At 43.4% G+C, this 143,192-nt stretch overlaps 2 protein-coding genes across 2 annotated transcripts; both read left to right on the top strand.

Moving 5' to 3' along the window:
• Positions 1-7,050: 7,050 nt before the first annotated feature.
• Positions 7,051-55,519, top strand: EPC2 (enhancer of polycomb homolog 2). The gene is made up of 14 exons (XM_062004872.1): positions 7,051-7,470; positions 24,270-24,429; positions 31,977-32,122; positions 35,185-35,391; positions 36,207-36,355; positions 36,599-36,731; positions 39,047-39,238; positions 39,496-39,585; positions 41,979-42,124; positions 42,226-42,569; positions 48,551-48,687; positions 50,505-50,664; positions 52,456-52,789; positions 54,229-55,519. Exons 1-14 carry the CDS (start codon positions 7,318-7,320, stop codon positions 54,299-54,301), a joined length of 2,424 nt encoding a protein of 807 aa, XP_061860856.1. The 5' UTR covers positions 7,051-7,317; the 3' UTR covers positions 54,302-55,519.
• A 7,131-nt stretch (positions 55,520-62,650) lies between these two features.
• On the top strand, positions 62,651-139,015 carry KIF5C (kinesin family member 5C). The gene is made up of 26 exons (XM_062004681.1): positions 62,651-62,776; positions 87,627-87,717; positions 93,616-93,689; positions 97,913-98,017; positions 100,660-100,708; positions 101,553-101,608; positions 102,378-102,465; positions 104,458-104,582; positions 106,190-106,294; positions 106,628-106,776; positions 111,022-111,170; positions 114,150-114,325; positions 116,384-116,452; positions 119,741-119,947; positions 120,910-121,056; positions 123,751-123,939; positions 125,336-125,453; positions 126,112-126,188; positions 127,479-127,588; positions 128,388-128,489; positions 129,112-129,172; positions 131,635-131,706; positions 132,459-132,563; positions 134,652-134,868; positions 135,633-135,746; positions 138,104-139,015. Exons 1-25 carry the CDS (start codon positions 62,651-62,653, stop codon positions 135,737-135,739), a joined length of 2,874 nt encoding a protein of 957 aa, XP_061860665.1. The 3' UTR covers positions 135,740-135,746; positions 138,104-139,015.
• The last annotated feature ends 4,177 nt before the right edge of the window (positions 139,016-143,192 follow it).

The following is a 143,192-nucleotide window of genomic DNA, read 5'->3' as shown; positions in this document are numbered from 1 at the left end:
ATGAGTAGGAGGAGTAGCAACCACAGGCATCTTGCTGCTCTAGAGGTGTGGTGGCTCTGTGGTTCTGTCCCAGGTGTACAGAAGCACTGAGAGGATTTTCTTCTTTTCAAGGGGTATGGGAAGAGTTTGCAAAGACAAAAAAAGACTGAGACCTGATGGTGAGCACATTAAAGGTCTGATACATACCATGCTAGGAAAGGCAGGGTGCTATAGAATTGTTCTGGCTGGAAAAGACCTTTAAGCTCATCAAGCCCAACCCCTCCCCTCACACTGCCAAGCCCACCACTAACCCCTGGCCCTCATTGCTGATATAAGAGCAATTACAGAGGAGACTTTCTGCCCAGACACCTTGAGAAGCTTTGGATTGTGCCCGAGCCTGCACCCACAGTATCCAGAGAGTCACCTCAGTTTTCAAGAGGATGACTTTGTTAGGTAAGCACGTGGCTTTTGGTGTGTTTATGAAGCTACACCTTGTGTGTTTCCTGTTTTCTTACTTGTACAGTTGTCTGCAAATTTGGTTTTAGAAAGCAGGCCCACTTCTCCTCTCACATGAAAATTCAGCTCTGAATTGTGAAGCTCTGAAGAGGAATGGGAGCATCTCTTACTGCTGGGGCAGAGCTTTTCACTCTAGGGAAATGCCTTGCCCCTAGCAAGGTAAGGGTTTTAACTCTATGTGATCCTCACTCCATTGGCACTCCCAGAGTCAGTGATGTGCCTGGCAAGAGGCAGGATGGGCTTTGATTTCTGTTTCTCTAACACAGGCTGAGGAGCTCCCAGCTCCTCAAAACACAGAGGTTTAAAATAACCAAACAAAACACAAACCACCCAAAAAATGGCCTCCTGAGCTGTGAGACACAGGGATAAATTCAAATGTGTTTGTAAACTTGGAGTCTGTGGCTTTTCTTCTGCTAGATTTTCCTACGTGGCAGGTGAGTAAATCTCTCTCTCTTTTGGTTTTTTTAAGTCTTTTTACACCTACAGTTATTTTCTGAAATGTAATGGTATAAACAGTTGCCAGAGGTGGAAACTGGAGCACCCTTCAGAATGCCCAGGAAGGGAGCAGCCTGTGCCACGCCGAGACCCAGTTGCTTTTGTTTGGTGCAAAGGGCGTTTTTCTTTTGGCTGAGGGGAAAGAGGGGAGAATGGGAAAGAGTATTTGTTTGTCTTAAGAGAAATCACACAAATCTGAGATGTCCTGATGTGCAGGAGGGTGTTGGTATTGATGCTATTTAGCATTATCTCCTTCTGTTCACTTGCATATATTGTAGTTAATGAGACAGAGGCAGCTCTGAGGCCCGTGTGAGGCCAGTTTGCCAGCTCTGAGCAGCTGAACCCTCACGTGAGCTCACGTCACACCTTCACCACAACCTCTGCCACACCACACCGTGTCACATCCATCATGCTGCGCTGCATCTCCCATCCAGTCTTGTCCATTACCAAAAGAAATACTGACTCTCTCCAGGATGATCATTTTCAATGCTAAGTGATAGGTTCAAAATGCTTGTGGTAGATCCTTGTATTGGTGATTTGCAGTGGATTTTTTCTCTTGAGAGACAGTGATCGATGTAATGTGGATTCATGTATCAGATTTGAGCCATGATTATCCTTCTGTCCTGGGGCAGAGTTAGTTTTGACCTTTGTAGCTGGTACAGGGCTGTGGTTTGGATGTAGTGTGAGAATGATGACAACACACTGATGGTTTAGTTGTTGCTAAGTTTGTACTAAGTCAAGGATCTTTCAGCTTCTCATGCCCTGCCAGCAAGAAGGCTGGAAGCTGGGAGGGGACACAGCTGGGACAACTGATCCCAGCTGACCAAAAGGCTATTCCATACCATGCCCAGTATAGAAAGTAAGGGGAGCTGGCAGGGAAGGCAGATCACTGCTTGGGGACTGGCTGGGCATCACTCAGCAGCTGGTGCTTGCACACTTGCCTGCCTTGGGGTTTATTTCACTCTCTTGTTATCTCTCCTTTCATTACCATTATTATAATATTTTAATTGATTTTGGTTTGCTGTATTTTTTATTTCAATGATTAAACTGTTCTTATCTCAACCCACAAGTTTTACTTGTTTACAGTTCCTCCCCCACATCCCACTGGGGCTGAGGGGGAGGAGTGAGCGAGTGGCTGCGTGGTCCTGGCTGCTGACTGGGGACAAAAACATGACACCTTACTTCTACATACCCTTTTGCACAAAAAGCATTGCTGGATTTGATCACTAATTTGTTTCCAAGTGCATAATTTCTGTTTTGTGCTCTGTCCTTGCCCACTTTCAAAATGAAACCCAGACTCCTATGTTTCTGAGCTGCACTTGTACAAGTGGCTAATGGTTTTACTGGATGTTCTTGTTTTAAAGGCTACAGCTGAGGTGCTGAGGGACATGGGGTAGTGATGGGCTTGGCAGTGTGAGGTCAGTAGTTGGACTCAATGAGCTTAAAGGTTTTTTCCGACCAAAATGATTCTATGACTCTAAATGTGCCCAGTGTGAACACCATGTGAGAGTAAAGAACATGTACATGTAGGCACGAATGGAGATCAGATCTCTGCCTAGAAGGTAGAACTGAATGTCTTCATCAGCACCTCCCAATGACCTCTCTTAAAAGGGGTCATACAAGGAGCTAAGGAAGAGGTCTGTCACCCAAACCTGCAGGTTAGGGGGTACAATTCTAACACATTTATCTGGCCTCACAAGTGCATCATCATTGGCTTCCTGGTTGAATTGTGTCATAGAAGAGTGTGGACACAATCAAGAGCAGATTTATCTTTTGGCTAAGACTCCAAGGGCTGCACCAGGTTCCTTTGCAGAGCTGACGCCCCCCCAGTGCCTCAGCCACCATGTAAGGCACACTTTCCCTTCAAATGCATTTCTTGACATGGATGTTTTTGGTATAAAACTCTGAAATCTGGAGCTCCCTGCTGCTTCCCAGCTCAAGCATTTTGTCATGGTTTTACTTTCCTGCTATAACTTGGGGAATCAGCTACTTTCATAGCTGCCTTTTTTATTGAGTTGTATGTGGTGTTGCTGGGGTTGAGATTTTTAGCTCTGTTTTCAAATTTTAAGCATCCAGAGATTTAAACCTCTCAGGAAGCTATACCATACCAGATTTCAGGTTTTGGCTGATAGGTTTTGGTGACCTTAAAGAGGAAAATGTGCAGGCTGACAGACCCCTAAACTATTTGAATAATTTGAAACAGAAATGGTTTGGAACAGCTGATACATTTAAGGCTGAACAGTAGCCAGTAAGCATGCTTAGTAGCTACTTTGATCAGGCTCTTTTTCCTGACAAAACCCCCTTTGAAATGAATAGGACAGAGGTTCCTTTCACTTCAATAGGAGTTCTCAGACATAGGGAGAAAGAAGGACTTCATAACCTTTAAAAAGACTCCCCTCGTCCATTCATATATCTCCTGGAAGGCTCAGCCTTTTCCCTTGTGTTGAAGTTACTAAGCCAGCCTCCTGGCTGCTTTTGGGCTCCCTTCTGGGGAAGCTTTGCTTCAACAGGAGATCAAAACTCAAAGCTCTAATGAGGCTGCTGCTGCTCCTAGCGAGGCAGGAACCCGGAGCGTTCAATGGCTGTATCGGCGGCATGGGAAATGTTTGTTAGCACAGATTTGTCTGCGTGGCTTTCCTCACTGCACCTCCAAACCTGCAGAAGGCAAAGGCAATTCTTCTACACACTTCTTACCCTGATGAATGTTTTTGTGTATTTACAGTCATTACCACCCTGAAACTCCAGTTATCCTTTAACAATTAATTAAGGTTTCAAACACCCCACAAAGATGAAAGTCACCTTGCCTTTCCAGAGGCTATTATAACCATCCTGGAATCTCAGTTTCCATACTCACAATGCTTTTGTTTTCTAAACAAGAAACCCCAAACTTCTTGTACCTGTGAGGAAACATCACATAAAGAACTATGACATGCTCCTGCCATATCATACTGCAATAATTGACGTTGAGCTTTCTTGACGTCGTCATCCATGAGTGAGGACCAATGCAGGGAGATGTACAAATAACAAACAAATAACCCCCCAAACAAACCAGAAACAGGAAAAACTTGCAAAAAAGACCATCAGAACTGACCCAGGCTTTAGGCAGTTACAGTGAGAACAGTGCATTCCTCGTGTTTCACATTGCTATGAATGAGCAGAACCTGACAAAGCCCCCGAGACTATGTAACTAACATTTCCATCCATATAAAATATATGGATAGATGTTCAAATATGGATACACGTTCAAATGAAATTTGGGTGGTTTTGGTCCAGCCAGAGTGCACGTTCAATTCCATTATCTTGCACAGAAAAGAGGAAGACAAGTCAGAATTCACCTACTGAACAAACAGTTGGGTTGGAGACGCTGTTTCCTCGATTTGTGCATCAAAAGCAAGTTCTTTTCTCTCTAGGTGCAGGTACAGCTCATGAGACTTTTTACAGGTGAAATTCCTCAGAAAACCTGTCATATTTTACAAGGTGAAGAGATCAGAGCATGTGCTGAAGTGACATGTGGTCCTGGCTTAAAGCTAAGCTAATTTAAGTCGAAACTTTAGTTCTACTCATGTTCAGCTCTGTGTTTTTTTGACTACATAAAAAAAAAAAGCTCAGTACCCTACAGGGCATCGTTTAAAAAAACTCCACATTGCTTGTAGAAATAAAATAAGGGGATGAGTTTAGGACTAAGAGCCACCTTGAGGGTAAACATGTTGCATTTTTTGTTCTTTTTTTGTTGTTGTTGAAGCAGTGAAAAAGAAGAGAGCAGGCACACAAAGGGAAAAAGGTTATTGGTGTCTATTGTTCAGCTGCACTGACTGAAAAAGCAAAAAGAAACCAGACAGCAGTGCGTGAAATGCCTCTTTCTTGCTAGAAGGGAAGCAGAAAGAGGAATGTCCTTCTTGTCTAACTACTTGAGGAAGTACTTCGGGAGGAACTGCCTGTTCCATGCTGCTAGCCTAACCTTTCCAAACCCTCTGTATGGTGGGTCTGTAACACAGCCTGTGGTACAGTGTTTGTATGGAAAGTGCAGGAAACACCAGCTGAAAATGTAGTTTATTTACCCAGACTGGAATTCATGCCCCTCGCTCCCTGTGTGTCAACAGCTGCAGGGGGAGCTGACACTTGAGTACAGCTTTAAATGTCCATGCTGAGCTGTGAAGGTGGGTCCTGGCAGGTGTGGTTGGGTTTGGCTCAGCATTTACCTGAGGCACACATTTAAGCAGCTGATAAAGGAGACAACTTGGGGCAGAAGCATGTCACAATTGCTCTTTGGGAACTGTTTGCTGCTGCCACTTGTGAATCACTTTGGGGATATCAAACTGCTTTGGGCTGTTGGAAGTTTGGCCCTTTGTAAAATGGTCCCAAACTATAAACTCCAAGCTGGAAACTCTACAGCTTTTGAATATTTGCCTGTTAACTCTGATCCAAGAATTGTCTGTCTTCCTGAATAAAAGTATTTGAAGGGAATTCTAAACAAGTGCAGTCCATCACAGTTTTGCTCTCTGATCCTTTTCTCGTGATTTTTAAAGCTTCATTTTTGTTTCATTTGACTATCACTGCACACTGACCTGGTGATTTCACAGCAGTAGCTGCTATGATTTCCAGATCTCTTTCCCAAGCTAATTTGGGTCCATTGCTCATGAATACAATATTATTGCTGCTTCCCCCCCCACCCTCCTTGTGAATTACTGCACTTGTTTCATCTTCCTTATCTTTCTCTCCAGCTGACACTATTCTTTGTTCTCCGTTCTGTAAATCATGTGTTTGCTGGGAACAGGAGTCATATTTGCTATATAAAAACCATACAAACAACGAATGTAGTACGTAACTAAAAGTGAAACAGCAATTGAGTCTCCTTCTCTGGAGACATTCCAAACCCACCTGGATGAGTTCCTGTGTGACCTACTCTAGGTGGTCCTGCTCTGGCAGGGGGGTTGGACTGAATGAGCTTTCCAGGTCCCTTCCAGCCCTTGAGATTCTATGGTCAAGGTTTACTTTTTTTTTTTCATTAAAGTGGCACCATGGTCCAAATGGCAACATGGTCAACTGTTTTCTGCCTAACAGTTCCAGTTTATTTCAGAGACAGATGATTGCACTGACAGCTAAGTAAGAGCTGTAAGGTGGAGGTGAAGAAAAGCAGCTGGGCTGACCTCAGGGTGCCACAAGAAGATGGAAGCGATGAAGTCTTTGAGAAAGTGCTTTGTGAACTGAATTCAGTACGTTGAAGCAATGTGGGAAGCTCTGGGTCAGCAGAGGACTGTGGCTGTGTCCACACGGAGAACTCTGTTCTTTCCAAGGCAGATGCCTTGTTGCCATTTAACGCTTCATGCTTTGACAGTGGGCCCGAACAGGGGAGCGAGGCACTTGTACAGCAGAAGAGCACCAACGAGCGCACAGGACACAGCTGTCCCTAACTCCTGACCTACTGACAGGTCTTTGCAACAAACGCCTGTACACCACAAGCCCTTTACTTTGCAGCGTGCAGAACACCAACCCCTCTTGGAGGCTCAGTCCGTGCAGCGACACAGGACATCACTCGCCATGCAAGAAACATGAATATAAGAAATATTGGGCCGGTATGAGTCTGTTCCTGGAGTGCTGGTCTGTCACAGCAGCTGAAGCCGATTCTCCTGACGGCCGTTTTTATTGCCGAAACGTTTCAATCGCAACACAGGGAAGGCTGTGAGCCGCCAATCCGCGCCGGGCGCTGAGGAGCCGGGGCTCCAGCCGCGGACAGGAGCCGGCCCTTCCCCTCACAGTCACCACACGGGCCTCCCGCCACCGTCACGGGGCGGACCCCGGTACCCCCGGCGGCGGCGGCAGCCACCGCCCGGCCCGGCGCCGCTTTCTCCAGTCACAACGTCCTGCCCGTGCTCCGCCCGTTGTGTGACGGACACACAACGACTCCCCGGCACGGCACGGCCCGTCCCGCCTCAGCGGGAACCGTCCGGTCCCGCCTCGCGCGGCGCGCTCCCGCCGCCCCCCTCAGCCGCCCGCCCTCGGCTGCGCGCGCACCGCAGCCGCCGCTCTCACCCCCCCCCGCCGGCGCCGAACTCTCGCGTTGGCTGTCGGGATCGCTGGCCGCTTTGGTTAATGTCCGCCATGTTTGCCATGGCGCAGGGAGCGGATCGAGCGAGCCCGGCGCGGATCTAGGGCTGCGGGGCGTGCGCTGTGAGCTACGGGCGGCCCCGCGGAGAGCTGTTCCGGGGCGGCGAGACCCTCCATGGTGGTGCGGGCCGGGTGCGGGAGCGGCTGGGAGGCGGCGGCGAGGCCGCACTGAAGGCCCCCCCCGCCCGCCCGGCCCCGGGGTGTTATTGTGAGGGGGAGACAATGAGCAAACTCTCCTTCCGAGCCCGGGCGCTAGACGCCGCCAAACCGCTGCCCATCTACCGCGGCAAGGACATGCCCGACCTCAACGACTGCGTCTCCATCAACCGGGCTGTGCCGCAGATGCCCACGGGGATGGAGAAAGAGGAGGAATCGGTAAGGGAGCCGCGCAGGGGGGGCACCATTGTTTATCAGACACCCCCCTCCCCTCACGGGAAATAGGCCATTGGCATTCACCAAGCGCACTACGCACGCTCCCCACCGCAGCGCTGCACGGCTGTTACGGGGCCCTGCGCAAAGAGCGCAGCGTAAGCTGCTGTCCGACACCGTAAGCGGGCCCTGCTCCGCCATCTTCTTTGCGTCCCGACTCGCGAGTGTTTTGATTAGTGTGCGGTGGTGGTGGGGGGGGTTGGAGGGGGGAGGCCTTTACGCTAGCGTAAGAAGGAGGAAGGCGCAAGATGCATCTCTGAATGAGCGAGCGGCCGCAGTTGCCGTAGCGCGCCTTTGCCTCGGCCGCCGCTTCCCTTGCGCGCGGGGCGCGGGCGGGCGCGGGGCGGCGGCGGATCCCGGTGGAGCGGCCCTGCGGACGGGGAGCGGAGGAAGCGCGGGGACGGGACGGGCTGCCTCCCGCCGAGGCTGAGTGCCCCGAGACGGAGCAGCGTGGCTTGGCGCGCCGGGAGGGCAAGCCGGGCGCTTTTGCTTGATGGCTCTGGAGACGGCGTAGTGACAAGCGGCGTTCGGCCTCACCTATCCCCGCTGAAAGCGGAGGAGCGTTTTTGGGCTGCGCTTTGAGCTTACTACGAACTGTTCACATGTGCGCTGGCAGGGCTGGAGCGGGGAACAGGCAGCAGCTCCCTCTCCGCTGCAGATGCTGTGGGAGAAACCCGCGGCAATTGTAACGAGTGCCCGTCCTGCGTGTGCTTTTCCCAAAAGAGGTGTTCTGTGCTGCACATCAAATGTCAGATGCATCAGCTGGACGCGTGACATTGTGTTGGGCTTTTAAGCGTTTAAATGATTTCTAAATAAACCAGCAAGTGTTAAAAATAGATGTATGATGTTTGTTGTTTTTGTAGTGTTGATGGAGGGGGACGCTCTTGTGTGATTAAGTTTTTGGGTTTTCTAACGAGCATCCCGCTTTACAAATGCTTGCCTCTAGTTCTGGTGTCGTGTAAACATACCGATTCGACTTACCGATCTTTAAACATCGATTCTTGTGCTCGTTAGAGTTGTGTAAGGCTTAGACGCAGGCTGTTGCCTCATGTGCCTGTGCTTGTATGTAGAGCCGATAGTAAATGCACCCTCAAGAATTTCTTCAATGAATCCGTGTCTCCGCCTCAGCCAAACCTCAGTGCGTGTGGATTGGTTTTTCGGAGGTTACAGCTGTCAAAGCAGGCTCCATGCCTTTCGGATTGGGATTTCTCACTTGACTGTTGATATTAAAAGAAATCCTCTGTCTTATCGTTGTGGTTTGGGTGTTTTTTTTGCCATTTCCCCCACTTCTTTATAATGTAGAATACTTTGTGATCAAAACTTCCAGTGTTTCCCAAAGAGTAAATTTCTGCTAGGATCTGGAAGTGTATTTAAAAAGAACAACAGTGTGACACCAACAAAGCAATTTTGGAGACTAATTTGATTTTCTCTCTTTTTTCTAAAGTCTACCTTGCAGTGCTTTTTGCACTTAATAATTATAAAATATGGTTTGTTTTTCAAAATGATTGTGTTATTTTTGGTAAACAATGTTTTAAATAAAGTCACTGATGGAAAATTGCTGCAAGAGTTCAAGCAAGCAGTTTGTGGACTGCATAAATGAATGTTACACTTCAGTAAAACTACTAAAATGTTGCTTTTCTGCAAGAATGAAGTTTATTTTCTCTGCACTGAAATGTGGCTGTATTTGATCTATTTCCTAATAGTTTCAAAAGGAGATGGTCATTGAAACAATGTGGAAGCATAGTGTTAGGTAGATCAGCCAGACAAGAGTATAAACTGCACTATGAATAGATTGTTTAGGTTACTGCCCTGTAATGACAGTTTCATTCATGGCACAGCCCTTTTCCCAGTGTTGCACAGATAATTCTTCAATGTAAATTCTTATGGTAGTGGTGTGTAAAGCCAGTTCTGAGGGAAGGCTGTTGTGGATGGCCATACTTGAACATTTGAAGACTATTTAAACAGCCTTTATTCATAGCAAATAGTGCTATGGGTGTTTTGATGTATTTTGCAAGGATCTCTTGGGGGTAGATGGAGATCCAGAGTAATATCTGATACTTCAATTACTTGAAGTGTCTCAAGGATTTTTTTTTTTAGCCCAGACTTTTGCCAAGGGTGCATCATCTGGAAGGTGTTTGAACTGTCAGGGTAGCTGAGGCATCCTGTTCCTCTGGCCCCAGTCTGCTGCTGTCCTTGCTGTGCCACACTGCGCAACACCTTGGTCTTGCAGTACACTGTATCGTGGGGCTGGATGTCATCTTCCAGGGCTGACTTGCAAGGAAATTAACTAAAGATTTACAGACATGCAGGGTTTAAAATTAAGGTTGATGTGTCTGAGTAACCTATTCTTTATAACCTGGCCTTGTTACTGGAGGCATATGATTTGCTTTGCTCATGGTTGGTATTTTTGGAGATACAAACATGCAGATGTTGGTGCATTTACTTCTATTGCAGTGTGGGTTTTTTTATGGCTTGATTGCTTATTTTTGTACTGTTGTTTGAAACATAGGCTTAAATTTTGGAGGAGCTGCTTAATGGTTATCACTGATTTCTACTAGTCTTCTTACTAAAGTTATTTGGACAGAGTGTTAAAATGTCATCCAGTCACTGTAGTCCCAGACTAGGCAGCAGCCTGTGCTGCTGGTCATCCTGCTCCAGGAAGGTACACTGCCCAGTTTGTCACTGTTAGCATCTTTATTTGACTGTTCTTTCAACTTCATCTTGACTAATATTATGGAACTATTTCTGTTAAAGTATCGTAGGGATTTGTATCCACTTGCAGCATTTTACAAATCAGCAGCTCATTTCTCTCCCTTGGAGATTCCAGCTGTGAAAAAATTAGGCTTCAGGTCTGTAGCATGTTTATGTTAGCAAGTGTTTATAATTTACCCTAAATTAAACCTGAGGAAGAAAATTGTGTAGGTTTGTTTTTAAACTCGTGTGAGGGAAAGACTACTGCTGAGCAAAAGCAGGAAGATATCCTTTTGTAATCTTCAAAACCATATAGGAACATTTTGCATTGTTTTCTTTTCTGATGAGTAAGAGTTGTATGTCATAATGCTTATGAGTTGTTTTGGCCACAAGTGGGAAAAGTTGCAGAATAGATAAGCCCTAGTTTTGTTTCATACTGAATAACTATGTGGGTTTTTTATTTTAATACATATTACTGGAGATTAATGAGTTGCACATTGCTGAGGAAAAAAAATCATTAGTAATGAGGCAAATGTGGGCTAAAGGCTTTTGGAAGTGAAGTTACTTGAACTGTTGGTAGACTAAAAGCATGCTGCTAATTGATGGTATCTAGAATGCCTGGTCAAAACTATCTGAAGGTTCATCTCAAAAATCTTGTTTGAACGTATGTTCTTTTACAGCTAAGTTTGGTATCCATGACAAGGCTGAAGTTATAGAGGAAAAAGTGCATGAAGAGCAAGCTAAGGACATGGTTTAACGTTGCTAAAATGCTGACAGAGTATGAACAAGAAGTGACTTTCATTCACAGTCCTTGAGTGATCACTTCAGGATGTTCTTTCACTGATGGTTAAATATAACGCTCAGTTTTGAGTATTTTGACAGGCTGGAAGTAGTTAACGGGAAGAAATTTTTGTACTCTCTCCATCCCTTAGTTCATTCAGTTTCTAGTGCAACACTGGGAACTGGGAGTGTTCAGCATCTGGCTTCCAAGGCATCCTGGGGCGAGTGAAACAGCATGTTCATTCTCTTTTTGAAGCAGGAAGCATTAGCTCTGCACAAGTCATAGTTTTCTGTTTGGATATTTTTGCTGATATGGTGTAACGTACAGAATCTTTCTGCTGATACAATGAACTGGAAGAATTCCATCAGGACTTTGAAACGTGTGCTTACACACAAAGATATTAATTTTATGACAAGCTTGTTGTGACCTAGTCCTACATTCACATTTTCATGCAAATATTCTGATACCTAAACACTTTTTTTTGGTGTGATTTCTGTTCATCAAAAAGCAGTGACTACTTAATCATTTCTTGGAGGGCCTGCATCCTGCATGTGTGAACGTAAGCATGGTGGTATTGATTGAGGACTTCAGGTGCTCCGCTTTTTGCCTCTCATTGAAATGATACATGTTTTACAGATGGTGCATTTTTTGGGTACATTAACTGATAATGATTTTTTAAAAAATAAGGCAATTAATGGAGTTGTTCACATACTGCAACTCATTGTCAACCTGAAGGCCTGCAGCCTTGTTTTGGTACATGCTCTAGGCACTGGAATTGTTCAGTGCCTCCATGCTGCTGCTTGCTTTCTGCAGCGAGACCAGAGTTGGAGTTCAGTGTTCAAATCTCCCTCCTCCACTCCAGACACATTCTTGCATCTTTATTGGGAAGCAAAATGTTACAGATAGTTGCTTCTGTAGCATTAATAGTGGGTTTTTTTCCCTTTTAATCCTATTGTTAACCAATAAGTGCCTTAAAACAATTAGCTTGAATTTTATGATGAGAGTGGTATTTTCTTTCAGAGTTCTATTGTTAGTTGTGCTGTCAATATCCATGACTTAGAGGAAGGTGCTTAAATAAATACGGTCAAGTATTAGGTTGACAGAGAAAGGATGAGGTGGGAAGGGACCCTGTAGATCATCTTGGCCAACCCCCTGCTCAAGCCTGTTGCTTAGAACCACATCTGGACCTCTCTCCAAGGTGAGAGGCATCAAATGTGCGAGGACTCATTCGAGCTGTACCTCTGCCTGGTACCATCCAATGTGCTCAGGTTTAGGTTTAAAAATAAAAACTGTGCACAAACATAGACAGAACCTGTTCCAAGTGGAAGGTTTGTATGTCAGATGCGCATTCTTAACTTGCTATTTAAGCAGCACAGTCACATGCAAATGAGGGGCTTTGTAGAACAAAGGGGAGACCAGGACACCCGGGTGTAAAATAGAAGGTCAGCAGAGGATAACTTAAGTTCAAACCATGCAAATGTTCTGTAAAACAGGAAATCCCTCAAAAAACTTTATGAAAGCTTAAGTAGAAAACTCAAAAGATTGTACTTCCATGCAAAACTAAGTGAAACCGAGACAGCAGACTTCTCTTAGGAAAGACATGGAGTTTGCTTGATTAGAACCAACTGGTTTAAGTGTGGGGGAAATATAATGCCCAGTAGAAGTTTATTTCTCAGTTTGAGTTCAGCACTTGTATTTATTGACATACTTTGGATATGTCTGGAGACTGCTGGGATTACTGAAGCATGTTTGGTAGTAGGTAGCGTAATGCTGTGTTGGAATCTTAAACTCCAGTTCTGTTACAAGACCTTTCCCTGCCTTCAAGTCCTGTATTTTTCTCACTCCCTCTAAGACCTGTTGTGTCATGGCAGTGACATTCCTCACAAGTGCACTTTTCAGCCCCATTTCCCAGCCATTCTTTCAGTTTTCAGCTGTGATCCTCTATCCTTCCTGTGCTTCCACCTGCAAAATGTTTTTTGTGGCTAGCAGAAACTTCCTTTCAGTCCACTGCTGGTACTTTTAAACGTCCTGTTCAATAAAGGTGTATCAGAGTTAACACTGAATAGGTTGGATTGTGTTAGCTTGATACTACAGTGGGGACAAAATGAGCTGTTGGTGAATATGGACCCCATCTGAATGCTAGAGCAGCTAGGTATAGCTAATGGGTGAGCTGTTAAACTGCATAGCTCTTTTTAGTTTCTTCTGACTCTGTTTATGTGGTTGAAGTTAAACAGCGGAAGCTTCACTCTTAAGTCTCAAACGCAGGATCAGTGTATTAGCGCTTATTGCAATAACACCCATCAGCTAACCTGGTACTGCATGGGAGTATAAGCTTAGCCTTAGCCAGTGACAAATGTCAGGTTGTTTATCTTGAAGTGGGCTTTTAAGATACAGCTAACCCAGAGTAACTATGAACTGCTGCTGGTAGAGGTGGTCTGTGCTTCAGAGTACTGAGGCCCCTTTGACTTGTTAACAGCAGGTAAAAGCCCATCACAGAAAAGCTGAGTATCCTGTACTTTCGCAAGTAGTGAAAGGATAGAGGGCTTGGGAATGAAGGCTTTTGTTGTCAGGCTGAGGTTAGATAGGTTCAGCCATATCTTAAAGCCACTCTTCATTTAGATAAAATAGGGGTTTTGCTGCAGGCTGTTAAGTCATATGCATGGGGTCAGTTAACACTGGCTCATGAGGTCTTTCCTAACTTGGTTGGGTGCCTTAGTTCCTAGTAGAGAACAATGGTATCTGCAGGAGTGTTAATTGAGCGTCACACCTCAATTCATTATGCAGGAACTTTCCCTTATAGGTAGGTTTCCTCAGATGAGCTGCAATTCCCTGATGAAATCTGCCTGTCCTGTGCACTGTTGCTCAGCTGTGGAATGTCTCAAATGTAGAAAGCAATTTCTTCTTTTCCTTCAATTTAAGAAAAGCTTGACAAGAAATACCTTGTGCAGCTTCGGTTGTGCTTTGGGTTAGGTAGTGCCAGATTTCATATGGCTCCCGCTTGGCAAAATTGGGCGTCAGTCATCTTTGTACAATTCGCGTGTTGATTGAGATCAGTTGAGATGTCCCGTTTGAATAATTTAGATCCTATCTGCTTATTAATCTTGACTTTAATTATTTTTCATAAGAAATATAATTTTGATTAGTCATAGACATTCAAAAGGTAATTGGTAATTTATTTTGCCAACAATCCATTCCTTCTATAGACTTACCTGAACAGTTACATGCCTTAGCATATTTAGCATTTTCACTGTTCAGCTTTTGTAGAAGATCAATACCACATTTAATATTTGGATAAACAAAGTTACAGGTAAACATTAGGTGTCCTGAAAGCCATTGGTGGTGAAGTTCAATTGTGGATCTGAAATATCTGTAACAGAGAAGAACTGAAGCAGAACTGAATTACTGTGTATGAAAAAGTAAGAAGTAGAGAAAACTTTATGACTCTAAAAGTAATATCTGTATGGACTGTTATAATTTTGCATTTAATGTTGACTAGTTCTGAGTCAGATAAATGAAGTATTTTGGAATATATTATTTCAAAGTTTTTACTTTTATCTGTTATTCACTGCACGGTGTTACTGAAGCTGTTGGGTTAAAATACTGTCTGTGTTTGTACAGCAGTGGCCTAAATAAAAGGAGGTAGAAGTTGCAGAAAAAAAACACTGAGTTCTTACTTTTTTCTAATTTACTTTGGTGCAATTCTAGTTGTGATTAATACATTTACACCAATGGAATGCCTAATCCTTTGAGGTAAAAGGAGAGATTGCCACACACATCTTCTTTCTTCAGAAATAAGTCACGGAGGAACTGCCCGGAGTAAGAATCTCAGACCTTACTAGATCCAAATATGTGTTGTTATTTGAAAAGTGTGCTTCAGAGCGGAGCATCTAGGTGAGCTGATGCCAGAGTTGTGTCCTCTCAAGCAGGTTGCTTAGCAAAATAAAATACAGTGTGAGGACAGACCTGGATTGTTTTTGTCTAACGAACTTAGTTCTCTGGTCTCCAAAGTGTGATGTGCTCAACACCTTGTCAATACATCCACTTAGGCAGGGTTTTTCTCTGTTAGGTGTTTTCTCATGTTGATGTCATCTTCAATTGCATGGAGTCAGGGCTTGCCCAGCTTGCCTCGTGAGACTCTTCTGCAGTTTGTTAGCGGCCTTTTTTCTGTCACTTCTCTGACCTGGTGACAGTAGTTCATGTGTATATCAATTCTTAGTGCATTTATAAATACTTTCTCCCCCTTTTCCCTGTTTGGTTTCTGATGTTTAAATTTTAATTTATAATTCGTCTTTCTCTGCTTTCTGCCATGTTTCTAGCTACAACACACACTTTTTGTCTGAGTTGCAGAGCAAGAACTTTTTCTTCTTTGCAGCATCCTATAATGTCTGATTCCCCTGTGCTAAACTTAGACACAAACTAACTACTGAATGTTTTGCAGTGGTATCCAATGTCTAGATAAATAGGATAGTGTTACCACAGGAAGTTAAAAACCAGTGATACATACGGCTCTTGAGTTAAAGATGTTCAAGTTAAAATGGAATTTGGTATTTAATTTGTAATAATTTTAGTGCCTTATTTATTTAAACTAAGTTGTCTTAACTTCAGAATAATCTGTGATGTCTTTTTAAAATTAGAATACGGTGGGTTTCTGTTTGGTTGGTCAGGTCAGCACTCCAGGTTTTATCCCTGTAGTGAGGACATTTGTCATAAAAGCACACAAAAGTGGGAAGATAAATGCATAGTGGAGTAAGGGAGGAGTGGTACTGTAAGCAACTTGTTCTTGAGTTTAAAAAGTTACACCTGAAATTTCCCAGTTGATTGTATTGCTGATGAAGATGAAATTAACAGGATCAGTGCAACAAGACCCCACTTCTGTGGCATGTGTGAGAATTTGAAAGACCAGACTTTTGATACTAAGGTACCACAGGGGTTTTGTGCTAACAAATACATGAACAAGTGCCCTTAGACCTCTTAGACACATGAGACTCTTGAATAGCTTTAAGTGAGGTTTCTGCACTGGGTCCAGAAGCAGCATGTGTTGTTATGAAGTAGCTGGATTGTACAGATCTCACCTGGTGGGGTGGTGTGAGGCAGCAACTGCTACTGTGCTGCCTTTCCCAGGTCCATGTGGCCTCCCAGCAGAGGCAGATGCAGCAGGGAGCTGTTAGCAGCTTCTGTTGGAGAACGTCCACAGTCTGCCCTCCTGATGGCTTTTCCTCCTCTCTCCTGCCAGGAGCACAGTTTTGTGACTCATAGTCACATGAAGATTTTGATACATGGAGCCAGGAATCGAACAGAGTTTGGAGTATGTGTCTAATATTGTATTTAACAAACAGGAGAGCTACCTGTGGAATCTCAGCCTTTCAAAAAACACCATGTGGGGTTAATTACATGCAAGTTATTTAGTTTCTGTTGTGTAAGGTTACATTTGTTAAGTGGCGAGTGATACAAATATCAAAAGGCCCTGGACAAGATTACTTTCTGTGTGTTTTGACTAGATGTTACCGAGTTTGTAACAGTTTTAAGGTCCCGCAGAGGCATCTGGGGGAAAAGATGTCCTAGGAAACAAATATTTCTCATCAGGTACCATGTTCAGCCCATCCAAAAGGATTTCTTAGATAATTCAGTTTAATTCATTGTTATAGCAATACTTCTTTTATGTTCATGTTTTAGGAGACTGGAAACTTGTATAATGTAGCTTTAAAATATAGTGCTCTAGGGTTTTTTCCCTTTGACATTTTATAAACAGTGACAGTTTTGTGCCAATGATATGTTTTTAAATAAACCATTATTTATAGGAGTGATTGCTTGTGCCTAACTACTGTCTCACTCAAAAAGGTAATATTTGGGATTTATCACAGTTTTTTCATGACCATTATGACATAAGCTGGCTGACATTGCATTGCTTGCTTTCTCTGCCTTACAGTTATTTAGAGATTTTTATTTTGGGTTTGGTTTTTTTGTGCTGCAAGGTTAACTGAAGAAACACAAAAATAATTGTGATGTTCCCTGGTCATCTCACTTCCCTATACCCCTCCATCAGTATCTCCTGGGCTAATTTCTGCTCTTATTTCCTAGCCTGACTGTAGTCATTTTATAGTTCTTAAGTTGCCTTCAGTCAGACTGACAGAGAGGAAATAAAGGAATTTTTTTGACCTTTTTTTGGTCTAAACCAGATTTTTCTTCATTCAGATGCACAGCTCCTATGTAGATGCTCTAGCCAGGAGTGTCTTCCTAGGATGCTGGGCTCAATGAGTTGTTGCTGGTGGCCATTCTCTTGCATTGTTTCAGCATTCTTGAGATAACATTTAAGTGATGTGTCTATAATCAGATAATTTGTACATAAAATGTGCAAAGAATGGCTTGTTTTTATTTTTTTAGGTAGTACTGGCATGGCTTTGGGAAATCACAATTGTTTAAGAAATAGAAAAGTGTCTTCTTTCTGTTGATGTATCAGTTCACTGGTTTCTGAAAGAATGAAAAGGCTTTAGAGTAGCTACATAATAAAATCTTACCTGTTCCAGAGGCTTTGGTTGATTTTTAGGATGGAGTAATACAATTTGATTCACTTGGCTGCTGCCTCCTTCGTTGAGTCATCTGTAACAGCACCATTGGTGTGCTTTCTTTGGCCTGGAGTCATAATTTGGCAGTACAGAAGGTGGGTGTGTGGTGAGTGGTTCTTGTGCTTATTTAGAAAAAAGGGGAGGGGGATCATACTGGAAAAAAATGATATGGCCAAAGGTGAAACTGAGAAGTGTTCCTGTGAGCCAGTTCCACTTGTAAGGAGGGCTCTACACATACCTTCTCATGCTGCTTGGGGGGGTTTTCCTGAGCTTCCTTCTACTGAATGTCAGGAACCCTGTGGGGAAACTGAGAAGAGTTCCAGTCCTATAAAGCAGCTTTGTCTTGGGTTCATTGGTTTGAACTCAATATGAGAATTTTTGTTGCTTTGCCCAGCTCCCTGCATTTGCTTCAAACTAATGTAGCCTTTTAAGGGGACACAGTGAAGCAAGAGAAAATGGGTCCAGTTACAGAATAGATTAATTCTCCATTGGGTCAGCAGGGAAAAAAAAAGTATGCTCAACTTTACTAAGTCACTGAAATACTTGGTTTCCAGCAAATTGGAAACAAAGCAATGAGTTTCTCCTAATATACTCATTGCTGTCTCAAGGGTGAAAATAGCTGTGGTGCACAGACAGGTTTCTTCCTCTGCATATGACTCCTTACCTCAGGTAACTTGTTTCCCATCCCAGGAGAAAGGAAAATAAGTAAGTCTGGAGGTATTTTCTTTGGGTCTTTTTCCTTTTTGCCCTCTGAAGCCTTTCAGCTTGGTAGATCTACTTTCAGTTATGGTAATGTTAAGGCAAGGAGCCATTGATACTTCAGGTGATTGGTCATCATTTTTTTTAATACTAAGTTGACATGCCCGGGAATCCTTTTTTCCTTTAAGAAAAGTGAAAAGTGGCTTTGCCATTGAGCTGATAGTGGTTCAAGAAGAGGTTGGTGGTGTGCAGATGATTCCTCATTGATAAAAATACCGAGCTCTTTCTGCAGTGAGGAGGATAGATAGTTATTGGTCATGTTTGGGTTTTTTGTTATGTTAAGGACTGAAAAGGTTAACCTTGGGAGAAAACAGAAGATGGTGCTTGAGTTTACACCTTTGTCTTGTAAATCTTTCTAAAAAACCCAATGTCTGAGCAAAGAGGGAGTAGATAGGGCTGTGGCTTTCGAGGGGAGAGAGGCTTTTGATCAAAGTGGCTTTTGAGCTTCCTGATGTTTTTTTTCTCAGTGCTGTCAGCTGGTGTAACTGGCTGTGATTGAGATGTTGCAAGATGAGTCTGCACATTTCAGATAAAAAAAATATGCTTTTTGTTTCTGAATCTCCTTATTAAATATGAAAATGTCTATTAATTTCTATTTCCTCATTTGCATATAATGCTAAGCAGATAGGATCTCTAGGCTTTAGTAGGTTTTCCTTGTTTGCTTTGCTTTAGTCCTGGTCTCAATTGCAGGTAGATTGGAAAACTGGTTGGCTTAGAAATAGCTTATTTTAGGGAGGTAACGCTGTTTGTTTACTAACTTTTCTCTTCCATGGTACTTGGAGTGCTGTGGAGTTAAAACCATCTTATCTGGTTAGGAGAGTCGATTTTAACAGCTGAGCGCTCCAATGTTGTATTTTGTTTCCCTGAAGTCTTAGTAACATCTGTCAAGATACTTCTTTCGTTAAAGCCTACAGTGTTGCAGCTCTCTAATGTGAGTTGTGTGACCTTGAAGTTCTGTCCTGAAAGAACAGGCAGAGAGGAAATTGTGTTCTTACATTACAGTTTACTGTGACACTATTTATTTCATTACTTTCTGCCTCACAGGGTAAATGTAAATGTTAGTAAGTGAGGAAAAGTGCTGAAATAACCTTTTTTAGAGTTGTGGCATTGCTTGTGTGCTGTAGTTTTAAGGAACAAAGAAGGGAACAGAAACATTCAGTCCTAAAGCTTCCTCTGCTGGATATCCACTATGGAACTGCTCTTTGCATTTTCATAATTAAGACAGATCAGCTTTTCAGTGTGAAGATGGTATTCACCCATCTCCAGCCATGCTCACTGAAAAAGCCAGCACGTGTATTTGAAGTATGGTAAACTCTGTTTTGCAGCATGTGCCGTGGGGGATGACAGCAGGGATATTAATGCATAAACAAACCCCCCAAGCTGGTCTGTAGGATCCAAGTGCTGTTTTGCAGCAGTGGAATAAAAGGGAGTGTGTTGGGAAACGTTGTTCTGACGGGTAAAAGTAGTGTTAAGTATTGATCAGCATTTCCCTTAAAGCTTGGCAAAACAATCTTCAGGAGAATATTACCTGATGATTTATTACTATTATTGAACTTCTTTTTGTAGTGAAACTGCTGGACAGAGAGCTTAGAAAGAACACTGAACCTGCAGTGTTTCAGGGATGAGAGAACATAGCAGTGGAGGTATCTTGCGCTGTTTAGAATTTTAAGCCTGCCTCTGAACGTGTGCAGTCAAAGCTGAGTACTTCTAAGTACTGGTGTTGTAGGATTCTTGGTTTTCCCCTCTGAGGAAAAATTAAAGCAAGGATTGCAATGTCTCAGTACAAGTTGAGAGGTGTGATATCAAGTCTCATTCTGGACTAGAGCTGATACTTTTTGTCAGCCTTGTTGTGGGTGACTGTCACATCGCTGGATTGGAGCTTTGAAGGTGGTGGTGTGAGGCTGCTGGGTGCAGGGTAAGCCCCTGTACTGCTCTTATGCCAGCAGAACAGGCTGTCTGCACCAGGCAAAACATACTGCGTTATGTAAAGCCAGTGACAGCCAGTTAGCTGTAAACTCTTGTCAGTGTGAGTATTGTACAGTGAAGGTATCTGGACAGTTCAGTGCACCTAGAGAGATGAATCTTTCACTTGTAGAATATTGTTTTAATGCAAAATATGCTAAAGCAGCAATATTAAATATACTAAACATTTAGATGTTTCTAATTCTGTTATGCTGCTAGTTGAAGAAGTAGCCCAATCTTAAGCTGTATTTGTTTGAATTTTTCTTAGTCCTAATAGAGAGAAAGGTTTGGATGTGCTTCTTGAGGAATCAGTGAGTGGTAAGTCTTTGTCAGATATTCCTCTATTCCCATGACAGCATGTTCTGTTTGCTGTCCCTGTTTCTTCTAATGTTATTTTGCAGGAGATCTTTTTATATTCCCTCCTTCTGAACGAAGCACAAGTTAAATTACAGTGTATGTCTTTCAAAACCATAAGAAAAGGTGAAAAATAGACAAAAAAGGACATTGGTGTGTCTGTAACTAAATACGTCTTTAAAAATGCTTTTCCAAGTTTAATAAAGCCACTTAATTCAACTGTCTAGAAAGTCTTGTTTAAACAGAACTGTTTCAGGAGCTAAACTTTGTATTTTCCTTAAGTTCCTGTTCAGCAGAAAATTTATTCCACATGCACCCATCCCCCCTAGTTGTAAAAATTACATGGCTTATCCATCTCTTTTGATGCGCTCCTGTTTGATGAGTGACAGTAATATCGCTAAGACTTTTCTGTTTGAAAGCTGCGTTATGCTTGAAGGCTTTTTATAGCATAGTGAGTACCAACACCTATTGTCAGATATTTCTGGGGAGCTCTTTGTATGCTTACTAGCAGTGCTACAAAACCTGAGAATCTCTGTTACTCCTCTGCAGTGTTTAATGGGCTGGGGAGCCAAAAGATGTTCTGATATTTGGTTGGTATGTGTCCTTCACTACCTTTTCTGTGAGTTAAACCTCATTTACCCATTCATTACTTAGGCTGCTGTGCACTAGAGTGACTTCTCTGCAAGTTATTTAATTCTGTTTCAGAAAAGTGTCTGTGTTTGGTTGATTTTGGAGGTATGGTGGGGAACTAAGTTGTTCAGCTTCAGTGGGCTGGCTGCAAATTGGTGAGTGGTCCTCCATGAGGAGTGGTTGGCTTGCCAACAGGGAAGCAGCCATCATTGTGACCGCTCTTGTGACATTGCTTGTGTACTGAGAACTGGCCCAGCTGAAATATTGTGAAATTGCGTAATTCTTATATCTGGGGGAGAATAGTGATGTTGTGCATTGATAGGGCAGGAAACTGCATCCACAGATGGAAAGAAAGGGCCAACACACTGACTAAAGGATACTATAGACTGGGCTATGGTAGGAGGAATGTGGGTACCAAATGAGGAGGTGATGATGCTCCTCCACTTGCCAGTGATGAGGCAGTTCTTGGAATGCCCTTTTCTCTTACTCTGCTTTTGTAGAGTCACAGAATGGTAGGGGTTGGAAGGGACCTTTAGAGATCATCTAGTCCAACTGCCTTGAATTTCTCAGCGTCTTTCAGAAACTCGAGATCAGTGGGCTGCCAGGGTGGCTAAAAGCTTAGACTGTAGCTAAGCTGAGGAGAGAGTAAGGGAATAAAATAAACCCTCCTGTTAATTCTGGCAAAAGAGGGTTAGTACATCACTGAAACACGTTACTTAAAGGAGCTGTGGGAACTGGAGGCTTCACTTGGAAAAGTTGTGGCTGACTTGTCTAGTGTTGGATGTAATCATCTTGCCATGGGAGTTGGACAGATAACCTGCAGAAGTCCTTCCTAACAGCGTTTCTGTCATACTCCTGTGTGCTGTGGTGTTAACTGTTAGGAGACATCAGTTAAAAGCAACACAGTAATGAAACAAATTTTATTTTAGCTGAATTTCTTACTCGGAGCTGTGAAGCTCTCCAAGACACATTTTAATGGTAGAGTGACAGATTTACTCTTTATGTAGTAATTCAAGCAGATCGCACCAGATATTTGATTGCATGCTTGTCTTCATTCTGATAGCATTCACTTGGGAGCCTGATAGTTTGACTTAATGTTGCTTGGAGATTCCCAAAGCTGCTCTTCCAGTCACTGGTTTGTTATATTCTAATTTTGCAGAAATTGTATTATTTGTGGTTCTCAAGATCTTAATGTTTAGGAGGATATAATTTATTTAATATCATTTACATGTTTCTAAAGATTTGCTTTCATTCCCTACCCTTTCCTTTAAATATTGTTCTGTAGAATTAAAGAGGAAGAAATCTTGTTCTGGAGAGCACTTACCAAGTGTGTAGCACAGACTCCCTGTGTGTGTGACCACCATGTCTGCCAGACTGCACGGCACTTGAGTTACCGAAACACTCACCGATTCTCCTGTTTTGGTGTTGGTGCCTCACCTCTTGTGAGGTGGGATAGTCACTGGTGTTAATCATGGAGATTTGTCCGGTTCAGAACAGACACCATTTCCAGCAGTCAGATGTGAGGGAACAGTTAGAGGATAGCTGAAGCCCCTGGGATAGGCCAAGTAAGGTTGTCTAGATCTCTGACCGAGCTGAGCTTCAATTCCAACTTGATACTCTGCTGTGTTGTTATTCCCTCTCAATTTTGGAAGCTGGATTTGAGAATAGTGTGGTGGAGGAGGATGGGAAAAGAGCAAAACTTTGAGGCTTCTTGTTCTGCTAGAGACTAGTAGTTAGTTGATCTTCTAGGAGACTGCAGTTTGCTTGGTTTACATTGCACTTAGGCAGATGGAGAACTCATAATTTAGCTTTCCCAAGTGAATGACTGTGGTCATTTCAGTTCTCATCCTGGTGAAGGTTACTAGTCTTCCTCTTGGCTGGACACACAGAAGGCAGCATGTGCCAATGTAGCCATGTGGAGTCTTAGTACAGGATGGTTTTGTGATGGTTTAAGCGAGTGCACTGGAGAGTCTGAAGTGTACTCATACACTGGGCAGCTGCCAGCCTCTGGCTGGGGGGGAGGCAGGGAGAGTGGGTTAGCATTTGAAACCATCCTGTCATCTGACAGTCTGCCACACTGGCTTCTCTTGCTGCTGGTCAGTTGGTACCAGGAGCTGTGTGACCTGCACTACAGCGATACACAGGCAATGGTATGAATCAGAATACTGCATTTGTGCTGGTTTTCTTGCTCAAAGCTTAACATGAGCATGAGAAGTTTTGGTGACAAAAGCCACAGGTTAGTGCTAACTTGCAGCAGTAGACGAGTTTCACCGAGTTAGCTAATTATGTGTGAAAATTCTTTGATAAATTAATACACGTGTTGTGATCTGTGTTTTACTTGAAATGACTCTGTAGCAATTGACTCCTGTCCTGCAAGAATGAAATGAAGAGATACCTGTTCAGGGAGTTTGTGCTTTTCCAGTGCTATTCTGTGAGAACTGCTCTTTCTGTTGCTCTTTACGAGTTCCGCTAGTTAAGGAAGCAAAGCAGAAAGAATTGCTGGGTAGACAGGAATGAGGAAATAAGCTATTCTTTTGTCTTGAACCTGTTGCTTGTAATACTGTAAAGGATTTACTATGCATCTGCTAACTGATCTTGCATAGATATGCTCTATGACAGGTTTTGATGGATTTGGCTTATACCAGCCCTAATTTTCTACTAAGGTTATTTTGTGTAGTTTGAATGTTTGGCTTTTTCCCAGTCTAGTGGTAGGTGTGGGCTGTTGTCTGAACAGAGGGGTCTTTCCTTGTGTTTGTAGCTCCGCCTCACATTTGCTGGCGCTCTGAGATTCCTGTTGGTTAGGAACCTCAGATGGAGAACACATCTTCTCTCACCAACCTAGAAGGAAGCATCTTACTGTCTTCCAAAACACAGTAATGCCTCGGCTCTTCCCTGGGCCTCCTGTAGAGCACCAGGAAAATGGCAGGAGAAAGGGTAACTGTCTTTGTATGCACTTCTGTATAATGATACCTAAATAAACAAACTCTTACGTTTTCCTCCTGCAGGAACATCATTTGCAACGGGCTATCTCAGCACAACAAGTTTTCAGAGAAAAGAAAGAGAGCATGGTTATCCCAGTCCCCGAAGCGGAGAGCAATGTCAACTATTACAATCGTTTGTATAAAGGAGAGTTTAAGCAACCAAAGCAGTTCATTCACATCCAACGTAAGTTAACAAATGCTGGTCTTGTTGCTCCCCCCCTCCACCCCCCTATTTAAATTGAGTAATCTTGAGGACAATGTTGCTGCAATATTCTGAAAGTGGGAGGACTCAGAAATCCAAGGGGGATTTATACATGTAAATTCCAGTATATCTTCCCAGGATCTGGAAGAATTTAAGATTGAAGGTAAATGTGAGGTTTTTCCTGCTATATTTATAGGCTCAGTGCTGCTGTTGTAAGTCCATGTACAGTAGCTGGCAAATCTTACCCTGTCTGGTCATCCTGTATTGTGGAATCCTGATTCTGAGAAGGAATAACTGAAAGAGCCTAGCTGCCTTCTAGTTGCTTATACTAACAGAGGGAGTGGAGGAGGGGTTGTTTTGCTCACTGAATGAGTCTGAAATGTCTGTTAAGAGTCCTATAGAAATGGAGATCAATAAAGTAACAGTGCTTTTGTAATTAAATCATCCTTCATTTTGCTGGTCATAGTAAGGTTCTCAGAGGTTCAGTTTCAACTGCTAACAGTGGAGTTGAAGCTGTTCACTACAGCAAGGATGTATTCTGGGCTGCTGCTAATGGGTATTTTCCTCTGCATTTTGCTAAAACAGTGGAGTTCCCTTTCTGTAGGGAACTCTGAGCTTATTTTATTGGTACAAGGACATATTCTTTTATATTACTTAAGCTTCCTGTGTCTTAAACCACCTAATTAATTAAAGTTGTAGTTAATTATAGTGGTCTCTGGATTAATTTTAAGGCTTTTTTTGGTTGATGTTCTGTTGACAAGTGGCCCACATTTATAGCTCAGTTCTTCCTTGGCACACAAATTGTACTTGTCCTTTGGAGCAAATATGGAGGGTATTTTGAGACTTGGACTTCCCCCAGCAAAACCTTAGATTTAATTGTCATAGTGGCTTGTCAGTCCTTACTGTAAAACACAAGTTCAATCTGGGTCTTGCCAGGGAAAATTTTTCTCATCATTGGTTCATGGTTTTGATTTCTTAGTCATACTGGAAAGACTATTGACAGGAGTATGGTGAAGCACTTTGAACAGGAAAGCGGTTCTCTGTTGTTAGTTTTGGGGTTTGTGAAGAGTATATTGTCTTGCTGAACTTCATCTTGCCAGGCAGAGTGTGGTGACAGTCTGTTCCTCACGCACCTTTTTTTTTCCAGCTGCCTCAACAAGAGGCTGTTGATCTGCATGTAAATGGGAGCAGGGAAAGGATTTTATGTTTGTGGGTCTTCTGCTTACACACATAACTGAACTGAAGTTAAGCAAAGATTCTTAAGCTCAAACCCAGCAGTATATTGAAGATCTGTGAACCAATTCTCACCAAGGTTGTGAAGTCTCATTTCTTTTTTACGTGTGTTTACCAAACAAGGCTTTTGGAAATAACACACTCAGGGCCCACAGGAGGGATCAGGCTGGTAACCTGAGAAATCAGCTAAAGGAAACTGATGAAGTATTTTTCTTAACAGAAGATACAACCTTGGGAGCAAGGCAGGTTGAATTAACCGAAATGAGGCTGCTGAATAAGCAATGCATTTTATTCTTTTCTTTGGCCATTGCCAGAAACACTGTAAATGTTGCTAATAAGCATGGCTAGAAGCGTTAAATCTGTTATGCCAAAATGTTCTTTGTCTTGTTGAGACTCACAGGCTTTCTGGACAGAACTACAGAAGGTATTTGAGCAGAAGATAAACATCAGATACTGCTCCAAGATAATTTTTCCCACATATTCTGGTTGGAGTAGGTGTGATACAAGGCAGCTTTATGCTACTAGAACTGCTTAGACATTCTGTTTTAATGCGAAAAGCACTGAGAGCAACAATACTTACTTTGGCTGGGGAAGTTATGTAAACTAGTAGATGCCAAGAGGCCCTGTGCTGTCATCCCTACTTACTGATGGTTATTTCTAGTGTTTTGCTCTTTGGTAGATGAAGATTTTGATATTTAACTTTACCAGTATAATTCTTTTTATTGAGACCAGTGGTTCCAAGCAGAGAAAAGTTAATGGCTTTGAGGTGTGGTATTCATGACTAAGCATTGGTTCCAGGTATTAGTTGACCTAAGCAGCACCAACTTGGATGACTTTGAAATGAATATAAAACAGAAGCCTTGAACTATTCTAATTTTTCCAGGATGCTTAGTAATTTTCCAAGACTGTTTGTAGTTTCTGCAACAGAGATGCATGTGAAGTTGTTAATATTAATAGTACAGTATTAGTACTCAGCAAAGAGAATAAGTTAATACACTTGTACCTATACTAGAATTTTAGCTAAGTGGATGTAAGGAAATTAGTGTCCCTAACAGAAACACTAAGAATGAAGCAAAACAGATGTTAGTGTTTGTATGTATGTATAGATAGATACATAGTATTTTACCTACATGGATATGAAGGGTAATGGTGCCAAAATAATGCATTATTGTAAGTAACCCAGTCAGATTGTTCCAATATAGGTCAAATAATTTTCATCTGTGGGATGAACTCTAGTCATTCTTGAAGTTAAAATCTCCCAAACAAGTTAAGTGTGTGCATTTCACATGATTGAGGGTTAGCTGGTTTTTATTCATATGAAATGTCTTCCACATATTTGAGGATGCTGTGGCAGGATCTCTTCAGGCTGTGAGTTTGTAGCCTGGATATGTTAAGCAAGTATGGTACTTCCCCAACTGAGGTATTCTGGCACAGGTAGGTGTGCTGGAAGTTTTGTTCCAGTCAGGAGCTACAGACTTGCCATTGGGGTGGTGTCTTTCTGCTTTGTAGTTACTTTGAATATAGTCACCATGATGTGATTCTTCATCTGTTCCCGTTAGCACAGATGTATCTGATGCCATCAGGCTGGACACTGCCCTCCCTGCTCTTGCTGCCGGTGCCTTTCAGGTGGCAGTTGTGCTTATGAGTGAGCTAACTCTGGGAAGAGACTTGGCAGAAAGCTTATCTTTCTTTTTTTTTTGGTTAGGTGAACCTCTGTATTTGGTGGTTTTCTGTCTTGGCTCACAGTAGGATTGCTGGTGTTGGCCCAAGTAAGGTGGTAGGGAAGTGGCTTTACTGGGGAAGGAAGCCAGAGTAACTGCTTGTTTCAGTGGTAACTCACACCTGTGTTGGCTAAAAGGGCTGTGGAACCACAGCCTCTATTTAGTTAGCTCAATTAAGTTAGTTAATTTAGTGAAGTTAAACCCAATTTAATGTAACTTAAAAACAAATTGTGTTTCTGTAAGTTAGTATAAACTTGGCTCCTAGGGGAGCTCAAGTAAACAGAAGTAATTCCCTCTGACAGGTACTGCCATCGGGAGTGGTTAAAGTGGCAGAGGATGTAAACTAGGATGTTGGTTTTGCAACAGCAATTAGCAAACCAAGTTCTGAGTGTTCCTGTGAGGTAAACTCGCCTGGTAGGATCACTGGGGCCCCGTCCAACAGCGCCCTGTGGAAACATGCACGAGTTTGGGAGTAGGAAAATGAGATGTCAGTCACTCACAGGAATCTCCCAGCAATTACTAGGAAGAAGGGATATGCATGATCCATTTTTTACTACCTGAGCTAGCAGATTGGTTGTTCTTAAAACACTGCCTAGTAGCAGGCCACCTGAAATACAGAGCTTTCTGGGGCTGAGTCTGGTTCTTCCCCAACTCCTGCAGGCGTGAATGAACAGTTCCATCTGTTACTATGGCAGGGGCAGAAACAGAGTGTGGTGATGGATAGTTAACATCAGACAGCACATAAACCACCTGTGTCTTGTGGTGGCTTCTGATGCCATCAAGCTGCCATGCTCGAGGCCAGCTCCAGGATGAAAAATGACTTATTCTGGAATGGGTACAGTTCACTTGGTGCTTGGGAAAGGGAAAAACCTGATGATTAAGGATGTCGCCAAAAGTACATTGCAAAGAGCAGTGGCAGACAAAGCTTCAGGGAAGGAGAACACTTCCGTAAGTGTCCCAGAACTGCGGTGAGCCAGCCTGGGGCTGATTAGCTCCTTACAATTACATGCAGTGGTTAAAGGAAGAGTGATTGCTTTGCATTTCCTGAGACTCACAGGCCTCCACAGGCTGTCGAGACTTTGTGGCCTTCCTGTCTGCATGGGAACAGGACGGGGAACAAAAGTATTGCTTCTGTTGCTTCAGTATCGTTAACCTGTGGCCTCCCTGTAAACCCCCTGTCTTTGGGAGTGAACAGAGCTGATAACTGCAGGTCATGACAAATAGCATGAGAGATGTTGTTAGCAGAAGAAAAGCATTGCTGGAAGGTTTTGAAAAGCAGGGTATGTGACAAGGGCTGCTGCTGTTCTCACACTACCTGTATCTTCTTGTGTAAGAAAATGAGACCAGATTTATTCCATGTAACTTGTTCCTGGCAAGTACATCTTGGGTACCTTTTATCTTGTCATTTTGATTATTTGTCAAAATATTGTTGCAGAGTTGAAGTGTACTTTCAGGCTTGGTTTTTTTAAATGATTACCGTTTTTTCTAGTTTTCCAGCACTTCATTTGTTACTCATGAAGCCTCAAATGGACTCCCAAGAGAGCTGATGTTTCATCAGCAAATAATTTAGTACCGTGGATGAAGTTAGGTGAGGTGACGTGTTCCTTACCCTGTGGTTCACAGGGGCAAATGCTCCAATGTGACAGCTAGAGAAGTAGTTTTGCTTTCTTCTGGCTGTGTATACACCTGTGTGTCCTGAACTGGCCCTGGCCACTGGTTCAGCCTGCCAGCAGTGAGAGGGAGAGCCTCCACTGTCTTTGGCTCAGGTGTATCATAGAGTCACTTTAGATGCTGGCAGAGCAGTAATCTGCCTTCTCTATTTGAGATGGAGGTCTCACCACCTTGTTACTCATACTTGTAATTCATTCCTGAGGATGCTTGGTCTTTTTAGTTGCTTGTTGATGGAAAAATTTGGCATCTTCTTTTCTTCTTCTTAGTGTCTCCTGCTAGTTGCATCTCACTTGAGCCTGTCAGGTTTTGTTCTGAAAGGTGGTTCTGGAGGTTGCATGAAAGAAAGGTTCAAGTTCAAGAACTTTCAGTGACTTCTTTCCTCACTGTGGAAATGAAGGCAGATTTATTGACACTGCTTACAGTTTTAGAGGTGAACAGCTTCATACCTTCTCTGTCACAGGGATCCTCCTCCTCACTGATACTCTGGTTTAGAAAACATGATTTGAAACACTTGCAGAGGATACCATGTTACCTACTGACAGGTAATAGGTTGTCATATTTTTGGATTGTAAGATCGACATCTGTCTGAGGGTAAAGAGGTGGTGCCTCCTCTGGACTTCAGTGGATGCTTGTGCATTTTTGCATCATATGTGAAAATGTGGTTGAAGAGCTGTGTTTTGGAGCAGAGGTACTTGCTGTGTTGACAGTAGAGCTCTTGCAAGGTGATGGGCATATCTGGTCTAGAAGATTTTGGCATTGCTTGTGATTTGCCAGTGTTCTTTGGGACTGTAGAACTTTTACAGGCTCTGGGGATGGTGTTGGGGCAGGGGAAGGTTTTTTGCAATTTCTTCTCTGGTGAAAGTGGCAGCTTATGATGAAGAGGTCATCCAATTACAGATTGTAATGGAGGGGAGCTGCAATATTTGGCCATCATTTGCAGGAGCAGAAGTATGAGCTGCCAAGGTTGGGCTTGCCTGTGGGAGGGCTCGAGAGAGGGTTTTGAAACTTCACTGAAGAATAGGTGGAGTCAGACATATTCAGTCCACATGTGATCAGTGCTTCTGAAGCCTTTTCCAATCTTGGGCAGTTAGAATGGAGTTGAGGAGTTTAAGGGTTACAGCTGAGACGAGACAATTCACCCCATTTCAGTGTGTGGCTGATGTGATGCACTGTTGGTGCCAACACTGTGCTCCCTGCTGGGACCACACAGGAGAAGTTGGAGCAAGGCTCACGGGAGCAGAAGGTGGCAGATAACAGACTGTTTCCATCAAGATCCAGCACTGATAGTTGGTGGGTAGTTGATTGGTATGTGACTAATCACTGGAATGGGATTGTGTGGCAGTCATCCCAGGTACTGTAACATAGTTCAGCCTGGTGATGTGTTTGGTGCAGTCTTACAGAACTCTGACTTTAAAAAATCTGGGTCAGTTTCTGTCTCAAAACTTCTGATTCTTACAGACTAGTGCTGGAGAAGCAGGGTCCAATGCTGTAAGCTCTGGATTAAGTCTAACATACATTTGTTAGAGGGAGGGCAGTGGGTCATGTGTGCAATGACAGTGTTTTAAAGTTGCCATGCAACTTACATTATTGAGTTAATATACTTAATAATTCCACTTAATACATAGTTACAGCTTGTTATTATTAATTTGTGCTTTAAATAAATTTTCCTAGTGTGTTTACAGTGTGTGTTTGTGTGTTAGGCCAGGAGAAGCCTTCTGAGGAAGTGGTGGTGTCAGAGCTAGTAGAGTTGAGCACTGTCTCTTCTGAGAGGTAGCAGTTTGCAGCACAAAATGGTAAGGGATTGCTTATTAGCACTTATCAGCTGTAGCTGACTGAGCTGCCAAGGACAGACTAAATGCTGGTTTATTGCATTGCAATACAAAAGAGTGGATTTGGGCTAGTCTGAGATACGGGAGGAGTCTGCTACTCACCACACTGGCCAGACCAAGGGAGAGAGAATACTGTAATTTTGCATTAAAGACACTTTTTTAGCATTTTTTTCTTTTATTCCTGATCTTTCCTCATCTTCCAAGTTTTTGTTTTAAGGTCCTCTCAAAGCACACGGGAAAGCTCAGTAGCAGAGGTATTCTTTCAGTTAGTGCTCAGATGCAGCAGTGAGTTAAGAGCATAGAGATAAGATAGTGCTGTTTGCCTAATGAGAATGGAATGTATTCAAGAGCCTTCACTGCTGTGAATATAGGAACTTGTTGATTTAATTGTATGGAGTTTGTAATTAGTGTTTCACCTCTTTGTAGTTTTATTAGGTCCAATTAGCATTTCATATTGAGAACTGTTGTATGCAATTTGCTCAGACTTGTTGTAAAGTTTAGTTTCTGCTGTAGTATCTGAATGATAAATTCCTTCTGCTTGTAGTAGGACCATAAACGTCCTCTAACTATGGAAAATGAATAACACAATCTGTCACAAAGAGGAATCTTTGCTGTAAAGTTGGGAACTGACTGTTTGGAGACCATGGAGAAATATTTGGGTTCTGCATCTGGACCTGAGTTGGTTTTGGAGAAAACCATAACAATTCCCACAGGATTAGTCTGATGTTTATAGTTTGTCACATTAGTCTGATGTTTATAGTTATAGAATGGGGGGGGGGGAAGGGATAAAGTTTAGTCTGTTAAGGATTTAAGACTCTGGGCTTGAACTATTCAAAAATAGACAACTGAAATGATATTGGAACTTCAGTGGTTTTTAAGTGCTTTTTCCCCAAGTCTGGGGTTTGATTGTGGAGAATTTTATCATGATATTCTGGAGGAGCTGTGTTATAACAGCACCAAGAAGCATTTTAACTCTTGGCTTGCATGGGTATAATAGCATTTTGCTGCCTCTGTTAATTTCCACAGTATGTTATTTATCAAGGATTTCAAGCTTGTGTGTGTATTTTTGTTTCAGCCTTCAATCTGGACAATGAGCAGCCAGATTATGACATGGACTCTGAGGATGAAACCTTACTGAACAGACTAAATCGGAAGATGGAGATCAAGCCACTGCAGTTTGAAATAATGGTTGACAGACTTGAAAAAGCCAGTTCCAGTCAGGTATTGTACTGTGCTAAGCAGTCCCCTAAGGGTTTTGATTCCTGAGTTCTGTGATGGAGTACTTCTGGGTGGGGATTTTTTTCTCCACAGTTTATTTCCTACTAACAGGATAAGTGTGTTTGTGTGAGTCTGCAGTTACACAGAAATCATATTGCTGTCTCATTGTCAATATTGATAACTTAGAAGAAGCAGCTTTTGGGGGAAGCTTTGAGAGAGTTGTTTTTGAGTTTTAATTCCTGAGCACAGTGTGTTTGAGAGGACAGCTTGGAACATCTGATTTTACCTGTAGTGATACAGATGAAGCTTGTGGTTATCAGTAAGTGTATAGATTTGGCTATAAACATATATGAGAATCTAAATCCTTTGTTTCACTAGTGGACATGGACTTCAGTTGATGCTTGAAGGTTAGAAGCTTGGAAGCATAGACAGTGAAGCAAAGCATTTGTTAAGCTTGGGCCCTTGTAGTAGAAACTGCACAGATACAAGAAAGTAAGTTATACTCTGATTCAGAGTTGAAGGCTGGTTTCCTTCCTAAGAAGCAAGCATGTCCTGTGTATTATTTAGTCATTTTATCAGAAGGGAACCAGTATCTTAATAGTGAGTTCCTGAGGTGTTCCAGAAGGCCAGTGTCTGGAGGGAAGGGTCTTACAGCCCAAAACATTACTGAGGAATGACATCTAAAGGATCAGTTTCTGAAGGGCAAGTTTGAAGTAGGTAGTGTCATTTCTCATTAGGTGGATGTTTTGCAGGAATGAAAAGCCATTGCAGGATCCTTGCTGTGCCTCAATTACTTAATGATGTAGTTCAGTGCTATATGTTAAGATGCCAAAATGCTGTGTTCTCTACATCTTAGAGCAACTTTATCAATGATTAGGTAAAGATTTCTTACTCTTCAAATAAGATGCGATGTGAAATAAAAAATGGCAGAGTATATTGGATGATACTTGTTGAACATGTGGAACTCAAATCTCTTGGCACTTCGATGCAGATACCTCTGTTTTGGCATTCAGTTAAAGCTGTTCTGGTTATCACTTCTCAAGATTAATTTGCATCCTTCTTACACTGGTTTCATCTTTCATTGCTTCAGTAATGGAAGTTAAATTTAAGAATTGGAAGATCTTTTCCTAAAATAAAATAAGTATGGCTTTTCCTTCTGGAGACAGCTGACCCTTTCCTTTGCCTTTAAATGTCAATAACACTGAAGCATTACAGAAGTGAGCATTTTGAACCAAAACGCTCTTACTTGAAATCCATGACAGAGAAGGTCTTAATGTGCTTGAAGCATTGTAATTGCTTCTTGTAAAATAGGCTCCCCCTTGAAGGTAAGGTGTGTCATGAGAAATCCTCTTTATAGATGAAATGTTGATGAGGCTTCCTGTGTTGAATTTTCTGCCTAACTTCAGAGATTGCCATTTATGTGTTCAAGCTTCTTGTCCTGCTTTTGGGCTACAGAACATTTTCAGCTGATGTAGAGTAGCTCTGTCCTGAGCTTCTGTGTTAGGAGCAGTGGGATAAAAAAACCTCTTGCTGGTTATTGGAGCCTGGGAAAGAAAAGAAGCTTGTCTGCCTGGCAAACTCCTTCCCCACGTGGGGTTATAATGTGCTCAGATCTCACTTGGGGCTGCTACACAGTTCACTTACAGTTTACGTGGCTTACCTCTGAAACATAAAAGGATGTTGCTGCTGGGAATGCCTTTCCTCACCAAGGAGAGGGTTCAGACATTCCTCTTGGGCATTTTGAGAACCTGAGTTAAACAAGTAATGTAGGAGCTCTGCATCCATGGTACTGGCAGTACATGTAAAAGCAAGCAGGCGAGGTCAGTTTAGCTTTTCTAACTGTGTACTCAAGGCAGAGTTGTTGGGGTTATTTCATTTTAAAGAAATATATCAATGGAAAATGGGGAGTAAAGGACAAACAGGACCAAAAGTATTATTTAAGCAATATTCATGTTGGTTAGTATTAGCTACACACACAGTCATACCAACTTTTACATGGGTATGCTAGTAAGTGTGTGTGTGTTAATCATGTCCATTCTAGGTAGAGCAGATGCAAAATGATTGTTTTGATACTGCATGAACTCGTAAGCACAAATTAGTGACCTCCCTTTTTTTTCTTCCTTTCTTTTAAAAGCAGTTCAGTGTTTCTCAAATTCTGCTGTAGACTAAAGGGTTTTATTCTGTTCTGGCTGGAATTAACACTTGTATAGTAATAGCAGTTACACTTAGGATATCCTTATTTCTCTGAAATGTCTCATTTTCAGCTTATCCTAACGTAGGGACAAGATTGAACATAATTTGACCTGTAAACCTGCAAACTTAAGTTGTTCAAATTATGAGGAAGATGAAGTGCTGTCACTTGAGTTTAAGACTATATGAGCATGTTAGACAATAGACTAGTTAGTGGTGATTTTTGCATTTATTTAGTCTGATTTCAATATAAAAAGGGAAAAAGAGATTTGTTTTTAATGACTTCTTACTGCAATAACTTACCTGAGAAGTGAAAGTCTTTGTGTCTTTGGGCTGTAATAAACAGGGACAGTCATTAGCCTTTTCTGTCATGTAAACATTTCTGGGTAAAAATCCAGCAAGTAATTTTGCTTCAGAATATATTCTGTCTACAGTAAAATACCTTCTAGGGAGATCAATATTAAACTGCAAAGAACCATGCATTAATAATGGCTAACCAATGAAAACCTTCACTTTTAGAAAAAAATAGGCAAATTAAAAGTGATTCCCAGATCATGAACTGCAGGCTGTAGTAAGTTATTTATATCCTGTGCATGTAATTCTTTCATACAATAGTCTAGAACTTCATCAATTTTTCATGATATCTGAAAACAGTATGAAAGTTTCTGTGATATGACAATGCTGGTTCAGAAAAGTTGGGAACTATAGCTTGGAAAGACCAACTGATGGCTTAAGTGCTTCAACTTAGATCAGTGTTTTACCCTCTTGCACTAGAAAGGACCAAGTGTGCAAGAGATGTGAGTGTGCCATGACTTTCTCCCTGCACCACCACCCCACCTCCATCTCAGTTGCACCTTCTGAATTGTCTCTTTTAGCTTGTAACACTTCAGGAAGCTAAGTTGCTGCTAAATGAGGATGACTACCTTATTAAGGCTGTGTATGACTACTGGGTAAGAAAGCGTAAGAATTGCAGGGGGCCATCTCTCATCCCCCAAATCAAACAAGAAAAGAGGGACGGCTCCACCAACAACGACCCTTACGTTGCCTTCCGGAGGAGAACTGAGAAGATGCAGACAAGAAAGGTAACTCGTCAAGCTTTTCTGGTTTACCTTTCTCACTTGAAGTGGGAGGCATCAATTTGATTTAGAATCACAGAATCTCAAGGGTTGGAAGGGACCTCAAAAGCTCATCCAGTTCAACCCCCTGCCGGAGCAGGGCCACCTAGAGTAGGGCACACAGGAACTCATCCGACTGGGTTTGGAATCCTACAGTATCCACAGTCACTGATCTGATCATGTCTCTTAATAGTTGCACTATCAGATGACCCAGCTACATTTCAAACCTGCTGGATGATGTAGGCAATGTGTAATCCTTCAGCTGTATATAGACAATTTACAGTCTGTCCATTTCAAGAAAGGTATTGGCACATAAACAAGCAGCTGTGGGACTTGCTGGGTTACACACCTCCCTTTCTGTGAGGAAGAAGAAAACAATCTTCCATTTGTCATGGAGCAGATAGTTCAGTTTTTGTATTTGCAGCATGAATTGATTTGAACTAGGGAATCTGTAACTGCTGAGAATTTTACATCAGCTGCAGACACATTTATTGTGTTCACAGTCAAGGCAGGAAAAATGTTTGGGGAGCCAAGTCTTGAATTCCTTGTTCTGATCAGCTTGCACAGGGTTGATACAGAATCCGAGGAGTCAAAATTAATTTTCAGCTTACTCTTAAAAGTTGGGGTTTTGTGGCTTTACTAGCTAGGTTATGCTTTAGAAGAAGTCCCTTTTGAATGCACTCATATGACTCTCACTTGCAGCAGCATTGTGTAGTTAGTTTTTGCTATTTGTGCCTGACAGGTTGTGCTTTTGACTTAACATTGACTTAATCTTTCAATAGAATCGAAAGAACGATGAAGCGTCTTACGAGAAGATGTTGAAATTAAGAAGAGAGTTCAGCAGAGCCATAACAATTTTGGAGATGATCAAGAGGAGAGAGAAAACCAAACGCGAGCTATTGCATTTAACGTTGGAAGTTGTTGAGAAAAGGTAAAGTTGCAAGTTGTGTCTCTTAAGAAGTCACTTAGACAAGACACCTGTTTTCATCCATTAGATGTGAAAACACGTCCTGTCATTTATTTCTGTGGGGATGCTGGTCTTCTGCACTCAGAAAACTTAGCACCACAAACTTCAGAAGCTGCAGTTAGAAGGGAGTTGTGCAGCTTTTTGTTCTGTGTCTGCCAAACATTTCAGTGGAAATGCAGTCTCACATTTTTAATGGTGTTTTTTGAGGTACCATTTGGGTGATTATGGAGGTGAAATCCTCAATGAAGTGAAGCTTAATAGACCTGAAAAAGAGATGAGCATAACTCCATCCACTCTTCATAATGGAAATCATCACAAAGTTCAAGAATGTAAAGTTAAGGTAAGCTTTCTTCTGCTGCCAGTCTCTGGTGAGTGGTTTCAGTGTTCTTTTGAATATATCCAGCAGATATGTGCATTGGAGAACTGAATAGGAGGCTGTTGTGCTTGAAGGTAGGAGACCAGTAGGCTTATGCTTGCTTCCAGTTTCACATTTGTTGTTTTTCCTACAGAAGTTCTAAAATGATTGTCTGCCACTGCTGTTTATTTCTTTAAACAGCAGCAGTGTTTGTTTTCCTTCTCAGTTCTGGCTGTTTGGTTGTAAGGGGGTGTGAAGATGACCTGTTCAGTGGACGTAAGCACATCCATGAAATTGCAAAGTAGAGTGAATTATTTTTGCTTCTCTGTTCAAAGGGAGACAGAGCACTGAACTTTCCTACTGGTGTTGTCCACGAGTACTGACTGGCTCTCTGCGAAAGTAGAATACCAGAGGGTTCCAGAAATTATTCTGAATCCCTTAAGTAATCTTTGATGAGTAACATTTCCAGGCACAGGAATGCAACTGTTACCTCTTTACAGCTGTACAAAGTTGCAAACAACTAGTGTTTTAAAAACCAACACTTGCTGGAATTTGTGGATACTGGTTATTACTGAGGCTTGTATGCTTCTTAATGCTGTGTGCCACTGCTTGGCCCTCAGCATTAAGAAGCAGCAAATGTAGGAAGGTGGAAGAAAGAGCAGCTAAATTTGGGAATCTTTTTAGTAACATCCAGAGAAATGGTAATGCAAGAATAATCCATAGCTAAAAATACCACATTTTCTTTCTTGTCTCATGAAGGAACTTATTCCACTCAAAATAACAAGTTCATCTGAGGGAACTCTGTATATTCTGTCACTGTTTGAGCCAGTACCAGATGAGATTGTAATGTTTTGCACGCTCCTCACAATCCCTATGACGACAGTCTTTATGTCTGTGCAGAATTGAAATGCTTTTCTTCTGGAGGCTGATGTTAACTGTGATTGTGACTGTAGCTGTTGGTTCTGGTGACATGTGGTTCTGATAGGATGAAATGACAACTAGCAGTACAGTCATAAGCAGCTTACTCTGTGAGCAGCTGTACTGACAAATGTATCCATCCTGGGTTAGTGCTTTAAAATGACTCCTTGAATAAGATTTGTGGGGTTCCTTGCAGTTAGCATGGGCAGTAATTGCAAAATTAACTGCTCCAACCTTAGCGTGGTTGTATTGTTACAAATACTTGTTCTGCTTGTCTTATTTCTACTTCTTCATACTGGTTTTCCTGTTTAGCTCTTAAGTATCTTTTATCCTTCTTAGGAGCTGTCTTTGCTTTAGAAAATAAATACTAGATAGCAATGTTTTAAAAACAAACCCTACAAACAAACTAAAGCAAACCCCCAACTTTCCCCTGCAAGCCATCGTAATGGCATCATTATAGTTAACCTCACCAAACTCTGTACAGTGTAGAAAAGGAGTAAGAGCTACTGTTCCACTGTTAATGTGACAGGAAAGAAAACCCACCCAACTTCGAATGAAAACATAATTTTGAGGAAATAACCTCAAATTCTAGTTATTGTAAAGTGCTTGGAGAGTTGAAGACCTTTGGAAACTGGTATTTGGCACCCGCGACACCCACCTAGTGGTCACAGCCCTGAATATCAGTCCCTCGCTACTCTTCTCCCGTAGGACTCTTGAGCCACGGGCTTCTCGTCTCCGGTGCTGAAGCTGAGCTCCGTTACTGGAGTTGGTTTCAGTTAGACACCTGGTGATAAGTATTAACTTGAGGTGAACTTGAACAGTTCAAGAGAGACTTTTTTAAGTGAAGTAATTTTCCTCTTGATTTAAAAGCTTTGAAGCGGTTCCATTCAAGTGAAAGGTTTAATGTTGATGGAGTTGCTTGCTGCAGAGGTTTTATGTTAGCAAAATCTTAAACAGAAAACCCAGATAACATTACATCTCTTAAAAAATATAAACTGAGAAACATGAAACAAATGAGATATGTTCAAAAGAAACAATCAGAGCAGTTCAGAAAATGGAAATGCTTGTCATAGATAAGAGATCTCAGCAAATGACTGGAACAGGATTTGCAGTTGCTGTACACAGTGTGCTGTGAAGCAAGGCACCTCCCTGCTAGTCATATGGCTTGAAAGCTTTCAGTTCATTTATTAATATCTAAAGATGAACAGAGGTAAATTTCTGGGTTTTTTTAATGTTTTGAGTATGTTTTGCATGATGTGTCTGAAAGAGGCTACAGGTGCTGCGTGATGAGGCTTGGAAGATAAGCAGCCTTGTCTTAAGGCATAAGAAGAGCAAAGGTTAATTACTCTATTTTTCAGTACCTGTTTGTTTTTCACACACAGCATCCACATCACTCATCTCTAAAGGAGGAGGTGTCAGATGTTGTACGTCAGAAGAAGAAGTATCTGAAGAAGCCTAAAATGGAGTGTGTGATAACTCCTCAACAGCCCTCTGCCGAGCCCTTGCCTGCCATCAGCAAGAGCGATATTAAACAGTATGACTTCCACAGTTCAGATGAAGATGAGTTCCTGCAGGTAATTCTCTGTTATAAAACCTCAGTGTGCAGAAGGCAGAGATTGCAGTTGCCTGTAATTTGCCCAGCCTAGCTTGAAATGAAGGCTTAACTGTCAGACAGTAGATATATATGAAAGATACTTGTATGAACAGTGAGTTTGTTGTCTTCTAAGCCCTGCATTTCATATACACGTGTGGCACTTCACATTGTATGAATAGAAACTCATATAATAAAACAAGTTACATTATATAAGCATGGCTTTGCTTTCTGGTCCAGGTACCCTCACCAGTATCAGAAGCAGAAGAAGAAAACGATCCTGATGGACCTTGTGCTTTCAGGAGAAGAGCAGGATGCCAGTATTACGCTGTAAGACCCTCAGTGTTGGATTTAGTGTGGCAGCTTTTGTTCTGTTGGGTTGGGGTTTTTAAATGTAGATGGGCATAGTGCTAATGTAATGATTCTTCTGTTCTCACTTTCACTTCTAAAGCTTTGATGATTTGGTGAATCCAAAGAAATTGTTTTCAGTCTTCACAAGAATTATTCTCATTGTCCTTTTCCTCTGTCACTACCTGAAGAGAATGTAATGTGTTGCCTGCAGACCAATTCAGCCACTGTTAAGAAGGGAGAGGGGTTTTTTGTTCCCCTGGATTTTCTTAGCATGTCCTTTCTTTGCAGCTTGTAGAGCTCGTTAAAGTTAGGTACTAGTTGTCCCAGATCTCAGACCTGCTGAGAGCATCCTACTGAGGCATTGAGTGGAGTCTGAGATTGAAGCAGAGGGGTTTAATCTCCTGAGGATTTTTTCATACATTTATGTCAAATTTCCTTTGAAATTAGTGTGAACTGTAGATACCTTTAAAAACATGAGGTTGCAGTTGCAAAATGTGCAGAGGACAAAGACTAGTTAGAGAAGTCCTGTCATCATCTCAAAACCTCTAACAGTGACTTTTTTTGCCAAGCATCTGGTTATAGATGGGGAACTTTGGGCTGCAGAGGACCAAGAAAGGCAACACAACACTACAATGGTCCTGATCTTTCTTTGTTTGCTTCCCATGGGAAGAATGAAGTTACATGACACAGTAATTGTGTCATTGTGTAGCCTTCAAAGCCTCCTAGGGAGAAGTCAGTCACTAGGTGGGTGGTTTCAGAAGCTCAGACATGCCCACACTACAATTTGAGCATTCTGGGGCGTCTGGCACTGGAAGTTCTGTGCACAGGTCAGTTGTGTGCTGGCTCTTGTGCCTGCATTGCAGTGGCTTGCTGTGTTGTAGTCACTGCCACAGTACCACAGACAGTTCTCTTTCCAAGAATATGTCCTTATTTTTAACTCCTCTTCTTTTAGAGATTTATTAGGGGATTATTTAAGGTAATACTTGTCTGTTTGCTACCTGTTTTGTCTGTGTGGCCTCTTATTCTTGATGTTTGGGTGAGTTTGGTTTTTCCCCTGTTGACTGCTAACCTAGTTACCTTTTCTGCTTAGCTTCAGAGGATTAGCTGAGTGCTCTCTTGCTTTGAGTTGATCCTGATTTTATTTTTCCTTAGTCTGTGAGTTAACTCCCTTTTCAAAAGAAGCTGAGAAAACTGAAAACTTCCATTTTCATTCTGTTCTGTTACTTTGCTGTTTAGAAGCAAGCTATTTAACAGCCTTAATGTTGGCCATTTAGAGTTTAACTACTGAGGCCGTTTGAGTTTTGGTTAGCTCTTAACATAAATTGATTGAATCTAGAGCAGCACTGTTGGGTTCTAATGATTATTATGTCATATTAGGCATTTCAAAGAGCACACAGGATTTCTGCTTGTAAAGATGATGCAGTTCTGAGTTCATAATAGTAACAAAGATATTAATGAAGTAATACAAATACCCCAAAGTAAGCTGAAATGGCAGCTACAGTCTGGATCTGATAATTGAATGATGTGTATTGCACCAAAGGCCTTTCAGAGCATCATCTATTACCTTTGGCAGGACATGTTCATGAGTACAACTGAACTGCACATGTAGGAACCCCTCTTGAAATGAATTGCAGTTAAGTTGCAAGCTGTATGAGTTGAGAGTTGTTGTCACTTTGCTTTGGTTCAGTTGGTGATTCTACAGGATGTTTAATAAATGAACAGGCCTCGCTGTTTCCTTTGTCACACAAAGTGCTGTGATCTGTAGTGTGATACTTAGCACTGGAGTTGTGCATATAGTTTTGAGGTATTTCTATCAGTTATTATTTGTCAACTTTTTACAGACAAAAGCTTTTATGCTACTGACCCTTACTAGTGGGATTAGACATGTTTGTGAGGAGGATAGGCCCTCAGCTGATTACAGAACTTAGTCAACATGCAGCCTTGCCTGCAGGTAGTCCTTTGCCTTCTGAGAGCCTGAAGGTCAGAGGCTGTAACAAGAACTGCTCTGTTGTTTTGTGTCTTGTGATGAATCACCAAAAGAGCCATTACCAGACAAATGCTACTGAGCTAGATGGGCATTTATCTGAGTAGGACGGTCTTTTTTGCTTCTTGGGAGAAGGAAGGAATCCTAGTTTGTTCCATATTTTGGTTGTGACATCTCATTTTATGACTAATTGAGGAAAGAGGACTTTTCTTCTTCATGAATTCATGTGGTTCTTAAAACAAAAATCTTCCAAGTTCTTTTATGATTGGAGCATATCAATCAAGTGAGAGTTGTGTGGGCATTTCCTGTACTGTGCATGACAATCCACTTGTTAGTAACCTGATCAAATGATGCACTCTAAATGCAGAATTGCCTTTTTCCTTTACAGCCTCGTTTGGACCAAACTAATTCTTCATACGAAAGCTCAGATTTGGCAGATTTGGACAAACTGAGGTTCAGGCATTGCCTTACAACCCTTACAATTCCAAGAAGATGTATAGGATTTGCAAGAAGACGGATTGGCAGGGGTGGAAGGTACCGTTGGGTTATTTTTACTCGTCGTTCCCCTCCCAAGGCTAAAAGTATTAGAAAGAGATATTTAAACTAACATCTTGTTTTTCATCCTCTTCCATCAGGGTTATAATGGACCGAATATCCACAGAACATGATCCTGTCTTGAGACAGATTGACCCAGAAATGCTGAACAGTTCTTCAAGCTCTTCCCAGACTTTAGACTTTTCTTCTAATTTTTCACGGACCAATGCTTCCAATAAACGCTTTGAAAACAGACTGTCCCTCTCTGAAATACTAAGCAATATCAGATCATGTCGACTGCAGTGTTTTCAGCCAAGGCTACTAAATCTACAGGACAGTGATAGCGAAGAATGTACCTCAAGGAAACCAGGGCAGACTGTGAATAATAAAAGAGTCTCTGCAGCATCTGTAGCTTTATTGAACACCAGCAAGAACGGCATATCAGGTAGGCAAGGATTTGAACTCTCCTGGAACTGAAAGTATTGAACTCTGGTGGTATTACTTGTGACTGGACTTGATAACATCTTCGGCAGTGATGTGGACCTAAGCCAAAGATACCAGCTAATTATTTTGTGTTCCTTTAGAATATATAGAAATTTGCCTCAAACAGTCCCCTTCCTCTATGCTTTCATTTTATTACAGTTTTAGTGGCATCTTGGTAAAGTTCTGGACTTAAATACACATTATCCAAAGGAGGGATTCCTCTCCTATTTAAGAGTTGCTGCTTAGCTGTGGTTGAGTCCAAGAGACTTCATTTGGCCTTAAGCTTAAGGAGAGAGGAATGCTCTTTGTAAACGCATAAGGATACCAGTTTCTTAGGTGAGGGGTGGGGTGTTTCTGTTGACAGAGCTTTTCTTTTTGAATCTTGTCAAAACAGCTCAGCAAACCAGTAGTACATCAGTAAGCCTACTGAGCAGACATGAAAAAGCCTGCAAATGGTGCTTGCTGTTGCACTGGAAAACATCCAGCAGTGGGCCTTCTCTGCTGACCTTTTTCAGAACATCCTCAGCCGTTGATTGTGTTTGGATTTTCCCTGCAGCTGTCTCTCAGTGTTCAGCTTTATGACCCAATAGCTCCAGAGGAGCAAGACAGCCATTCACATATAAACAGTTTTACATTAAAAAAGAAGTTTCTCATGGTATCTTCACAAGAGTATAAAATACACCCAATGCTTCTATCTCTGTAGACCTTTTGTCAGCTCTTTGGGTGTGGAAGCACTGCAGGTGGAATAAAAGCCACCGAAAGAAAAAATTCTTTGAAGCTTCTATTAGCAATATTGACATCACTTGTTTCATATAGCAGGGATTGCAATTGCTTAAGTTTTAACATCATCACTTATTTATGATCATAAAAGGATGTATGATTCTTTAAAAAGCTGAACAGCAGTGGATATGCCAAAAGTGGATATGTCTACCAAGCATCAACAATTCTTTTCCTACTCTATTGTGCATATACAGAACTAGGTAATTAGATAATATAATGAGCTGATCCATAATAACTTTATAGAGATGTAGAATGGTCTTGTCAGTTGCAGGATTGGGTATTTAGCCTTCAATAATACACTTTTAGAGTTCATCTGTAGAAGCTGAATTCCTGGAAGACAAAATCAGTTTTCTCTAAGTTACAGTTTTAAAAGACTGAGCATTAGCTCATGAAGTCACATCAGTGTAGTACTGACACAAGCACAGGGTATTTATTCCAGCCTAATACTCTTACAACTTTTCAGTGTAATCATTGCAACCTTTGTGTTGTTCTCTCTCTTGTGAGAAGACTTGCACAGGAGTATTTTTCAGTTGTATGAAGAGAACAGACATAATGTGCTCTGGTCACGTTCTGTAAGGAACTCTCCAGAGTGTCACCTGGAGCAGAAAGGGGCAGTTTTGGGTGATGGGATTATTGATGATAAGCATCAAGAGATGTCTTGTTGAAGCAAATGGTTTGGGGGTTGGACTTGGATGATCTTCCAAGGTCCATTCCAACCCTTAAGATTCTGTGATTGTTTGCATGAGTGAAGTATGATGACACGAAGGTAAGGAAAGTTGCCAAAAAGATAGAGGTGAAGTTGACTTGTTTTTTTCCATTGAATTTTTCATAATAATACAGTAAATATCAGATTATTATTTGAGGATTAGCTAGATGTAAAACTCTGAGGCTTTGAATTCTGCTCTGGGGAGATAGCTTTTGTTTAGTTGGGTTGTTTTTTCCTGAGGGTAGAATCTACCTGAGAAACTTGGGCAGTATTTTGGGATGGAAGCTGATATATCTGTTTTTAATAGTATGTGAACAAGTGAGTGAAGGAAGAAGGTTTAAGAAATTCATGCAATCTCCATATTTGGCTTTAGTCTGAATGAAAGTTGCATCAGTCAAAGAGAATTCCAAATAGTACATAAGTAAACAAAAATGAGAACAGCCTTTAAGCAGTAGGTGCAGGGAAAGGAGAGGGGGAAGAGCTGTGTTTTGATGAAAACCTGTGTATGTACAGGAAAAGAATGTCACCTCTTCCTGATTCAGGTGATACCATCAACAAGAATAAAACCAAATTGTTGGTACTGCTTGGCAATGAATGACAGGCCTGACATGTACTGGAGGATTTGCAGTGTTAGAATAAAGGAAAGGATAGATAAATGTACATTGTACTGGTGGGAGAGGCTATAAAAATATCTTTTAAAATGCATAAAGCCAATGTGATGGATGTAGAGGAGCAGTAATTCCATTTTGTTTGTATCATTTTGGAGCCCTTCTGATGAATACATTTAGATTAGACTAGAGATCACTCAGTAGCTGAAGTACATCATACAGGGAAATGTGTGCTTACAGAAGACCTTTGTCTTTCCAAATTTAAATTACAAAACAGGTCAGTTAATTCCAGTAGAGGATCAGATGCAATAGGTAACAGAATTCATGGCCACATAACTGAGACAGCAAGATGCTGTTAGATTTCCTTGTTTGTAAATAGTGAGTAAACTGTAAAAGAAGTGGTCAAAGTGTGGTTGTGCATTAAATGAGCACAGGTGCTATCATTATTACAGTATTCCTGCTTGGGAGATGATGGTTGAAATCAGTTGATTTGATAGCATGCTTACCTGTAGGCATAGAACTGCCTGTAGAGGCAACAATGACAGTAGGTAAACTGATTGGTTTGGGTTTTTTGCTTTTAGTTCAGAGGGAGACTTGGAGCTGCTTGCTTTGAGTTTCGGTGCACAAGAATATTTCAAGCGACCTCTGTATGATATTTTTCTCTTATATTAATGAAGTAACTCTTACTATGGTATTTCCACAAATACTAGGCATTGTACAAACAGAAAGACACTTTAAAAACATGGGACTAGTCTTTTCTTTCTTCATGCACTGATTAGGCACTTTCAAGTGCACTGTTTCAAGCTAAATTACCCTTGCTCATGTGATGAGAAATGCAAATGGGAGAATTGAATTTGAGGAACTTAGAGGCAAGATCACTGAAACAGTCTGTACCCTTTGATCAGTTATGGAAAGTTCTCATAGGCTTGCACACTGTCTGGAGAAGTAAGCTGGTCTCTTTGCCAGAGATGCCTCCAGAAGAATTCTCTGTTGAATCTAAAATGAGAGAAACTGATGACCTGAAGATAGAGCCGGTCATCAGGAGAGGTGCTGGAGGAGGGGAGTTATTAGGACTTTATAGATGGTACTACTTAGGACAGTTAAGTAATACTTAACCTACTTGCTGAATTCCTAGAGTGCAGCTCAGCTGATTTTGAGGACTAAAGCAAGTAGGCTTTAGGCAAAATCTACAGCAGCTTGTACAGTCAGTGATACGTTTTGGCTTGCAGTCTGCTTCAGCTGCTGGTTCCAATGACCTGCTCAGGTAGTTGTCTGTTTAGTTCCCATGTCCCTAGAAACAGAAGGCAACTGCAGGTGATGGCATTCTCAGTTGTAGAATTTTGCTTATGGAACAAGATTTTATATTTTAGGGGGATTTTTCTTCCAGAATTAAGTACCCTGTACAAGTAGTTAATGAAATACCAGTTTTAGGGCAGCCTCAAAGATGATCTTTGATTAAAGCCTTCAGATGCTGAGAGGAGTGACATACTAATCCAAGCCAAAGCTGTCAAAGAGGAGAGGAGCCTGGAAGACTTAGTTTCACATTGACTTTTTACCCTGTTCTGTGTAGTATTGCAGTATAGTCAGGCTATGGTAAAATACAGAATCCTGGTACTCAGCAGTGGAAGCTAAAATTCTGTTAAATTGAACCTTTTATACAAGTCTTGCACTCAATTATGACCTTAAAGGCCACCTTGGGACATCATAGAGGTTTGTGTTTTTTTCTTTTTCTCTAGGACCCTTCAGTTGTTTGATTTGGCAGAAGCAAATGATATTAAATGTGCTAATGAACATCTGGTGTTTTAGAACAAGGCTAACAGCTGAGTTCAGCCTGCCCACTGAATAAATACCTGGTGATCATTAGTCAGCTGAGTGGAATACAAACATGTAAGGGCAAAGAGAGCCATTGTTGCAGTACTGTGGTGGTCTTCCCTGTACCTTGTAAGAGAGTGTTTCAGGACTTTGTGTGTCAAACTGGAAGGGAAGGGAGATTGAAAACATAGACTTGATACATAGGCTGAATTAGGTGATCCTCTGATGCAGAGGCTGCTTTCTATATTGTGTCTTTACAGTCCACAGAAGAGAGTAACTTTGAGTCTAAATGAGTTCCCCTGTACTGCAGACAGCTAATAATTAGAGCTACATGCAATTTAGGTGTTTCTTTGTGCCATATGGGCTTGTTCTAGAACAACTTTTTTTGTAAAACAGAAGGTATGTTCTGGACTTTGTTACCTCAGAACTTAAGAATAGAAATACATATGTAATATCCCCTAATGTTCTTGGCTCTGTTCCCTTTAGTAGTGCTGCACGTTTTGGGAGACCGTTGTGAAGGGGCTTAGCAGGTTTAGCTGACAGAACTTTGAGGGAAGTGCTTGTAGGTATAGGTAAAGGTCTTCAAGAGGAACAAAGTAAAGCTAAATACAAAGGAATTTGATTTTAGAGTATGTTGAAAATTATCCCTAGAATCTACTAGGAGTGATTGTGTAAGTCATTGGATTTCTGTATGTCCTCCTGACATGGTTGAAACCTCCTGTAACAGTGTAACAGTAGAGAAGGTTCAGTACTAGTTTCTGAACAGTCTCAGCAGTAATTGTGATATTTATTCAGGATGGAGTTGTATGACAACCATGAGTATTCTGACTAGTAAATGAAAGAGCCAGACCCTGAAAGGTGAATCACTTCATGTTGTAATGTTACCCATGGTAGCCTGGTGTCTCTCAATGAGATGCTTCTCCTGCAGAGTTCAGGTGTTTGAGAGGGATGGCTTCAGTCTTTGTGAAATAGAATTCAAAATAAGCTGCTGAAGCGTAGTTAATGGGAATCTTTGTGAGTGAATTATGTTTTTACTTCCTCCTAGGAGAACTTAGCTCTCAGGTTAACATCAGCTGCACAAAACTCCAGGTTTTTATGTAAAACACTGAACAGTGTTTTCAGTGTAGCAAGTGTGCAGTTGTTTGTGGGTAGGATATGGAGAACAGCTTTTCCCCCTCACCCTTCCCTTCAGTTGTCACGAGTATGATACTGCTGGGGTAACATTAACCTGGTTCTCATTAATAAACAAACTTATTAGATCATTCTTAAGCAAAACCAAACCAGAAATTAATCAGCAGAGAAAATCCTGTTGAAGTGAAACAAGCATTTCCTTCAGGAAAGAGGAGGTGTGAAATAGGAAGGTCAAACTGGATTAGCTAAATAAACAGAGCTTTGTGATACTTGCAAGTATTTACTAAGTTTTAGACCTGGAGATGAGCTTTGTCATTGTATATTAATTTATAATGCTTTCAGTTGAGGGCTGGTATAAAACTATACAGACTTTAAATACATGAATTCTGGTTGTGCTGTTGAAATAAGTGTTTTCAAATGCCAGGCTTAAACTTCCATCACAAAGTCCATTCTGGTGTTGGAGCAAGAAATAAAAAGGGACTGTAGGAAGAGAAGTTGTACAGTAATAGATGCCCAGTGTTCCCTGGGAAAGAAGATTTCTAACTCAGCCCAGTGTGCTTCTTCCTCAGCTGTGATTTGTAGGATGTGCTTGTTTTGACAAAGTTAATTTCTTTAAGCTTTTGCTAAAATCTACTGGAGAGAAAGCCACCAAAGAGAAAAACCACTTAAAAGCAGTGAAATCTGTGAATTCTTTGTTATAAATTGATCTAATGCTAAAAGAGCATAACAAACAGATTTAGCCTGACCTCTTCACATATTCTTGTGTTAAGGAGATCTTTGCAAGCATCTAACATGATATATGTTGTCTTCAAGCCCTTGTTATCCAGCGTGGATGGGCTCTTGCATTTGAGATGTATTTGTTTTGTGCAGGCCTGTTTAACCCTGGCTTCACTTTCTTTTCTGTAGTAACAGGGGGTATTACAGAAGAACAATTTCAGACACATCAACAGCAGTTAGTTCAAATGCAGAGGCAACAACTTGCTCAGCTTCAGCAGAAACAGCAATCTCAGCATTCCTCACAACAGACACATCCGAAAGCACAGGTAATGCACCTTCAGTGTCATCATATGCTGATTAATTCCTGTTTGCTTACTGGGTTTTTCATTGCCTTTATGAGCTAAATCCAACTCCTCAGTAAGTATGTTACATTTTGGAATGAATGTGGAATGCTTTCAGGCAAGATGCTTTTCCAGTTTGCTGTAGAGCACCCAGAAGGCAACTCATGCTGTAGCCAATACAAATCCCTTGCTCTCTGTTTTCTCTTTGGAATCAGGTAGTATTTTCAGTTTCAACATCAAAACCTATTGTTTGGTTGGGATTTTTTTTAAGTCATATACTATGGCCACATCTTAAAGGCTGAGTGAGAGGCTTTGTCAACAGCTAACACATTAAAATACAGAGTCAGTCAGTGTAGAAATAGCCAGGGCTCTCTCAAGCCATATTGTTTCCACTGGTTTTATCCTTCTTGCATAAGTGGTCCAAGGAGACTTCTTTATTAAAACTACTTTATGAGGTAATATAATCTGTTATGAGCAGATGTTCAGTGAGTACTAAAAATTGGTAGCTTCTAAGAGGAAAACCATAGTTTCACAAACTTAATTTGCTTCCTTCCCCCTCCCCATCCTCATTGTTACTGCTTCCATCTTCTAGAAGAATCCTATTTTTCCTCTGTAGTGCCATGCAAGAGAAGAATATATGTTTTTCTTTGAAGCTTAGTTTTCTGCTGACTTCTTAACAAGAAAATACAAAAGCTGTTGTCTGTGACTAGGAAAACTTATCTTACTTTGAGCATATTATATCTAATTGCCAGTGCTGTTTATCCCTTCCCCTCCATATTTTCTGCTTTGATTAATCAGGAATTCTCTATTAGCAGTTACTGGTTACATTTTTCTCTTAAGTGTAATGCCACCATAGCAGATTATTTAAACAGAAGGAATGAATTTTGGGTTTTTCAGATGCTCTGAATGTCCATGCAAAGTCATTTTCTTAGTTAATATAAATTGAAATTGCAGAATGATACCTACCACCAGTTGAAGGTGTCTTTCCAGTACTTACTGGGCTCACCCAGGATTCGTACTTCCAGAGTGCAGTGGGCAGTTATGCTGTGGTACAAATTTTACTCCCTGAGAATGAATGTACCATAAATACTGAAAGTTCTGTAGACTTGCAGTATATTTGCTACCTGGAGACAGAAGAGAGAAGGAAGCTTAAGACATAGTAATTTTCTTAGAGGAAGCTCCTTAAACACATAGACTGATTAAATGATTTGGGTTGGAAGGGACGTTAAAACTCGTCTCATTCCAACCCCCTGCCACAGGCAAGGACACCTTCCACCAGCCCAGGTTGCTCCAGGCCCCATCTAACATGCTCTTGAACCCTTCCAGGGATGAGGCAGCCAGAGCCTCTCTGGGCAGCCTGTCCCAGGGCCTCACCACCCTCAGAAAAGAAATTCTTCCTAAGGTCTTATCTAAACCTATCCTCTTTCAGTTCAAAAGCCATTACCCTTCATCCTGTCGCTTAAAGATGACTTTAAGGAGTCATCCCCACGTTTCCTGTAGGCCCCTTTAGGGAGGCTGCTCTAAGGTCTCACTAGAGCCTTCTTTTCTCCATGATGAAAGTAATCTGTTGTGCTGAAAACTGCATTTACCCCATTGAGTGACTGAATTGAGAAGGGTTTACTCAGTGCTCCTTTGGACATAAACTTGCAACTTGTCATCAGACATGTGAAATGTTACAGTGCATTATGTTACATTTAGATGACATGTGTGTTTATTTGCTGGTAATTGTGCATTGTAACAATCCATTTCACTTTGTACTTGGATGATTCTAAACCTGTATGTTTTTGTTTTCATTCCCACAGGGCTCCAGCACCTCTGACTGTATGTCAAAAACACTCGATTCAGCCAGTGCCCACTTTGCTGCATCTGCAGTGGTCAGTGCCCCTGCCCCTGGTCGCAGTGAGGGAACGAAGGAACAGAGCACCAGCCACAACAATATTAATGGTGTTGTCCAGCCTTCAGGTGATCATCTCTTAAAACTCATGGTCTAGGGGGAACTGAGCATGTCAGCTGATTTTATTGCTGATTTTTAGACCAAAAAAGACCCTAATTGTGGTAGCTTTAAATATTGGTCTTTAAGCCACTTCTGTGCGATGGCTTGTAGGTTACTGAAAGCATCAAATGCTCTTTTACATTGGAAAAGCATTGTTTCTGTTTTCTGCTGTAGACTTTTATCTTCTAATGATCTGTTACGATCAAAAGTGTAAGTGACAGCATTTAAAACCAGTGTGAATGTGTAATGGAGAAATCAATTGCTTAAAACTGCAAGTACTTGGAGAGGGAAGTGGAAAAGTCTCTACACAATTTGGTCATCATCTATTTGTATTCAGGCAAGAACATACTAACCAACCACCTCTGGCAAGTCAGTTGCTATTACTGTAAGTTTCAGATTTTGCTTCCCAAATGCAGGCAAAAGTGTAGACACTTGTAGTCACTGCCTCCCCAAAGCCCTCTGTCTGAGCCTCCGTTAGCACAAGGCAGCAGTGCCAGTCATGCTGGTGCAGTAGCCACGTTGCCAAGAGAGAAATGTTACTTGCCTTTTGACAGCTGTAGCAAATAAAAGGCTTTTAGAGTAATTTGTTGTTTTAACAGCTAATGATGTGATTAGTTTTATAGACCTTCTGCTAGGCTGGGTTAATGATAATATGAAATGAATAGAGGGAGAAAAAACAAAACTGAACAAAATCAATATGCTGGAACAGTTCCAGGAAAGAAGGATATCTTTATATAATTCTCTAAGGTTAGATCTGAGAAGATAATGTTTTGAGGAGTGTAAGATCAAACACATCTTAGTGTGCCATGCTGATAGATACACAGCTTTACAGTGGAGGAGAACCTCTGTAGATATGATGCATATAAAATCAGACTTCTGTTACTGTTCTGAAGCCCTAAGTGGCAGTGGTGTAGCTATTCCTACTTAGGCCAGGAAAACTTGTAAATGAGGAAATGTTAGCTGAAAGCAGATTTTATTCAGGAATATAACTAGGGGAAAATGTATCTAGTTCCACTGTGATGAAAATCAGAACAGTGAAAAGCTAGGATAGAGGTGAAACTTGGGAATCTCTAGTTTGAATATACCCTGTGAAGCCTGAAGTTCCTCACAACTTGGGAGTGCCAACAGAGCACTGCAGTGAAATCTGAAAGGAGTTTTCTACTTCACTCAGTCCCTTAGTTTCACTGCCTTGAGGGGACTGGTCCCCAGAGCCTCATATTGCCAGAAGAAGTTAGGAGGTAGGGAGGTGATTCAGAGCATCAGACTTTGGCCTCACGGTGGATCTCTGGGCTTGCATGGTTAACATGTTCCCCGTTCAGTTTGCTTTTATGGGCAATGGTGCCCCTTTAAAAGGCAGCTAAAATGAGGTGTGCAAAGTTCAGAAATACAGAAGTTCTTTATCATACAGTAACTTCTCTCACTGCCCAGGGAGGGTGTGGAGCCTCCTTCTCTGGAGGTCTTCAAAACCCATTCCAGTGTGACCTGATCTAGGTGAGACCTGCTTTGGCAGGGGGGTTGGACTGGATGGTCTCTAAAGGTGCCTTCCAACCCCACCATTCTGTGATTCGATGATATTTCTATTGTTAACTAGAAATATTTCTAAAGTCTTAAATGTTGTCAGTCTTTAAAAAATGGTTTTGCCCAATTCCAGTGGCAGGCATACTTTAATCTTGGAAACCATTGCTCTTGAGCTTAATCTTTGGCTTTGAATCTGAAGAACGGCACGTTATTAATTACCAACATCTGTTGTTTTGTACCAGGAACCTCTAGAACTTTGTATTCCACCAACATGGCTTTATCATCCAGCCCAGGGATTTCAACTGTACAGCTTGTAAGGACAGTTGGCCACACCACCACAAACCACTTAATCCCAGCCTTGTGCACAAGCAGCCCTCAGACGCTTCCCATGAACAATTCTTGCCTGACGAACGCGGTGCACCTCAACAACGTCAGTGTTGTTTCTCCAGTCAATGTGCATATCAATACACGGACTTCAGCACCATCGCCAACAGCCTTAAAACTTGCCACAGTTGCTGCCAGTATGGACAGAGTGCCAAAGGTAACTCCTAGCAGTGCCATCAGCAGTATAGCAAGGTAAGTGTCACAAGCCGGAGCAGTTCTGATTGTGCTATATAAATGTATCTGGAGGGCATTCAGTAGAGTTTCCACCTCTTAAAAGACTTCTCAGTATGGCTTCAACCTGACAGACATCCAACTGCTGGCATCTTCAGCCTGGTTGTGACAAACCACATTGCAGGTTAATACTTTGCAGTGATTTTAGGCACTGGTAGTTTGATAAGCTTCCATTGTCGGGTCGGGGCTTTGAGCAAGCTGAGCTAGCTGAAGATGTCCTGCCTGTGGCAGAGGACTTAGAACTAGATGACCTTTAAGGTCCCTTCCAACCCAGACCATTCTGTGATTGTATTTAAAGTGGCTTCGTTGTAACCATTTTCCTTTGTCCCTTCTCACACAGCACTGTAAGGTAGATCCCATCAAGCTCTCCATTGTTCCTTTCATAACTTTGTGTGCCCATATCGTAAGATCCTGTCTGGCACACACCTGTTCTATAGATACATGTGGATCTGTGTGTTAAATATTTATGTAAAATATAAAGCAGACACGTGCCAACCTGCAGTAATGTATAGAGACAGGTGTTTCTTCTCACTGAAGGGCAGCACTATTATCTGAGGATACCTGGAGGGCGTTTCAGAGGAGTGGCAGGGGTTTGCAGTTGGATGAGCTTTCTGCAAATGACAATGTTTGGATTTTGTTTTGGATCTCTGCTGGATTGTGTGATATTTGAACAGTCACATTTGTTTATTAATTAGAAAATACATAAATACAGACCATATTTTAATATGTAAAAATGAGCAAATGTGCCTTACTGATTTTGTAATGCTTCTGGAGAGGCTAAAAAGAGCTTTTTGAGATGGAAAGTTGCACATGTAGTCACTGCATAGACTGATAAAAGGGTGTTTTAAAATGAGTAATCATGCCTTAAAGCATACTTTATGTCCTTAATGCATTTAGTTCTTGTTTCCCTTAAGTCAGAAGGGTATTTTGAGTCATGACAGGAAATGCCTTGAAAAGTATCACCTGAGCTGAGTAGTTCTTGGCTTCTGTACAGAGAATGATAATAAATGAGAAAAATTGTTAAGATTTCTTGTGCTAGTGGTAAAGCTGCATCAGGGTGAGGTGAGAACAATGCTTTGCCCACTAACAGAGTAACTGATAGTCATTATGCTATATCTTGATTTTGCTATTTCAGGAGACTTTTTCTTACTCTTAGCCATAATTTAGGCTGATAATTTATAGTTAAGTGCAGTAATTGTGTAGAAGGGTCTGCACCAGTAGTGGAGTAAAAGCAGTTCTTAGCTGCCAATAACGAGTTGTAAGTAATGTGTTTCTAGAGTATGTATTTCTCCCTGATTCAGCTGTGTAAAAATGCATTGCATGTGTAAAAAAGTGTTAAAACTGCCTAAGAAGCTGCTCCTGTTGTGCTCATAACTCTTTAACTTCTCCTTTTGTTGCAGAGAGAACCACGAACCAGAACGACTGGGTTTGAACGGCATAGCAGAGACAACAGTGGCCATGGAAGTGACATAACCTCAGAGCAGGTGTCAGCCTGTGCTAGTGGTGTAGTCCTTCCTATTCCAACCGAATGCAAAACACAGCACTCTGTGGTTCACAGAGAACTCACATGGACCTAAATGGACTGTCATTATATCGTGTATGAAGTCGATATATAATGTAAATTTTGTACAATTGGGAAAATCACTACCTTGTAAAATAGTTTTATTTGTATCATCAATATTATTTCTGTTACTTGAATAGTAGATATTCATCATCATGCTTTTGCACTTGAATTTGCAACTGAATGGATTAAAAAAAAATAATTCTTTAATGGGATCATGAGCATGAAATGGGATCCTGCATCACTTGTTTTAACTATTTATTTTGCCATGTTTACATTTTGTATCTTGTACAAATAAATCCAACTTTGTGTCTACAAAAAAAGTTCCAGATTCATAGCTAGAAAACAAAATTCTTGTAATTTTTTTCTAAAGAAAATGTAAAGTTTTCACTCGGTTCATTTTGTTTCACAATTTGACTAGATGGACTTTTTGGTAAATACTTTAGTGGCATTTCACTGTCAAATATGAAGTTCAAGGCAAAATAGTATTTTCTATTACTGTGCAGGGGAAAGGGATGGATCGATACATGCAAATTTAATGTAGTAACTCACTTTTCCATATATTTTGAATGTATATTTCTATTTATAATACCAGTTTATAAAAAATAATTACACAGGAAAAAAAAAAGAGAGACTGACTAGGAAAATTATGCATCTAGCACATGTAAAATTGTGCAGATATGAGAAAATTTTCAACTGATGACGTTTTATCTGAGGACTGCGTATTTTAACCGGCTTTAAAACTGTAACACACCACATAAAGGATATTTTACCAGGTATGTATTGCATTATATATCATTGCAATAATTAATTATTGGATGTCTAGATATCGAGCCATCCCAGGTGGTGGGGGGGGAGGGGAGGGTTGTGGCAAGATTGTCTTTTCAATTTTGGAGAGTTTTCCTGTGGCTACAAGGCAAGTAACGGGTTGGAAAAAGTCTGACTGTAAGCGTTGGACACCTTCGTAGTGTAGTGTTTTAGTGACTTTTTTTATACGGTTCTTGTAAATTAGATACGTGTAGTGGTGTTTCAGAATGTTTGTTTATGCACTAGTTCAGACAACTTTCCCTGTTACTTGTTCTTGATAAGTGAAAACTGCAGGGAAATAAAAATACATATCAAAACATGGACATGTGGCATATGTGTTTATTTCACAGTGTGACACAAAGGTGAATCTTGGAGGCTGTTAGAGGGCTTTTGATGGTCTCAACCAAAGCATGTGCACTGCTATCCAAAGAGTTTCAGTTTGTGTGAGCATTTCCCACTTGGACAGGATGTGGAGGGGAGAGATGGGCTGCTATTTGGTGCCTGAGACCTGTGAGTCGTTCAGATAAGGCAGTTTCTTGTTCTGCTAAGGAACCTTCAGGTGTTACTTTGGGCAGATCATTGGCATTTCCTGCGGTTTGGTTCTCCACCTTTAATTTGGATAACGTTTCTGTACTTCCTAGAAATCATAGAATCGCTGAGGTTGGAAGGGACCTTGGGATGTTGTCTAGTCCAGCCCCTCAAAAGTCAAGATACAATTTGCCTAGATGTCATGCAGTCTTTTTTTTCTCTTGGCTTTTTATGTAAAGCACTGTTCCTAATCTTAAGTTGTATCTAAACACGTTTTGTCTTATGTTCTGTAAGTTAGAGGTTCTGACAGTTAAAACACTGGGAGCTTGTCAGACTGGGGTCTCTAAAACTGGCAATTTTTTGCTTAACTGATGTTTTATTTTCGATTCAGTATGAAGTCATCAAGGAGAGATGATAATACATGGTTATCTGTTGAGAGCAAAGGAACTCAGTGTCACTGCTGTGGTGAGGGAGGCACGATGGCAGGATTCAAATGCACACGTGTTCATCGCTTCTCTGCACCCTGACCTCTGGCAAATTGTTCTTTACATGGATGTGATCTTTGAGGTTTTCTGTAGAACTGGGTTCATGTCTGGGAATGGCTACATACAACCTGTGGAAGCTGAAGCATGAATGATGTTTTTACTTTTGAAAGTAGAGTTATTGCAAAAATGAGTCTGAAAAGGAAAAAAAAGTTACTCTCCTTGGTATATAAAAACCACCTTGCTAGTCCATCGTATCCCCCAAACTCTTGGGAGGTTCAATGAAATTGTGAAGTCATTTCTTCAGCAGATTGAAAGTTGTACACTTAGCATATGACAGCAAAAGACTCTTCTAACTACAAAAGTAGATCACTCTCGTGGTAAACTGGACCCAAAATGTCTCCAAGATGGCTGTGTAGTAATCCTTATCTAATTATTTACAAGCTCCTTAGCTGGAGTTTCTGACTTTGAATAGATTCTGGGAAAATGTGGAGAAAAGGACCTTAGAAGCTCCAAAGGCTGCAGTGGTGAGTGTGCTGTATGTTGAGTGAGCATCATTTAAAGGATTGGTATTGACAGAACTTTCTGTGAAGTAGGACTGTAATAGTCACCTGAAAAATTCCAAGCAATTAATTGTGTGCCTCAAGTGCCAGAAGAGGAGAGTGATGAATGTACAGTACTGTAGTCCATGGAAACTGTCATTTAAGACCAGGAGTGTTGTGAGAGTTCTGCTTTCTCCTGACAATGGGGTGTGACATGTAACACAAGGACTGAGTTACTGTCACCACTTTAAAAGTGTGTGTAAAGGGGGTGACGTTCCTTAGTTCAAGTTCCCTCACTGGAACCTCATTCATATCTCCAATAAGAATAGTGGTTTGTGCTTTATTATATAGTGGGGAATATTCAGGTAAGGTTTTGAATGTAGTTTATTTCCAGCAGTTCATATTGGACTGTGTAATGTGCAGAGTTTTCCCTTAAGTGTCAGATACTAGAAGATGATTCTTACAGGGTTTCTCTCCATTAACCTGTAGACAGACTGGACTTTTGGTATGTGTTTAATTGTAGGGTTTTTCCTCCCCTTTCCAAACAACACCCAGCAACATCCTGTTCTGTTTACAGAGCTGTCCCTTTTCATTAATCCTCTACAGCAGGCTGTAGGTGGGGGGTGTAGCCCCCCCTGCAGATACAGTTATTGATAAGCCTTTTGATTTTCCTGAGGCTCTGACTTTAAGACTCCTTTTCCTTCCCTGATAGATGTTCCTCTATTACCTCCAACTCCTTTGTAGAGAGTAACAGAAATGTTTCCTTTTTCCTTATTACAGTAACTCTGATTTCTTTGAGGCAGAATCCTCAAGACAGTGAAGCCTTCCAAGAGGTGGCTCATTGTGCTTGCAGGTAGCCAGCCTTCCTCTTGGTGTCCAGTACCCTTTGGGAAGAACTGCTCAGACCTTCAGAACAGGAGTGTCCTGGTGGAAATGCACATCTTCAGCCCAGGAAGCTCTGGAGGCTACAGCAAACTAAACTCTCACAGGATTGTCACCTCAGCAGGCTTCACGGATCTGACTTCAGAGAAACGGTTTCAAATCTCACTTCACTGTGAGTGTTCCCTCACTTCTACTGTTGGGTTATGCAATGTTTGGACTTGGAAGGATAATCTTCATAAATTAAAGCACATCTTCACAGTCTACTTGGGAAAGACAAAGAAGGGAAAGACATAGAAATGTAACAGGAGGGGTAAATGTTTCCTGTGTAGCATCAGATCCAGGCAATATAAGCTGGGTTAGCCATTAATATCCAAGGGTTTACATTTGAGCAGAGGCACATGGAACATAATTGTCTGTCTTCTGATTTAACCAGCTAATTAGGTGGAAAATACTAGATACAGGCAACTACTGTCTGTGTGCCAGAGCAGTCCTGGGTCAGTTTAATCTCCCAGCAAAGCCTTGCAGACCAGTCAATGTGGAGATGGCGCTGTGTTGGCGTGTGGAGCCCTGCTGAGCTGCCTGCTGCCAGCAGCTGCTTGGAAGGAGGCTTCTTGGGAAAAGAAGGGGTAGTTTTGGGGAAGGGCCATGGCAAATCCACAGTGAGGATGGTTGTGCTTCCCAGCACGTGCTAATGTAATTGTATTGTCTGGAGTTTTTACACTGCTTCCTTTCTGAACTACAGTTGTTTCTGGGACAATGGCAAAATCTGTTTAGTCCAATCTGGCCTCTATCCGTTGCACACTGGTTTAGCTCTAATACCAGTGTAATTACACAGGGAGGATAATGTAGAAAGATCAATTAGAGAGCAAGGGGCAGATGAAAGAGGTAGGCAATTAATTAAGGCTATACTATAGCAGATAAGAGACACTTTGTAACAGAACAGATATATGGTCCTAAAAGCCTTGTATCTGATGGGAGTACTGACCACAGCACCATACCTGTCCTGTCCTATTCTGGCAAGATCTTGCCTGTTTGGGAATGTCAGGAATCAGAAATGAGTACCTTGCCTGACAGCTGTTGGACTTCTCTCAGGATGGCAGAAGGAAGCTAAGGGGGCAGGAGGAGGGAGCTGCAGCAGCCCCACAGCCCAGCTTCACCCCTGGGACTGGCTGGTGGCAGCGAGCTGTGAATTGATGGTTTCCCACCATCGCTGCTGATGCTTCACTGACTTCCCGAGTTGATGTTATTTCATGGAAACCTGCCCTGGGGATAAAGTGATGCTTAAAATAACATCGTCCCCCATCTTCCTGATGATGATCTGACTACACCAGTCATCCTGGTTTTAAATCACCAGCTGTGGAAGTGACACCAGAAGATGGCATCATCTGCCCGTAATGCTGTTTAACTCTTTCTGGGTCGTTGTCCATAAAGGTGGTTGTGGGGGGAGGGGGAGGTGGAGAGGTGACAATGGAATTGTTCTCCCTCATAATGACATTGGGTGTGGAAGCTTTTTGTTTCGGGGCTGTGTAATGTTCTTTTTCAGTGGATTCAAGCTTTTTAGTGTGGCTGGTTGAGATTTTTGTGAGTGCTTTATAGCTTCTTACAGCTTAGGAAAATGCTTTTTTAATTCTTCCCTCCCCAGTTACAGTCCTTTTAATTTGGGTTATTTATCAGGTAACTCAAATGAAAGGATTTGAACTTGGAAAAATACTTTTGAGTACTGAATGATCACCTTGAACATGTTGCTGTTTTATACAAAGTGGTAAAAATCAATTACTTTTAGCAAAGCCGTTTGCTAGAGGTGGGTTGACACAATATGTATGGCTGTGCAGAACATGAATCATTTATATCAAGGCAGATTTATGTGTGTACTTAGCATATTTTATATATACCCTAAAGGAAGAATATATTGAAGTGTTTTGCAAATCAGAAACCATGTCCACTCTTAAGCTCCCTGCTAGTACAGGCCAGGCATTTTCTGATGGAGTGTCTTTCGACTGACAGTGCTCTAGTTGCAAATCTGACCTTCCTGTGGCAGTGAGAGAAAGGAACCCCTCTGGCCCCCCATCACCAAGGGAAATGTTGCTTCTGAGATGATCATCTTGGGTGTCCGGGAGTGTCAGTTATGCAGATCCTGTACATTTTGCTATTATGTTTTTCCTTTGCCTGGGACAAATGATCTGGTGGCCCAGTCTTTCCTGAACTATAAATCCATCTCCTTGCCTTTGGTGATGCGTGGGTGTGCAGATTACATTGGTTCTGTGTCCCAGCTCCCCCTAGCTGCCTTCTCATCACCCTTTAGCTCATTTTGCTGCCATTTCTTCAGCCTTTGCCTTCCTTTTATTTACTTTTATTCCTGTTAAAACACTGTATGTTCTAGCTTTGCAAAGATTTCCCCTGCTGCACTCCCAACAGTGTCTTCTGGTGTCTGTGGGACATTAACTATCCTTGATGTTTAGAATCACCTATTGTCATGGGGATCCCAACCCCATGGTACCTCCTGGAAGAAATCCTTCACCACCTCTTTAGCCACAGACGTATCTCAGCACTGATGACACAGGCAGATCATCAAATTTCATCTCCATGGCCACAGCTGAGACACAGGGATCGATGGGATCAACATTAAAGCCTCTCTCCTTGCTGATAAGTTACTCCCTTGGCCACTCCAGTGTCTGTTCATTGCACTCAATTGTTAGCACAAATTCAACCTTTGTTGTTCTCTTTCTGCTGAAGGTCCTTCCTAACTCCAGAGCTCCTTCCTGGAGCCCAGAAGCAATGAAAAGAAGCACTGTTTCTTTTTCCTCTGTACACAGGAACTACTTTTTTCACTTCTGAAATGCCCAGGCATCTATTTCCCTATTTCTATGGGACCACCTCTGTGTCAGGGCCCACATTCTGCTGTTGTTCAGAGCCTCCATCCCATGGCCCTTTCCTGGTTTTCCTACAGCCTGCACGGCTTTGGCTCTGTTGGCAGCTCATCTACAGAGACATGGAGTCTCAGTGGTTTACGTCCATCCCCCTCTCCCCAGTCTTTGAGGATTGCATTTGTTATTCCTTCTGGAGAACTCTGACATCTCAGTCTCTTTAATGAACTGTTCCAGCTGAGCTTGGCTCAGCTTGAGAATTTCTCCAGGAAGAATCCCTGTCAAAGTATATCTAATCCACTGGGGTGATCTAAACTGTGAACTTGGTGTCTAGCTGGAAAGCTGGCTGGAAGAACAAGAAAGGAGTTGACATCAGTGTTCGTTTTCTTCTACTTGTGTGGTACTAGTAGCAAGAAAAGTCTCTGGCATTCTGGTATGCAATAAACCCAAGTGAACCCTTGCTCTATGTGTTTCTTGTTAGTACATAGCCTGAAAAAAAGAGGCATGGTTTCAGAAATGAAAGAAATGAGTTAATTTCCCCAAAAAACTGTAAATCATATCTTCGATCAGGCATCTGGAATGGCCTGGAAGCAGCTCCCAAGCTCAAGGAAGTTCTGAACACTCAAATCTGGCCAAAAAACTAATGTTTCTGCTAGGCTGCTTAACCCAGTAATCTGGCAACAAAGAGTAAAAGTAGCAGCTTTGGGATAATATGGTATTGTCTAAAATATAGACAATGCAATATCGTTAGTGGTTTTGTCACAAAGATGGCTCTTCAGTGCATTCCTACTGACTGCAGATTGTACCTACTTCAGCAGGAACACATAGTTTTGCCTCTCTTGCTCCAAAATGAGCTCTTAATAATGGAGAAAAATAAAGACCAATTCATCCAGAGGGTTGTCTGTTATGACTAAGCCCCTGCTTCTGGTGACTAACGAATCTGCTCTTGGGGGTAAATGCTTGAAACATAAGAGAAATAAAAGGACTAGATAATGGGTAATCCATGGGAATAAATCCCATTATATAATTGTGTCTTATCACATGCTGCACATTGCTGGCGGCCCCTGAGGTAATTGCTTTTCTGAAGGGCATCAGGGCCTTTGTAACTAGCCTCCTCCTCCCCAGCAGGTAATGAGGACAAACACCGTGTTGGGAAGAAAGGGAAATCTCAGTGGAGAAGCTGAACAACTGACCATTGTCATCTTAATTGTATGAGTGATGCTAATTTAATAAAGCTCTGTTCTTTGGAGGAAACTGGTTTCAGAAGTTGCTGAATGCCAGAGCATGTCTCTCCAGGAACATCAGTAGTTGTGGCATTCGTTTTCACGTGCTCCAGCATCTTGCAGGGAGAAAATGACGGAAGAGATCACATGTGCTACATTCCGCTACTTCCACTAACTTTAATCCCGTGAAATTAACCAGCTTTGCGCCAGGGCTGGGGCAGGGCCGTAGCTTGCAGGTGTTTTTAGCAGGTGAGGAAATGTTGGCGTGAGAGTGAAGGGGAAGGGGGCCAAGACCCCCGAGCTGTAGGAAAATCTCCAGCCCCTGTTTTTCCCTGTAAGTGTGACAAGGTCACAGCATCACCTAGAGATGCTCTTCCTTCTGCTTTCTCTCACGAGGGTGACGAGAGGAAGCGTGGGCATGACCTCCCAGGGCTAAACACGCTTTACCTCGGCTGTGCGGCCAGCTGCTGTCCAACAGTCCCCTCTCCTTGGTCCTGCCTTATTGCCCAGCTGCAGGCTCCGCCCACACGGGAGCACTTAGACATGGAAACGCGTTCCCCGATGGCTGCCCGGCCTCGGCTGAGGGACGGGGAGCCCCAGTTACTGACTACACGGTCCCAAGGCCGCAGAGCTAACGCGGGCTGCGGCGGCCCCGGGAGCGCTGGGGGCCGTTACGGCCGTTGGGCGCGCGGACTACGGCTCCCGGCAGCCCCCGCGCGGCGCTGAGGGGCGCTGGGGGGCCGCGGCCTCCGCGCCGCCCCTCCCTCCCTTCCCTTCTCCGCGGCCAGCCCGGGAGCGCGGCTGCTGCCCCCGCCCAGCCCGGCCCGGCCCCGCCTCGCCTCGCCCCGCCCTCTCGGCGGCAGCAGGGCGTCTGCGGCACCTGCCCGGCGGAGCGCTCGCTCCCTGCGGCCGGCGCCCGCCCGCCCCGCCGCGATGGCGGATCCCGCCGAGTGCAGCATCAAAGTGATGTGCCGGTTCCGGCCCCTCAACGAGGCGGAGATCCTCCGGGGGGACAAATTCATCCCCAAATTCAAGGGCGACGAGACGGTGGTCATCGGGGTGAGTGTGCCGCATCGCTCTGCCGGCTGCGCGGTGCCGCCACGGGGCGAGCATCCCCCCCCGCTCCCCCTGCGCACTGGGGCGAGCGTGTTCTCCCTGGGCAGAGCGTCCCTCCCCGGCGTCCCGCCGCAGCCCCACAGCTCCCACCTCCCCACCACCCACCGGCCCCGCGCCCATTGTTCCCGCTGCGGCGGAGCGAGGGAGGGGCGGCGGCGGTCTCCGCGGGGCCCGCTCCCCTCTGGGGGGGCTGCCCTCCGCTACGGCGGCCGGGGGGCTGCGCTCCCCCTGGGGGTCGCCGGCCGGGCCCGGGGAGGGAAGGGGAGGGGGCTGCCGAGCTGGCGCTGATGTCATGCCGGTGACTGGGCATGCTCGCCGCGCTCCGCGGGGGCGGCCGTCCGCGCCTCCGCCGCGCCCCTGCGGCAGCCGCCGCGGAAAAGTTTTCCCGGTGCGCGGGGGGCCGCGGTGGGATCCCCGCGGCGGGGGATGCCCTCGGTCGGGGCAGCGGGAGCACTCTGCAGCGACATCACCCCCCGCCCCGCGCGGAGCCCTGCCGGGCGAGACAAAGCCGGGGCGGCCGTGGAGCTGCAGGGGTGTCCCCGGGGCCAGCGGGGGCCGGGGCGGGCTGATGCGCGGAGCCCGTCCCGCACGGCCGCCGCCGCCGCCCGGTGAGAGCTGGCAGGGTGCGCCGAGGCGCCGGCGCCGGCGGGGACCTGCGGAGCAAGCCGAGGGGTGCGTGAGCACCGTTAGTTAACGTGACCCACGCGGGGCGAAGTTCTTTCTTCTCATGTAAAGAAAAAAAACCAGCATCGAGTCCACTACTCGCAGCAAGAACGTACCCAAGCTCGGCGTTCTGCCCACGCTCCGGAGGGCGTAGGCTGTTCACAATAGCAACGGCTTGGAAATGGATAAAGTCTGCGTGAACCGGAGCCCTCCGTGTAGCTGTGCCCCCGCGGATCGGGATGTGGCTCCTCTGCTGAGTGTCGAATATGGCGTTCACCGCCCTGTTCGTCACCCGTGCACAGCAAAGTGCCTTTGGGTTTTCGTTCCCGGAGCTGGAGTGTTCCAGAGCTGGTTGGGGTCGGGGGTCTGTGGTGTGCTGGTTTTGGTGGGTGTACACACACAACACCAGGCGCTTGAACTCCAGTTACGGTTTTGGTTGACTATCTAACCAGCCCACGTCTTGGGTGCTTTGTTTTGTGCGTTGGTCTCCTGTGGTTAAACCCATGAGATGATCCGTACCGTATTACAATACAGAGATCTTAAAACTAATCGATAGTACAAAGAAGGACCGATTACCTGGATGATTTGTCAAGATTCTTATTAAAACCTTCAGTTTCTAATAAACTTAATATCATGGATAGTTGGAAAGCAGTTGTGGAAAAGCATGGAGAAAAATCAGCCAATGTGGACATAAATGGCCAACTTGTGTATCTTGATTCATTTTAAAATATTTTCTGAGTAGCCAGATTACTTTTCTTTATTCAGAGGTTAAAGTTGTAACACCGGTAGCAACCTCTTAACAAAGGAGTAATCGGTAGGTTATCAGTCTCAACAATGCAGGGCTGCCTTCGGGCAACAAACTTTCCTTTCTGGAAGGGAAAGTGTAACTGTAGCGCAGTCATTTGGACGTTTGAGAAACAAATGCCAGCAAATTCCCTTCTCTCCCTTCAATAAATAAATCATCAGACCTATGAAAAGTAGATTAAAATACACTTAGTGTAAATTCCTTAACAATGCTATTAAGAGAAGTAACATTTAGATTCCTTTCCCCTTCCTCAAGTGAAGGTGCCAGTATTTAAGGCATCTTTATCTATAAAGTATCTTTTGTCTGGGAAAACAGTAGCTGTGATGCTATGGAAAACAGTCCTTCTGTCTTGCAGGCAGGAGCCAATTCCTTTAGCACAGGGGAAAAGGAAAAATACCAACAACTGTCAATTTCCCACCCTGTAAAAACAAACCAAAATGTAGAACTGCACCAATGGGTTTGTTAGTATAAATACATACAAGTGTTTCTTTTTATATCTATTCCATTTGGCAGGATCATTTTGGGGGGTTATTTGCCATCTTGAGGATCTAGTCAGAAGCTCAGAGTGTGCTTTTCCTTTCCCTTCACAGGTCTTTTATTTGGGTGCACTCCTTAGTCTTGTTGACTAGTGCGATAAGTCCTCAAAGACAAACCAGCCAGACAGGCTTCCATGAGGATATTTGTACTTGTGCACATGTAAATGAACATTACAAGCCTTCCATATTCTTTTTTCCTCTTTATTTGCAGTGCTGAGCTGGCTGAGCTCTGGCATAATGGGATGCACAGCGGATGCCACTGCAACATGGCAGTGCTACTGCTTCCTGTTGTTTACTGCTTTAGGGTGGCTGCTTAGCACCAACAAATAATACCTGGCTGGGATGAGGAATCCCAGTTCTGGTGGAAGGCACTACCAGAGTAGATTCCATCTAGAAAGGTGGGATTTTAGTCTTCAAAAGCTCTTAGAAACATAATCTAAAGCAAAAATAAACTGGAACCACTTTTCCCCCCCGTTTGTTTTACTGGAGCGTTTGGAAAGCACTGCAGTGCAGCTTTCATTTTTGATCCATAAAATAGTGGCAAGGGGTTCTGTTAAAATGTAAAGAACCAAACCAGCAACCCTCCTTGAGGAATTCTGTCATCAGGCAAGAAAAAAACCAAATATTAAAACGTTTTAAAGGAAATTGCTGGGGTTTTGTCTGACTAGTAAGTCTGAATAAATTTACTTCTCCTTCCCAACAAACAACTGTGGGGAAAATGCTTCCTTTTTCAACTTCCCACCATCACCTCCCATCATACCTCCCTAGGGCTTCGAGCAGGTTTTCCAACAAGAAATAGAGATCTCTACTCCATGCTGTTTCTTGAAAGCAATGAAGGAAGTTTGGCAGCTGAGGCTTGGGTTTCCCCAGGATGTCTTTCACACCTGTCTAGGAATCTGTCTCTGTGATTGCATGGTTCAGAGGTCTTTGTCAGGGAAGTCCTAGGGCGATGGCCTCACTCAGTTTAAGCTGGTTAAACCCCTCAGAGTTGGGATTTGACTCCATGTCTTATACTCTGGCTTCCTCCATCCCTCTTCATATGCTTTGCACATGCAATGCAGTCAAGCAGGGAAGATTAAAATGTCTTACTTTAAATTGTCCTTCACTTAAATCAAAGGAAACCCACTCTCTAGCTTTGTATTTTGATCCTCCTTTAACATTTAAAATACAGTGGTAAATCCATCTCTTTCTTTTGTGTTTACCTACCCAACAGTCTCAACAGACTGCAGCTTCATTTTATGTTCCTGCTCCCCTGCAACCTCAAGGTGACTTTCTGATTGATTGTGTTGGCTGACATACCTAAAAATGTGTTTTTTCTAGCTGGCTTCCTTCTTATGGTCTTGTCAGAGAGTGTGGAGCTCTTTGCTGTGGTAAGCAACTGAGGCATCCTTCTGGTGTGTGGTTTCTTCGTGATTCTCCCTGTTCCTCTGTGCTTTTATTCCTGAGCATCTGCAATGGAGGATGCAGAGAGGCTCAGCATCTAGTGGGATGCTCCCCATGAGGAAACTGTTCTGGTTTAGCTTTATGGGTGAGAGTGTTTCCAACCCTTCCCCCTCCCCCCCCCCCCCCCCCCCCGTTAAATATTTAGGAATCGAGTTGTGAAGGAGACAGGGTTTTCACCTGCTGTTTCTGTGAAGTCCTGGGTGACTGCTTCCCTTTAGTGCAAGGCTGATCTCAAACTGATTTTTCAGCCAGGTACCTCCCGTTTAGCAAGGAGAACGTCTGAAACGAATATTTGTAGCCGTCTCGGAAACATCACGTTAGTATTTTACGAGGAAGGGGATAAAAGCCTCTTCATTCTGGTTGTCAGCTGCTGTTGGTGCTGCGGCGCCAGGGCACGAGCGAAGCGCGGCTCAGCAGGAGCTGCCGAGCGCCGCAGCCCCTCTCGGCACAGCACCCGCGAGAGCGACGGGTCCCTGCAGCACTCTGCTTCACTCACATGGGGGGAAATCCTGTTCTTTCGTCTATGAAACGTCATCCTCAAACCAGCAAACCCGGTACTCTGCCGCTGTGTGATGGTCACCGCTGTTTTGCAGTGTCATAAGCCAGGAAAGAAAGGAAAACACAGGTTGATGGCTGATTCCTTTGCAGTGGGTTGGGTGGAATCCGAGCGGGGTGGGGTTTAATACTCCTGCTGGAAATACTGTTTGGAATGTCTTGTGGAGAGATTCCCACTTATTTCTATCCCTGGAATATTTGGATACCTTTTACCTTTATGTATGCCAGTGAAATCGGGAGAACTTGTACTAGTGAAAAGTGGACATGTCCTTAAGTCCTTCCTATACAGAGATCTCTGTATGTTGTTAAGCAGTTACCATTCTGTGGTTAAGATAGACCTAAAAAAAGACAACTCCTGGCAAAGCAGATAAATGTCTAGTTAAAAACAAATACAAATGATAAACCCTACCATGTGCTGCTTTTTCATGGGGTGTGGTACATTGTGCTTCTCACAAGAAGGCAAGCAACCATCTCTACCTCAAAATACACAACCGTTGTGCTTATGGAGGATTTGTTCATGATGTGTCTATAAATACCTTTCATAAGAAGCTCCTACTGGTTCGATGTAGGATGTGAAGTGAGGTGGGATTTGTGTCTTGATGTAAGATACGTCAATGGGGATGTAGCATGTCATTTTCCTAGCAGAACACTTAATCTGGGAAGCTAATGCTTGCTTTGTCTCCCAGCATCTTTGGTGTGGTTTCCAGTGAAGGCTGAGCAAGTTTTGTATGAAAGCTTTTGTGAAGGAGTCTTGTGAGGCACAAATAACTGACATAGCTAAACATGACATTTCTATGGAATCTATGGTGTCTGAAAACACCAGGAGCTGACAAATACCTTTGTGGGAGCTGTTTGTGATCCTCCTACACCCTAAGATTTCCCTGTGCCCTGCCACAAGCTTCAAACACCTCTAACCTGCTGCATTTTCCTGTTTTGTGCATGAGATGAACCACGACGTGCTGTGCTCATTCCCCCGTGGCTTTGGGCTACGTTGCTTTCAGGTCAGACTATTTCCAGAGCAGCAGCAGGAGCACAAGACTGACAGATCAGGCTCTTGGGGGTTTTTTTGGGTGATTTCTCTCAGCAGCCTAAGCCAGTAGATATCTCAGGAAGATGTGGAAGGCTGTAGATCGTAGCATGTTGCTGTACATTTGGGAAAGAACAGGTACAAGATAATTCTGCTGGCTCTGGATGGCTCTTCTGTGCCTTGCAGAAGAAACGGTTTCATCTACTGAAGAACTGGTGCAGTAGCCATTCAGGGAGCTGCTCCTGTGTGTGATATTTAAAGAGAGTAGTTGTGTTCCTCAGGCATGCTGCTGTGCTTCACAGTTATTTTCAGGCGCTTGTGCAGATGGTTAAAACCATGGGACTGAGGAGACGACCGGCACAGTAGGTTTTCGGGTCTCTTTTTACAGTGCGTTGGTTAAAGGATTAAACTGTTCTGGATCTAATTAGCAAGAAATATGATACATTTATTTCTTGACACAGAGATACTCCCAAAAAGCACTGACACAAACATAATGTACAAGCATTACTTTCTCTCTCTGTAATGTAAACTGGGGGAACTGCAAGAAGTCTCGGATCTTCTTCAAACCCCAAACATTCTCCTTCTCCACCACCAGCCTTTGCATCTGTCCAATCCCATCACCTGGGCTGTAGGTGATGTGGGTCAGTAGGGGATGAGGAGATACCTTTCCTAAGGAAACACTATGGCTTTGCATGAGGATTTGGCTTGTGCAGAGCTTTGAAACGTGGTCAGGGTGTGCCATTGTTAGCAGAGTAGCAAGTGGCCGGTACAAGCAATGCCCTCGTGTCTGCCCAAGCCCTGGGATGCACTACAGGGATCAGGATGAGCAGCAGCTGATTTGGCTCCTGAGACTGGGTTGGCACTGAACCAGTTTTCTAAGGTACTCCTGAGATCGAGATACCTCCTTCTCAGTTAAAGCTCAAAGCAAAAGCCTCAGCTTGTTAAATGCTGCTTGGCATATTCTCGTTAGATTTAAGCACAGATAGTCACTTCTGCAAGGACAGTGTGGTTTGGGGGGGTTGTTTGGTTTTTTTCCTGAATCCTTTGCTGTTTCTCTTCTGGAAAGAATACTCTTTCAAGCTAATCTATAAGTGTGGAACTGGGGGAAAAGTATTTGACAGAGATCAATGTGTGTTGTATGTGCTTTTGTGTTTCCTAAAAACGTAGTGAGAAATGACGTGCAAAACCAGTGTCTGTTTTTGATGGGTGGTGATAGAAAGATGATTTACTCAAAATACAAAGCTTATTATTTCTTCACCACAACAATTTCCCTTTTGTGTTTTCTTTGGCCATCAAAAGCTTTTTTTAAAATCTTTTTCTAATCCCACCTTGGATATATTTTTCTAAAGACATCTTCATCATACAGACCTATCCTGTCAAAGCCATGGATTATGCTTTGAAACTTAAGATGTAGGTGATATATTTCAATGAGATAGATTATCAAACAACTGGCAAATGTACCCTCACACCATTCTCAGTGTTGCCTTTTTCCTCTGGTGCAGGATGCTTTTAGTTGAGACCAGAAGGTTTGGGCCATTCGGCATCTATCCTCACATAGCTCATTCCAGCTTGTTGCAGTCTTTGTTTCCTTCCCCTGAGACACTGTAGTTAGTCACTGGTGTTTGGATTCGCTTTTGCAAATGGCTGTTCAGTCTGTTACAGTCAGATTTATTGGTATTTGGGGAGGTCTGGGGGTACTTTTTTTCTCTGCATCATTGGAGATGATTTCTCCTGAAGCTTCCTGCCCTAAATGAAGGCTTAACGTGCAGAGAGGAAGCTGTGAGGGACTGATGTGTGCTTACATCTCCACGTATTGTTCCAGTGTTTCAAACTGTGCCAGAAGAATAAAAGCTGTTACAAAAGAGGAAATGAAGGATGAGATGCCACTTATGAGTCTTTAATGTTAATGTGCTTTTCTCTGTAGCAGGTTTTTGAGGATTGGGACAGGGAGGGGCTAGTTCCCTAAAAACAGATGTTTAGGAGAAAAGATTATTTCATTTAGCTTTTTTTGACAGTTTTTAACTAGGCTGTTGACAACCTTGGTATTATCTTTGGTGTTCATCCTGTTATGATTAAAATGACTCACCTTAGGATTTGTTTTCTTCCAAATTCACTTGTTCTGAAATGCCTAATGTGTTTCCAGGCACTAACATGCATTTCTAGCTGCAAGCAGCACATGTGAGCAAGCTGCAGAGCTGCAACACCCTCAGATCTCACAGCTGTGTGTTCTTAAAGGTGGGATCTTCCTCTCACCGAGGACAGTGTTAAACACTTTGTATCATCAGTATTTGTCACTTCTGTTGTTTGAAGGTTTCAGTGTGCCTAAACCCAGCTGTGTTGTGCACTGGCAATACCGTAAGCATAGGGAAAAGGGGAGTTGTGGCCATGTGTTGAAAAGAGGGCAGTGGCATAGAAGAAAGAAATGAATGGGGTGATCTGTTCTCTGTTGGGAAAAGGAGCACAGAGAATCCAGTTTCAGTGGCTTGGGATGGTCGTGTTGCTGATGCATTTCTTGTTGAATTCTGGCTGGTTTAGTTGCATATAAAAGTGCTTTTGGAATTTGGCGTGAATGTTTTCATCAAAAGGTCCCTCCTACACAGGACGATGTGTTTGTGTCATCTTTAGTGTTTCTGTTTCCTTAAGACAGACTGCAGTCCTGTGCACTGGATGTTTTGTGTCTGTTTTTGCTGGATCCCTTTGAGCTTGACACAGAATCACAGAACAGTAGGGATTAGAAGGGACCTCTAAAGATCATCAAATCCGACCCCCCTGCTCAAGTGGGTCTGCCTACATCAGACATGATGTGTTTTAATGCAGCCCACCACCACCAGACACAATTACCTACCAACTGCTGTCAGACACTTTCTTGTGTTGCTGCAGCCTTTTAAATCTTGGAGGTCAACAACCAAGGTAAGACTCATTCAGAAAAGGTATTTACTAAGTTACTCAACTGGCTGAACAGAAAGTGTATTCCTGTGAGAATGAGTCTTGGTTCAGGGTCTGCTCTCAGTTCTTTTGTTTAGACCCAGGATGCTGCAGGGTGAGGCAGAGAAGCTCTGCTTTGGCAGTGGGCTGAAAAATGACAGGACACTACATCTGAGTCATTTGAGACAACAGCCAGGGTGTGCAACCTGGGTTCATCTGTGCTTCAGCTGATGCTGCGGCTGCAGAAGCAGGAAAGCGATTTGGAGCTGCTCAGTAATAGCTCAACACTTTTGACTGTGGTGCAGCCAGTGTTTGTTTTTCTAGCTCCACTGGAAAGTGCATATTGGATTACTGAGTTTGGGTGACGGCTTTGGGAATTGGGAAAATATCTTTATTCAGTTTTATTGGGTTTTTAAGTGTGAAAACGTGACATACTTGAAAAAAACCCCAAACCAGCACAGCGGAAAAACCCCACTTCACTCCAAAATATCCAAAATGGGATGCCTGAGACTCTTAAAAGATGTGGTAGGCGTAGCATTTCTGGTGGATTCCTGGTTTTATCCAGCTGCTGGAAAGAGCCAAGCCATTTCTCTATGTTTATGGCCTATTTGGTTCTTGACTTTTTATGGGATGTCCTGGAAACGCCCGTGATTGTTATCAGATTCCCAGTAGGATATTGATAATTGGTCCCACGACAGCTTCAGAAAATGCAGATTTTCAAATTAATGAGATAGAGTCTATTTGAAAGCAAGAATGTTGGATTTTTTTTTCCCCATGAGAAATGAGTACTCGGAGATAAGAACTTAAATATTTAATAGCAGCCCTCTTAGATGTCTTTGCTAAAAGTGATGCACTTCTTCACTCTCTGCTAAAAGAAATCTTACTCTGCTCCCTAGTTATAGTGATGGATGGGAGATGCTGTTAGTTGGTGTAAGACTCTTATTGGGGTTATTTTTCCCAAAAAGCTGTTTATTTTGAAACTGTTGTTAAACATTTCTGTTGCATGAGGAGGATGTGATACCCGGAAACACGTTTTCTTATGTGGCAAATGCCCCAAGGGCTTACAGTAACTTTGACTGTACTCCTGAACAAAATGTTAATGACTTGACTTAGGTATTGTTGCTATGACACAGCCTTTTCTATTTAGTTGTCCTTGTGGCAGCCTGTGAGGAAAAGAAGACCTCCTATTGCAGGGGTTGAAAGTTGGCTTTTAAGGTTACATTGGGAACCTATAGAGATACACAAGTACCATTCTGGCTGCTAGATTATTCTCTCACTTAACACATGATGTGCAGGAGACCGTTATCTGAATTGAGGTAACTGGGTTAGTGAATATTTTTAGCAAGGCTGTTAACAAAAGTTGGTTTTTTCTGCAGTTGTAATCTCTTTTCTTGACTGTACAGTTCTCCTGAATTGCTTGAATCTGTATTTAGGCCAACAGTGAGAGGTGGATAATGCTGCAACTTCTCACAGAGCTTTGAGATACTGTATTGTTCACTTAGTATGTTCCAAACATCTTCTAAGGAAAGTCATCTGGCTTGTTTTTGATCCATTGCTCTGTAGTACAAATAGCTGAGCAGCTGTGCTTGCAGGCACTAGAGCCTGGTGAGGGAAGCACTCAGTGCAGTTGGAGGATGTGTATATCTATGTGTGTATCTGTATGCACATTGGGCTAGCTCATAACACACAGTGATGATCCATCAAGAGGTGCTTATACAGATACAAGCAGACAGCAAATGTGTGCCTCTTGCCTCATTTTCTGTGTACCTGGCAGAATTTGCTGATGGCCTGGTCAATGCCATGTGCCTTTTGGAAATGCAATGACTTCTCTGACCCTGGGAAGCCATGCTACTCCTAGGTCTTACTGCTGATGCTCTTAGCTGTTTCAGTTACTCTGCAAACACAGCAGAGTAACACAGAGTCTGCATTCATACAGCTCAATCTTCTCTGGCTGCAGCAGTTTTCCTCTTTAGCAGCCCAACACTGACTTTTGTCTGTATAAATCACACTAAATACCACTACTGAAGATGGACCTATTAGTCTTGAACTGCTATCCCCATGTTATAGCCATCCTCTCCTTCTCTCCCCTTTTATGTTACACTTTATGTTTCCCCCCCCCCCCCCCTTTATATTACCCTCTTTTCCCTGTCTCTCTTTATTGCATTTTGTTTGGTTTACTCCTCTTAGAACCTATTTGTATGCTTTTTTATTGTCTTACCACTTTCTGGGTCAACCAGAAACAGCCAGTAGAAAACTCTGCTGTCATTTTAGAAACGTATTGCCATGACTATTTTTCACTTTATGGCATCTTTTACAGTTTAACTTCAAAGCAAAACAGTTCAATGATGCAAATAAATCTTGAAGCAAAGTTAATCTTGCTATACAGAAGCATGTGTTTCTTTATACTTGAGCAAAATGTTTGCTTCTGTTGGTAATAGAGGATTTATTCTGTCCATCTCTTGCTTTATGTGCAGCCCAGATTTTCTAAGTATTGTAGAATAACCTTAGCTATAAACTTCAAACAAAACTGTTGCCAGCATAAACAATGTATTTTGATTATACCATATGTGATCTTGGGGCTGTGAAGCACTGTGTAAGAGTTGCCTTCCCTCCTTCTGTGCAGGAGGAAGGTAGGACTATGCTGCAAAGAGCTGATGGAAGTACCTAAGGTACTTCATACCTGACATGTTGCATGAACCAGTGGCACAGCTGGGGTAAAACCAAATGAGAAATGGAAGCCTCTGCTAGTCAGTCCCTGGCTTGGGAAACACCCAGTTCACCTGCAGAACTGCTCCCCTTGGGGAAAAAGGTGCTGAGATGAGTCACTGCTGCCTTCATCCTCTAATCAAGGTGTTTGAAGGCTGCTTCTCTGAGACAGCTACGAGTGTCTGTAGATGCAGGGAGCACAGCACTGAGTGTCTGTAGGTGTAGCACTGGCCACCTCAGTGGGAGCAGGGAGAAGCTCAGCCTCTGTTCTATGTCCTCTGGCAGAAGGATGGGAGCTGGCGCAGAGGGAAGCGGCTCCTGGTGCTGCCTGCAGTGCTTTGTGCTGGCTGCAGAGCTGGCCCAGAGGCTTATGGAGAGGCTTGTTTTCTAGAAGCAGACTCAACTACTACTCTCCTCTTTTTTGTTTTTAAGATTCACTTCTGTCACAATTGGTCAATAGTATAGAACTTAATATGGGACTGCTTTTTCTCTTCAAATTAAGAGGGCTGTCTCCTTGTTATGTTTTATGATACATACGTGTGCTGTTTCAGCAAAGGCAGCACTTTATGAATGTAGAATGTTAAATGAACCAAGTATATTGCTCTTCTGGTGTGATGCAGCTTTTGACCTGAATAGAGCTTGCTTTTGGCCTGGTTTGGATTCAGTCTTTGTAGTATAACTGAACACACCTGGATGTGACTGGCAAGTGACCTCATCAGCTCCTTGATTCCCTGTTTATACAATGACAATGCTCCTTGCTCTTCTCTTACCTGTTACTGGGTTTGGTGGCTTTCATTTCAGGGTTTTCTGATTGTTGGTACAACCATGGCAGTTGCTGGTACACACTTTGGTTTCATTTTGAGAAAGTCATTTGAGACTTTGTCTAGAACACAAGAAGCCTGACAGCTGAAGCAGCTGCATTCTTGCTTGTGGAGGTGGGAATTCAGAGCAATTATTCTGTTCTGGAGACCGTCACCTTCTGCCTTTAGGATTTGGAGTAAATTGCTGTCTACCTATCCCACTTTTCACCAGAGCCATCACTAACAGTGTACATGTGTGTCCACCACACACGATGGCTGAACTGTGTGAACGCCGTCATAGGTGTGGGCAAAGGCTGGAGCAGCAGCAGGAGCTCCTGCTGAGAGCTGGATAGGGACACAGCAGCAGCACTGTCCTGCTGCTACAGCTCTGATGCTGCACTGGAGGATTTTACACAATCATTCAAGTGGAGCATTGCTCATAAAGATGCCCTGTTGCCCTGGATGCGTGCAGCAGGCAGCATTCAGCCTCTCTAGGTAAGCTGCTGTGGAGGGCAAGCGGACAGCTCCTGCTTGATGTGTCTGGGAAGCTACCTCTCTTGATAGGGGGGTAAGGGAGAAGGGCCTGATGAAGATGAAGAAGAGGCTGTGTTCAGTTACCCCTTATCTCCAAGGCTGAGCTGGTTTGTGTAATGAGACCCATTTGCTTTATACTTTTGCTTTTTACTGTTATTGCAGTCTACCATTTGGAGGGGCATGGATTTCAGAGACTTCGGGGTCTAGCACATGTAAAATAGATAAAGACAAATAGATAGATAGACAAGAGACCTTTTTGGCTTCAAGACTAAGAGGGTTTTCTTTGAAATAGTTCCAAATGATAAGCTTAAAGGTAAGCAGGGTGGCTGGAGGTTGGAGTCCATCAGCAGAAAGGCTTGTGGCTTAACAGGGACAGCAGCCGCTTATGCTGATGTAAACAAAAGGTCTTAACGACACTTTTCACCCTCCTTAGCCTCCTTATTTTCTGCAGGTTGTCAGTCCTGTGTGGTGCAGGGTTTGTTTGTTTCTGCTAGAGAAAAATGAGACTAAGAATCCTGATTTACATTCAAGTACTGTGTTTATGTGTCTGTCATTTTATAGGTCATGGTCCTCTCTCCATCTTCATTTTCACGCTGGGTATAAAAACAGTACAAGAACTTTCTCTCGTGTTCAAGCATTTAATGTGGTCACTTTTAATGCCTCCTGAACACTATAAGAGAACAGAGTGTGGCAGACCAGTTTGTACCCTGCTTTGAAGATTTGGGAAATGCGGAAGGAATAGATAAGCATTACTAAATCTGATAACAGAATTACTGTCAGACCATTCCAGCCAGCATTGCCTGTTTCTGGCTAATTTAGTAGCATGCAGGGCTGCTCTGCTGATCTTGTTGCTGTGCTCTAACAAGAGATATGATGTTATGTGCAAGCTGTAATGCATTTCTAGCTGCAGGGAAAGCACAGGAAGGGGTTGTGAGCCAGAAAAATCTATGTTTGCACTTAGAAAACCCCCAAATTACCAAAGAAGGTCCAAGCAGTGTATTGCAAAAAGAAGTTCTGCAGCTCTTTGTTCTTACAAAGTTCACAGGAGTGTTATGTGTGCCTCTGTCTGTATTCTAACCAGCTCTATAACACTACTCTTATTCATATTATTTGTGTAAGAGTTTGAGCTATATTCTGTGTAGTAAGGCAATCAGAACCCCTTTGCCAGCTGTCCAGGAAAGCATAACTTGTCACCACTAATTTCTCACTGTGGGACAAGTTGGTGTAGATATTCTCGCTACCAAATGCAATGCCATTTGGAACTAGTTCCACTGGGATTTTGAAGGAGGTTTAGACAATTCCTTATTTCTTGTCTGACTTAAGTTCATGCCTCACTGATAAATTATCAGAAATGCAAAACCCAGATTCTTAAATACTTTGTTTTCCTCCTGATAACTGATGCACAAATGGAGGAGCCAGTAATCCTAAGTCGTAAGGGAATGCAGTGCTTTTGTGAGGAGGATTTTTTGGTCTCTCCTTGTCTGATTACCTAATGTGAGTCTAATGAACTAGAGGTACAAATGAGAATGCCTGTACAGGAACAGGATTGCTGACTATTGCCAAACTAAACACTGCTGTATCACGACTCTGGTCCCACAAATGTGTGAGTTCTATGGATAACATCGAGTTCTCTGTTTAACAGTTTCTGTTTGAGATTAAGTACCCCCCACTACATCAGAGACAGAATCCTGGGGCTTTAATATCATTAGTAAAAACTATGATTAGGGTAGAATTAGCTGCCCCCAAATGCTTTAGCTTGGGGTGCTAAAAGCATGGGATTTGAACGTACCAAGTAAAACTGAGAGGTTTTCCCCCCCTTTACTACAGGTAATGAGATGATATATGTAAGGAAATCAGTGCAACAAGCCAAGAAGCAGAAGCTTGTTCATTGTAAGGTTATGGACAGGAGTGAGCAGGTTCCTCAATAAAGAGGGTACAGATAACAGGAACCAATGCTCTTGCAGGCTAGAGCTGAGGCTCCAGGTGACTGGGCTTGTGCTTGGCTAATGCTGAGTGGCTTTCTTCCTCCCAAAGGGTAGCTGCCTCCTCTCTCTTCCACCCTGCCTCTCTCCAGTTGGGTGAAATAGCAGGGGGAGAAGAAACTGCTCAAACTGAGATAAAAACCAGAAGAAAAGGTGAAAGAAATAAATGGAAACGTTGCCAGAGTGAAAGGAGGTCAGTGATTTTGTAGTGGGAATCAAAGGCTGTATGAAACACTGCAGTCCCTATGCATTCCTTCCTGGAAGATCTAATCTTGCTCGGTGTTGTTATGAAACAGGCTTTGAGGTGTGCATTTCAAGAGTGAAGCACAGGCCCCACAGCCCCAGGTGCTGCAGAGTCTGCAGCAGCAGAACAGAGAAATGGCAGATGCACAGCAGCTCATCAAAATGGCTGCACTGGTGCATGGGGTCTCTGTTCTGCGAGTGCTCTTCTCCCTCCACGTTGGAAAAGGTTTGTTGCCAAGAGCAACTTGTCTACATTACTTGGTGACAGGGTAATTGCTCTGCCTGCCTCACATCTGAGCTCCTGTGAAGGCTCTTGCGTGCTCAAATTGTAGCCATCAGTAGAGTTGTTGAGTGGCAGAGGTGTTTCCAATGTACAGCACAAGCCTAGGCTACGAAGCACAGGAGATGCCAGGGCAGCTGTGCATCAAATGTCTCCAGAGATAAAAGCACAGACAGCTCTGCACTGGTTCATGCACTTGCAGTTCTCTTGAGCATCACTTTTCACTGGAAAAGGTAGAGGTTTGTACAGAAGGAGCAGTGCTGTCATTCTCCTGCCTTAATTCTCTGAAGTGTTTCCAGTGCATGAGGTTTTAATGACATTGCATGAAAGGAGGCTGAGGCAGACTAGTGATAATGTTTCTGTTTCTTGTGGGCTTTTAAAATCCTGCTACAGCATCAGGTCAGTAAACATTCAAGCTCTCAATGCTACTGGCATTTAGTTTCTCAGCTGTAAATGAGGAAGCAAGTCTAAGTTGTTGTTCCTGGTCTCCCAGTGGGTTGGAAACACCCTCAAGCAGCAAGGTGTCAAGGGGTGAGGGTTATTTCCTGATCCCTGGGAGTACAGTTGCTCCATTGGATTATGGACTCTGGTATCTTCCTCTCTCACTTCTCTTGGATGCTACTAGTCTGGGCTTTTGAACACTTGGGGTCTTTCAGTTCTTGAGAGCTGAGGAAAACACATGTACTGGTGTTACTGTTGGTACTCCATCTTGGCAATCATGGCATGAGAACGATTCAACCCTCTTTGGTGGAGCATGTCCCCAGTGGAGAAGCACCATGTTCTCACCATGGATGGCATTTTGGCTCCACACAGGTCGATGTGAAGGGAGAGGGTTTGAGGAGCAGAGATGTGTCCAAACTTGCTGCCTGCATCGGCCTTGTGGCTGTTGTGATTGCTAGGGCAGTTTTGAGACCCTCCAAATTAGTAGCTCTGGATTAATCCCCAGAAGACTGAATGAGTATATAGCACAGCTGCAGATGTCAAAGCTTGTGCTGGTGAAATGCTTTCTCTGCAGAACAAATAGCATACAATGCAGGCAGTAGGGTGTGAGCATCTCACTTGTTTACCTTGCCAATATAGATCCAGCCTGACGAGAAGCTCCATGACCAATGGTGTAGTTTGTTCTCTGATCCCCTTCAATCCTTGGTTTTGTGGAGCATACTGAAAGGAAAGCTGCTCTACAGACCAGCAATGCCCTCTCATTTCATTTTGACCTCTCCTGACCTGAGGTGGATTTGAATGTGCAAGTGACAGTGCTCGGTATCCCGTTGCTAATCTCCCGAGGCACCCAGTTGCCCCATAAATCTGTAAGTGATATGTTTAACAAAGTGGAGATTAACACAGCACTGCCACTGCAGAATTAAGATGTAGGTTCTGTCTTGAACCAGGACTGGTTTACATTGTGCTTCTCTTCTGTAGGAGGAACTGGAAGTCAGCGTCTTAACTTGGGACTTACTTTGCCCAAACTGCTCTGGTTCATGTTTGTGAAACACCCACCCATCTTTTCTGTTTGCTGTTTGTTGGAATACTATAAACACAGACAATAAGCAGAGATGCTGCTCCACACAGAACTTATTCCCACAGCCTCTGTCCATGAGGTAGCCTTGTCTGACTCCTCTCCCATGGCTGCTGCAGGGGAGCTGCCAGGGCAAAGGTTTTACTGCATTGTTTCCTGGCTGAGAATGTTTTATTTTTGCTGACAGGAAATCATAGTCTTTTTTGACAGAAATCCAGTGGCTTTAAACCAAATTTCAAGTGTTGCATTTTTACAAAATAGACATTTGTTTCATTGTTCTCTTTTCATTCTCAACTGCTACTAAAATCACGAGACCTGTCACTAGAAGAGCCTCAGGATCCTGTAATTGTGGTACCTTCCTTTCTCTTTTCTTCTACAAAGAACACTTTTCTGGCTTGCATGGTTTTACACAGGGGAAAAAAAAGTATCAGATTCTCATATCTTATTGATGTAAGGGAGTAGCATAGGTTACCTGAAATGCTGGAGCCTGGTAAAACACAAGAAACTGTGGATGATTTTGAGTCTGGCTTTCCTCCAGAGCTCATTGAGTCATTTATTTCTAGAAGGGTTTGAAGAGTGTCTGTTGAAGATGGAAGCTATCAAAAGCAGGTTAGACAAGGACCCCAATGCTATGTTGTAAATATCCTTGCAAGGTTTCTGTTTACCTGGGAACCTCTGGTGTCCACAGGATCTTCATCTGAAATGTGAGTGACAGCATTTTGAAGTTAATTTCATTAAGCTTGCCTGTGCTTTGCTGAAGTCCAATGAATAGATTATGAAGGCAGAAAGGTCTATTAAATTAGTCAGAGCACATTAAATTAAAGCAGTAGTTATCTGTTACACATAATGCAAGTGGTTCAAGCTACCTAAAAGCCAGAGAGATGGTGCCAGGGATGATGCCCTCCTGTTTCCCCTAGGAACATTAGAGTAACCTGTGTAATTGCTTGCTCTGATGGTTTTATATGTGTGATAAAGCAGAGAGATCTGCTGAACTTACAATCACACATCTACTTAAAACTTTTGCAAGTCTGCAAAATGAATGGTGAACGATGCACATCTGGAGCTAGTGCTATGTGGTTCACCAAATGTAATCCTTTTTCCCACGATCATTAACAGAGCTTCATCTTTTCAGAGATTAAATGGAAGTGCAGGAGGATAACACTGCTCTCCCAATAGCAGGTTTTGTGCCATTGCATAAGCAATGAAGCGAGGCCCCAGTCTGCCAGCTGCCGCCTGGCGTGCAGGGTGCTGGGGGGCTGGAGGGGTGGTGCTAATCCTGCTGGCATCAGGCTGCACTGGGGAAGGAGAGCCAAAGGATGTGGGCACAGGGAGGTGGCAGTGTCCCTGCTGAGGCTGCCTGTGCACACCTCAGCCTGCAAAGCAATGAGGATGGCGAGGAGCTGGAGGAGGCTATGTTCTGGGGCCCCTCCTCCACCCTGGTCCATTCCTGAGATGTGCAGCATCAGAAGAGGAGCAGGAGCAGGGACCTGGTTGCTGTCAAGTGAAGACAGATCCCATTTTTTGTGGATGCAGCCTTCAGCAGTGATTTTGCTCCCGAGCCTGGGGTTCACCAGAGTGCTGCTTCTCCAGCTCTACACCCCAGCCCTCCTCCTAGCTTCAAGGAGGCTGCCAGCCTGCAGTTTATCATCTGATGGCCAGATTAGGGGCTGTGAGACAGTTTGCACAGCCTTTTATTTCCATGACCAGCTTTATATAGATGACATCCCATCTGATAGGCTGATGAGTGAGCAGTTCAAGCTTTTGAGGCGTCCCTGGTGCCTGGAGATGTTGGGTCCATCTCATCCTCTGGACAGCGGTGACTTGGCTCACACCAGTACAAGTAATGATAATGCAGAGCTGTGACTGAATATTGCTGTGTCAGAGGTATAAAAAAAGGTTGCTAAAGAGTATTATTTAATAGTTGGCTTTGTATTAGGAGATCCTATTACATAAAATCCATACAAAGTTTCTTAAAGCTGACGGTGCTGGGTTAATGGTTGGACCCAACGATCTCAAAGGTCTTTTCCAACCTAAATGACTCTGATTTTCCAGGTCATGCATCTAGGTGGAAGAAAAGCTTTAAAATCATTTCAAAGATTTGGTTTGCTAAATTGTAGATCTGTACCAAAATAAAAGAATGCTTCCTGAGAACAGATTTGCTGCAAGGAGTTAAAAGTCCTTTCTGCCAGAAGTGAAAGCTGCAAGTGGATTGCTGGCTGTGAGCCAAACACTGTCAGCTCCACAGAAATGCTCAGAAGGTAGATCAATAATTAAGCCTGCTATGCAAAAGTAATGTGTTAGATTCAAATTGCTCTGCAGTACGTGTTCATACTTTCATTTCTTTTGCTTTCTTGCTTTCATTTCTTTTTCCAACTGAGTTTTTAGGAGAATTATCAAGACTTAAGAATTTACCTGATTGTATTCAGGGCATTCTGAATAACTTTTCCAAGTATTCTGGATTCTCATCCACTAAGTGACTTACTACTGGACCAATTGTTTTCAACGGACAAGCTAACACAGCAACTGGGTGGAATGGCAGTAGCATTCCCTTAGTCAACAGGGCTGAGCAATGGGAAAACACAACCACCAAATTAAATCATTTTGCTAATATGCATTTGTTTTCTCCCTCTGCCTTGGCTCATGTTCTCAATTCTCACCAGAGAGAGATGGTTTGGGGAGAATGGGGTAGATTTGGGTTATTTGTTGTGCTTTATCAGCAAAATAGTAACAACCTTGTAGTGAAAGAACCTCTATAACTTGTGGGGAAAAGAAATCCTTCTGGCTAATTCTAACCAATTCCAGGGGAAATTTGCAGGCCCAGCTATTTTTCCTACTTGTGACTGGAGTTGGAGCAAGTTTGCTGCAGCACTCAGTAAATGTGGCTTCTGCATTTTCAAAGGGAGTACAGACTTTAATTCCTATGTGTTTTATGCCACCTTCTAAGGGAGAAACTCAGTGCTGCACGAGGGATGTGCCTTTACTGAGAAGCTGCATTGCCACTGGTAATAGTTTGCTTTCTGCTCTAGGCCTGCAATTATATATCTTTTAGCTATAAAATCTCTCCTACAAAGCTCTTATGGTAGTGAAAACTATCTGGGAAACAATTTCCCATTCCTTAAGCTCCTGTACATCACGTGATGTTATTACCTGTACACTCATCCATCGTATGTGCTGGCTGTGGCATCTTGCATGGTATGTTAATCCCACTCATAGATCATTCATTCCAACTGCATCAGTAAAACACTTTGACTGGAATAGAGAGCCAGAATAATAATGAGAGTTTCAGCAGAGTCATGGTTTGCCAAGCAATTAATCTGATAAGCTGAGCCATGTGCTTTGGCACTGATTCTGTTTCTGCAGGGACCAAAAGTTTTCCTGAGCTATCAGCTTGTGCTTATGTGAGTGATGCACTCCTTTTACAGGGGTAAAGGGGATGCCTTTATTTGGCCAGGCTGTGAGGAAAAGAACATTCCTGCCTTCTGAAGAGGCAGAGGATAAAATGAATGAGACCCTGTGTGCATGATCTCTCTGCCTGTTTCAGCTCAATACCTTAACTGTCAGCCATTAGTTAGAGCTGAATCAAAAAACCTGGTAGAAGTGAGGCAGAGGGCCCTTTGCAGACCTCCTCACAGAGGTGCAGCTGGCAGCATGGACACATGGACCTTGTGAGCTGTGATTCCGCCTCAGCTGCTGGTGCTTAGACCCTTGTACAGGTGCATGCACACAGAATTAGAAAGGAATCAGAGAATTAGAAAGGAATTTCATATATGGTATATAATAGGCTAGGATATAACAGGACTGTGCTGCTTGGGTGTGGGACATTGGCTAGACAAACAATGACCAGCAGCCTGCTGGCATGGCTGGTGCTTTTGTCCCTTCATCTCATCACCCACATCCCTCCCTTTCCTTGCCTTTGTTTTTCTCCTATCCATCCCCTAACTCTTGTGCAATCCTGAAATACTCTTCCCTGCATCCCATTATATGTGCTGTACCCCTGAGCAGTCTGGAAGGTGATCCTGAGAGCTGTCTTGATGCCTTTCACACCCTGACCATGGAGCAGATGCTCTGCAGGGACAGCCTTGGCAGGAGCCTGTCGGGATGTCTCTGCCTGGTGTCTGCCATTTGGGTACCCCACTTGCCTCCTTGCTTCTGCCCTTCTCTGGACATGCACACATGAGCCTTGGATGGATTGATCAGTTTTTCTTTCTTTTGAAAATGATTGCATGGCTTCTTGAGTGGTGTTCAAAATGCTATCTGCCTCAAGGATGTGCTTGCATGGTATTTTGCAGCCAGGTATGAATGAGCTTTACCTCTGCCATCAGCAGAGCTCTGTGCTTGAGATCAGAACATAGTCACAATGGCCAGCCATCATATAAGTTGCTCAGAACTCTTTTCTGCTCAAGCAGAACAAACTTACATCTGTCCTGGAAGAAATGTGGATGATATCTCTGGTTCTAGGGGAAGCTTTCAGGCTATAATTCCTTATCTGAATCAAATGTCTCCTCACAGCCCCCACAAAGCAAAGAAACAGAATATTTTGTATGCTCTCTCCTTCCTTTCTACTTTAGCAATTACATATCTGAGCTACACTCTGGCTGTTGGAAATTCCATTATAGGCCATCTCACCTTGCCCATGGATTTTATAAGGCACTTTGGGGGTGGACCTTGGACTGTGGATTCTGCCTCTGAGCTTAGATGTCTGAAAGTCAGGCATTGTCTTGCTTAGCACCATAACCTAGAGAGACACCAGAGTAGTCGACCCTGAACGTCTGTCTGAAGATCCCAGGGAATTAATCATGAAATTGCATTAAGTCTCTTAATTCAGAGCGTGCAGCAATAAGCACTGAGCACTTCTCATTTCCTGCCTACATGGAATTTAGGAGGGTTGAGGTTCATTTATTTATTTGAAAACAGGAAATATATTTGGTTATCTTTAACTGAGACTGCACTTAGCTTCTAGGGATAGCACTGCTCTGTGGTGCTGCTTGTAAGGTGACAGATTTGGAAGCACACCCATTTATGGGGAAGATCCTTTTTGTGCTTGTGAAATTCTCAAGGTTTTCCTTTTTTGCAGATGCCTAGAAACTCAATAGGAAACTCTAACATCAGGCTGGTGAAACAATAATTGGCAATACAAAGGAATAGCATCCTTTGTGCTATCAAAAGGGCCAGAAGAGAATCTATCTTGCTGTCAATATGATTTCAGCAGGAATTGTGTGGGTGGATGGGAGCACTTATCCTAGCCATTATGCAGCAGTGGCACAAGTTAATGGAACAGATTGTCAGGGGGACTGTAGGAAGTAATGGTATAGGAAGGAAGATGTGATTTATGTATGAGATAATACACTGCATATAATGAGAAAGTTAGGAAAATAATGTCTGGAGGAGGTGCACAGACAGCATCAACTCAGTAAGTAACAGTTTCTAGATGCTTATTGCTTTCTTGAATAAGGCTCTAATAAAATCTTTGTGATTTTGGTCTTTAATTTGAGTTAGAGTTAAAAATAATAAAAGTGTTATTTCTGTGATATTGTGTTATTTCTGAAGATGGTAATAGGGGAAAAAAGTACTGCATGGGAGCATGCTAAAAATAAGGTGATGTTCCTGCTTACTCACTCTCTCCCTCTGTTTTGGAGCAAAACCTTTAGTGTGCCAGAATGTTACCCTTGAAAAAGTCTCTCAAAAATTAGGAGCTTATAACAATAACACCCTCCAAAACAAAAACAAAGCAAAACTCCCCCAAACAGTAGTTTGCTCCAGAGAAAAATCTTCTGTCTTTATAAGGTCTTGGCATCAGAACTGACACAGCTTTTCTTCAGGCTGGGCATCTTCTCCCCATCTGAGGTGTTGTGGTTTCCTCCAGCCCCAATAAGCTGAGGGTGAGCTCCAGCAGGACACATGCAGGGGGGAACTGTGGGCTGCTCAGCTGGCACATGGAAGAGATGGAAGACATACAAGGGGGAGAGAGGAGGTGCAGAGCACAGCCTGCCATCAGGAGCCTAGAGCTGGGTGCAGATGGTGCTGAGGAGGGCTCCAAGGAGAGCTGATGGGATGGGAGGCTCAGAAAGCTGAGCAATGTGACTGGGGTGATGCAGGAGATGCCCAACATTTCTGTAACATCAGAGACCCAAGCAGAAACCTCTGAATCAAGAAAGGGGGAGGAGGATGGCCTAAGGAGCAGGGAGTGCAGCTGGTGGTATAGGTGGGGAGAAGAGGGTTGAGCAGGATTGAGAGGATTTAGGGCAGAGGAGAAGCAAGCAGTGTTGAAGCAAAAAGATGTAGAAACTCTCAAAATGAGGATGAACAGAGGGACTGGGCCTCTGTGGAAAGGAATGTGAGCCTTGAGTTGTCTTTGTCTAAGATCAGTGTAGAGATGAAGCTCAAAAAACCTCCCCCAAACTCCATAAGTACTGCTTGGATAATGGAGCACTCTCATTCTGTGTGGTTAGTGACAGGTGCTTTGTGATCCTTCACATCCCTTTGTTTCATTCAGGTAGCAGTGGTGGTCCTTCCAGTCTTTTAGCTTCCCAGAACAAAAATCCCAAGGAAGAAATTTGACCTACATAGGACATTTATGAATTGCTCCTTCACATTTGTAGCTTTTCAGTTCTGCAGATAAATCACTGTGGCAGCAGCACCTCCTTCAGCTGCGTGTGGCACATTATGGTGGGGTGCTTTGGGAAGCTCTCTGACATTATAGTTGGTTCAGAGCTCAGTAGAAGAGCTGAGTTGATTGCACCAGAGCAATGTTTGCCTGGAGTGCCATGTTTCTCATGGTAGGATGATGGACTGGTATTGCTCTCTGCTACTCTCTCTTCAACTCAGGCATGAAGGGAAGAATTGGGATAAGTGGATGGGTGAAGCTGTGTGTCAGTGTGGTTTTTGCCCTGTAAAAAGTCCATTTGAGAAACTGTTCCTGAATAGTTATAGAAGGTCTGGGCAGACCTTCTCATTCTTTGTCTAGCTGAGAGCCACGTGATGTCTACTGCCTGTGGAAAGCCATGGAGAGACAGAGTTTGGTCGTTTGATAGAATCATAGATCAGGACAAGGGGTAATGGGATGAAGCTGGAACACAAAAAGTTCCATCACTATCCCTTCATCCAGGTGGTTGATGAAGATGTTGAACAAGGCTGGCCCTAGAACCAATCCTCCACTGGCCACAGACCTCCAACTCGATTCTGTGCCATTGGTTTTGCTCCCAGTTTGCTCCCAGCAGTACCCTCCCCTCTCCTGGGGGCTGGGGCTGCATTGGTGACATCAGTCTGATTCACCTCTTTGGGCTTGTGTCTTACCAAGTGGGGTGCTTGGATGGCCCAGCATTCACCCCATGCCAGCACAAGACCACAAATTCTTTACCAACTGATTTATAAATTGCCACCTTACCCTTGAGATCTGCAGTTCTGGCACGAGACACACTGAACACACATTGCAGGCAAATGTGCCTCTCTTGTATTTTTCCCTGTGGCTGTTAAGTACCCAAGTTTAAGGAGCAGGCAAGTGTAAGCTTGTGATCTGCTCAAGGTAAAATCAAAGGGTGACAAAAGTGCCTAATTGAGCAGAGCATTTGAACAGCTGGCTGCGAATGGCAGTGATGGCACATCGACTCAACAGAAGACAACTGCTACTGCGGGTACCCAGCCACCTCCCAGGTAGCTTTGAAGCCCTTGTCTTGCTGTTCTCAGAGCAAGTGTCACATCTTCGAAGGGAAAGATTACAGGCTTTGATGGAAGATGAGAAGGATGTTACACGTCCACTTAGTGCAACATTAAATAAAGGAACTGTGTTTTAAATGCAAACGTCTTGCTTGGTTTTGAGATGTAAGGAGCTGAAGATTTGATTTGCCTTTTAACTGTCGTGCAGACCTATTTTTAGGGTTGCTAATGTGTGTTTCTCTTGTAAACAATTATGCTTGCTACAAAGAGGAACCAAACTTTGCTGGAAGTGTGTGTGCAGGATGTGCTACACCACACACACACCGAGAAGTGTCAGTCAAGGTGTCACCTGGAAGTTTGGGCAGCTCTGTATCTGTGGTGCCACGCTGGTTCACAGCCTGTTAACGGCCCTGTCCTGTTCCAAACATCATTTTGGAGCTCTTTCCACACAGCATCTTGTGATTTGTTGGTGCTGAGGGTAAAAATAGTGACAATTTCAGCATAAAATACAAGTTCAGGGCAATGTAATCTGACAGGGCTGCCTGGTTTGGGGGTGATCTGTGGGTTTGCCAACACAGGTTCTCATGTTTAGTACAGAAGTAAAACCAGGCTATTTCTGCTGAAGGAGCAGGTAGTGAGCTGGGACTGTGCTGGGCCACTCTGGCCTTAGCAGGAGGCATCTCTCAGCACCTGCAAACTTCTGATTCTCTTAGCTTTGATTGCTGTTTCTCACCTCACCTCTCAGCTTTCACTAGTTTTCAGTCCTGAACAGCAGATCTTTAGCAAGTGTTGATATGGCTGTTCCCTCTTAACTCCTAGGAGAGGGGAAAAAATGATCAGCTTTCAATTACTGGTATTTCAGCTTATCATTTCCTGCAACTGTAGCTGCTGACCCAAATGTGAACACACAGAAAACATATGCCACCTTTTATTTGCCAGCTACAGGGAAGATGCTTTGGGAGCACACGAGATGTCACATCTGTTTAGTCAGCACAATGTTGTCGTCTCCCTTGCACTGAATGGTTTCCTTTGTAGTAAATGTCATGTTTCAGGATGCCTGCTAAATTGGCTCTAGAAACTGTTTTAAATGCTTTTTATCTTACAGACTTTCTCTTTTGTTTGCAGCAAGGGAAGCCCTACGTCTTTGATAGAGTGTTACCTCCTAATACAACCCAGGAACAAGTTTATAATGCCTGTGCCAAGCAGATTGTTAAAGGTAGGTGTTATCTTTGTTTACTCCTGCTTGGTGGGAGAGGAAGAAGATGTCTCCCTGTCCCCTCAAGCTATTCAGACAGGATAATAAATGTTTAGATGTTGTATGGGACTTTGGTAATTACTAATTCTAAGGGTAAACAAAACCAAAATACCTGAACCAAAACACCAACCAACCAACAAGAGAAAAAGAGCAGAAGGAATGGCATTGCAGTAGTTGTTCCTTACTTCCTCCTGTGTGTGATCTTCTGTGTGTGACTGTTGTCCCACACAAATACTTGCATGTAAAAGTGAAATGAGAACACAAGTGCCTATTGGATAGCACCCTGTTTGTTTAAAACAAAGCCTCCATAAACTGTTGAAATGTCAAGGTTTTCACTTGATAATCAGACTTTTTGGTGCATTTTAATTGCCTGCCATACCTTCCCCCCCCCTTCCCCCAAGTCACTCCTGGACCTCTCACCTGGTTCTGATGCTGTAATACCATCCATGATCATCCATTACATCCTGGTCTAGCTGTTCCCTGTCCCCTCCAACATTTAGTCCTCAGTTTTTGTTTTTACATCAAAGTGCAGGCAGTGGGAATGGTGTCAGTGCTGGTCAGAGTTGTTCTTGTATGGCAAGGCAAGGCTGCACGTTGAACACCACACAACTGACACGATGTGAGGGATTTGGTGGTGCTCAGAGGTGCAGGAGCTACTGAAGCAGTGTTGAAGGACTCACCAGCATTTCAGGCATGGGACTGGATCTGCTGAAAGCATGTGTCTACCAGTGGGGAGAGGTCCCTGGGGTGAGCAGCATTGCTGCACACCCTGGCTTCTGTTCTGGAGGAAATTGGTCAAATTGGTGGGCTCACTGGGACAGCCTGGAGCAAGCCAACATGCATTTGGTTGGATGACTGGGGGTAAGGACCAGAAGCTAAGTTGTTTGATGTTGGAGAGAGGAAATGAGTCATAAGACTTCATTTGCCTCCTCTCAGAGGGGAGCCTAATTACGGCAATTCTGACTTCAGACGGGTAAGCCTTTAATGAGAACTGGTGGGATCAGAGTTGTAGAGCTCAGAAATCATTAGTTTGGGTTGCTGACACACCACTCAGCTTTTGGAAGTTTGGGGATCTGTTTCTGTACTACAATGTGTGTTAACAGAAGCAGCACATCACTGTTTGTAGGCTTGCAGAGGGGTTTTACATCCCCTGTGGAAGTTGGTTTCCTCTGAAAATGGTGAGAGAAAATAAAATCCTGTTTGAGAGCACTTTGGAAAATCTAAATCAGTGACTAAATCTTCTTCATCAACCAGACAGAAAGGCAAAGGCGTTCCAAAATTCTGTTTGAAAATAAGAGTTCAAGTGTACTTTTGCATGTGTGTTAACTTGGATCTTCTCAATAACTTGAAAGGAGGGTAAGATAATAAACTAACCATGAGCCAGCAATGTGCCCTCGTGGCCAAGAAGCCAATGGCAGCCTGGTTTGCATCGAGAAGAGTGTGGGCAGCAGGTCAAGGAAGGTTCTTCTCCCTCTCTACTCTGCCCTGCTGAGGCCTCATCTGGAGTCCTGTGTCCAGTTCTGGGCTCCTCAGCTCAAGAGGGACAGGGAACTGCTGGAGAGAGTCCAGTGCAGGGCTACCAAGATGATCAGGGCACTGGAGCATCTTTCATATGAGGAAAGGCTGTGGGAACTGGGGCTGTTTAGTCTGGAGAAGAGGAGACTGAGGGGGGATCTTATTAACATTTATAAATATCTAAAGGGTGAGTGTCAGGAGGTTGGGACATCTCTCTTTTCTATAGTAGCTACAACAGGACAAGGGGTGATGGGATGAAGCTGGAACACAAAAAGTTCCATTTAAATATAAGAAAAAAGGACTCCTTTCAGTGAAGGAGCCCTGGCCCAGGCTGCCCAGAGGGGGTGTGGAGGCTCCTTCCTTGGAGGGCTTCAAGACCCACCTGGACATGTTCCTGTGTGACCTGATCTAGGTGACCCTGCTTCTGCAGGGGGTTGGACTGGATGATCTCTAAAGGTCCCTTCCAACCCCTACCATTCTATGATTGTATGATTCTAAGAGGGAAAGATAACTTTGATGTAGGAGGGGGTAGAAATAAGGAAAAGATTGAAATGGGTAAAAAGAGAAAAGACAAGAAAATGGGAAGGAGAGCAATGGGGAGGGAGGGAAAGGGAGAGGGGGGAGAGAGGAGAGTGTCAGGGAGGGAGGGAAAGCACAGTGTTACCGGAGTGACGGTGATGAGCTTTGTAAGTTTCCTTACATTCCATTTCCAATTTAAAGCCTAATAAAGCAGAGAATGTAAAACAGAGTGGGCTGTTTCTGATGGACTGCAACAATGCCATTTACTACATGGAAAATACAAGCTGAGCACATTACAACTTGGAGCACTGCTTAAATCTTTGAGACTTTTTTAGATAGCTTTGCAAGGTTCCCATTTGTTATCAGATTTCTTTCCACTGCCATGAAATGGCTGGTGGTTTCATTGTGATTAATGGTACTAATGGTACAGAAAATGCCAGCTGGCCTAACGGGCTCTGAAACAACTGCTATAATAACTATGTTGACAATAAGAATGATCTAAATAAGCTCTTTCTCTTTTTTTTTTTCCACTAAAGAAGAAACGATTAGGTTTAAGTAAACAGCTCAATGAGTAAGTCAGAGTATTTCACATTCCACACGTGTGAAACGTGAGAAACAAAGAGGTTTTAGGCAAGGAGAAGCAATCTGTGCTTTCCAGCCATTTGCATCAGGGTGGGTGCTGGGGTGGTGTTTGTCTACATACTCCCAAAGGCAGAAGTACTAGTAGTGGAAGTATGTGGGGGACCATCACTGATGTATATGACCACAGCTGGGGAGCTTCTGTTTGCATCTTTTAACTTAGAAATATCACTAAGTCTGAAAGGGAACAATAGTGTGTGATTGCCACCACTTTTGCTTTGTTTCCCATTGTTCTCTGTTGTCAGGAAACAGCTTTATCTTCTCAGTCCACACAGATGGATGTCTCTATCTGCATTTTGCATCTTTCCTACAGTTCCATTGAGGGGAGGATATACAATGCTATTGCTGAGCACTGGAGCAGTGAGCATTCAGATATCTACACTTTTGTGTGTCCTATCAGGAGAAAATGGCTTTAATGATTTTTTGGTTGGTGGAATTGCTCTCAATGGATAGCTTATTGACTTCCTATTCTGCTTACCAAATATGGGCCTCAAATGCTGAGTCACAGAATCCCAGAATCACAGGATGGTTGGGGTTGGGAGGGACCTTTAGAGATCATCTAGTGCAACCCCCTGCCGAAGCAGGTCCCACCTAGATAAGGGAGTCACAGAACCAGAAAGTTTAGAGATGGAAAAGATCAGTATAGAGCTAAACATTTGTTCATATAAATGAGGCTGAAAGGATTTCTGTGAAGCATTTGGTCTTTCTTCTTGCCATCAAGACTCCTATACTTGTCAGTGGTCCATTCGGAAGGTCTCCAGTCCACAGGACTCTGCTGGATCCCTACTCTGAGGGAATCTGTGGGGTAGCCCCAACACAAGGACTGCAGTTCTAGACCATTGCTACTTGTCCTACCCATCCTCATCAGGAAAAGGCCATTGGGCAGGAGCTGTGTGTCTGAGTCAAGTAGCTGGATTTTGGGGGGCGGGGGAGGGTAAATCACAGTGGAAATCCTCGTGGAGAGAGTTGGACCAGGAATTAAGAAAAGCACTTGGACTTGGTTTTTTATTTGTGATGGCTTACATAAAAATCCCAACTGATCTTTGTTTGGTCCCTTTGTTCATCTAGAGGATTTTTCCCTCACTCTCAGGTTTTGTGCAGGCTGTTTCTGCCTGGGACTGTCTTCTCTCTGTTCACTTGACAGATGGTATATTAATGATCTTAAGGTGGAAAGCCTTCCAACAAAGATAAGCTCTTCTCCTTCTGAGCCCACTGCCTTTTCTTAAATTGCAGGTGAAACAAAGGACTTTTCTTCCTTTAAAATATAATAAGCTATTATTTGCTGATTGGGAAGGTAAATTACTTATCTGTGCTTCCACAACAAGACCATATCTTACTATATACACTGATGCAAATTCTGAGACATTGTCTTACATAACAGCTGATTAATCAGGTTCTTTTCCCCCTTAGGCTGTGTGCAAGTGTAGAGCTGACATTGTACCTTGCATTCACCTGGAGAGAATAAGCCTGCTTTTTTTTAAAGTTAAGCAACTTTGGGAAGAAAAAAACCCTAAATATGGTTGCATTAAACGTTGCCTTGCTTATAGGCTGTTTTGATACTTAGTATTAATCTGATTCACTTTTTAAAAGGAAATACTATTTCTCAATTTAAAAACAAGATACCATTTTTATCTCCTGTGAGCTCCTGCCACATCTCTTATGCTGCAAATCCTTGGCTGCATCTCTGCCTCTCCCTCCTTGGTTCTGCATTTTGTATTTCTGCTGGATCACCTAAGTCGGAGCCTTTGGTGCAAGCTGAGTGCAGCTGCTGCCAGCATCACTTTGAAAGTTGGAATCATCAACAGTCTTCAGGAATTTGCTAAAGAACTGATGAATGTATGGTTTGAAATACCAACAACATGAAATTTGGCCCTGTTTGGAAGCCTGTGTGTAAAGCATGGGGTCAAAGGCATGAATTGAGGATAGCATTGCATCTATGCTGGGTGGATGTGGTTTTTCATCTATGCAATTACTATTTATAATGACTTATTTAAAACTGTGGTTCCTTAAAGCTTGACTAGGCAGCGTGGCTATTTTTATAAACAGATGAGGATGCTAAATTCATAACAAATGTGGATACCAGAATGACAGTAATTATAGTCTGTATCTTTGTCATTCTCTTAGATTTCAAATTGGAAACATTTACCCAGCACTACTTTGTGGAGGTCTATAGAACCTCGGGCAGGCCTGGCCTCCTCAGCTCTCCAGAATGGTTTTGCCACAACTTCAACAGTTACACTCTGTATTTGAGTATATATTTTAAAATGGCTTCATTCCAATTTCATCCTTACTCAGTATTGCAGTATAGGAAATGTGGGTCTACGTAGCAGTTGCCTTTGGAAAAAGATCTCTGTGTTTGCTGCTTTTATTTGAAGTCACTTTTCTGTGGCTTTGCTCAGCGTTTTGGGGGAGGCTGATGGGAGCAGCACAGGGTTATAACAAGATTAATGATTGAAGGTTTCCTTCATTCTTTATTAGCAACTGTAGTAAGTACTACTCTTTCCTTACATGAAAGCTGCAGAAATAGGTGTCCTTGCTTAAGGCTTTAAATTCACTTGCCTGGAGCAAGTCCAACCCAGTAATCCTTTCGATGGCAAGGAGTGGACTGGGGCATAAGAACCAGGTGGTTTACAACCCTCCTGGATTTCTGAAAGCTGCTATAGACCACTGCAAAGTTAAAAATGGGTAATTTTATACCTTAATGCAATATACAGTTACCCATTCTGCCTGGAGAGAAGTGTATTTTCAATAAAGCAAATTCCTGTTCAACCAACTTTCTTCTTTGCTCTCCTGTTTTGCCGACAAGCCTGGAAATTGATGAGGCCATGAACTCTTGAGGGTGTTATAGTCATAGAAATATACAGAGTGAATTTGTTTCATTTTAGGTTTTAAAATGCAGACAGTTAAGCTTTTTTCTTTCCCATGTTGCACAGGCATATTAGATAATATCTGGTGTTCAGAGATGGTTTTATCTGCAGGAAAGTGAGAGAGATGTCAATAATTCTACAATACTCTAACTTACATTTTATCATGACTTTTCTTTGCCCTAAAGGCAGCCAGTTGTATTGTATCTTTCCCATTCTTTATTGCACAACACTTTATTGCTTCAACACTGTAGAAAACTTGGGAAATGCTGATGCAGCTCTAAGATGTCAGTATGAGTTTTAATTGTTCCTCTCCTTGCAGATGTTCTCGAAGGCTACAATGGCACCATCTTTGCTTATGGACAGACATCATCAGGAAAAACACATACTATGGAGGTACAGTTGCAAAATTGAATCAGTTTGGTAGCAGCAGTAGAATTGTATGTACCTATTACCTGAACGAGCCAGCCACCCAGAGCACTGAGCCATGAGTGACATATAAAAAGAGATGTGGGTATGTTTAGCTTCTCCTGCCTTTTAACCTGTAATATTTCTTTTTCAATAACTGCCTACAGGTATCTAGCTAATCAAACAAATGGTGAGCAAAAAATACTGACTGTGATTTCTCCATATTTGTCATAACAGCTTAGGTGTGTGTCTGTTTTAAAGGATTTCGAGTGAGATTTGTTAATCCACAAATGAAAACAGTAATAAGGGTCTGTAGAGTTCCCTTGCATGAGGCATTATGAAAATTCATGCCTTGCCTATTGGTTTTCTCATTTGCACTCCCCTTCTGGGAATACCACTCTCACATGCTGCCACACAGATGGATGGATTTGAGAACTGTGTGCTTTGAAGGAGAAGAATACCAAATGATACTAAATTCTAGTGGCTGAAGTCTTAAGTCTGTTGCTATTTCTGCTACGTGAAGTGTGACCGTGGAGCTATTTTCCTGTCGGTATTTTTTTAAACTGTTCAGCTAGAAGACATTTAGATATTTTAGCCTCTTGCTAAAAAAAAAGGAGGCTCATTCAAGCATTTAATCTTTGCATAGGATTGTTCCATCCCAGCTGGGTCTGTATGTCTTGGAGCATTTCAGTTCATCTGTGAACTTTGATCAGGACGTCTACAGCAAAGTTTCGCTAAGTGGAAGGGAAAAAAGAGCTTTCAGATGTTTAATAGCATCAGATGGTTTTGCTAGGCAGCTGACACAGGTGACCTACTTAACTTGAAGGTTAAAGGAGAAGGGAAGCAATATTCTCTTGAGCCAACAGGCTCTGGTGAAATTGCAGTTCTGTTGCCACAGTTGCTCCTTTCCTGGAGGATGCAATAACCGATGCCTCACGTCTAATTAAGTCTGTCCTTGTGAGGATGGGGGAAATCACCAGCTCGGCCCTCACAGATGGCACAATGGCTGAGTAATCTACCAGCTCTGAATGTAATTAAATCAAAATGTCTGCGGGGCTTGAGCTGGTGCTTGCACATGGTGTGGGGAAAGATCTCTTAAAGCCAATTTATATCCAGAATTACAAGCTGTGATAAAGAAAATGACTGTAGAAAAATGGCTTTTATAAAGAAAAAGCTGTCACTTTAAAGTGGAATCAAGTCTATATTCAGTTTTAATCCCTCTTTTAACCTAACATCCTCTTGAAAAGTTGCTAAAATGTGTTGTAGGAGAAAAAGAAATAGTCTGAGGTTGAAGAAATAATAAATCCTCTTGGTTAAGCTGTTATGGAGGATTTTCTGAGCCATGAGAAATGCTTCATAGTGTTAGTGTTAAGCTTAAGCAGGACATGGTAGGAGAATATAGTCAGGATAGGCTTTCTGACATAGATAGGTGCCACAGAAAACATTTGCCAGCCTGTATAGCAGGATAGGCACCTTCTTAATGATCACACCTTTTGGCCCATAAGACTATATTGATGGTCTTTTACCTGGAGTTTCTAATAGTAGGTCCCTACTATTGTTGGGACCTTGTAGCTATCATGTCACCATCTGAAATAAAACAGCACTGTCTCAAACGTTACACTTCACTATCTACTGCCTGCCTGCTGTGTTTAAAAGTGGAAATTAATGTTCTTATTAAATTGAGAGGCTTTAGTGAGCTGAAAGGTCTCTGTCTGTGTGCACTGGGGGAGTTTGGTAACTGCAGTGCCAGCTTGGCAGCAGCAGCACATTTCTCCAAACTTTCAAAGTTTACAGCTTGTTTTTTTTTTGTGGTGGGTGCTTTGTTTTATTGCTTTCAGCTTTCCAGTGAATAGCCTGCCTTAACCTTTCTCTTCCCTTCCAGTTGATGGTCTTCATAAATTGTAGTGGGACCTGCTTCAATCATCTCTTGTTATAATAAAAACCCATTTATAACAGAGCTAAAATGAGTCTTTTTCTGTGCATCTCAGACTGTTGGAATTGCAATGTTTCAATCCTAATTCTTTCTTCTTAAAACATTGAACGTGATCTTGCTTCACTCAAGTTTCTACCGACTTAAACAGTGAGAAGGCCAGTGCTCAAGGAGTTATACATGTAGTGGCTGAGTTACATGCACACTTAATCATGTTTTACAGCATGATTTCTCTTTTCAGCTAGAGAGAGCTAATTAAATACTTTAACAAGCTGTCAATTCCCCACGATTATTAGGAGATATGTTTAGCTGCTGCAGTGATCCCAGAGCTGATGCACCTCTGTGCAGATGGAAGTCTCTGCATCCAAGCTTTGAATTCAAAGCATCCTTTGGCTGAGCTAACATGCCACTGCTGTAGAAAAAGGAGCAGAGCATAGCTCTAGCATTTCTGGAGTGTGTGTAGTGTAGACATATCTTTGGTTGGATTTGTGTGCTCTGAAGAAATATCAGCAAACCTCTGTTTATCCTAGTTCAGGAAGAGCTCCCTGCTTTGGGAAAACTGTGCAGTAATGCAGAGTCAGTCAGTGTCAGGGAGCTTTGCAAGGACTTCTATGGTGAGAGAGATGCTGTGAAAATGATGTTGCAGCCTCTGCTCGGTAACAGCGTTGTGTGATGGGACAGGGTGCTGTGATGACAACAGAAAACTAAGGCTTGGGGCTTGGTTTAAATGTGTTTTTGTGCATTCCAGTTTTCCATCAGGGGTTTAGTTTCTTTCACATTCTCACAGCCTGAAATAAAATGATGTATCATATGAAAAGGACTTTTCACTTCTTGATAAGGATGTTGAATATAATATAGCATTGAATTCCTTCCACAGCAGCAGGTAATATGATTTCTATGATATAAAGAAAATAGTCACAGTTTAGCTTCAACTGAGTGCTGTTTTATAGGGAAGGCAGTCATCAATGTAACTCATTTATCTATATTCCCTCCTTTTTTCCCCTCCAAGATGTGTGTGTAATTCAAGGGCAGGAACTAGGAACTACTGCCACTAGCAGCTTTGAGACAGAGAGGGAGAGTATGTCCATTGTTAGTGTTAAATTTCTTTCATCCTAGGTCAATGCTTACAGTTTGACTGTCTTTTCACCAGCTTCAGCATCAAGGAAGATGATATCTGAGTACACTAATAAAGGCTGAGAAATCTGGAGAGAGTGTCAATGCGATTCACTGGTCATTCACAAACATGCAAAACACTGACAACCACATAAGCATCTATACCATTTTCTTTCTATTTTGCTAAAAATGTCTTGGTCTTTAGTAATATTTAGCAATTACAGACCAAATCTGACTTTCCATGATTTGGAACTGTGCAGTTACCTATTGTATGTAAAACAAAATAAACCAAGACAATTCCCAACCACTGTTTAGGCTAAAGATGCTTTGTGGTGCTGATATGGGCAATATTACTCAGACAAAGACAAATTCAAAAGGAATATGAGAGTTTCTAGGTGCTGTATTCTGACAGTCTTGCAACTATTGACTTGTTACTGCACATTAAAGTGGTTTCATGAAACATTTGGAAATAACAATATGGTGTGTGTGGTAGTCAGAAGAGGCTTTTATTTCAAGTTGTCTTTCAGTTTGCAAGTGCTGTGAGCTTTGCTATACATGTCTGACTTTCAAAAAGAGCAATGCAACTAAAAGGAGCCACATAGTCAGGGAAATTGTTGGTTTTAGTTAATATTCAGTTCCTGAAAGAATAGAGGGACGTAGTAGTGCAAATGAACATGGAGAACAGTAGCGTTTGTAAGGCACAGCTCTCTGGCAACAAGCCCAGCAAGCTCAAATCAGAATATATTACTCTAATCCCCAAATCCCCACAACCCAGATTTCCCTTTAGCTTTCTAGCAGAGTGGTGAAAGTGAAAGAAAGTGCTTTTATAGTTCTTGTTTCTGACATGTTTCCAAACACCCGATTTAACTGGAAGAACGGGGCCGGAATTCGTACGTTTGTGTTTATTCATCTCTTTGGTCAGAGAGTGTCAGTGCAAATAGCATCAGGACAGCAAGCCTGGCAAATGGCAGGAGCTGACAGAACACAGAGGTGCTCCATCAGGTGAAGAGTGGTAATACATCAAGTCATTCTGCCACCTTTTCTGTGCACTTAAGCAAAATCCACCTTGTAGCAGGGGCCCACCAAAGCAGAGTGCTTGGCCAAGGCTTTTCCCTCTCCCGTGCCTAAGCAAGGCCTTCCTAGTAAGGGTTTGGTGTTGTGTCCACAGGGGAAGCTGCACGACCCTCAGCTCATGGGAATCATTCCAAGAATTGCACATGACATCTTTGATCACATCTATTCCATGGATGAGAACCTGGAGTTTCACATAAAGGTAAATGCAGAGCTCTGTGTTATGTGATGGGTCGAGTGGGAGGACGCTGGGCTGGGTGGGAAATCTGCCTTCATGCTGTAAAGTTGTGCTGCAGCCTTTTTCCTTTCTCCCTTTTAGATCTTGAGCATTCTATTACTGAGGATATTTAGGAGAAATAATCTAATCCAGTTACTAGCCTTTGATGGACATTTCTCTTGAGTGTGTTTTCAGCCCAAGTTTGCTAGTGTGTTGGTTGCCTTGTCTCTCCCCACAGCTGACAGGACAGCCAACAGGGTGAGAAAACACTTCTTTCACTGCACCTTCTGCAAAGACTACACCTCAGACCCACTGCTTACAGCCATAAATACTATTGATCTGTGTGACATTTGTGAGACTACTGATGTGTTGTTCCTAGCTGAAGGATATAAACAGCCCTCCTACATGGATTTCAAATGGAGGAAAGATGGCTTTGGGCAATTTGCAGAACAATGTTCCCTAAGACGGTGTTCTAAGTCTCAGTTTAAGCAGCTACTACGTTTTTCCATGTCTCTGTCTTGATCCCAACCATATGATCTGTCACATGTTTGAGTGACCTTTAATTCCTCCTGTTCATCCAGTGTCCTGGAGAGCTCTCAGCCATGGGGGGCATTGGTCCGTCTGGCAGAGCTGGGGTCAGGCTGCAGCTTGCTTCCAATCAGACAGGAATGAAATTACACAGTGGAATGCAGGGGAAATGAGTGCTCCTCTGTGTCATCCCTCTCCACAAGCACACAGATAGATGGCTTCAGTAAAGCCCAGTAGCTGAGCACAGGTAGAGCTTGGAAACACCGTCCTTTCTCCTGCCGTGACCAGGTGATGCTCTCTGAGAACAGAGCTCTCCTCTGTCCCTCTTGTGCCTGAAAGTCACTTGAGTGCATTAAAGTCACTGCTTGCATTAAAGCACTTGAAGCACTTCTGGGGGTATCTCTATATGTGTGTGTATATCTCTATATAGAAAACCATCTAGCAGAGTAGCTCTGAACCAGGTACTGCTCTGGAAGGACTCGGTCATGCTGTATTGAGAACACTCTTAGCAGTGCCTGTTTGTGAGGCTGCTCATGAGGTGCAGATGAAGAGTTGGCCTTATGAGGTACAAATAAACCATTCAAATATTTTAATAGACCTTAGATAGTAAAAAATGGTTCTCCTTAAGAAGAGATGCCTGTGAATTTCCATAGAAATGGCCTCCTTAGGAATGACACTTTATTTTCCTCATCTGTGGCTAAAGGTATTTTACATGATAGCACTTGGATGTCATCAGATGGGCACCTCCTTGTAAAAAGACAAAGTAAATTCCTGTCTCAGCAGAAGTTTATCACTTTATAACTCATGTTCTGCCAGCAATGAATTGTTTCAGTGGTTTCCTTTCATAGTTGACATTTATGAATATCTTAACGGAAAATCTGCCTAAATAGCAATGAATGAGTGAGTGATAGTACAAGGAGCTGTCACTGAGAGAAATGCATCTTCTGTCATTGAGAGCAGGGATTTAACCAAACTGTCACACTCTTTTAATAACTGAGCCAATGTTGAAAATTAATATAATTTTTTTCCTCTCCTCCTTTAATAGAGACTCATTTAGAGCAGAGAGGGGGACTTGGTGTCTCCTATGTGTGTTGCTCCTCAGCTGTGTGTTTATAGGATAATATAAAGCATGTGAGTTAAGTCTGGTGTGCTGGACTGAGATGAACTGGTCCAGAGAATGCTTTAGGTGAGGCATAGGTGAAGTAAATGCACAAAAGCAAAAGATATCTGTATTTAATGGCAGTTGTCACAGAAGATAACTTATCAGTACGAGAAACCAGACGATTTATTTTTCACATGAGAGTAAATAATACTAAATAGATAGTTTACTGATACCTAGAATCCAGCCATCTAGTGTTCCAGCTACATAATCCCTGCATAATGCTTATTTAGGGTATAGTTAGGCACCACACCCCTAATGCATTTCTGTTTACTTCTGTGAGTCAAATGCTCTTTTATTAAGAGTCATTCATTCATTCTCTCTCTCTCCTTAGTTTTTTATGGGTTTTGTTTGGGGTTTTTTTTTGAGGACAGTTGTCTCTTTGTTACAGAAAAGCTCATTTTCAGTTTCTTGTATGGGACTTGATTCAAGACAGAACTTCTATGTATGCTTCATTTAAAGGTTTCGCTTAATAGACAACTTATCTACAATACACAACTCAGTCTTATGCAACTTCTACGTTAAAGTGCTGAAGGTGCTGACTGCTTTGTGCTGGGGAATACTGATAAAGCTCTTACAGTGTCAAACCTGACCCTTCTCCTGATGCAGCTGTACTGTTATGAGAGCAGCTGAACTGATGTGGTTTTTGTCAATTTTTCCTATGTTATATAGAAAAGGAGAAGATGAAGACAAGACTTGACCAAAGTGCTTTATTGTAGACTTTCCTGGTGATTCATTGATACATGAAGAGAGGTCAATGACTTGTAAATCTTTCACAATGCCACTATGTTGTCATGAAAGATGTGTTTCCAACTATGTGGGAGATGGCTTTTATTTTTAGTTTGGTGCTTTTTTATTTTGACAGATATGGAAATACAGGTACTGAGATGTTGAAAGCTGCCAAAGTTTAAATCTGTAATGTTTATGATTGCTTAATTAGGTTTCCTACTTTGAGATATATTTGGACAAAATAAGGGACCTACTTGATGGTAAGTTCTGCATTTCTTATGTGACTAAGTGTTTTTGGCATGATATAGTGCTTTGAATCAACCCCTGAGGGGTAGAAGTTACTTTCTTTGAGAGTGATTTAAATGTAATCTTTTAAGACTGTGTTTGTGCAAGAGAATCTTGCAGTTTAAGTGGTCTGATCTCTGAGTCCTGTGCACCTGCCTCTGCAATGCATACAGCTTGAATAGAGAATCTGACACCCTTCAAGGCAGGTCTGAGCCTTGTTGGCAATGTATGTTCTTAAAGTAAAACTGTAATTTCAAAAGATATGTACTGTTCTGTTGAGGCTTCTCCAGTGAAATTTAGAATACATTTGGTTCAACTTATTCTTTGCTTTGCCTCCATTAAGTAGAGTTTGTTGGGAGGGATCTCATTTACAATTTGTGTCTCTGTATGTACATGCTGAATGTTAATGAGAGTGGGAATCGTGTGTGTTCAGTCAGTCTAAAGACAGAGAACTGTGTGCAGATGGTGACACAAAACCAGGAACATGTATTTCAGCTTTTCTGAGTTCCAGTGAGCTCTGTCTCTCATTTGAAATTCTTGCTGCTTTGGCACAATCCAGTGTGGTCTGTGTTTATTTTATCAGAGCCACAAGCAAAAGCTTTTGTGTCATAAAGTTAACTTTAAAGAAACAGGCACAAGACTGACAGAAGCAGAAGCATATTTTACACAACAGAAATATTGGGAGTTCATAAGGAGCAGGGAGCCACTACAATTCTCACTTTCAGACTGAATACATTCACTGTGTTTGTCTGTCCTGCCTGTAGCTGATACATTATTACCTGTGGACTATTCCTAATGAGCTCCATCTTTTTTTTCTAGTGTCAAAGACAAACCTTGCTGTACATGAAGATAAAAACAGAGTCCCATATGTTAAGGTACAGGAAAATTTGATGTTCTTTCTTTCCCTTCTTTCTCTCATATGCATTTATTTACACATTTCCATTTGTATCCTGATTTCATCTGATGTTCAGACTCTTGGATGTTCAAACAGTATTGGTCCCTGGATTTAAAGAGTTTCTTGAAATATTAATGGGCTTGAATCATGTTTCCTTTATTTTCCTGACTTTAACCATTTACATTTTGTCAGCATGGTGTTAAATTCTGAGTATTATGTTCTCATTTCTTGTCAGATCTGAAGGAGAACACCTTGAATGATTTTGTTCTTTAATATTTTGCTGCATAGATGCTGTAACCTCACAATATTTTAGAACAGATTTGTAGGGTTAAGAATTTGTTTTATAGCTTCCTGGGCTCTCACTTAAGTGTAACTCACTTGCTATGAAGAGAGCCTTTCATCTTTCAGTTTGAGAGACAAAACTGAGTTTGGGCATGTAATCTAACCCAAATTAGTAACAGGAACGTATGCCATATCATTCCATGTGCTCTATCTATAGAAACTCCTTTCTGACGCATGTTTGCATCTGAGTCTTTAATCTTGTGAAAGAAAATTGTCTCTCAAGGAATCGTGTGGCCTCCTGCTGAATGTCACACAAAGGCATGTTTTGGTCTATTGCCTCGCTAATGATCATGGGGAATGTTGATGATTCTTCTAATTATTTTGTTCATCAGTCCTTTCTGATGGCAATTCGAGTGTTAGGACACTTCCCAAACTGTTCTCTGTCTTTTTAACTTGCATATTTCTAGGGTTGTACAGAAAGATTTGTATCTAGTCCTGAAGAAGTTTTGGATGTCATTGATGAAGGGAAAGCCAACCGTCACGTAGCTGTTACAAGTAAGTGCTCTGTGGAGGCTTTTCTGGATATAGAGCGTGGGTGGTTGTAGCATCCTAGTGATGTACTGGATGATTATCCTTGGTCACAAAGTACTTTGAATTACTTATGTGAACAATGTAATGATGCACAAATTGCAGCATTTTAAAATCACAGAGTGTACTTTCCTTACTGCTTCGCTGCTTGCAGAAACATTTATTGAGTGTTTCAGTGTTGAGAGTTCCTCCATTTAACTGATGGCATTGTATAGTATTGTTACATAAAACATCAAAATAGATGTGGTTACACATAGCATAGGTATTTTAAAATCATAGATAACTGAAATTATGGATGTTTATTCTTATTTGTGCTACAAGTCAAGAGCTCAGAGCAATTTGCTGGTCAAACAGCGGGCAAAGACTGCAGAGCAGTTACCAGACCCTGCCTGGCTCTCTCTTATGAGTTATCCCAGTGAAGCAGTGCCTTGGGTTGAGTTCCAGCCATGAACAAAGCAGACAAATCTTCCTGAATTAAAAAAACATAATAATTGCCCCTGCCTGTGCCAGATTTACTGACACTGTTGCATGCAGCCTGCTAGCATTACAGTGTAAAAAAAGAGAGGTATTATTGGCCTGTTTCCCAATTTATACTGTAAGATGTCTTTGATCCAAGCTTGGCAGAACCTCAGATCTTGGGGGTGGGGTGGGGTTTTGGGTATGGTTGGTTGATTGGTTTGTTTTATGATTTAACATTGTGCACTGGATAACTTCTTTCTCTTCTATATCTCTACTTTCTGGCTTTGGTAAAAATGATATTGCTTCAGCTTCCCCATGTCTTTCCCATCATATTACTAGAAATGTGTTCTCTTTTTCTGAGTAATATTTCCTCATCTTGTTCCTGCTATTCTCTTTAACCAAAAACACTCACCTTTTGCTGTGATACTACCTGTTGCACTTGGCACACAGAGAAAAGGTCTGACAAAGATTGACAGGGAATGGTTTTTGCCTAGACTGAAATGGCAAGGAGCAAATTTGGAAGTGTTGAACAATACTGATTTTGGACGTGGAGGAGAAAATGGGAGTTGAGATAAATGTATGTATTGCTGTCAATGGGAATGGGGACAGGTGGTAGTGGACTTTAAAATATCAGAAAATAGAGGAAACAGACAAGAAAGTGGTTTACTAATTCTTACTATTTTCTTTTTGGTACTTTATGGAACTTCAAGCAGAACATGGTTACAATGAAACTTACAACGTGGAAGCTGCAGCTGTAGCTGCTCGTGTTTCACTTACAGTCTAAATGAAGGAGTTTTAACTGTGTACAGTAAAAATCACTCTGAAATTTGAATTTAAATAGTGTGGTTTTGAGTAAGGCTTTGCTAAATGTTGGGAGACCTCCTCACATGGTGGCACTCTGGCCTGCCCAAATTCTTCTTATTGCAATTATTATGACTTCTCTTTAAATTATCTTGCTGTGCTCAAAATTCTTTCTCTGTCCAAGATGCTGAACATTCATCCTCATTGTAGTTCTATGCCTAAACAGCATCTGTTGTATCACAGCAGGTTTTTTGTGAGCTGTCCACACTCATAAAGAGGCATAAAAGGACAGAATCTTTATTTCATACAGCATCTGTGAAATGATATTTTATTATTCTTAGGCTATGAATTTCTTTGGTTATTTTTTATTATCTCCAGTTATATTTTATTGCTTCAGGGGAGTGAAAAAACTTTCATAAAAGAAAGGTAAAAAAACCCAGATTTTTTTCTTCCCCAAGGCTGTCATTTAATGTGAGTCTGGTTAATTTGGTCATGTTGGGAGAAAGCAGGAGCTCATTTTATCATCTGTGAGCTTTACTGGCAGCTCTTGGTGTAGATGCTGGTGTCAGCAGAGTGATCTGGGCCCCTAGTGAATGTTTTCATACTTTTGAGTTTGCTAACCATGGGCTAGCTAATGAAACAAAATTTCTTGTCAGGTTTTAAAGTCACGTAGACAAAACCTTTCAAATGTGATTGCAGATATGAATGAACACAGCTCTAGGAGCCACAGTATCTTCCTCATTAATATTAAACAAGAGAATGTGGAAACTGAGAAGAAACTCAGTGGAAAGCTTTACCTGGTAGACTTGGCTGGAAGTGAGAAGGTAATCTTTCCTTTCTCCTAAACTACTGAATGATCCTGCTGGGATCACTAAACTGATCACAGGAACGTGTGTCAGTGCAGACTAAGCTAGGGTTTACAGTTACCTCAGGTCAGCATTAGTATGGCAACCATGCTTGTTTGTTTGTTTGGAATATGGGATGGAAGAAAGCAGCAGACCAGAACCACACTGATATGAAATGCAAACCTCCAAAGTCTGCAATGTGTCTTTGTTTGTAATGAAGTGGATTGAACACGTGTAGTTTTATATAGCTTCACATTGCATTAGGAGTGTTTGAAGAGAGGGGTGTAACTTTAACATAGTTTGTCAGATTAGCTGTTTTAATTTGCACATATTCAGACCTGTCCTGTTTCTAGGTTTTCTGCAATTATTTCACATGTTATAGATCAATGAAATGACAGCAGTTAAGGCAGTGATACAGCTGGAGTCTCTTTGAAGCTCCCTGAATGACTTTCTGATTGTGGTGACTGCTTCTGCTTTCCAGTATAGAAAAACACTAACCAGAAAAGGACTTTTATCTGTTTACCAAAAGACTAATATTCTAGAGCAGTACTGCAGTGGGAAAATGTCATTGTTTCCCAGTTCTCATCCTAACATCTTCTGGAGTGTTCAGAAGTCTTGAAGTGTAAATGAAATCCATAAATGATAAACCCTGTCACTTTGCAAGGCTATAGAATTCATCATTCAAGACAGATCCTTGGTAGCTACTGTACCTGTCAACAGAATTATTCCTGACAAAGTGCTGCCTCTCACTGTGGTCACAGATTTCTATTTCTTTCTGAAAGTGAAAAGTAAGGGAAAAGATTTTGTTTGATAGACTGGGCAGCTTTCAGGTTGCTCATTGGGACACACTGGTTGGTAACCATTTGGTACAGTGTGGAAGCCATTCACCAGAGTAATGAGTCATGTTAATTTCTATGATTGCATGTAATACTCAATGTTAAATTAGAAAGTCCCAGTGGTGTTGAGGAGTGCCTAGTCAGGCTCTCCTCCAAAAACTACAGCTGTTTGGACACTGTACAGAAAACCTGAAGTAAGGTTTTCCTTGATAGATTGTTTGCTTACAAGATACAACCAAGTTTCATTTTATGTCATGTGTCATTTTTAGAGGGAAGTAGAGACACTGGAGTTTAAATGTAGAGAAAAATATGTGGCTTTATCCTACATTTCTGTGCCCTTCCCCATCCACTCCACCCCTCAAAAAAAGAAAGAAAAGACTATACAACTGTCATACTCGTTTGGTGGCATATGCTGTGCCTTGAGAATATACCTGTGGTGTTCCCCATCTCTATGGACAGTCTGGCCCAGAAGTGGTCCCCAAGTGTCCTCAGGAGAGCATGCACTTACCAGCTTTTCCCTGGCCAAAGTAAGGGTCAGCTTGCAGTTACAATGGGAGAAAGGCAGGAGCATGACAGGCTTCCACTAACAAAAAAAGTGCATATAAAATTCTCCCTCTTCATGCTGAGGATAAGCTTGCTTTGTTTTTCTTCTAAGAGCATCTCTAACTGTTGCACTGTCTGCATTGTAGCTGTATTTGTGCAGATGCTTGCCGCCAGCTGAGCCTGACTGTTGCCTGCTCTCTTTGGTAGGTCAGCAAAACTGGAGCGGAGGGCGCAGTTCTTGATGAAGCTAAAAATATCAATAAGTCTTTGTCTGCTTTAGGCAATGTGATATCTGCCCTGGCAGAAGGAACTGTAAGTAATCCTGTTTTGTGTTGTTGAAGAATAGCTTTTTATTTATCTGTTTCTTTGCCATGCACATGAAAGCTAACATTTCAATGCAGAAAGAAGAAAATTGTAGCTTTCCAACCACAACCCGGTGACACTCGCTATTCTGCTAAAGATAAGGAACCAATTCTCAGTGATTTCACTTGAGTGGTTATCCAATCTTAGCACAATCCAAACAGCTACTCTTCAGGACTGTGTGCTTCCAAGCCATGAAACCTGGTACTGTACTCTCATGTTCTGTGTCATTGTGATTTTCATTGTTTAAACAGATAGTTCTTGTCTCACTTATATTTTGATTAGAAAACCCATGTTCCATACCGAGACAGCAAAATGACCCGAATACTCCAGGATTCCCTTGGTGGGAACTGCAGGACCACCATTGTGATATGCTGCTCTCCATCTGTGTTCAACGAGGCAGAAACAAAGTCGACCCTGATGTTCGGACAGCGGTGAGTCCCGCTCGGCCTTAGGCTGAGTGGCACTTCCCAGGGCCCTTCTGCATGTTCCAAGCCAGCAGTGCCAGGGACAGACGTGAGGTTATGGTTTCTGGAGTTGTTAAAAAATAGTACAGGAGGACTTGAGAAAACTCTCTTCACTCCCTGTGGTACCAGAAGAATAAATGTTAATGTTGGCCAGCAGCTGCACTACTTGGAAGCGCTGGTAATTTTTCTTGCAGAGAATACAAAGTGTCACCGTAGTTCTTTGAGGTTTTATAGGGAAGGTAATGGCATTGGGCAGTTTTCTGTTGGCTTGCTCAGTGGAAAATGTTTGGCTTTGCTTTATCTGATACAGCTCTTGATGCTTGTAAGATGCATCTTCTCGAGTGACATCTTAACCATTAAGAACAATCCAGAGCGTGGACACAGTGTGATACTGACCACATCACTGGGTTACCATGATCACTCACAGGCACTTTTTTATAGCCTTGGACAGTTTAGGAACAAGTCCTCAGAATCAAGGAGGGATCAAAGAATTGTTGGCAGTATTCAGAAAGAAAATCTCTTCCATATATGTTTGTTGGCAGTAGCCACATGAAATACATTGGGAACATCAAGCTCATTACGTAACGACTTCTTTTGTTGGGATTGAGGAGGACTCTGATACTTGGGGAAATCACTTGTTTTATCTGTGTAGCACTGGAAAAAAAATACTAGGAAGTTGTGATTGTTTGAAACAGAATTGATTTAACAGTCTGTACCACAAAATACATTTCTCTTTGTCTGAACAGATTGTTTCCCACCATGCACAGTTTTGGCATCAACGTTTGTTTTGGTGTTTGTTAAGGAGCATTTTATATTGGAAAGTAAAACTATGTATAAAAAAATGATTCTGACAGTCTTCTGATAGTTCATTGCCCCACTTTTATCCCTTAATGTGGACTTTCCTTAGATTTTGTGAGGGAAGGTGATCCCTTTAGCGTTTAGGAGTAGGTGAAAGGGCAGGACAACCAGCTGCAGTTGGTGCAGTCCCTCGCAGTGGAGAGCTGAGGATTAGTGCAGGTCAGGATTGAGAGCAGCTCTGCTCTCCCTCTGGCATTGCCAGGACTGTATTAACTTGTCCTTGTCATCTGCTGCTGGGATTTGTGGAAGGTGGGGAAGGACCCACGTGCTGCAAGCCAGGTAGCTGCTCAAAGCATGAATTCCTCTGATCCCTGTTTTCCTCCCTCATTTCATTGGCTACTCAAATAACAGATGCAGGCAAAACTCCCCAAAGGGAACTTCACTTTTGATGGAAAAGCACTATGAAAGGAGGAAATGGTCATTCACATAATCAGGTTAAGGGTTGCTATGCACTTTTAATCCACTGCTGTGTCATGAACATGAGTTTAAGTTGTTGAAGATGGAAGCTTCTACTGAAATCCCACATACTGCACTGTGTCACAGAACCTTGAGTAAACTCAAATATTAAGCTGCAGTAACTAAATAAAGTGTTCACAGCTCTGCAGGGTAATGAGCTTCACAGTGTTTGTTGATGGTAAAAGTTTAAATGTTTTGGTGGTTCACAGTTTAAACCTCCCCACATACCATTTTCTGGCTGCAGGTGATTTCAGATGCACCTCTGTAGACTTGAAGAGCAGTCCCAAAGGTCCTGCTAATTCCTTCTGGACAAGGCTCCAGGGCAGTAACACAGCTGCAAGGGATATATCATTTTAAATAGTTGAGTGGGTGCTGTCTTAGGTTTCAGTCTGCTTCCTGTTCTGCTGAACTCTCTGCAGGTATGGCTTGAAGCAGAGTGAAATGTTAGCAGTAAATGATAGGAGTTCACCTGAAGGAGATGAAAAGGTAGTGTAACTTTAAAAGAATCAGATTTTAAATCTAGATTAAAAGCAGTTTGGTTTTGCTTTGTAATATCTAGCAGTGCCCCAGGATCTCTGGGAAGCTGTATGCCTGGGTATTTCAGGAGATGTGTGCAGAAGAAGTCCAGTTCCCATGTTATTTCAGTTCACACTTCTCTTGATTTCATTTCTCTTGGCAGTTCTGGGTAAAACTTGCCTTTCTGTCTGGGCCAAAAGAACTTTCAAACTGACTCAGCACATCCTGGCTGGCAGCACTTGGGGTGATGTGACCTAGAATCACAGAATGATTCTAGACCTGACAAACTCTTTTCAAGGAAGAGGAATTTTTAAGACATTCCTCACTGAGGACTAGGATGTCAGCTTAAGGATCTGGGGCAATAGCTAAATACTTTGGGTTTATTATGGGGTTTTTCTTTGTTTGCTTAAAGGCTGTGGAATTGGGCTAAGATAGGAGGCCCTCGTGGAGAATGTTTAGCTGTAAGAAAGGAGGTAGAAGTTGGAGAGCTGATGAGGCAGTGCACCTGCAGAGCAGCACACATGCAGTGGTATTTTGGATGGGAGTAGTGCTGTCTCCAGGAAGGCTCTTTGGTTGTGGTGTTTCATTTTTCTGATGTGACAGCATCGAGGACCTGAGTAACGTTAGAGCTAAGGTTTGTGAGTCACGGGTGGTGACTTTTCTTAGCAAAAAGGAATTAGCTCACCATTAAAAGAGGAGTAAAATTCATCTTCCCAGACCTACTTTTGTAGTAATGCATGTGCTCCTCTCTCAGTGGTGAGTCAGTTTCTTCTCTCCCTGCTCCATCTTTCCTTGTGTCTCTCTGTTATTTTTAGTTTTAGCTGTGAGTAAGTGCTTCATCCATCAGTAGGGTAACGCAGTCGATAAACTTTATGGTGTGGCCTTTTTTTCCCCTTGGTGCAGTGAAATGAGTGGAGACTTGAGACATGCTTTTGGCAGAGACACTATGTAAAAGCCAACAACTAGGCATGGTTTTAAAGTACAGGGTTATTTTGGCATGTTTCTAAGGTAATAAACCTTCTGCTTGCCACACAGTGCAGCTCAGTGGAGTGCAGTTGGGAGTATGAGGCACAGCTATGGGAGTGTTTCCTCACTGACAAAACAAACTTTCAGGCTTGTTAGTGATTGCCCACGTTGAAAGGATGCTTTGGAATCAGTAAGTGGAGCTGTGAAGAAAATAATGAAGATGAATAGCTCACCCCAAAGAAGACATCACCAGTGCATCTACAGCCTATTCCTAGGCCTGCTTTGTTGCACTGATGTTTGTTATACCTTCACTTAGCCTCTATTTTATTCAAAAACATGAGGCATTTGGAGGGACTCAGTGTCTGAGCAGCAAAGGGCAAAGATCTGAAGCTTTCTTAATTCATACTGATTTGTTTGTTTTTTCTTTTAAAGTGTGGATTTGCCAGGGTTGGCACTGTGCATTTTTTCTGCTTGCTTTGCGTTTTCTAGGGCAGTTGTTTAGGTTCAGTTGGAGCTAAGCACTTTCACAAGAATGGAGTGGTGGTCATTGTTGTTAGAAGGGTTCACATGTTATGGTAGTTTTGCCTAGAGAAGCAATAACTCAGCAGCTTGCCTGCAGTGACACAGGCACAAGTCAAGGCTCGCTTCCCACTGAGAGCCTTCCTCAGCCCAGCAGTGACTCACTTATGGTGGTGACCAGTGGTTTTCCTCCTTTTCTTCCTTCCACTCCCAAACCTGGATTTGAAAGTGCTGGTTGGCTTTCAGGAAGAATAAATTTCCATGTCTGTTCTTCACTGTGACACTGAGGGGTTGTGGAGGCTCCTTCCTTGGAGGGCTTCAAGACCCACCTGGACATGTTCCTATGTGACCTGATCTAGTGACCCTGCTTCTGCAGGGGGTTGGACTAAATGACCTCTAAAGGTCCCTTCCAATCCCTACCATTCTGTAATTCTATGATCCTTCACGCTGTGGTGCTTGAAGTACGGCTGAGTTTTGTTGGTGGGGTTTCAGGGATGGTTGTGAAGAGAAGGGGCAAGCCCATGGTCAGATGTTGGTGAGGGGTACTCTGTGGTGGGTCCCAGGCCAGTAGAAGCTGCGAGGTGACAGCTTTCCTAGCAGAGCAGTGATGACAGGGCTTACTTTTATCCTCAATCCAAGAGCAGTTTCCAGAGCTTCTCTTTTTGGAGGAGCCTGAAAAGGCAGATCCACGTCTGCTCCAGGATGCTGGATCTTGATACAGAAAGCTTTCTGCTGAGGCTTCCAAGTAGTAATGAGACTGAGGCTCTGAGGGAAAACTGAACAGTGGCATTGCACTTCAGAAAAGAAATTGCAAATGTAATTAGTAGCTTCCTGAATCCTTACTGTTGTCTTGAGATAAACACTGCAGAACAACTGACACCTGGCTTTGTCGCACAGAGCTAAGACGATTAAGAACACTGTGTCTGTGAACCTGGAGCTGACGGCAGAGGAGTGGAAGAAAAAGTACGAGAAGGAGAAGGACAAAAACAAGAGTCTAAAGAACGTTATCCAGCATCTAGAGCTGGAACTGAACAGGTGGAGAAACGGTGCGTACAGGAACGGCTGCACATCACTGGGTCTTTGTTACGTGTGTTCGAGTCTTGCCTTCAATCACAAGTCATGCTAATGCTAAGCTCACCATCCAGAGTTCCAGCTCACACTTCACAATAAAGCTGAAGAAGTAAAAGCAAGAGAAAGCAGCAGCAGCCATTTACAGAAACATAAATATCCAAACTAGCATGATATCAGATGCAGAGAGCACAGGAAGGCACCAGTAATTTTTAATCATGGTAGTAACCTTAATAAAAGGTAAAATGTCATTATGTTTGGGTTTCAAAAGAACTCTGCTCCTCAGGCATGAGAATCAGTTGTGTTGTGCAGGTAGCTAGTTCTTGGGGCTCTTTTCATAATCAAGTATAGTATCAGAATGAGTCCCTTAGTCAAGGATCCAGAGTGTCAGCCACTTAGAAGAATCACCTCTTGTTTCCTCCTGTGGCTTCTAAGTGAAATTTGTGCTGAGAACAGCAATTTTCTGTTTAGAAACATAAGGAAATGCTGTTTTCAGGGTAGGTTGTAAGACCAAGTGTAGGATGGGAGAGGAGGAAGAATATTTCTATACATATATACTAATTAATCTGGAATGTTGACAAATAATTTTAGCCAACTGTCCTTGCTTGGCATTTTTATCCCATATATATTGAACAAAAAGCCCAGACAAAAACCAACCAACCCCCAAGAAACAACAAGCAAACAACCTCCTCACCCAACCAAACCAATCCTGCACTCCCTTGCACCCTGAAATCCCAACAAACCCCCAACAGCAAAATGCTGCTGCTTTGGAATCGATGTTATCTGCCAAATCGCCTGGCATCCAGCTCCTCTGTGTTGACGTGTCTCTCAGTTCAGTAGTGTGGAAGTCTTGCAAATGTGAGGTATTTAAAATGAGAACAAGTCTGTGATTGCATGATTAGCCATGATTTGTTGTGCACAGGTCTTGAGCATCCTGGATGAAATCGCTACTTAAAAGATAATACCCAGCCTTTCTGGATGCAAACCATTGCTTCTTTCCTTCAGCTCCCTGTGCTGTTTACTTGCCTTTCAGATGAGATCGTTACCTAATGATTGTGTTCTCCCTTCTTTCTCTGGAGCCTTCAGCACAGGGAGTGTTTCCCTTATCAGCAGAGTGCAATTGCTATGGAGACGGTGGCTGTGCTGCTGCGGTGGAGTGCTGGGGATTTATAACCCGCTCATGTTCTGTGGCCTTCAGCCTGTGTTTGCTAAATGGGATGACTTTCATTTCCTTCCCTTTCTAAAAACATTTGGGATTTTTGTTTTGGCTGGTAATTTTTTCCCCAGAAATCCCTTTCTATATGCTGTCTCTATTGTTTTGACTAAACATCCACCTCCTCATCCCCTCTCCCACCCTGCTTTCCTCATTGAGGTTACCCAGCAATGCATTCAGCGCATTCAGAATACTATTGATTTCTTGCCTGACCTTCTGCATTGTTTGGAAGGATATTCTGTGAAAGGAGGCTCTTTACAAAGGGAAGTGTCACAGGAATTGCATCTTGCATATGAGATGCAAGACAGATGTGTAAATGTGCCATTGGTGTAGCTTAATCTATACACTTAGAAAGCAGCACACTAAGTAGAATCACAGCAGAGAATGGGTGTGCCTGGTTCTCACTGAAGCAGGATTTCAGCAGCCTTGTCTCCAAGTGCACTACTTGGTGTTTTTTACAGGTAGGAGATTGTTCTAATCCAATGAATGAAAGCCTAAAGATTCATTTTGGGAGGCTCCTGATGGATTTTCTGCAGGCTGAGGAGCTCTGCTGTGTGTCCCACGTCAGCCTGACTGAGCCCACCTTCCCCAGTGTGCTCCAGTGAAGTGGCAACGGAGAGACAGCACTTTGCATTTTCCTCGTTAATAATATCAAAGATCAAGCCACTGGCAACAGGGCAAAAAGTGTTTTGAGTGAAGTACTTTATAGTGCTTGATTTCAAACTGCTCTTTTTCATTCTCTAAGCTGCTCTGATAGCTGCTCATGCTTTGTCATGCCCTGTACTGTTTTGCTTTGGAAGCAGAATTAGCCTATGTTTTTTGGTTTTGATATATTTGTCCTGTTTACTTGTTTCCCTGTCAGTAAGATAAATAGTGCCCATGCTGTTCTGGCAAGGGGAATGGCTAGTAAAGCTTTATGGGACTCAAATGTTGTAGCTTTTCATAGAAAGGGAAAAACACCCTGTTTGTGCTGATGTAACCTTCCTGCACTCAAGCAACATGTGCACTGTTCAGTGGCTCAGAGTCTCTCACCAGACTGATGAGAGTAGATGCAATTTCTGGCATGAGTGCCTTGCCTCTCCCTCTTCACTGAACTGCAGCAGGCTCCTAATTGCCATGCAGTGATGGTAGCAAGGAAGATATTCCTCAGAGCAAAGGGTTTTTTGAAAGAAGGTATGTAGAGAGAGCACCCTGTGTGGTATGCATAAGAAACATCTGGAAACTGGTGTATGTGCTTTCATTTGAGATGTGACAAGGCAGAAGGTCAATATTGTTTTAAATGCAGCTGTCTTGCTTGTTAGCCTGGTGCTCTAGCAGTTTATTACGTGGGAAGGTGGGTTGATGAGGCTGTTGGAAACCTGGAGAGGAGGAGACATTTAATTGCCAGGAGGCTTTAGGCTGGGAGTTGTGTGATTTTCCTCCTTATTTACACTTCTGTTAATCCACAGAGCTAATCCCATCTATAGAGGACTTGTGTGAAAGGGGAGCCAGGGCTCAGTGCTTTGATGGCAGCCACCTGAATGGGTGCTGCATCCTCTGGGTTGGTTTCTAACCACGAGATCATCTTCCCAATGATCTTCCCACACCTACTTTTGCCCAGAATTTGTCTGCATGGCATTTCCCTGCCTTGCACAGCTGGATACAGCCCTTTGCTTTGCTGAGCCTCTCTCAGCAACTGTGTGAAGGACCATGCTAGGATGTCCATGGCTTTGGATTGTAATAACCAGGGCTTGTGTGCCTGCAGGAGAAGCTGTGCCTGAAGATGAACAGATCAGCGCAAAGGACCAGAAGAACCTGGAGCCTTGTGATAACACCCCAATTATCGACAACATCACACCAGTTGTTGCCAGCATCTCGACAGAGGAGAAACAGAAATATGATGAGGAGATTGCCAGTCTCTACAGACAGCTGGATGACAAGGTGTGAACTTTTGGTCTGACCCCACTCACTGAGTATAAATAGAAGACTAAGCCAAAATGAGTGGGTATCTCTCTGTATATCTTGAGCACCATGAACCAGGAAATATCCCAAAGAGAACAATGCTCTCACTGCATAAAAGCAGATGTTGTCCTGTCATGCCAGCTCTCTGCCACGTTCCCTCTGCAGACAGTGTTTGGGGATCTTCTCCATGAAATCAGAGCCAAGGAGGTATTTAATTGTAGGGACTCAATGCAAGCTTTTCAGCACTCCTTTTCTTCAGAGACTTCTGTAAAATCCCCCAGCATATTGTAATGTCATCTTGGAGCCACACAAGCCAGAAAAAAGCCCAGGGAGGTTGCATGGTAATAGTTAAAAATCTATTTCTTGTGTATGAGAATTGTGAGGAAAATGCATCATCCCTAGGGTCTGCTTTCTTCATGTTGTTGTAGCTGCAAACAATGCTTGGAGTGCAGCTTGATTTATTTATTTGCACAGCTTGAAATCCATCATTGGCACTTGAAGCTATCAGCAGTGCATTTACTGAGCACTTGCCATTCATAGCTTTGGCTGGTGGGAAGTTAAGGAGTGGGGGGATAAAAAGGCATACTTCAAACCATTGGCCACTGTGAGTGAGAACAGCTTGGAAAGGCTGCCTAGCAAAAGTTTTCCAGGTAGCTTTAATCATGGATCAGAACCTGATTTTAACTTTCCATTTGAATTAGCAGGAAAACACCAGAAAAACAGAGCCCCCTGCTTCCTTGTGTGTTAATATTGAAGTCTGGCTGTTCCTGAGTACCAAGGGAGGGAGTGGATGTTGTGTTTAATCCTTAATTCTGATGTACCTGAGGTCTCTGCATGGTCCAGTTGCACACAGCAGTATGTTGATAGCATTTATGACTTGAAGAAACTGCAGCTTGGCTGTGGTGGAGGATGCATTCCTGGTAGCAGCCTCTAGCTTTTGTGTATTGATTAGAAGAAGAGTCACTTTCCTTCATCAGGAGTAGCAAAGCCCATTGAATTATTCTCGGGGGAATTGTCAGCAGGTTTGAATTTGTAGGAAACATGGGAAGCATAAGTTGGTGCAATAGTGCAGTGCTGTAGGTAATGAGGAGGTATTTGAGCCCCAAGACAAAACTGGAGTATTGCCATTTACAAGCTGTTGCAATGCAGACCATTCTCATGTTGTATCTGGGACTATTTTAACATCAGCAGCTAGTCTGATATGTTCTTCTTGATAGCTGCACTTGCCATCAGAAATCAATCTATTAGTGTGCTTGTCAGTGAAGCTCAAAATCCTCTGGTAGGGTAAAAAGCAGCCATTTATTTTGGTAAGTTCCCTTAGAGACGGGTGAGTATCTGTCACAAGAGCAGAGCTGGACTGGGACAGAGGCTGTGCTTGGTGTGCCTCCTGTGGCATTTAGGAGGAAGGATTCATACAGTGGAGTCCATCATTACAGCTCTTTGTATTTAAGATCAGCCCCTACCCATGAGGATGCTCAAGGACGTTGAAATGTCAGTACCATTGGATGCCTGGCAGAGCATTACCTGGCGGTGTTTTCTTCAAGGGCTGTGGCAGAGTAGGGTAATACAAATCCTGCAGCTGAGCAATCCAAGTTCTAGGCTGTGTTTGAGCTTCCTCTTTCATTAATGCAGTTCAGAGCTAGCTGTAAGTCGTAGCAGGTTAACCAATCTGTCTCTAATGATCTGTCTTCAGCTGAAATTTGGCGAGAGAGAGGGTATGTAGGTCTTTGTACATCTATAGAACATCACGTATGTTGGCAGAGTCTCCTGCAAGCTGTGAGATCCAACTCTGACCACATCAGTATCTTGTTTACCATCAGAGACATCTCTGCTTATGTATATACTAAAGACAACTGCATGCCTGTATTGGTTTTACTACGTAGCTCTGTGTATGTGTACTTTTGCTCTCCTCTCATACCACTCAAACGAGCACAAGGTTTGCTATGGCATTGTTCTTCCTTCTTTTCTAGAAAGAGGAAATAAAAGTGACCAAACTTTGAAAAGAAACTAAACATCTCTAACCCTGTTTCATTGCAGGATGATGAAATCAACCAGCAGAGCCAGTTGGCTGAAAAACTAAAACAGCAAATGTTGGATCAAGAGGAGGTAAAACACTAAACAACCACCCCAAAAGCAGACAGAAAACCCTTTGCATTTGGCTTATGAGCCTCTCCCTGGTTTAGTGATTCTGTCGTGGTTGTTGTTCATATTAACTGGCTAAAATCCAGTAGGTAACAGAAACTGTGTGACAGCTAGGTTTGAACTTCAAATGTCACCATAACCTCAGAAGAGCATTAAGCCTTAACTCCACGTAGTAGCACACCACTCTGCTGGAGACAGCAGCGTAGGAGTGAGGCCACTTCCAATGTGCTTTTCAGTATGTCTGTATCCTTTCAGGTAGCCAGACATTACAGGCTGCAGCTAGTGACAGATTTCCTAGTTCAACTATATTAATACTCCTTCTGGTACTAAATTACTGATGCTCATTAGTTTGCTCATTAGTACTGAGAGAAATCTGTGGGACTCACAAACTGATTACTGGTGCTGCCCTAGAATTGCTTTAAAACTTAAATTGCTCACTTTAAACATCTTCTTTCACTGTTTCTGTCTGTAAAATGAAGGTTGGAGGTTTTTAAGGTGGGGCACATGGTCACTGAACTTACAGCCAAGTCATTTCTTGTCTCTCATTTGTTGACCAGAGACTTTGAAGGTGCAAAATCTGGCAACGGTTTTTGTCTCTATAGGGAGAGAACTGCATGTTAAAATGTCTCTTCCTCATCACTCAGGAATCACCTGCCACTTTTGGGGACTTATCACCATAGGATCACAGAATGATAGGGGTTGGAAGGGACCTTTAAGATCATCTAGTCCAACCCCCCTGCAGGTTGTGTTACTCCATGATTAAGCTCTCACTGGCCACAAGCTTCTCTCAGTTACTCTGTGTGGGGTGCTACCCTGGGTCCCTGCCTATGCAAGTGAAACAGAACTTTACACCTTCTCAGCAACATTGTTTTGTGTGTTATTTACACCATCTCACTTCTCCCATCTTTGTCACTTCAGTGTTGTCATCTAAAGCTTATTTTTCCTTCATGGTTCTTCTTGTGTCATATTTTTTGGGTGCTGTCCATTCCTCTCTTTGTGTTAGGTATCTGGGAAAGCGCTGTACTCTTGCTTATTCCCCACCCTCCTTGTGCTCCATAGTCAATATGACATCTGGAAGATGAATTAAGTTTTCAGTGGCCTTTAATCAGGCCCCTTTCTCCCCTTTTTTCCACATCTTCCAGACTGGCTTTGCTGACTTACTGAAATCTCTGTAGCTGGCCTTGCACCACTTGTTCAGAAGGCTGAGCTGGTTCATCTGATGAGCTTGGCCACCTCTTCCCTTTGTCAGCCAATGTGGTATTTTTGTTTTGTTCTTTAAGGGGTTTGAATCAATGTTTCAAGGTTTTCTCTTCCCCTGTGCTGCAGGAGCTGACATTCCTGTCCTCTCACAGAGCTGGGATTAGCTCTGTGATATATTAGCTACTGAGCAGCTGCCTCACTCTGCTTCCCCCTAATTAACCAGAGAACTTTTTTCTGCTTGATTAAGCTAGCAGGTTAATTATCAATCTAAGGCCTGCTGCAGATGGCATTGTGCTGATACCTCTGCCTTTTGGTACCTTTTCACCACTGGCTAGTTTTTAGGGTATGTGTTTTAGGGAGGACTCTGTCTCTTTCCCTTTGTTTGCAGCTGATGGGTACAATGCCTCATTAATAGCCTTTTAAAATCTTGCTGTGTGCTTCCACATTGGAGCAACAAGAATCTTCTGAGGAGCTGTGTTTACACTCTAGGTGATACAAAACACTTCTCTTTACTTGAAGTCACAGTAATATTCACACAGAAAATTTCTTAAGTAAATGTAAATAATAGTTCCATCTGTGTTTAGTAGAGAGATTATTTTAAGCTATTTTGTTGTTTAAATATTTACATGCCATCTGGCTTTGGCAGTTCAGTGGGTTTTTCTGTAACGTGAGTGCACTTCTGAGGCTGCAGCATTACCAAGAGATACATTTCCCTTACATCTGAATCCTCCCTTCGCCACTTTGGGCACGTGCCAGTGTCTGAAGCTGCCTGCTTGGTTTCCTATTTTTCCATTAGCACTCTGAGCCAAAAGCAAGTGATGTTTTCTCTCACATTCTCCTTTGAGAGAGGTGTTTCTGTTTCGCTTGGGGTCTCACCTTCAGCTTCCCCATGGCCTGGGAGCCCATGGGTAGTGGTGGGACGGGTCAGAAGTCCACCCAGCACACATCATTAGTACAGATTTGGTTCTGCTGGCCAAGAAAGCTGCAATACAGTAATATTATACTAATGAATACACAGGGAGGCTTGGAAATAAGTGAACTCTGTGACTTGATGGCCAGATTTTGCTGTTAGGATGAGCATGAGTACCTTCTTGCTATCTCATTTTATATGTCATTGTTCTATATTTGAGGTTCTTATACAATGTTAAGTCCTGTTTGTTGTGTTACTCTTGAAAGCACAACGTTAGGAATGAATGTCAGGTGGCACTTTCTGTTTATTTCCACAACATCCTGCAGTATGTGATTGCTGTTGAGTCTGGCTTTGTGCTGAGAACCCAAGAGCTGGATTCTTGAGACTAACATCTGAAGGTGGAGTGGTGCCAAGGAAAAGGGGAGGATCAGGCAGCTGACCTCTAACAGTCAGCAAACTTCAACATCTCTTTTAGCAACATGCAAAGAGTAAATGTCATAAGTTTTAGTTGGACTAGATGGTGCCTGGAGGTCCCTTCCAACCCCAATGATCCTGTGAAGCTGGAAATACCTCCCTGCTATGTGTGAAGTCTGTGTTTTCTTCTTTAGTTAACGTTTTGCCTCAGCAAATTCGAGCAGCTGATCCGTCTTCAGCATCAGGCTTCAGATGATAACTGAGAACAATCATCATAGGTCTGCTTATCAAAATCCCTCTAATGCCAGGAGATCTCTGAGACTGCCTCAGAGAGCCCCTTTTTCTTGGTTCAGTTCAAAGCTGTGAGTCTGTGTTCAAACATTTTACTTTGTGGTATTTTTTGGGTCCTATCTGCAGCTTTGGATTGAGGGCAGAACGTTTCTTTGGAGCTATGATGCTGTTGAAAATAAGTTTGTCTGCCTCAGTTTTGTGTCACAATAAGATTTGATTGAGATTTCTCTTTTCATTGCAGTTCAGAGCCCTTTTTGCTTCCTTCAAACACATTTATGCACATATGATTGTGGCTCAATGCTGTTTCTGGTACAGCAGCAGGATTTTTTTCTCTCTCTTGCACACACACTCAGGTCCTTGCACTTTCTCTCTTTGTTTTTGCCCTCTTTGTCTTTTAAATGAGTGACATAATGCTTCTGTGATAATCTGGTTTCCAGCTTTTAGCCTCCACTAGGAGAGATTATGAGAAGATTCAAGAGGAGCTGACTCGTCTTCAGATTGAGAACGAAGCAGCCAAAGATGAAGTGAAAGAGGTCCTTCAAGCTCTGGAAGAATTAGCTGTCAATTATGACCAGAAATCCCAAGAAGTGGAAGACAAAACGAGGGCCAACGAGCAACTGACTGATGAGCTGGCACAGAAGAGTGTAAGTGCAAGGGGTTTATAGTGCTGCTTCCCTCCTTGCCCCTTAACTCTGGCCCTCTCCTAAAGACTTCCATAGGGGTTCCCAGATAACTGCTGGCTTTTGCCATTGCAACACTTTCAGGTACTGCTGCCAACTGTGTTGTTGTGGAGTTGAGAAGTTGGAGTAGCAGAGAAGCTGTTAAAAGATCCATATTTGCCAATGCCACCTTCTCTCTTCTAATGTATTGAACCACAAAAATGAGGGTCATTCAGAAACATCCCCCTGGAAGCTGATGGCAGATTGTGGCTCTCCTGCAGGCTCTGTGTGTAGCACAGCAGAGCACGACTGAGCTGAGCACGAGAACTGGCCAGTCTGTGTTTTGGTTATTTAGAAACTGTATTATGCCAAGAAAGATGGGAAAATCTGCTTTGTGCACAGTGCAGCATTTTGTGTTTCTCTGGACTCTGTGCAGGGCTTTTAGATAGAGTCAGGAGAGCTCAAGGAAGGAATGAGCTTTTTCAGCTGCTAGGTACCAATCTTAAGGGGAAAAAAAGCTGATCTGAGAAAAATCAAGATTGGCTTAATACATCATTCATTCATCACAGGGCCTGAAGCAGCTGTTGTTGACAGGTCTGTTTTCATGAGAGGCTTCGTTATCCACTTCAGTGAAACAAGGTACTATGAAATCCCTTTGAAAGATGGGAATGTTCTGTCCTTCTGTACCTGTTTCTCTGCCATTAACCTTCTCTGCCATGTATTATGCAAATAAGATTCTCACCAGATGTACCACATTTAACAGATCCAAAGTAAGTAGCCTTGTTGGTAAGAGGATTATGGCAAGGTGGAGTTGTGTGCATCTGTGCATTGAGCCAGCAGGCATCTTCAGGGAAAGGCAAGACAGTCCCATGTAACCCTGATACCACAGAGGAACTGAGGCCCAGTCTGTGGAGGGGAGAGTGACTTTTGCTGTTAAACCTTTTCAGAGTGTCCTGTCAGCCACCCAGAGGGAGCTGGGCCAGTTGCAGGAGCTCAGTAACCATCAGAAGAAGAGAGCTACAGAAATCTTGAACTTGCTGCTGAAGGACCTGGGAGAGATTGGAGGAATCATTGGTACCAATGATGTTAAAACAGTAAGTGGGCTCTCTTTATTGCTTGTCCCTCACACCTCCTGCAATAGAGCACAAAATACTGAAGAGCTCTTTGTCTGGGTCAGAGATGGTCAGTGTCTGTGCACACAATTACTACTTTTATCCCCAGCTCAGTGTTTGGGCCAGATTAATGCAGCTCAACTCTACATTAATGCATTTATTAATGAGAGGGACTGAGCTCCACCAAGAACAATTGATGAGGATTTGACCTTACCCTTCTATTTGAAGTTTGTCCTAAAACTGTTATGGAGTTGAAGGTGAACACCCATCCAAGCCAGAGCTCTGCTCTGCTGCCTCTCCAGGCCACACAAATGAGAAGATCTGCATGGAAATAATGCTTTCTGGTGTTTATTACCTTCTAACAGCCTCTGGCTTCATCAAAGAGCCTGTGCTTTCATGTGCGTTTCTGAGCACAAGATGCTTTAAAGTTACTGATTTCCAGCACTGTGAGGTTTGTGCTGGATGCCACAGAAATAATGACATGACAGTAAGACAAACTGAACTTCTGTGTATTGACTGATGACCTTTAGAGGAGAATAAATGCAGAGGATCATTTTCTTCTGAAGAGAGAAGGTAAGAGTGGGAGTGAAGGTCGTTGGAAGCAGCAGAAGGCTTGGTGGCTGAACCTGCCTGGAGATGGTGCAAATTTTGGCCAGCTTTGCTTTGGAATTTGCCTCCTGTCTTGGTTTCACAGATAGAGGTGGTTGCTGTTTGCTTTGTCATACTTCTGCTGTAGATGAGCCAAATGCAAAGTCCCAGAGAAGGTATTTGCATGGTCATTGCTAAATGGCACATCTCTGTTGGAAACTTTTCGTGGCCTGTAAGATCTTCCTGGTGATGTTAATGTCTTATCCATCCATTTCAAATGAAGTGAAGTAGAGCAACTGCTAAAACTGGGTAAGAAATTGATTTTCCAGATGCATGTAGGGTCCTTGCATTGCACTCCAGCCTCTTGCTTTTAGCTCACTTCTCAGGCTTTGAGCTGTGAGCTGTCCAGAGCATTCCAAGCTAAAAGGCAGTCTATGTGGCCAGGGTGCTGGGAGTTGACTCTGAGAGTCATCAAAAACCCGCTACGAGCCCCCTTAGATCACCAGATCCGCAGAGGGCACCATCCCTGTGTTCTGCTCTGGCTCTGCAGATGCCAGGGCCGCAAGACCAGACTTTGTTAGATGTCACAGCAACCTCTGGTGGCCATTGTAATAGGAGCTCTTAAGAGGAAATCTTCGAAAATGGAGGCAGAGGGTGTTTGATACAAGTTTTTATGGAACCAAGATGTCAGCGTTTTCCAGGACAGCTGCCAGTGTAAATAAGGCCAGATTGGGAAGCTTTTAGAAGAATAACTTCAAATTTGTTGGCAATTAGCATCTTCTCAGAACGTGTCTAATTTCAGCCCAGACTGAGAGTTTTGGAAGCAGTTGCACTTTTTAGGCTGTTGGGAAAAGATTCAGCACATTACCTTCCCCTTGGCAGTGCTGGGAAAAGGGCAAAGAGCAGATGAAGTTGTGAGCCATGTGCTTGCCCAAGGAGAACCTTCCCAGCTCCTCAGTGGGGTACAGGAATTAATTGGTTGAAGGAAACACACAAAGAGAAAGACATACAAATTAAAGGCACCAGGTTAAGCCAGGGAAGGAAATGGTGTATAAATAGAAGGATACTAATAGTTAGAGATAAGGGTTATTACCTTCTTGCCAAGTGAGATTTCCAGACTCATCTCTGCTTTACAGCTCCTTGAAGAAGCACAGCTCCTTGAAGAAGTACAGCTCCTCAAGAGGAGGCTTCTTTAAGGACCACTTAAATACTCCTCAGCTTTCAGCAGTTTGAAAGAAGGAAAATTCCCTGTGCTGATGGCATGAGAAGGTTTCTCCAAAGTATGCTCTTGCAGTAGTGGTAGGCTGGATTACTTTAGTGCTGCACCACGAAATTGATGAAGCACACTGTGAATGCAAGCATTGATTTTCACTTTTGAGGCTTATCAGTGAAGATTCTAAGAATCAGAGTGGTGTAAAGTGTTTAATGGTGACCTGAAAAGTGACTTATCTGGGGTACTGTGTCCAGTTCTGGGCTCCCCAGCTCAAGAGGGACAGGGAACTGCTGGAGAGAGGCCAGTGCAGGGACACCAAGATGCTCAGGGGACTGGAGCATCTTCCTTATGAGGAAAGGCTGTGGGACCTGGGGCTGTTTGATCTGGAGGAGACTGAGGGGGGAGCTCATTAATATTTATAAGTATATAAATGGTGGTTATCAGGAGGTTGAGGTATCACTTTGTTCTCTTGTATGTAGCAACAGGACAAGGGGTAATGAGATGAAGCTGGAACACAAAAGGCTCCATTTAAACATAAGGAAAAAGTCTTTCAGTGTTTGAGTGAGGGAGCCCTGGCCCAGGCTGCCCAGGGAGGGTGATGGCTGCTTCCTTGGAGGGCTTCAAGCCCCACCTGGACACGTTCCTGTGTGACCTGATCTAGGTGGGAGCTGCTTCTGCAGGGGGTTGGACTGGATGAGCTCTGAAGGTCCCTTCCAACCCCCACCATTCTATGATTGTATGAAGGTCTGTGGGTACTCCTTGAGGGCTGCTGAGCTTTCTCACTCTAGCCAAGAGTTTCCCAGCAGGGAGGCTGCTCTGCGTTGGCTTACCTGTAAGAACCACACCTTTGAGATGGCCACCTTCTGTGTGCTCAGTTAGCAGATGTGAACGGGGTGATTGAAGAGGAGTTCACCATGGCCCGGCTTTACATCAGCAAGATGAAGTCTGAGGTGAAGTCGCTGGTGAACCGCAGCAAGCAGCTGGAGAGCGCGCAGATAGACTCCAACAGGAAGATGAACGCCAGCGAGAGGGAGCTCGCTGCCTGCCAGCTCCTCATTTCACAGGTGCCTTTCTTCCTTCCATGGCTCTTTGCAGCAAGGTTTCAGCCTCCTTCTTCATGAAATGCATGTGCTAGGAGAGAGAAAGGAGACTTAAGGGAGCAGAGTGGCGTTTCTCTTGTGTGTTTGGTTGGTTTTTCTCTCTTTCCCCATTCCCCACCCCTTGCTCTTCACTTCAAAGCAGCCTGAGAAGGGAAGCTGTGGCTTTATGGTTCACTAGCAAAACATTTGGAGAACCCCCTCATATCTACCAAGTGAGCAAGTGTGCCACTCAGATAACCAGGCAGCAATATAGCCAATCAATCCATTATGGAAAGCACTGCTATGTAAGATAGAAATCCAGATGGCAGGGGGGGTTTCACCATGGGTGGCAGTTACAAGCAGTGGTGCTTGCTGCAGGAGAGGACACTGACTGCTTTGACATGCTCAAGTGCTGTGAAGTGGACATGTAAAGGGGAGGAGATGATACAGTTCACTGTATTTCATTGGCTACCAGTTAGAGTAGGGACACCTGGAGTGAGGGCAACCTCTTGTGCTGCAGCAGAGTGCCTTTATTGAGTTTTACCTAATGAAGCAGATAATCACCTTGCCTTGCCATTCTGGAGGTTCATTCTGGTGCATACAGAGGCCTGTCTGTGTTTAAAACCAAGAAGAAACTCTCAACATCTTGTTAATGTGTGGACACACTTTATTTCTAAAGCCATCAGGTAAAAGGAGAGCAAAGCAAAGCTGCAAGGCAGGTCAGGAAGAGCTCAGAGAGCCTCTGATCTGAGGCCTTGCAGGCTCAGTCCAAGGCTGGTGGCCAGCTTTGGCAATGGCAGTGCCACATCACAGGGCTGCACGGTGATGGTGTTAAGCTGGCCCATGGAACGGTGCATCCCCGCTGTGTGCTGGACCCAGGCTCTGTTTCTGGAACAGGACCTTTGGAGCCAAGCTGCGAGTTGGCCACATTGCTTGTCAGGTTTAGGATCTATTGGGGGACTTCCTGAAGGCCTTATTCCTTATTTAGACATAAGGCAGTCCAATTCAAAAGGATGTTAGCGAGAAACAAATCATCAGGTTGGCTGGGGAGAGTTGATCTGAGCTTGTGCAGGCTGAAGCATCCAGGAAGCCACCTCAGTGTTTGTCTGCTTGTAGAAAGCTGCTGCTCTTTAACACCAAGCCACGAGCTCCCAGGGATGTTTTGCAATTGCTACATGTGCTATTCAGTACCTATCTTGGGCTGCTAAGTGTGACCTTTAAAAATGCAGTCAGGTTTGATCTGCTAGCTCCTGTCTCCTACTCATTGGCACTGGATGTGGAGAGCTTTCTGGTTTTCCTCCTTTATCCAGGACAGTACCTGAATGCCTAGGGAACAAGCTGTGGTACTCACATCTCATTGCTATTCCCCTTGTCTTTAAAGCATGAAGCAAAGATCAAGTCCCTTACAGACTACATGCAAAATATGGAGCAGAAGAGAAGGCAGCTGGAAGAGTCACAAGACTCTCTCAATGAAGAACTTGCCAAGCTACGTGCTCAAGGTACAATGCTGGCTCTTGTGGTCATCATTCCCCTTCCCTTAGGGTCAAGTGAAAGGTGATGGTTTTCTTAGCTCCTATATAGGAACCAGCTGACTTCAGCTTAAGAATTGCTGGGTTTCCCTCTTCTCATTTAGTGTGGAAAATGTGTATCAGAACCAGTTTTTATAGCCAAGCTCCTGGTTTATGTAACATTACAATGTGACCTAGCAGCCTTAACATTATTCTGGGTTTCTGCACAAAGGATCTTCTCTGGCTCCAGGAGCAGCAGGTGATGCTGAGACTTGTTTTTAACATCTGCATTTCCAGAATGTAATTTTCATTCCATCTCCTGATTTTTCTCCCCCACTCATGAGAGGTGTCTGACTCTGGAGGCACCATTTCCCAGCAGAAAGTGAAAGGTACAAGGAGGATTGTAGGGTTATAAGGAGACAGGAGTAGGTTGGAAAGGTGCAGAGTGGGCTGAAGAAAAAGGGGGTTTGGGCAGTAGGGTCACAGCTGGGGTACTGCAAACCACGGCTGTGTCTGCCCCTCCAAAGCTGTCTCCACTGCTCCCCCAGCACTCTGCACAAAGAGGAACTGGGGGAGTTTTTAAAGTGACTGGACATAGCACATTCTGGAACCATGTGGTTAATTCTCACCTGTCTCCAACTTGAAACAGAAAAAATGCACGAAGTCAGTTTCAAGGATAAGGAGAAGGAGCATCTGACCCGGCTCCAGGACGCAGAGGAGATGAAGGTAGGGTGGTGTGCTGCAATGTTAGAGGGCACTTGTCAGGGAGATTGTTCTTTAAGCTGATAATTGGGGTGTAATTTTGTCTTCCTGGACACATTGGTGTGCTGTTAGTAAACACTTGCAGGCTCTGTCAGAATTGCCAGCCTCTGTTAGAAAACCCCAGCTCGTGTAACTGAATGACCTTCACAGTGTGAAATCAGAGAACTTGCCAGTATTGGGGCTGTTGGCCAGAGGATAGGCTGAACATCTGAGGTGAGCACATCTTCTGAGACCAGTTTGTAAGCTGAGCCAACTTCAAAGAGTAGAGAGGTTCAGTGGGCTGTGTCTGCTGAATTGGAGATGCCTGGGTTCCTCAAATCACACACACACAGAACCAAAATATAATGCCCAGTATGTTGTGGCCATAGTTGTGAACACTTTTGTTATACATGATATAACATAATCTGTGTTACACTGATTTTTTTGCCAGTGGAACCCTGCTGGAAGTTGATTTGCTGAATAATGAGTCAGGCTCCTGGGGTTAATGGAAGTACTAAAACACTTGATTAAAAAGGAGAGAAACAAAATAGTTTGGCAAGAGTTCTGACTGTCTCCTGGAAATAATAGTGAAACATAAACCTGTTCTCTGGTAGCTTTTTCTTCCTTTGGAATGCAGAGAAATGTTAGGCAATGGTGTGTGAGTTGTGTTTCTGATGGGGCTGCAGAAAAGCAGGACAGTGATAGAGGTTTGTGAGCTTCGGGACTGTAGCCTCCATTAAAAAAGTTCAAGTTTAGCAAAACAGCTGTACAGCTGTTCCTTAGTTGGAAGAATAAAAGCAAGTCTTCACTGGCAATCTGAAGAGATACATTGGGTTTTTCTTACTGCTTGAGTTATGTTTCGTCCTTGAATTCAAATAACAGGGCTGTGGAGAAACAATTCTTGGAGAGGGGGAGGGTGTTTTGGGTTTTACTGCTGTCATGGGTATAGCTGTCCACACGTTTCCTTGGCAAACAGAAGCAGGTGAAGTAACAGAGGGCTGGTAAAAACCAGTGTCACTGTTGGCACTTGCTGTGCTGAGACCCTGGCTTTCATGTGAGGTAACTTTTGCAAGAAAATGAGTAGACATCTGTTGCTAAAAGCTGTCTGGATGAAACGCTTGGGTGAGTAAATGCCCAGCTTTGTAATCATAGCGAGATCTACCAGGCAGATTCCTGAATCAACCTGATCTGATAAGCTTCCCTCAAATCCAGAAAGAAAGGAAGCTTAGCTGTGTGTGACTTGGTTTCTGTTTCTGTGCTTTTTGCACCCTGCAGAAGGCACTGGAGCAGCAGATGGAGAGTCACCGGGAAGCCCACCAGAAGCAGCTGTCCAGGCTGAGGGATGAAATTGAAGAGAAGCAGAAAATAATTGATGAAATCAGAGAGTATGTTCACTCACTCCATCACTTTCTCTGCTCCTGGCCTGTTCTGTGACACTGTGGGGATGACTGGGGGTTGGTTTTGTTAGTTTTCATTGAAATCTATATCATTTAATTGACCTGTGTCTCAGTGTCTTACAGAAAGCAGTGTCCTCACACGCACCAGCCGAGCCTCTCTTTTGCACAGTGCATTATAGTGTCTGATTTTATTGGTGAGCTTTAACAACTCCATAAAACTATAGAAAGGAAAAAGGAAGAATAATGTTACACCTGCAGGTCAGTAGGTAAGAGCTTAGAGGAGAACAGATTTTAAAGGAGAAAGGTTTTGAGGGCCTCTTATAACAGCCACAGACTTTGAGAGTCTCTGAGTGACTCGAGTCTCTCCATTTTCACACCCTGAAGATTTCTCCCTGGCACAGCAATGAAACTCTGTCAGTCAGATACTCCAGCACTTGAAAAATGGAGTTCTTTGCTCATGTACTCTTCTTTTTGTCTGTTCATAAAGTCCAGGCAATCCTGACGTGGTGGTCAGAGCCTGGTAATAGGGAAATGGGACATATGAGGAAGCAGGACAGCAAGAACAGTCTGTGTCCTTCAGGATAAATGCTGCAAGCCACTGAATTTGATTCTCCAAGATTTTAAAATCCTGTTCATCAGATGCCTTATGCTTAACTTCTTTCAGAAGTTTTCAATGGAGAGTTACAGCTTTACTGTCTCTTTCCAGCCCTATATTGTTTATGGGGATTCACCCATTTGTTTATGGGCTCAGGACTGAGCTGAACTGACTTCTTCCTTCTCATTCTAGTCTGAACCAGAAACTGCAACTGGAACAAGAGAAACTGAGTGCTGACTATGATAAATTAAAAATTGAGGACCAAGAAAGAGAAATGAAACTGGAAAATCTCATGTAAGTCAATACCCTTCTCACCTGGTGCCCTTTGTAGTGTCTCTTGGTGTGTCCACAGGGAACGTGCCGGTGAGAGCCTTTTGTGTCAAAACACTCCCACTGCAAATACCATTTCAGTAGCAAAGCCAATGTGCAGTGCTAAAAAATGAGCATCAGTTACTCCATGTTTTTATATTGTAGGCTTTTCAATAGTGGCTTTGATACTTGCCAAAAAAGATTGCATTTTCTAGAGCTCTGATTTTACGAGCCCTCACAGCAAGTGTTCAGTGCCTCCTTCCTTAAAGCACAGCAAGAACAAGCACAGAAGAAGCTGGGGGCTTTGTGTGGGTTTTCTTGGGTTTGCTTTTTAAGTAATAAATCAGCCATCTGAATGAAAGCCTTTCCTGGAAATGAGAGATAAAAATGGCATCTGTGGCCACAAAGAATGGGGATGGTGGCTCAGCTGCTTCGTGTGAGAAAGCTGCATATTTGGGACAGTGGGATGCATAATTACAGATGCAGAGATGCACAATTGTGTGCACATCTGCAGATGCTCTACTCAGACTGAATGGTGATTGATTCTCTTCTGGTTTATATGACTCCAACATCTTTTGACTCGTGTCCAATGTTGTGATCTTTCTAGACTGCTTAATGATAAAAGAGAACAAGCAAGAGAAGATCTTAAGGGGCTGGAGGAAACAGTGGTATGTCTTCATTATACTTCACTGAGTGTTTTTCCCCCACGTCTTCATCCCTGTATCTGTGCCCAAGGAAATGACCAATTTATACCATAATGGAGCCAAATTGTGCTTTTTGCTAAATCATGCAAGAGCAGGTTAAAATTTAAGGTGCAATACTGCTATTGTTGCCTCCTGTGAATAAGCTGTCACTGCTCAGTCTGCTGGTGCCTTTGCTTTGCTGTCCTGCTTCCTTCCAATCACCTGAAATAAGCAGTGTTCCAAATAGGGTGGCTGCAGTACAGTTGGGTGGAACTTGACCAGTGTAACAGCTTACAGACAAATATCCCATTGAGCATGCAGTGCTAAAAATGCAGTCTGGGATGGACAACTTCACTCAGCTGTTGCTGCACAGTTTTGTTGGAAGCTACATTGCTGTCTGTAAAATACACAGGCTTTGTCCAAGCTCTCAGAGGCTGGGCACAGCCAGAGCTGGTTGAGGAGCATCATACAGTGATTTATGCTAGAGTTAACATTGCTATTAACTCCAACCCAGCATTCTCTCCTGTGTGTGATGCTTTTAAATTAAGCTGATAGTGGCCTCAGGACGCTATAAGACACATATAAAAGTCTGAGGCTGAACTACTCTGGTCCTTTCAGCTTTGGCTCCTGATGCCTCCCCCATGGAATCACAGAATCATTATGGTTAAAAAAGACCTTTAAGATCATCGAGTCCAACCCCTCACCTCACACTGCCAAACCATCACTGAACTAGACCATATCCCTCAGCACCTCACCTATGCCTCTTTTGAATACCTCCAGGGATGGTGACTCCAGCAGCCCCCTGGGCAGCCCCTTCCAATGCTTAATAACCATCTCAGTGAGAAATTTCTTCCTAATGTCCAATCTAACCCTCCCCTGGTGTAACTTGAGCCCATTTCCTTGTGTTCTATTGTTCATTACTGGAGAGATCAACCCCCACCTCACTATAGCTCCCCTTCACGTAATTGTAGAGAGCGATCATGCCCCCTCTCAGCCTCTTCTTCTCCAGGCTAAACATCCCCAGCTTCCTCAGCCATTCCTCATCAGACCTGTTCTCTACACTCTTCACCAGCTTCATTGCCTGTCTCTGGACACACTCCTGCCCCTCCATGTCCTTCTTGTAGTGAGGGGCCCAGAACTGGACACAGTATTCTTGGTGTGGCACCACACCAACCCCAGGCAGCGCTACAGGCTTGGGGCTGAGGAACTTGAGAGCTGTCTTGAGGAAAAGGAGCTGGAGGAGTTAATTGACAGGCAGCTCAACATGAGCCAGCAGTGTGCCCAGGTGACCAAGAAGGCCAAGGGTATCCTGGCCTGGATCAAACACAGTGTGACCAGCAGGGCCAAGGAGGTGATTGTCCCCTTGTACTCGGTGCTGATGAGACTGCACCTCAAATACTGTGTCCAGCTCTGGGCCCCTCACTACAGATATCAGCCTTGCTAAAATGCACTCCTGCAAGGAAGAGGTGTGAGCAGCCTGTCTGAGAGGGGATGTTCAGAATGTAGAGCATGTACACTAGTTTGCCCTGTATGCCGAATGAGTGAGGCAGCTGGAAATGAGTTGGGCAGCACCACACCATCAGCTTGCAGAAACCCAGAGGGTATTCTGTTTAATTGTTTTGAGTAAACATCTTTGAAGTATCTTACATTAAAATGTTACTCACTTTGGGAGAGTTTTCATAAGTACTGCAGCAAGGATTCAAAATCAAGCATGGCAGATTACAGGAAAGCATGAGCTACCAAAGGCCAAATGCTGGCTCATTCCGCCCATTGGTCTGGGCTGTGCTAGACTAGTTTCTTGGAGTCCATGAAGGCAGCTTCTCCTTTTTGGTTTCTGGTCAAATCTAGGATGAGCTGCCTGTTCACATGTTTCCCTTCCTTCAACTGCATTAGTGCTTCCCTCTTCCTGGGAGTAGGTGCAGGGTTGCCACTTCTCCTGTCTCACCTCCAGTCTGGAATAAGGTGATTATTTCTCTGAGCCTGAGAAATTGTTGCATATGACAAAGGCTGGGAAAGCATGGACTTTTGCCAAAACTTAAATAGCACTTAAACATCTTAAGTGCCTGTGAGTAAGCACTCAGAGAGGGGCAATGTGTTGGCTAGAGAGTGAATCCAGAGCTCTGCCTTGTCGTTAGATGTGTGTAACCGTGGCCAATGGGTGAGACTTCAGTGTTCTGCTGTTGTTTCTCCGTGCCCTAAGGCAGAGGCAACATATTTTCAGAAGCAGCTTTGATGTGGGGAACACCTTGGGAGGTGTGAGAGCCCTTCAGTGGGGAACAGCGTGAGCAGGGCCTTTCTGTGAGCCGCATATCCCTACAGGCAGCTACAGCTCTATAAGGAATCACAATCAAGTCATATTATTGACTCGAATCCAAGGAGAATTTTTACACCAGAGCATCTTCTCTGTCTTATTAGTTTGTGCTTTTCTTTTATGATCTCAATTGCAGGCAAGAGAACTTCAGACTCTTCACAACCTGCGCAAGCTGTTTGTCCAGGATCTCACCACCCGCGTTAAAAAAGTAAGACTTGGCTCTCTTAAACCAAAACCTTACCTTTTGCCACTGTTCTTGTGATTTACTGGAAGCCTTTAGCACATGTTGTTCCAGAGTGGGATATTTTCTTTCTCAATAACAGTGAGTAATAAGATTGAAAGTGTTCTGAGGTTTATTTGCTCTTATTTGGTCCCGATTTGCTGAGGACAAGCCTCGGTTAAGCAAAACGAACCAATTCAGTTCAGGTATGAAATCCTCAGAGGTGCTATTGAAAGGTACCAGAAATGATTCCATACAGCTTGCACTGACTTACACTGAATGTACCTTTCCATGGGCTGGTGATCCATCAGCCTTTTCCTGACAAAACCATTTGGCAGAAGTTACTGTGTTTTTAACTGCTGAAGAAGAGTCAGAAGCTGCAGGAACAGTCAAAGGCTTTGCAATGCTTCTCAGCCCTTTACAGGAGTTTGGGGGAAGAGTTTTTATTCTTGTTTTTAAAAGTTGAAAGCCCATGTTACTTAGAGATCTCCCAGGAGTGGAAAAAAAGCCAAACCCTACGATTTTCCTGTTGCAGATCCCCCCATCACTTTTTAGCAGGGATAGTTAATGGTTTGTGTAGCAGGGAATGTGGCTCAAACCTCAAATGGACAAGTAAAATCAATTCTCCTTAACACTCTGGAAGAGTGTTCTGCCTTTGGGAAGCTTTAAATTGAGCAAACTCTTGAGCTTCCTCATGAATTTCTGCCTGGCTTTGCTGAGTGCTGCAACTCTCCGTGCAGAGCGTTGAACTTGACAGCGATGACGGGGGTGGAAGTGCTGCGCAGAAGCAGAAGATTTCCTTTCTTGAGAACAACCTGGAACAGCTTACGAAGGTTCACAAACAGGTAAGGGCTCTCCCTCCTTCCTGCTCTCCCTCCTTCCATCCTGATCAAAAATCCAGCCTTTTTTCCCCCTGTATTTGTGTGGAAGAGAACCTGCACTGTCTGAGGAAATGGTACCCAGAGTTCTCGACTGACATTTGGAGTTGGTGCCAGAGCTGCTGTTCCCACTGCCCTTACTTCTTAGGGCTGTGTTAAGGAAACAATTATTGTCTTCTATGAAAATAGACTCTAGAAGTTCAGGCAAGACCAATGGTCACTGGACCATTGAATGCATAAAAACCAGTGAGATGTTTTGTAATTCCCTTGTGTGCTCATGGCTGGTCTCCGGATGGATCGTGTATCCTCAGTTTTAACTCCCGGCTTCAAGCTTGGAGGTGACCTGAGTGGAGTCAGCAGAGTATGAAAGCAAAGTAACCACAGAATCACCAAACCAAACCAGAGGTTTTCTGTGCAGTTTAAGGGCTGATACCCTCCAGGGATGCTGAGGCCAGTCATTTCTGGGCATGTCCATCTCTGTCTCCTCCCTGTTTCATGGAGTTCCCACTTCCTTTGGAGTTTCTGGTGTTCAGAGAGACAAGAGCTATGGAGAGCCTTTCACCTTAGATACCCAGCCACCATGCAGATAGGGGCTGGGGGATGTGGAGCAGGCAAGTGTTTTGGGTATGAATCAGGGAAAGAGCCTTACCCTCTGCTCACTGGAATGGGTGTCTGTCGATGGCAGGGGGTGTATCCAGGTGGCACCTCGTTAGGTAACACTGGATGATTGTTACCAATGCTCCCACCCCCTTGTCAGATGTCAGGAGTTTTGAACTGTTTCGATGCAGAGCACAAAACAATAGAGATGCTTTTGATTTCCTTTTTGGACAGTGACATCACGTTGCCCAGTGCAGTTTTCTCACACTGTTATCAGTGAGACCCAGTAATCTGCTTTATTTATTCCCGTGGAAGTGCCAAAAAGCAAACAGTGCTGGACTGTGACAAGTGCCTGCTAAGGTTCAGTCTTTTGAGATTCTCATGGAACAGATGGTTTAAAGCCCTAGTTTCTAAAAGTGGAAATCAGGACATGTTAGGAGTGTCTCTCCTTCTACTGTTTTGCCTTTTTCGCACTCAGTTCACACATCTGCTGCCTTTTCAGATGGATTTTTATAGCTCTCATTAGTGTGTATTTACTCAAAACCAACCAGGAGTCCACACAAGAAAATCAGAGGGGAAAAATGACACAGGACTTGACCTGAATGTGATATCATCCTGCTCTTACTTCACATCATAACTATTTGGTAGAACAAGGGTTTGACACTTTGCAGGAAAAGCACATTGTGACAATTTTTGGGGGCTTTGTTTGTGTTTTTCTCCTGGCACTCAGCCTGGACTAGCAGGTGTCAAGCAGTTTGGTTGTGAAACAGCGTGTGAACGTTAGTACATGCTGTTGCTTCGCTGTATTATTAATATGGGAGTTAAACCCCTTTCTGCCCTTCAAGCCAGAAAAGGGAGAATCACTCCTTTGGAGCAGTTTTCTAGTTGACTTGTAGTAGTGGTATAATGTGTTCAGTAGAAGTTGTATTGGGTTTGCTGTTTGCAGCAGATCAATCCTTTCTCTCAGCCTCAGCAGCACGTGAGGTTAGATGTTACTCTGACAAGCAGCACACCTTGCTTGGGTTTGTATTTAACTGGGAGAGGGCATGAATTCAGAGCTGCATGTCACCATCACCTTCACAGCTACAGCCCTTGGTGATTGCTTAGCAGTGCTTGAGGCACTGAAGTTTCCAGTTCTCCCACATACTTGAGGAGTTAAGCATGCCATAACCACTGGAGATGATGAACTTTTGACGCTACCCAGTGTTGGCTGTACACCATAGTTAAGCATTGCAGTTTTGCTAGACTGAGGAGATCAAGTGTTTGCAGAAGGGTGGCTATTTCTACATTCTGGAGTGTCTGCTGCAGTTGTTCTCCAAGCCTAGGAAAGCAGGTCTTGGTGGCAGAATGCCCTGCCTTTGTCCCAGAGCCCTCCCCCTTCAGGGTCAGTTCTGTGGAGTTCTGCTGAATGCAACAAGCTTTCTCATGGGATGCTTTGGCCACTTGCTTCTCTTGCAGCTGGTACGTGATAATGCAGATCTTCGTTGTGAGCTTCCTAAGCTGGAGAAACGACTTCGGGCTACGGCAGAGAGAGTTAAGGCCCTGGAGAGCGCGCTGAAGGAGGCCAAGGAGAACGCCATGCGCGACCGCAAGCGCTACCAGCAGGAGGTGGATCGCATCAAGGAGGCTGTGAGAGCCAAAAACATGGCCCGGAGAGCACACTCTGCTCAGATTGGTAAGGCCACGGAGCTAAAGGGCTTAGTACCTGCTCACATACCTCATGGCTGGTGTGTTTGCTCATGTTTAAGCAGGGCGAACTTTGGAAGCAGCAGTGCGGGGCAAACCACAGGCTCTGCTCTCCTCTGCTGCACAGGGAGCTTCAAAGACTTCACTCTTTAATAGAATCTGCCCCACCTAAAGTCTAAAGCACCTGAGCTATTTGACTCAGTAAATAAATGGCACAGTGAGTCTTGTGTGCCCTTCTAGTGACCTGAAAACCTGTCTTTTTGAATTAGTGTTTCCCTTTCTTCCTCCTCCCCTACATCCTCTCCTTTCCTTGCCTTTCGGGACCTTGTCCCTTCCTCTCTTTTTGCCCTGATCCCTCCTCATTCTGATTTCATTTGGATGGTGCAGAGTCCAAAATCCTCCTGTATAATTCAGACACTCTGTGTGTCCTCGTGCTGCCATCTGAACGTGTGCATACAGTCCTGTGTGGTTAAGATGAGGCAATCTTTGTTGGCATTGCTAGAGCAGAAGGATAACGTTTTGGGTGGTGATGCTAATAGTGCTGTCTTAAAACCTGAGGGAGAACAGGGCACTCGGTGTTTCCTGCTGTATGAAGCCTCTGGACAGCTGTGTTACACAGAGCTGGATTCCAGACCACTCTGCCAAGCACAGCTTCTCGTTGGAAAGCAATGGGGTTTGCACTAGAGATGGTAAGGCAGAAAACCTTGTGTGAAAGCTAAAGGTCTTCTTTGGTTTCCCACTTCTCCTCTGCAGCCAAGCCCATCCGCCCTGGCCATTACCCAGCGTCATCTCCCACGGCTGTCCACGCCATCCGAGGGGGAGGGATGACAAACTCCAGCTACTATCACAACACCAAATAAACGAGAAGTAAGACCAAAGTAACTTACTCATTTGTTCTTTCACTCATCACCCAGTGTTCCTGTGTTTCAGTCTTGCTTTTAGAAGGCCCACAGTGTTTTTCAGCGTTAGTGGCAATCATTTGCTGCTAATTCAACTGTGAACACAGGTAACTTAAACCAGGAGTGCCTCATTCATGCTTTGCACACTGCTGGGGAGGGAGGGTTTAGTTTAATCATTTATCACTCCAAATGTTTTTAATGAACTAAAATGCTCTGGTAATGAAGTTTACACATAGAGGTGTGAAACTCATGAGTACAACCAGAGTTCCAGAGGTTCCTTCTGCCAGTATAATTTTCTGCTTTATGTAATATGAACATGTTTCCATGTTGTGATATTCCAGCCTGGGCCAGGGGTACAGAAGTTTAAGTGGCACAGAGCTCTCTGTAGCTGAGTGCCACAATTTGGCAACATGTACTTTTGGTTTCCTTTGCACTCTCCTTCAGCTGTCTTCTGGGAAAAAATAGATACAAAAAAGGTCAATATTTTGCTTTAATAAAAGGCCTCGAGGGCTTCTCCCAAAAAAAATCCCATCCTGGAAAGATGAGCAGCACGTTCCCATGAGACTGTTTAGGACAAGAGGAAATGGGCTGGAGTTGCCCCAGGGGAGGTTGAGGCTGGAGCTGAGGCAGAACTGTTTCCCTGAGAGGGGTGTCAGCCCCTGTGCCAGGCTGCCCAGGGAGCTGGGGCAGTGCCCAGCCCTGGAGGGATCCCAAAGCCGTGGGGCTGAGGTGCTGAGGACCAGGGGTTAGTGATGGGCTGGGCAGGGTGAGGGGAGCCCTGGCAGGGCTTTCAACCCCCGCCATTCTGTGATTCTATAAGGTCAGTTTGCAGCAGTTTTGGTTCTTGATGGACTGGAACATGATGGACTTAGCACTGGCCCAGCCTGCCCAGGGAGGGTGTGGAGGCTTCTGCCTCAAGACCCACCTGGACATGTTCCTGTGTGACCTGATCTAGGTGACCCTGCTTCTGCAGGGGGATTGGACTAGATGATCTCTAAAGGTCCCTTCCAACCCTACCATTCCATGATTCTATGACTGTATGATTCTATGATCACTGGCAAATTGCAACTATTTGGCTGCCAAATGACTTTGGGAGTATCAGAGTAATCTGAATTCACAGTTTGTTGAATGAGAGCCCAGGAGCCTGAGTAAGAATGGCAGTAAAGGTCCTGCTTGTGCAGGGAGTACTTCCTGCAGATGATTTCCATGTTTGGATGCCCTGTGGAACTCCACCGTGCCTTTGAACAGCACAGTTCTGCACAGCCACGACTTGCACAGGATTTTCTATTCCCTGGACAGCAGTGAAATGAAGGTGGGGTTTTGTATAAATGTTTGCTGTCAAGCTACATGCTTTATCTCTGGAATGAAAATTTTATACCAGGATGAGGGGCAATTTATCTTCTGTTGCTCATGCACAGTAAAGATAACAGACACTTACTGCTGTTAGGCTGGTCAGTGATGATGATTTATTAACCCAGCAGCCTCCCTCCCAGTAACAGCCAGTATTGCTTTTGCCGTTCTCACAGAGTTCATTGCTGAAATGTCCTCTGCAGAGCTGGGCAGGGCTGTGAGGCTGATCAGATGAAGCTCAGACTTCACCCCCTTTGGGCCACGTTGCCTGGGTGCAAGGTGCATGATGTGCACAGCTGATTTCTGCCCTGGGAAACACGGTGTTTGGTGAACCACAGTAGCAGATGGGAGAGAAATGAATGTGGGTGTTCATAAAACGTGGTCCTGGCACTGCAAATTGCTGGTGGTTGGCTGAAGCAGGAGAGTTGGGAGGCCAAGGAGTGCCTGTAAATCTCTGGGAGGTAATTCCTCACTCTGACTACGCTGCAGACACTCGTGAAAAGACAAGTACAATGTATTTGTTTCCTGGAGCACACCTCAAAGCCAGACCTTGGAAATGATCAGAAAGAGAGTTGCCACCGATGCAGTGAACAAGATGACTGCTGCAGCAGCTCTCCTGCCTGGGCTGCAGCGCTACTGGGGGAAGTGGGGGCTGGAATTGCTACCACCACCTAGCTGAATTTACACCAGCATCCCAGCATGGTGGGGGTTGGAAGGGACCTTTTGAGATCCTCCAGTCCAACCCCCCTCCCAAAGCAGGTCCCACCTAGATCAGGTCACACAGGAAAGATGGATCTGACCAAATTCCTCTTTGTACCCGAGACCCTAACGCCATGAATTGCTGAAACTGCTTTACGTGACCCTTGTTGCCTCGCTCTTGCAGCAGCTCTTTGCTTGCTGTGCCTCACTTGTCTGTGATGTGCAGGTATCTGATTTCCAACCTCCAACATCCTTTCTTGCTCTCTCTCTCGACAGGTCGATTCCACTTAGCATGTTAAGGACTGTCATTAAGTCACTAGTTTCTTTTCTCCCCCTCTTCAACCCGACCCACATCCCGTTCATCCCGCGCTTCCTACAGCCATCTGCAACGCACCGCTCCCGGGTATTTTGAGCTTCGTAGGATCTCCACGTGTACAGAAGTGTTCAGCTCAACTCTTCCACAGATACTTGTACAATGTATTTAACATAACCATCTAGTAAGGATAGGAAGTCTGCTCGGAATCTCTCGCTGACTGCGCTTGAGCCCTTGGCGCTGGGTAGGTTGGGCTTCTACACTCACAGTGATGCTTTCTCCAAGTCCTCTGTTGCATCGCTAAATCCCGACTTCTGGCATCAAAGAATTAATGATTCAATGACCAAGTGCCATCAAAGGCAGGTGATTGTGCTCTGTCATGACTGATTTACTGTATAATATACATATTATTTTATATTTTTAGGGGATGAAAATGTGCTGCTATGTGGTTTCATTTTACTGCTTACATTTTCAGAGGTAAATTTCCCCAAAGAACCATTTGTAATATCCTGATGAAATCTTTGGACTGTATAAAATGACCTTTATTGCAGTACCTGGTAAAGATCAAACGGGATGCAGAGAAGCCTGTTAGTATAGATCTAGGTTTTGAAGTTTGGTAGTTACATGAGTATATCTGTGTGACCTATGTGAAGATCTGATCTGCTTGTATTTCTCCCTGGGGTGGTGGGTTTCCCTGGAGTGTGATGGCTAGCCATGTGTTTGTAAGCGTTGTTCTCTATGAAGTTTCAAAGGCTTTCAGAATGCTGTGGAAATCTTGTCTTGGACAAGCTGACAGGCATCCCCTCCCTTTCCCCCTCAGCATCCCTTTGGCAAGCCCCAGTCCGTGCACAGCGTGCAGATGTGGGAGGATAAGTCTCCCTCTCTGGAGGTTTCCAAACCCACCTGGACACGTTCCTGTGTGACCTGATCTAGGTGGGACCTGCTTTGGCAGGGGGGTTGGACTGGATGAGCTCTAAAGGTCCCTTCCAACCCTACCAGTCTGTGATTCTATGAGGGAACAGTCCCCTGTCAGAACTGAAACTAACAAAACGATGCCCCAAAAGCCCAGCCCAATGAAAATCAGCCCCAAAGGAGGTGAGTTGTATACTCGAGCTGCCCTTTGCAGACCAAACTTGGGAATACATTTCTCAGGAGGGTGAAGATCACGTCGCATGGGGGGAGGAAAAAGGTTTACATAAGTCACAGCACGCAAATCATCGCACGGCCGGGGAAGGCTGAGGCCACTCGGCCTTTCTGGAGCTGTCTTTCCCTGCCAGGCGGTGTCTGCAGAGCAAACTCCCGTCTCCTCCGCGAGAGGGCAGCGGCAGCGTGCTGCGAGGGCTGCCCCGGCTCACCCGCAATCAATCGGAGGCGGCTTTCCCATTTCTTTAACGACCTCCCGCAGGTGCTTGTGAGTAGCTGTAAACTATTTAGTTGCCGTAGAGCGTTTTGAACGCTTGTGAATTGCCTTTAGGTGGTTTTTTTCCCCTACCGAGATTATTTAGGTTGTTGCAAAGTAAAGTTGGACTTAATTTAATTGTGTCGGGTTTTGTTGGTTTGGTTTTTTTTAACGTTGCACTATTTTGAGGAGCATTTTGCTGAAAACTATTTAAGGAAGCTGCAAAGCTGCATGTATTTAATTTATTTTGTATTTTTCCAAAGTTTTCTATTTTCTTTCTTGACGTGCATGTGCACTGCCAGAGAAATGAACTGTGACCTTGCCATATGCAATCCCCAATAAAACTCCTGCCCCGCAACTCCTCTGTGCTATCTCACCAGCTGTTGGGAGCTGAACTCTCTGCTGTCAACTCATGATCCTCTTGGTTTGGTTCTAAACAGGTTGTTTTGGAAAAGGTCCCAAACTGAACTGCTGTCAGAGGGTTTGTAGCGTGGTGAAACTTTTGCTCTGCCTCCCAAATTTGAGGTTTAGTGTGGGGAGAATGTTATAGATGAAGCACCGGCTTAAAAAATGATGGATGAAGCTCCTCACAGTATCAGCTTCTGTGGGGCAGGTTTGGTGTCTGTCCTCAGCTTGGGTAACAAGTTAGCTTTGACATCTCTCCAGTGTGCTAGTGCTGATCAGCCAGTCAGTTCATCTAGCTGAAATAATGGAAGTTTCTCCGAGTTAACTTTTACACCAAGGCTGTGGGAGGCCTTCCTGTAGCTGAAGTGCTGAAAAGATGCCTTAGGCTAAAATTCCCCAAAAGAAATACAGAAGATATCAACTCCATTGGGAATTACTGTCAGTCGAACTTTGCTTACGTCCAGAATCTTGTTTTGGAAGCCTGTTTTAATGAGGCAACTTCAGTTCAGTGTGCTCTACATTCAACTTTCATAGCACTTTTAAGCCATGCACATTTCATAAACAGAAGGGAAAACCACACATGAGCTCTGCAGAGAGCAAAACCTGTCCCCTGCCATTGCCACTCCTCAACACTACCCTTCTCCCTTTGCTCTTTGAATGTTGTGTTAGGTTGATTCTGGGCTAATTTTCCAGCTGTGATTTGTACAGAGCAAATTCAATCCGACACCTCAAATGTCGTGCACGGGACAAATGGTGGTGGAAACGCCGCTGACAGATGGAAAACGTCCTTCAGGTGGAACTAAAGTGCATATTGTTCTTTTTGCTAGTAATTAAACAGCATTTCCTGCTCGCCCGAGCCTTTTACTGATATGTTCAAATATCTTCTGTTTGTCCTTGAGTTCGTGTTTCATCGACTTGTTTTCTCCAAAGCAAGGAAAGCTTTAAACCTGGAAAGATCTCGGCTGATGCATTTGTAAGTTTGTGTTTCACTCAACAAGGGTGAAAGTGGATTATCCTGCATAAACTGCAAAGTAAAGTAGAAGGTGCAAAAAAACCCCTTTGCTACCAGAGTTGCTGCCTACAGAACCTTGTGAGTAACTTTCCAACTTTGTTTTATAAAGCCTGATGGACTAAGGTGCACCTTTGCCCAAAATGTTGTCTTCAAAAGGATTGGAAACATGAAATAAAGAGTTTTAAGTTGAACGCCGCTTCATTTGAACAAAGATTCCAACCACGCAGGTCCAAAAGGAAACGGCCTTATCAGCTTTCCCTTTGGAGGAGAAAGACTTGGTGTAACGCAAGCGAAGGGATCCCGAAGCAAACGGGCAGGATAATCTCCGTCTCCCCTTGCTGTGATTGTCACTGGGGGCAGTGCAGCGGGGAGCATCCGCCGGGCTCCAGCACGTCCCCTCTCGCTCTCACCACCTCGCCGTCGGGGGCGAGCCCCGGGGGGGCTGAGGCATTCTGTAGAACTATACATGTCTAGTTTGTCAAGTGTGTACCGTGTACTGCAGATGTGTATCCTCTGGGCTCTATGTATCTTTACAGTAGTGTTCAAGCTAGGAAAAAAAAACCCCAACAATAAAAGGTGGACACGTTTCGCTGGTAACAAGGGGAAATTTTTTGCCATTGCATCAAACGATGCTGCAATGGATTTGACAGCAGACCCCAGCCCCTCCTTCCCCCAGCCCGTGGACGTGAGGCTTTTCTCTCGGTTTGCAGACTCTCTCAGAGATGGATGGACACACTGGCAGATTGCATGATGTATCATTCGAAACCCGTTACAGTGGGAAATAAACCTGGAGGAACCTTTGCGGTGTGGGTGTCGTGTGCCACCTTCTGTGCAGCATCTCGGTGACGTGGGGAAGGGACCCGCTCGCTGGCACGGCCTTCAGGGTGTGCTGCAGCCCAGGGCTGAGGCGCTGCCTGGATTTTAGCTCCCCTCTCACTCTGGAGGCACGAATCGGGAGCTTGGATGACTTGCTGGAAATGAAAAAGGATTCCTTTTGGGTAAATAATCTTCTCTGCTCCCTCTCCATGGAAATACTCCTTCTTCCTGCACTTTTGCAGCAGCCTGGAGGGTCACAGGGAGACTCTTGCACTCGCCTCTGCATGCATTTCCACTCTTATGGGAATGTTACATTCATTTTACATCCACTGTTAATGGAGTAGGAGTTCCCGTGTCCTTGCCACCTCCCTTAAGTCATACTCAGGAGCTTTACAAATGGCTTATTCACTAATTACTACTCTGAGCATTTCTCAGTACTATCCAGTGACAGGACAAGGGGTGATGGAAAGAGGCTGGAACACAAAAAGTTCCAATTAAACATAAGGAAAAACTCTTTTAGTGCTGAGGTGAGGGAGCCCTGGCCCAGGCTGCCCAGGGAGGGTGTGGAGGCTCCTTGTCGGGAGGTTTCCAACCCCACCTGGACACGTTCCTGTGCCCCCTGAGCCAGGGGAACCTGCTGTAGCAGGGGCTGGGGGAGCTCTAAAGGTCCCTTCCAACCCCACAATTCTATGATTGTTGCTTTTCTCTTCAGCAGTGCAAACTTCTGGCACTCCAGAATTTCTGTAGATGTGGGTTGCCAGCTTTTTTTTTTGCTGCTGAATAGTTTTCTAGTGAAGAGTATGTGGTTTTGCATTGCTCCTTACATGTGCTCATGCTGCTTTCACTCAGGGCCTGCTAGAAACCAGAGGCACGGGAAGCCCAGCATGCCGGTGACAGGCAGCCAGTGCTCAAGGTGACAACTGCAGGTCTCCAAGAGCCCAGTAAATGCCACTGAGCAACAAAGCACTTGGATGCACTACCTCCATCCATGTGCTAATGTAATCCTTAACCCAGCCTGTTCAGCAGGCCAGACCCCTGTCCTTGCAGAAATGGACCTGTTCACCTTTGAAGTCAATTATTTCTAAATCCAAACCATCACGCTGCTGTGGGGGCCCAGGAGGCACTTCCACCTCATGCTCTTGGAGAAGCTGCTGCTTGTGGGATGGAGAAATTGGGCTCCCCCGGGGAAGGAAGAGACTTTCCAGTCTCGGTGGTTTACGTCTGGGGTGTCCCAGGCATTCCCTGCTAGTCCTGCAGAGGAAGGCAAAAGCTCTGCAGTGCCACTCCACAGAGCTTTTTCCAGGAGTCAAAAAGACGCACCCTTTAAGAGCTCTCAGATAAAGCCTGGAGGATGAACTCAGTCATAGAACAGACTGCAAATGCATCCCTAACATTTTGCTTTCGGAGCATGGGATTGCAT

Source organism: Colius striatus, chromosome 11 (genome assembly GCF_028858725.1).
Source record: "Colius striatus isolate bColStr4 chromosome 11, bColStr4.1.hap1, whole genome shotgun sequence".
In the NCBI taxonomy this organism is placed as follows: Eukaryota; Metazoa; Chordata; class Aves; order Coliiformes; family Coliidae; genus Colius; species Colius striatus.
The sequence above is the reverse complement of the archived record's forward strand: the minus strand, read 5'-3'. Positions and strand labels throughout refer to the sequence as shown.

What these genes read in the sequence shown, in the direction of transcription:
- KIF5C (XM_062004681.1), top strand. Translation starts at nt 62,651, where the DNA reads ATGGCGGATCCCGCCGAGTGCAGCATCAAAGTGATGTGCCGGTTCCGG. An exon ending in ACTTGGCTGGAAGTGAGAAG is followed by an intron (nt 104,583 to 106,189) that starts GTAATCTTTCCT and finishes TCTCTTTGGTAG; the next exon opens with GTCAGCAAAACTGGAGCGGA. An exon ending in AGGGGCTGGAGGAAACAGTG is followed by an intron (nt 129,173 to 131,634) that starts GTATGTCTTCAT and finishes TCTCAATTGCAG; the next exon opens with GCAAGAGAACTTCAGACTCT.
- EPC2 (XM_062004872.1), top strand. Translation starts at nt 7,318, where the DNA reads ATGAGCAAACTCTCCTTCCGAGCCCGGGCGCTAGACGCCGCCAAACCG. An exon ending in AGAAGATGCAGACAAGAAAG is followed by an intron (nt 35,392 to 36,206) that starts GTAACTCGTCAA and finishes ATCTTTCAATAG; the next exon opens with AATCGAAAGAACGATGAAGC. An exon ending in CGGATTGGCAGGGGTGGAAG is followed by an intron (nt 42,125 to 42,225) that starts GTACCGTTGGGT and finishes CTCTTCCATCAG; the next exon opens with GGTTATAATGGACCGAATAT.